General features: G+C 50.7%; 1 protein-coding gene and 1 long non-coding RNA gene across 6 annotated transcripts; one reads left to right on the plus strand and one right to left on the minus strand.

Moving 5' to 3' along the window:
- Nucleotides 1–1,605: 1,605 nt before the first annotated feature.
- LOC146054266 (uncharacterized) lies at nt 1,606–7,028 on the minus strand. Its single transcript, XR_014468190.1, has 3 exons — nt 6,898–7,028; nt 5,630–5,698; nt 1,606–2,071 (listed from the first exon to the last, which is right to left on the minus strand). It is a non-coding gene; the product is annotated as an uncharacterized LOC146054266 (long non-coding RNA).
- On the plus strand, nt 7,001–69,295 carry LOC146054263 (uncharacterized). Of its 5 annotated transcripts, none has more exons than XM_083168068.1 (5): nt 7,001–7,139; nt 13,357–13,456; nt 18,400–18,497; nt 18,591–18,702; nt 65,836–69,295. In XM_083168068.1, exons 2-5 carry the CDS (start codon nt 13,408–13,410, stop codon nt 68,085–68,087), a joined length of 2,511 nt encoding a protein of 836 aa, XP_083024194.1. In that variant the 5' UTR covers nt 7,001–7,139; nt 13,357–13,407; the 3' UTR covers nt 68,088–69,295. The 5 variants fall into 5 exon arrangements, with proteins under 5 accessions (XP_083024194.1, XP_083024195.1, XP_083024193.1 ...); XM_083168069.1 differs by lacking the exon at nt 7,001–7,139 and adding an exon at nt 10,485–10,779; XM_083168067.1 differs by lacking the exon at nt 7,001–7,139 and adding an exon at nt 10,928–11,086.
- The last annotated feature ends 74,884 nt before the right edge of the window (nt 69,296–144,179 follow it).

Below are 144,179 nucleotides of genomic sequence, written 5' to 3' on the forward strand. Positions count from 1 at the left end.
TATGGTAGGGAGACAGAGGTGATAATAGACAAAAGGTGGTAGGGCAAAGGGAGAACCATGAGTAATGTCACATGACCTTCCATACCATTGTACCCTGTACACTGCTATTATTCCTGTCCCTTCTACTGATGATGTAGATGAGTCACTGGGGAACATGGGGGATTGGTCAGATCTCTGGGCTGGTGGCAGACAATGATCTAATGTGTGGAGGAGAAGAGGACAATAATAGGGGCTGATGGCTCCTGACTCCCCCACTGGGCAGATACATTCCCCTCATCAGTCTGTATTAGGGAGGCCAATGATTTTGGCCTAAAATTGGCGGGATTTGAATCCCGGGATTGTCTGGAGTTGGGGGTGGGTAGGCATTTATGACATGTGCAGGGTGGGCAGTTTAGGGGGCGGGTTAATTTTTTTTTTTTATATAAGAGAGGCCGGGATTGAGCATTTTTCATTCCTGATTCCGGGATTCAAAAAATGCCCCGGGATTGGCATCCCTAGTCTGTACTGACAGAGGAGGGTGCAGGATAAGAGGCCGCTGTAGTGACAGAGTAGGGTGCGGGATAAGAGGCCGCTGTAGTGACAGAGGAGGGTGCGGGATAAGAGGCCGCTGTAGTGACAGATGAGGGTGCGGGATAAGAGGCCGCTGTAGTGACAGAGGAGGGTGCGGGATAAGAGGCCGCTGTAGTGACAGAGGAGGGTGCGGGATAAGAGGCCGCTGTAGTGACAGAGGAGGGTGCGGGATAAGAGGCCGCTGTAGTGACAGAGGAGGGTGCGGGATAAGAGGCCGCTGTACTGACAGAGGAGGGTGCGGGATAAGAGGCCGCTGTACTGACAGAGGAGGGTGCGGGATAAGAGGCCGCTGTAGTGACAGAGGAGGGTGCGGGATAAGAGGCCGCTGTAGTGACAGAGGAGGGTGCGGGATAAGTGGCCGCTGTAGTGACAGAGGAGGGTGCGGGATAAGAGGCCGCTGTAGTGACAGAGGAGGGTGCGGGATAAGAGGCCGCAAGTAATAGAGGAAGGTGCGGGATAAGAGGCCGCTGTAGTGACAGAGGAGGGTGCGGGATAAGAGGCCGCTGTAGGGACAGAGGAGGGTGCGGGATAAGAGGCTGCTGTAGTGACAGAGGAGGGTGTAGGATAAGAGGCTGCTGTAGTGACAGAGGAGGGTGCAGGATAAGAGGCCGCTGTAGTGACAGAGGAGGGTGCGGGATAAGAGGCCGCTGTAGTGACAGAGGAGGGTGCGGGATAAGAGGCCGCTGTACTGACAGAGGAGGGTGCGGGATAAGAGGCCGCTGTAGTGACAGAGGAGGGTGCAGGATAAGAGGCCGCTGTAGTGACAGAGGAGGGTGCAGGATAAGAGGCCGCTGTAGTGACAGAGGAGGGTGCAGGATAAGAGGCCGCTGTAGTGACAGAGGAGGGTGCAGGATAAGAGGCCGCTGTAGTGACAGAGGAGGGTGCGGGATAAGAGGCTGCTGTAGTGACAGAGGAGAGTGCAGGATAAGAGGCTGCTGTAGTGACAGAGGAGGGTGCGGGATAAGAGGCTGCTGTAGTGACAGAGGAGAATGCAGGATAAGAGGCCGCTGTAGTGACAGAGTAGGGTGCGGGATAAGAGGCCGCTGTAGTGACAGAGGAGGGTGCAGGATAAGAGGCCGCTGTAGTGACAGAGGAGGGTGTAGGATAAGAGGCCGCTGTAGTGACAGAGGAGGGTGCAGGATAAGAGGCCGCTGTAGTGACAGATGAGGGTGTGGGATAAGATGCTGCTGTAGTGACAGAGGAGGGTGCGGGATAAGAGGCCGCTGTAGTGACAGAACAAGGAGAATATGTGACTCTCTGTAATAAGTGATTATTCCTCACCTGTGCTGGTATCTGTAGGGATTTCCTCCTCCTTACACTGCTGCTGACCCCTAACATCAATCTCTTCTTCTACCTTAATATCCGTCACTTCTTTTCCCTCTGTATCTTCTGCCTTAATATCAGTCACTTCTTTTCCCTCTGTATCTTCTGCCTTAATATCAGTCACATCCGTCACTTCTCCCTCTGTATCTTCTACCTTAATATCAGTCATGCCTCCACCCTAAATAACAATAGTAAATATTAGTGTACAGATGGGGCAGGTCCCATCTTGGCAGGGGATGGCGATGGCGACGCCAGCCGCCATCCCCCGCCAGCGCCATGTCGACTGTGAGAAGGGGACACGTGCGCACGAGATGCGCGCGCGTCCCCTTCTGATGTCGCTTCCAGCTGCTCCCCTGGGTCCCCGCCGGCTTGTCGGCGGTAATCCGGGGTACCCGCTGACGGAGATTGAGGTGCGCGTGAGACGCACGCGCATCTCAGTCTGATGGCTGGCGAGGCTGATTCGCCAGCCAGGATGAGGCCTGCCCCATCTGTATGAGACACACACAGCTTCTCTACAGATCATAAAGGAGACACGCAGTAACTGAGGACATGGTATATATGTGATTATCCTGGGAATACAGAGGACGGGGACATCTCTCTGGGGTATCTCTGTTACTGGGCCCATCTGTAGGAGACACACAGTGACTGAGGACATGGTATATATGTGATTATCCTGGGAATACAGAGGACGGGGACATCTCTCTGGGGTATCTCTGTTACTGGGCCCATCTGTAGGAGACATGCAGTGACTGAGGACATGGTATATATGTGATTATCCTGGGAATACAGAGGACGGGGACATCTCTCTGGGGTATCTCTGTTACTGGGCACATCTGTAGGAGACACGCAGTGACTGAGGACATTGTATATATGTGATTATCCTGGGAATACAGAGGACATCTCTCTGGGGTATCTCTGTTACTGGACCCATCTGTAGGAGACACACAGTGACTGAGGACATGGTATATATGGGATTATCCTGGGAATACAGAGGACAGGGACATCTCTCTGGGGTATCTCTGTTACTGGCCCCATCTGTAGGAGACACGCAGTGACTGAGGACATGGTATATATGTGATTATCCTGGGAATACAGAGGACGGGGACATCTCTCTGGGGTATCTCTGTTACTGGGCCCATCTGTAGGAGACACGCAGTGACTGAGGACATCTCTTATATATTTGGCTACATCTGTCACTCAAAGTGTGTCTGGAGCTATAACCCTGGGTGGAGCCTCTGACTCACATGACTGACTCACATGACAGAGAACCAGCCCAGTGAGCCCACAGACAGTGCCAGACACCATCTGCCTCTACATGTTACACAGCTACTCACCAGACACACCAGGTGAGCGCCCCACACCTCCATACCTCCCAACAATGACCCTCTCCAGGAGGGACAGAATGCTCTGTTTGTGGACTTCCATCTTAATTTATGATTGTCATCACCTGTCATTTTAAACAGGGTAATTGATAAGAAAGGTGTTTAAGCACAGGTGATGGTAATCCATAATTTAAGAAGAAAGTCCAGAAACAGAGCAATGTGTCCCTTCTGGAGAGGGTCATGTTGGGTATGCACCTCCCCCCCCCCCCCATTCACGGCATCCCCACGATTAAATGGCACATGCAAAACACTGACATGGCTATGGTCGACAATGAAAAAGGTTGACAAGATTTATTTTTCACTTTTTCAATGTTTTCATATTCATTCTCATGTGACGACATGGACACCAATGAAGTGCCACACTTATGTCAACATTTACATGTGTTGACCTTTCTGTGTTGATTTTTTCTTGTGGCGATTCGCGGCACCCCTCCCGCGATTTGCAGCACACCCCCCGCAATTCGCGGCACCCCCGGTGACTCCCGCGATTCGCGGCCCCACCCCGTGACACCCCCCCTCCTGCAATTCGCGACACCCCGCGACCACCCCTCCCACAATTTGCGCCAACCCCCCGGCCCCCCCTCCCGCGGTTGACGGTGCCCCCACGACCTTCCCTACCGCGATTCCCCACCCCTGACCCCCCTCCTGTCATTGCGGCAACCCCCCGCGACCCACCCTCCCGCGATTCACTGCAACCCTCCGCACCCCCCCCATCCCACGATTCGCGGCACCCACACCCCCCCCCCCAATTCACGGCATCCACCCACGACCCCTCCTCCCGTGATTCGCGGACACCCCTCACCTCCCTCCCCCACCCCCGCGCGTGATTCACGGCAACCCCAGGATTAAATGGCACATGCAAAACACTGGCACGGCTATGGTCGACAATGAAAAAGGTTGACATGAGTTTTTGAAGATTTATTTTTCTTTTTTTTAATGTTTTCATATTCATTCTCATGTGTCGACATGGACACCGATGAAGTGCCACACTTATGTCAACATTTACATGTGTTGAACTTTCTGTGTTGATTTTTTCTTGTAGCAATTTTTTTTACAGTGACAACTATGAACTATGTGCACGTCAACCTACACATCATCAACCAATTCTTTGTATAATATATAACACCTGTTCTGTTATACTGTAGGTGTTTTAAGTCAGATCTTTTACTGCTACTATTACTGTTTATGTAAATGCATTCTGAATGACAGCAACATCCTACCATCCTTCTACAAGAATATATAACCAACTAGGTGATTCATCGCGCCCCGCGCACCCCCCTCCCACAATTCACGCCCCCTCCCAGGCTTTGCGGACCCCCGCCCTCTCCCATGATTCGCCGACACCTGCGCCCCCTCCCTCCCTTGATTCACGGCACCCCACGTGCCCCTCCCGCAATTCACGGCACCCCTAAGCCCCTCTTTAGTCCCCCGTATACTCACACACCCCTATCACTACCCAGCTTCCTGCTCTCCTGAACCGTAACTTCCACCACGGGGGAGTCGCTGACGCTATTTGGCCCACATGCCCCTATCATGCCTCATAGCCCAGCCTCCTGCTCTCATGCACCTGAACTCCCACCCAGTAGGAGGAGACACTGACTAAGGGCCACCATCCTGTACTCCTGTGCTGCCACGCTGGACCCTCACCCACTGGCAGAAGCAGCACAGTATCTCCCACCCTCCTCTTTAGTCCCCCTTATTCCCACACACCCCTATCACTACCCAGCCTCCTGTTTTCCTGTGTCGTGACCTCCGCCAATGGGGAGCCGCTGACTCAGAAACACCCTACTATACTATTGCACACACACACCTAAACAACATGCACACACAGCCCCCCCCCCCACCCACAAATGTCACTGTACCCTCCACACTATCAATGTACATCTTACTCTGTAACCGCTTTTTAATTAAACAAAACAATACACACCCCCTTCCACATCATATGCTCTCTATTTAACACATTTCACCTATAACTCAAGTTGCAATACAGGCCATCTTTCATACAATTCTAACCATCTTTCTCATATACAAATGTTCACAAATTAAGGGGCGAGGCCCCTTACGACGGTGTGAAGAGCGCCCTAGGGCGCGATGAATCACCTAGTTACCATATATTACCACACGTTACCATACATTACTCTACAAGAAAGTGTGAAGCGTAGGAGCCGGGAACTGTGTCCCTGTGCGAAGGGTCCTGTATGTGGGTCTGGTATTACAGTCACAGAGCACAACAGTCTGATCTACATCGGGACACCAGAGTCTGCTCCACCTGCATTATACCACAGAGCACCACAGTCTGCGCCACCTATATAACAGTATTAGAATATAATAATAATAATACTAGATGGGATTACCTGACGCTGCCGGACACAACACTGGATCCTCCCCGCTGCCTCCACCGCAACTTGTCAGTGCTGGCAACTCTGAAATGAGAAACAGGCAACCGTTGTGTGAACATACAAGCCAAAACCAATCATAAAACCCCCCCTCCCCCCAAAAGAAAGTATGCGGGGAAAGTGCAGCTGGGGATGTGGGGGGTTATGCACTAGTGGTGGGATTATTGGGTGATAGGTTGGTGCGGGTACAGGGCCGTCTTTCCCATTGGGCTTAATGGGCAGTTGACCAGGGGCCCAAGGTTAGTAGGGGCCCACCACAATGGGAAAGATGGCACTGTCCTAGGGAAAGGCGGCGAGCGGCGGGGATCCCGGCAGCGGCGGGTGGAGGGGACCTGGGCGGCTTGTGGGGTGCGCAGGGGACCCAGGCAGCGTGTGCAGGGGACCCGGGCAGCGGGCGGCATGTGCGGGGGACCCGGGCGGCGTGTGCAGGGGACCCGGGCGGCGTCGTGTGGCGGGGTCCGTCTGGGAAGTGGAGACCTTCATGTTGTGCTGTCTGCCGTCAGGCGGGAAGCGCTGCTGTGCTGATTTTGAAAAGACTGCAACGCTTCCCAACCGGCAGCAAACAGCACTACATCAAGGTCTGAGTCACCGATTCCTGGACGGACCACTCCACCCACCGCAGCTGCACATAGGGGAGGGGGGTTGTGAGGGGGGCCCTCAAAATATTTTGCCCAGGAGCCCATTATATTCTTAAAACGGCCCTGGGCAGGTACAGAGGTTAGGCCATAGGTTCCCAAACGCGGTCTTCAAGGCACCCCAGCGGTCCAGGTATTAAGTATATCCATGCTTGCCCACAGGTGCATAATTAGTAACTCAATCAGTCTGATTTAACCATCTGTGCTGAGCCATGGATATACCTAAAACCTGGACTGTTGGGGTGCCTTTAGGGAACCTCTGGGTTAGGCACTGGGGGGGGGGAATTAGAGTCAAGCTGCTGGGGGAGGGGGATGCCAACATCGTTAAACTGACCCCCAGTCATCTGTATATCCCAGATTTAACTCCATATACATATAGCTATATATCCATATCTTATCTAAATACATCTATATTTCTATACATTCCGTATACAGAGCTGAGCACTACAACCCAGCTACATCACATAAGAGGAATGCAGTGGCCACATGAGAAGTGTTACTGCGCAGCAATAGACAGTGCGATAGGGAATACATGGCATGCTGCACTGTGCACTGCTGCAGAGTGATCATAGGCACCGGGACACCACTCACCCGGGAACCCGCTGCCGCTCTCACCGCTTCCCCTGTCCCTGCTGCATGACGCCCCGGAAGAGAGGAGGGGGCGGGGCTGCACGGTGACGGGCGTGGAACGCAGAGCGACGGCAGAATACGGGGGACGTCTAACCAGGAAGTAGGCTGGAACGCAAATTCCGGAAGATGGGTGGAACGCATAACCCGGAAGCACGGAACGCGTATAACCTGGAAGTGTGTGGTAGCGGACTGCGCGGCGGCGGGTGAGTGTCTCCATAGACAGGGAGTGAAAGATGGCAAATAGCGTGTGACATAGATACACAATGAGACTCGGGAGCTGCTGCTGGGGAGACGCTGCCTCCCGGCCTTACACGGGGGCTGTGGGGCTGTGGCTGAGGGGGGACATAATAGCTGTATATCCCAATACAGTAACTGGGGCCCTGTCCCACCCTCTGCCATAGGCTTGTTACCAGCAGTGTGTGGCCTGCCCTATCCTGGCTGCAACCCTTCCCCCTAGGACAGACATGTCCAAACTGTGGCCCTCCAGTTGTTGTGGAACGACACATCCCAGCATGCCTTTACATAGTTTTAGAATTCATAATAGAAAAACTGGCAAGGCATGATGGGACTCGTAGTTTCACAATACCTGGAGGGCCATAGTTTGGACATGCTTGGCCTAGGGCAGTGGTTCCCAAACTTTTTCAAATCACGGCACCCTAAAGCATCAGAATTTCTGGTACTCTTTACCTAGATGGGCGCCCGCGATTGAAATCGCGGGCGTCGGGGGTAAAAATCGTGGTCATCGCGGCCATCGCGGGTAAATCGCGGGTACATAAAAATCTGCTACCCGCGATGACCGCGATTTGAGCGCGATTTTCATGTAAAATGCCTCAATGCCCGCGATTTGGCCATAGGAATCAATGTTAAATGGGCTACAGAGCCCAAATAGGCACAATTAACCCGGCGGTACGCGTCCTCCGACCTTTTCATGCCCTACTATCCACTAGGGCGTGGAGTGAGAATAGAATAGTGTGGCGAGCGCAGCGAGCCACCGAGCCAGAAGCGTGGCGAGCGCAGCGGATACCTTCACAGGTAGACGCGTCCCCTTGCGGGCTTCACAGGTGTCCGCGTCGCCACGGACACCTGTGAAGCCCGCGAGGGGACGCGTATAACTGTGAAGGTATCCGCGTCCCCTCGCGGGGCACGCTGCGCTCGCCACGCTTCGGGCTCGGTGGCTCGCTGCGCTCGCCACACTATTCTATTCTCACTGCACGCCCTAGTGGATAGTAGGGCATGAAAAGGTCGGAGGACGCGTACCGCCGCCCCTCGCGGGCTCGCTGCGCTCGCCACGCTTCGGGTTGGCGTGGATCGTGGGGTGGCGTTAAAATTTTGGGGGGACATTTAAGGGTTAATTGTGCTTATTTGGGCTCTGTGGCCCATTTAACATTGATTCCTGTGGCCAAATCGGGTCCATTGAGGCATTCAATAGTAAAATCGTGTCCATCGGGCCTTTTAACATTGATTCCTATGGCAAATCGGGAGCATCGCGTCGCGGGCATCGCGGGTACATTTATGGCCGGCCGCGACGCGACCGACACGATTTCCATGTTTAACATGGGTTTCAATGGGAAATCGCGGGCATCGCGTCGGTCGCGTCGCGGCCAGACATAAATGTACCCGCGATCACCACGACGGGCGCCCATCTAGGTAAAGAGTACCGAATTTCTTTCACTGCACCCCTAGGCCAAAAGTTTCTGATTCAGAAATAAAAAAAATATATATATAATTAAGTATTTAAAAATTATTTTATGTCATACAAAGGTTATGATTTATGAATGAGGGGGAAGGATTAGCTTCTCTTTGTCCACATATTTTATTATTGAAAGCCCACCAATGTTTTTGCTTTTATATTGACCATAAATAATTTGAATTGGTCCTTGACCACCAATCCAAGGCACCCCTGCAAGTGTCCCGAGGCACGCCAGGGAGCCACGGCACACAGTTTGGGAACCACTGCCCTAGGGTATAAGGGGACCCCCAGCGCATACTTGCTTACCCTCCTGCATTTTGCAGGAGACTCGCTGAAATACGGTAGCAGCAATCTCCCTCTCTCCCTCATTAGTCTAGCAATCTCCCTCATGCCACCCAGTCCACGTTACACTGTTACATTTTTTTGGGAAAAAGGAATGAGAGTCAGATTCATTTACATTGAATCATCAGCACTATTTCCCAGCACGTTACCAAGTTTAGTAGCTCTTACTAACTGCTTTGGGGCTCATCTACATTTTTATATAAGTCATTTTAAAAGATTCCACTCAGATATAGCAGTAAACATCCACGCTTCTAGGTGCCACATTCACAATCTCACTTCACAATCTCTCCACCCTAATGCCGCCCTGCTGGCTGCATTTTGTTTATGGATAACACTCTGGGGGATGTGATCGGAGAGGTGACTGCTGGTAATGGGGCATTATACAGTAACACCGGGGGATGTGACGGGAGAGGTGACTGCTGGGAATGGTATAGTGTTCCCGCTAGGCTGTTTTAGCGGGGCGCTGTTTTTTAAAGGGCAAAATGCGCCCTGCCCCTCTAGCAGCGCCCCGCCCCTCTAGCAGCGCCCCGCTAAAACAGCCTGGTGCCTGCCCGACTCCTTGCATGGGGAAGCCCAGCGCCGCCTTAGACGGCGATGCCCGGCGCTTCCCCGGCATCAAGGCACCTTCCCCCAGCATCTTCAGCGCGGCCCACTTTAGTGACGCCGCCGGACGGGCCCGCCCACTTTAGTGATGCTGCCGGGCGGGCCCGCCCACTTTAATGACGTCGGCGGCCCGGTCCGCCCACTTTAGTGACGTCGGCGGCCCGGTCCGCCCACTTTAGTGACGTCGGCGGCCCGGTCCGCCCACTTTAGTGACGTCGGCGGCCCGGTCCGCCCACTTTAGTGACGTCGGCGGCCCGGTCCGCCCACTTTAGTGACGTCGGCGGCCCGGTCCGCCCACTTTAGTGACGTCGGCGGCCCGGGACCGCCCACAAGTGTGCCGTCGGCTGCCCTGGCCGCCCACTTTAGTGACGTCGGCGGCCCGGTCCGCCCACTTTAGTGACGTTGGCAGCCCGGGACCGCCCACAAGTGTGCCGTCGGCTGCCCTGGCCGCCCACTTTAGTGACGTTGGCGGTCCGGGACCGCCCACAAGTGTGCCGTCGGCTGCCCTGGCCTGGCGCCCTGCCCGGCACAATTTCTAGAGGGAACACTATGGTATATTATACAGTAACACCGGGGGATGTGACTGCTGGGAATGGGGCATTATACAGTAACACGGGGGATGTGACCAGAGAGGTGACTGCTGGGAATGGGACATTATACAGTAACACCGGGGGATGTGACCGGAGAGGTGACTGCTGGGAATGGGGCATTATACAGTAACACCGGGGGATGTGACCGGAGAGGTGACTGCTGGGAATGGGGCATTATACAGTAACACTGGGGGATATAACGCGAGAGGTGACTGCTGGGAATGGGGCATTATACAGTAACACCGGGGGATGTGACCGGAGAGGTGACTGCTGGGAATGGTATATTATACAGTAACACCGGGGGATGTGTCTGGGTGATGACTGTATCACTTTGTGTGTCAGGTTCCTATAAAGTGTCAAGATGTCACTGTCTATCTGTCCATGGAGGAGTGGGACCATATAGAGCCAGGATGGGGAACCTTCAGCTGTTCAAATACATATCCCAGCATGCCCTGCTACTGTTTTGCTATTTGGCCAAGCTAAAACTGTTGCAGGGCATGCTGGGATGTGTAGTTTAACAACAGCTGCAGGACCGAAGGTTCCTCATCCCTGATATAGAGGAACACAAGTGTCTGTAGGACAAGCTGACTGAGAATCACCAGCCCCTCACATCGCTGGGTAAAAGGAAACATTCATGTATTTTAAAGTGACAGCGGTTGTATGGACCCGTTGCTACTGCTCTCCTGGCCCCCCTCGCCCATCGATTCTCCTCTCCTGGCCCCCCACCCATCGCTACTCCTCTCCTGACCCCCACCCCCCACCACGTTAATCGCTAGTCCTCTCTCCTGCACTTTAACAATCACTGTGCTATAATGAAAAGTACTGAGGATCTAGGAGTCACTATGGGAAGCAATGTAACAAAGCAATGAGGAAGACCAGGCAGATGCTTCCTTCCATAGGGAGAGGAATGAGCTGCAGACATTTGGTGAGTGTTGCTCAGAGATGTGCAGACAAGGCAGGCACTAGGGGAGGGATTAGGGGTAGGTGCCTCCGCTAGAACTGACGGTCACATAAGTGCCAGAACCCACCGCTGGTGATACCTCAGAGACCAAATAAGCGACCGCTGGGCCACTAGGGATGATGCTGTAGGTCCACATTCTCTTCTCGGTTTTGTTGATGGCCTAATGTGTTGGTGGAAGTGGGCTCAGTAACATACAGGGGGTCTGTATAGGACTGACAGAGCGGAGCAGCAGTAGAACCTTGTGCTGGGAATTCCATCTAGACAGTGCAAGCATAATAGGTGGTAGTGGTGACAGCCTGTATAGGGGGAGACCAGGCTGGTGGGAACATGTCTGACGATCTATGGATTGTGTTGGCAGCCAGGATGAGATGGCAGAACCTCAGTAAAGCGGCTAACACTGATGGTGACAGGTCCGGAGAGAACGTGTGTATTGTCCACATAGGGATAATGCTGATATCCACAGGAGCTGATCATGGCACACAGTATAGATGGAGAAGAGCAGAGGTCCTGGGATTGGGCCGTGTGAGACCCCAACTGAAGAAGGCAGCAGCGGGGAGGATGCAGAGAAGCACTTTATGCTAGATCAGCAGGATGGGGCCCAGGATCAGGCTGTGTCCTGAGGACCTCGGCGATGTAGTGTATGTATGAGAACAGAGAGGTCACCAGCATCCGACGCAGCAGAGAGATCCTGGGGAGTATAAGGGAGCAATTACCATCACAGTCATCCTCACCTGAGGAAGTGCAGTCTCTGCGGAGTGTTGGGCAGGAAAGCCAGGCTGATGAGGATCCGGTACCACGTGTGAGTAAGTGTTAGGGAAATGTAGGCAACTAGGAGGCAAATCAGGTGAGAGATGGGGCAGTAACTTGTGAGAGCTGGGATCAGATCTGTGTGTTCTCAGTATAGGAGTAATCACTGCGTGCTCCCATAGTGATGGGATTATAGCAGCATAGAGAGACCATAGGTGAGGCTGGGATGTGCACAGGAGACAGGGATGGGCTGACATGTGAGGGCACAGGATGGAGAGGACAGGTAGCACAGTAGGAAGTAGGCACTGATAGTAGGGGGATGTGGGAGGGCTGAGCGATGCCCGAGGTGAGAGATGGCAGTGTGTTACTTTGTGGTGTCGGGGGTGTATCGGTAGCAGTGGTAGATGGCAGTGTATGTAGGGAGGTCAGGAGTACAAGATGGCCGCCAATGATTGTCTATCTTGCGTACATCTAAGGAGGCGTTGTGCTGCTTTAGTGGCCAGCCATGACTTATACTCACATCAGTGGAGTGGGAAGAATAGAATAAGAATAAGGGGAACCACATGATGAGAGGCTGTTGCTGGGGTTTGGTGAAGCTGCGGCACTGATATATCACTAGAGCATATATGGGGTAGTGTATAGTATAGACAGCTAGGCTCCCCCTCTTGTTCAGGAGAAAGAGAAAAAAAATTTGAAAAAAGAATAACTTCCCTTCTCCTTTGGCTTATTTCTTTTGGGTGTATTCTCCCGTCTTGGAGGGTTGCAGCTAAAAAAATTAATCACCCGGGAAGCTTTGGCAGAGAGGTGGGAACGTTGTTGTGTAATGACACAGAATTCTGCTGATATGAGGGTTCTTCAGCAGAGAGGTTCTAGTAATGGAGGAGACCTTGCAGGGGATAAGGTGCTGATGTGGGGGTGAGAAAAGTTTGTTCTAGAGATCATAAATAAGTCCTAGTCTACAGAAACAGGCAGTGACCACCACAATGTCTATATGAGTCAGTCCATAGGGACTGTCCAAGAGCAAAGGTTACAGAGAGTAGTTTGCAGACGCAAGGAGAATATCGGGATCTTGAAATCGCCCATTGTGAAGATCTATTCCAACCTGTCTGCTTCCAAACCTGGAGGTGTGAGTGAGGTGGAGAGCACTGTGTGAAACTGCTTCAGGTGAGGCAGCTTCAGACGAGGCAGTGTCTGATGTGTGAGCCATGTTTCTGCTATTGCCAGAGGGGTGAGGTTGTTTAAGAGAGAGAAAACCTAGATGGTTAGTTTGTTACAGGCATTCCATCCTGCACAATTAAAGGGTTTGTAAAGTTATAGGAGAAGGGGGATGTGTTTTATGTTTGCTGAATTCCTGTAGTATTCTGAATTAGATTTTCATATCGCCTGGACTTAGAGATAAATCCCCTACTAAAAGAAGCAGAAGGTGAAAGAGATTACATTTATAAATAGTGACTGTAAGATGTGTGTGATTTTATATATTTAATTAGGGGGAAGATCTGTGTGATATTACGGTAGAGGATATAGAGGGAGAAAAAGAGATGGATCAGCAGTGTAAGGAGGAGGAAATCCCTACAGACACCAGCACAGGTGAGTAATAATCACATATATACCATGTCCTCAGTCACTGCGTGTCTCCTACAGATGGGCCCAGTAACAGAGATACCCCAGAGAGATGTCCCCGTCCTCTGTATTCCCAGGATAATCACATATATACAATGTCCTCAGTCACTGCGTGTCTCCTACAGATGGGCCCAGTAACAGAGTTACCCCAGAGAGATGCCCCCGTCCTCTGTTTTCCCAGGATAATCACATATATACTATGTCCTCAGTCACTGTGTGTCTCCTACAGATGGGCCCAGTAACAGAGATACCCCAGATAGATGCCCCTGTCCTCTGTATTCCCAGGATAATCACATATATACCATGTACTCTGTCACTGTGTGTCTCCTACAGATGGGCCCAGTAACAGAGATACCCCAGAGAGATGTCCCCGTCCTCTGTATTCCCAGGATAATCACATATATACCATGTCCTCAGTCACTGTGTGTCTCCTACAGATGGGCGCAGTAACAGAGATACCCCAGAGAGATGTCCCTGTCCTCTGTATTCCCAGGATAATCACATATATACCATGTCATCAGTCACTGCGTGTCTCCTACAGATGGGCCCAGTAACAGAGATACCCCAGAGAGATGTCCCCGTCCTCTGTATTCCCAGGATAATCACATATATACCATGTCCTCAGTCACTGTGTGTCTCCTACAGATGGGCGCAGTAACAGAGATACCCCAGAGAGATGTCCCTGTCCTCTGTATTCCCAGGATAATCACATATATACCATGTCCTCAGTCACTGCGTGTCTCCTACAGATGGGCCCAGTAACAGAGATACCCCAGAGAGATGTCCCCGTCCTCTGTATTCCCAGGATAATCACATATATACTATGTCCTCAGTCACTGTGTGTCTCCTACAGATGGGCCCAGTAACAGAGATACCCCAGAGAGATGCCCCTGTCCTCTGTATTCCCAGGATAATCACATATATACCATGTCCTCAGTCACTGTGTGTCTCCTACAGATGGGCGCAGTAACAGAGATACCCCAGAGAGATGTCCCCGTCCTCTGTATTCCCAGGATAATCACATATATACTATGTACTCAGTCACTGCGTGTCTCCTACAGATGGGCCCAGTAACAGAGTTACCCCAGAGAGATGCCCCCGTCCTCTGTATTCCCAGGATAATCACATATATACTATGTCCTCAGTCACTGTGTGTCTCCCACAGATGGGCCCAGTAACAGAGATACCCCAGAGAGATGCCCCTGTCCTCTGTATTCCTAGGATAATCACATATATACCATGTCCTCAGTCACTGTGTGTCTCCTACAGATGGGCGCAGTAACAGAGATACCCCAGAGAGATGTCCCCGTCCTCTGTATTCCCAGGATAATCACATATATACTATGTCCTCAGTCACTGCGTGTCTCCTACAGATGGGCCCAGTAACAGAGATACCCCAGAGAGATGTCCCCGTCCTCTGTATTCCCAGGATAATCACATATATACCATGTCCTCAGTCACTGCGTGTCTCCTACAGATGGGCGCAGTAACCGAGATCCCCCAGAGAGATGTCCCCGTCCTCTGTATTCCCAGGATAATCACATATATACTATGTCCTCAGTCACTGCGTGTCTCCTACAGATGGGCCCAGTAACAGAGATACCCCAGAGAGATGTCCCCGTCCTCTGTATTCCCAGGATAATCACATATATACCATGTCCTCAGTCACTGCGTGTCTCCTACAGATGGGCGCAGTAACAGAGATCCCCCAGAGAGATGTCCCCGTCCTCTGTATTCCCAGGATAATCACATATATACCATGTCCTCAGTCACTGTGTGTCTCCTACAGATGGGCCCAGTAACAGAGATCCCCCAGAGAGATGTCCCTGTCCTCTGTATTCCCAGGATAATCACATATATACCATGTCCTCAGTCACTGCGTGTCTCCTATAGATGGGCCCAGTAACAGAGATACCCCAGAGAGATGTCCCCGTCCTCTGTATTCCCAGGATAATCACATATATACCATGTCCTCAGTCACTGCGTGTCTCCTACAGATGGGCCCAGTAACAGAAATACCCCAGAGAGATGTCGCCGTCCTCTGTATTCCCAGGATAATCACATATATACCATGTCCTCAGTCACTGCGTGTCTCCTACAGATGGGCCCAGTAACAGAAATACCCCAGAGAGATGTCGCCGTCCTCTGTATTCCCAGGATAATCACATATATACCATGTCCTCAGTCACTGTGTGTCTCCTACAGATGGGCCCAGTAACAGAGATACCCCAGAGAGATGTCCTCGTCCTCTGTCTTCCCAGGATAATCACATATATACCATGTCCTCAGTCACTGCGTGTCTCCTACAGATGGGCCCAGTAACAGAGATACCCCAGAGAGATGTCCCCGTCCTCTGTATTCCCAGGATAATCACATATATACCATGTCCTCAGTCACTGTGTGTCTCCTACAGATGGGCCCAGTAACAGAAATACCCCAGAGAGATGTCGCCGTCCTCTGTATTCCCAGGATAATCACATATATACCATGTCCTCAGTCACTGCGTGTCTCCTACAGATGGGCCCAGTAACAGAAATACCCCAGAGAGATGTCCCCGTCCTCTGTATTCCCAGGATAATCACATATATACCATGTCCTCAGTCACTGTGTGTCTCCTACAGATGGGCCCAGTAACAGAGATACCCCAGAGAGATGTCCCTGTCCTCTGTATTCCCAGGATAATCACATATATACCATGTCCTCAGTCACTGTGTGTCTCCTACAGATGGGCCCAGTAACAGAGATACCCCAGAGAGATGTCCTCGTCCTCTGTCTTCCCAGGATAATCACATATATACCATGTCCTCAGTCACTGCGTGTCTCCTACAGATGGGCCCAGTAACAGAGATACCCCAGAGAGATGTCCCCGTCCTCTGTATTCCCAGGATAATCACATATATACCATGTCCTCAGTCACTGTGTGTCTCCTACAGATGGGCCCAGTAACAGAGATACCCCAGAGAGATGTCCTCGTCCTCTGTCTTCCCAGGATAATCACATATATACCATGTCCTCAGTCACTGCGTGTCTCCTACAGATGGGCCCAGTAACAGAGATACCCCAGAGAGATGTCCCCGTCCTCTGTATTCCCAGGATAATCACATATATACCATGTCCTCAGTCACTGTGTGTCTCCTACAGATGGGCCCAGTAACAGAAATACCCCAGAGAGATGTCGCCGTCCTCTGTATTCCCAGGATAATCACATATATACTATGTCCTCAGTCACTGCGTGTCTCCTACAGATGGGCCCAGTAACAGAGATACCCCAGAGAGATGTCCCCGTCCTCTGTATTCCCAGGATAATCACATATATACCATGTCCTCAGTCACTGTGTGTCTCCTACAGATGGGCCCAGTAACAGAGATACCCCAGAGAGATGTCCCCGTCCTCTGTATTCCCAGGATAATCACATATATACCATATCCTCAGTCACTGTGTGTCTCCTACAGATGGGCCCAGTAACAGGGATACCACAGAGAGATGTCCCCGTCCTCTGTATTCCCAGGATAATCACACATATACCATGTCCTCAGTCACTGTGTGTCTCCTACAGATGGGCCCAGTAACAGAGATACCCCAGAGAGATGTCCCCGTCCTCTGTATTCCCAGGATAATCACATATATACCATGTCCTCAGTCACTGTGTGTCTCCTACAGATGGGCCCAGTAACAGAGATACCCCAGAGAGATGTCGCTGTCCTCTGTATTCCCAGGATAATCACATATATACTATGTCCTCAGTCACTGCGTGTCTCCTACAGATGGGCCCAGTAACAGAGATACCCCAGAGAGATGTCCCCGTCCTCTGTATTCCCAGGATAATCACATATATACCATGTCCTCAGTCACTGTGTGTCTCCTACAGATGGGCCCAGTAACAGAAATACCCCAGAGAGATGTCGCCGTCCTCTGTATTCCCAGGATAATCACATATATACTATGTCCTCAGTCACTGCGTGTCTCCTACAGATGGGCCCAGTAACAGAGATACCCCAGAGAGATGTCCCCGTCCTCTGTATTCCCAGGATAATCACATATATACCATGTCCTCAGTCACTGTGTGTCTCCTACAGATGGGCCCAGTAACAGAGATACCCCAGAGAGATGTCCCCGTCCTCTGTATTCCCAGGATAATCACATATATACCATATCCTCAGTCACTGTGTGTCTCCTACAGATGGGCCCAGTAACAGGGATACCCCAGAGAGATGTCCCCGTCCTCTGTATTCCCAGGATAATCACATATATACCATGTCCTCAGTCACTGTGTGTCTCCTACAGATGGGCCCAGTAACAGAGATACCCCAGAGAGATGTCCCCGTCCTCTGTATTCCCAGGATAATCACATATATACCATGTCCTCAGTCACTGTGTGTCTCCTACAGATGGGCCCAGTAACAGAGATACCCCAGAGAGATGTCCCCGTCCTCTGTATTCCCAGGATAATCACATATATACCATGTCCGCAGTCACTGCGTGTCTCCTACAGATGGGCCCAGTAACAGAGATATCCCAGAGAGATGTCCCCGTCCTCTGTATTCCCAGGATAATCACATATATACAATGTCCTCAGTCACTGCGTATCTCCTACAGATGGGCCCAGTAACAGAGATACCCCAGAGAGATGTCCCCGTCCTCTGTATTCTCAGGATAATCACATATATACCATGTCCTCAGTCACTGCGTATCTCCTACAGATGGGCCCAGTAACAGAGATATCCCAGAGAGATGTCCCCGTCCTCTGTATTCCCTGGATAATCACATATATACAATGTCCTCAGTCACTGCGTATCTCCTACAGATGGGCCCAGTAACAGAGATATCCCAGAGAGATGTCCCGTCCTCTGTATTCCCAGGATAATCACATATATACCATGTCCTCAGTCACTGTGTGTGTCTCCTACAGATGGGCCCAGTAACAGAGATACCCCAGAGAGATGTCCCCGTCCTCTGTATTCCCAGGACCGTACAGAGGAGACTCACAGGACCCCACAGGAGGATCAGGTAGGTGGGATTTACCATTGTGAGTTCTCACTATATGATCTGTAGAGAAGCTGTGTGTGTCTCATACACATATATATTACTGTTGTTATTTAGGGTGGAGGCCTGACTGATATTAAGGTAGAAGATAAAGAAGGAGAAGAAGCGACGGAAGTAATGGGTGACCAGCAATGTAAGGAGGAGGAAATCCCTAAAGATACCAGCACAGGTGAGTAATAATCACCTATTACATAGAGTCACATGTTCTCCTTGTTCTGTCACTACAGCAGCCTCTTATCCCGCACCCTCCTCTGTCACTACAGCGGCCTCTTATCCCGCACCCTCCTCTGTCACTGCAGCGGCCTCTTATCCCGCACCCTCCTCTGTCACTGCAGCGGCCTCTTATCCCGCACCCTCCTCTGTCACTACAGCGGCCTCTTATCCCGCACCCTCCTCTGTCACTACAGCGGCCTCTTATCCCGCACCCTCCTCTGTCACTGCAGCGGCCTCTTATCCCGCACCCTCCTCTGTCACTGCAGCGGCCTCTTATCCCGCACCCTCCTCTGTCACTGCAGTGGCCTCTTATCCCGCACCCTCCTCTGTCACTGCAGCGGCCTCTTATCCCGCACCCTCCTCTGTCACTGCAGCAGCCTCTTATCCTGCACCCTCCTCTGTCACTGCAGCAGCCTCTTATCCTGCACCCTCCTCTGTCACTGCAGCGGCCTCTTATCCTGCACCCTCCTCTGTCACTACAGCGGCCTCTTATCCTTCACCCTCCTCTGTCACTACAGCGGCCTCTTATCCCGCACCCTCCTCTGTCACTACAGCGGCCTCTTATCCCGCACCCTCCTCTGTCACTACAGCGGCCTCTTATCCCGCACCCTCCTCTGTCACTACAGCGGCCTCTTATCCCGCACCCTCCTCTGTCACTACAGCGGCCTCTTATCCCGCACCCTCCTCTGTCACTACAGCGGCCTCTTATACCGCAGCCTCCTCTGTCACTACAGCGGCCTCTTATCCCGCAGCCTTCTCTGTCACTACAGCGGCCTCTTATCCCGCACCCTCCTCTGTCACTACAGCGGCCTCTTATCCCACACCCTCCTCTGTCACTACAGCGGATTCTGTGCTGCTGGGCGGGCATCATACAGATATAATATCCCTGGTTACAGTATGTATAGGGTGCCACAGATTCTGTGCTGCTGGCCGGTCACCATACAGATACAATATCCCTGGTTACAGTATGTATAGGGTGCCACAGATTCTGTGCTGCCGTGCGGTCATCATACAGATCTAATACCCCTGGTTACAGTATGTATAGGGTGCCACAGATTCTGTGCTGTTGGGTGGTCATCATACAGGTATAATATCCCTGGTTACAGTATGTATAGGGTGCCACAGATTCTGTGCTGCTGGGCGGTCATCATACAGATATAATATCCCTGGTTACAGTATGTATAGGGTGCCACAGATTCTGTGCTGCTGGGCGGTCATCATACAGATATAATATCCCCGGTTACAGTATGTTTAGGGTGCCACAGATTCTGTGCTGCTGGGCGGTCATCATACAGATATAATATCCCTGGTTACAGTATGTATAGGGTGCCACAGATCTTGTGCTGTTGGGTAGTCATCATACAGATATAGTATTCCTGGTTACAGTATGTATAGGGTGCCACAGATTCTGTGCTGCCGGGCGGTCATCATACAGATATAATATCCCTGGTTACAGTATGTATAGGGTGCCACAGATTCTGTGCGGTTGGGTGGTCATCATACAGATATAATATCCCCGGTTACAGTATGTATAGGGTGCCACAGATTCTGTGCCGCTGGGCGGTCATCATACAGATATAATATCCCTGGTTACAGTATGTATAGGATGCCACAGATTCTGTGCTGCTGGGCGGTCATCATACAGATATAATATCCCTGGTTACAGTATGTATAGGGTGCCACAGATTCTGTGCTGCTGGGCGGTCATCATACAGATATAATATCCCTGGTTACAGTATGTATAGGGTGCCACAGATTCTGTGCTGCTGGGCGGTCATCATACAGATATAATATCCCCGGTTACAGTATGTATAGGGAGCCACAGATTCTGTGCTGCTGGTCTGTCTTCATACAGATATAATATCCCTGGTTACAGTATGTAAAGGGTGCCACAGATTCTGTGCTGCTGGGCGGTCATCATACAGATATAATATCCATGGTTACAGTATGTATAGGGTGCCACAGATTCTGTGCTGCTGGGCGGTCATCATACAGATATAATATCCCCGGTTACAGTATGTAAAGGGTGCCACAGATTCTGTGCTGCTGGGCGGTCATCATACAGATATAATATCCCTGGTTACAGTATGTATAGGGGGCCACAGATCCTGTGCTGCTGGACGGTCATCATACAGATATAATATCCCCGGTTACAGTATGTGTAGGGTGTTACAGATTCTGTGCTGCTGGGCGGTCATCATACAGATATAATATCCCTGGTTACAGTATGTATAAGATGCCGCAGATTCTGTGCTGCTGGGCGGTCATCATACAGATATAATATCCCTGGTTACAGTATGTATAGGGTGCCGCAGATCCTGTGCTGCTGGGCGGTCATCATACAGATATAATATCCCTGGTTACAGTATGTATAGGGACCACAGATTCTGTGCTGCTGGGCGGTCATCATACAGATGTAATATCCCTGGTTACAGTATGTATAGGGTGCCACAGATTCTGTGCTGCTGTGCGGTCACCATACAGATATAATATCCCTGGTTACAGTATGTATAGGGTGCCACAGATTCTGTGCTGCTGGGCGGTCATCATACAGATATAATATTCCTGGTTACAGTATGTATAGGGTGCCACAGATTCTGTGCTGCTGGGCGGTTATCATACAGATATAATATCCCTGGTTACAGTATGTATAGGGTGCCACAGATTCTGTGCTGCTGGGCGGTCATCATACAGATATAATATCCCCGGTTACAGTATGTAAAGTGGGCCACAGATTCTGTGCTGCTGGGCGGTCATCATACAGATATGATATCCCTGGTTACAGTACGTATAGGGTGCCACAGATTCTGTGCTGCTGGGCGGTCATCATACAGATATAATATCCCCGGTTACAGTATGTATAGGGGGCCACAGATCCTGTGCTGCTGGACGGTCATCATGCAGATATAATATCCCTGGTTACAGTATGTATAGGGTGCCACAGATTCTGTGCTGCCGGGTGGTCATCATACAGATGTAATATCCCTGGTTACAGTATGTATAGGGAGCCACAGATTCTGTGCTGCTGGGCGGTCATCATACAGATATAATATCCCTGGTTACAGTATGTATAGGGTGCCACAGATTCTGTGCTGCTGGGCGGTCATCATACAGATATAATATCCCTGGTAACAGTATGTATAGGGTGCCACAGATTCTGTGCTGCTGGGCGGTCATCATACAGATATAATATCCCTGGTTACAGTATGTATAGGGTGCCGCAGATTCTGTGCTGCTGGGCGGTCATCATACAGATATAATATCCCTGGTTACAGTATGTATAGGGTGCCGCAGATTCCGTGCTGCTGGGCGGTCATCATACAGATGTAATATCCCCGGTTACAGTATGTATAGTGTGCCACAGATTCCGTGCTGCTGGGCGGTCATCATACAGATATAATATCCCTGGTTACAGTATGTATAGGGTACCGCAGATCCTGTGCTGCTGGGCAGTCATCATACAGATATAATATCCCTGGTTACAGTATGTATAGGGTGCCACGGATTCTGTGCTGCTGGGCGGTCATCATACAGATATAATATCCCTGGTTACAGTATGTATAGGGTGCCACAGATTCTGTGCTGTTGGGTGGTCATCATACAGATATAATATCCCTGGTTACAGTATGTATAGGGTGCCACAGATTCTGTGCTGCTGGGCGGTCATCATACAGATATAATATCCCTGGTTACAGTATGTATAGGGTGCCACAGATTCTGTGCTGCCGGGCGGTCATCATACAGATATAATATCCCTGGTTACAGTATGTATAGGGTGCCACAGATTCTGTGCGGTTGGGTGGTCATCATACAGATATAATATGCCTGGTTACAGTATGTATAGGGTATCACAGATTCTGTGCTGCCGGGCGGTCATCATACAGATATAATATCCCCGGTTACAGTATGTATAGTATGCCACAGATTCTGTGCTGCCGGGCGGTCATCATACAGATATAATACCCCTGGTTACAGTATGTATAGGGTGCCACAGATTCTGTGCTGCTGGGCAGTCATCATACAGATATAATATGCCTGGTTACAGTATGTGTAGGGTGCCACAGATTCTGTGCTGCCGGGCGGTCATTATACAGATATAATATGCCTGGTTACAGTATGTGTAGGGTGCCACAGATTCTGTGCTGCCGGGCGGTCATCATACAGATATAATATGCCTGGTTACAGTATGTGTAGGGTGCCACAGATTCTGTGCTGCCGGGCGGTCATCATACAGATATAATATCCCCGGTTACAGTATGTATAGGATGCCACAGATTCTGTGCTGCTGGGCGGTCATCATACAGATATAATATTCCTGGTTACAGTATGTATAGGGTGCCACAGATTCTGTGCTGCTGGGCGGTCATCATACAGATATATTATCCCCGGTTACAGTATGTAAAGGGGGCCACAGTTTCTGTGCTGCTGGGCGGTCATCATACAGATATGATATCCCTGGTTACAGTACGTATAGAGTGCCACAGATTCTGTGCTGCTGGGCGGTCATCATACAGATATAATATCCCCGGTTACAGTATGTATAGGGGGCCACAGATCCTGTGCTGCTGGACGGTCATCATGCAGATATAATATCCCTGGTTACAGTATGTATAGGGTGCCACAGATTCTGTGCTGCTGGGCGGTCATCATACAGATATAATATCCCTGGTTACAATATGTATAGGGGGCCACAGATTCTGTGCTGCCGGGCGGTCATCATACAGATATACTATCCCTGGTTACAGTATGTATAGGGTGCCACAGATTCTGTGCTGCTGGGCGGTCATCATACAGATATAATATCCCTGGTTACAGTATGTATAGGGTGCCACAGATTCTGTGCTGCTGGGCGGTCATCATACAGATATAATATCCCCGGTTACAGTATGTAAAGGGTGCCACAGATTCTGTGCTGCTGGGCGGTCATCATACAGATATAATATCCCTGGTTACAGTATGTATAGGGGGCCACAGATCCTGTGCTGCTGGATGGTCATCATACAGATATAATATCCCCGGTTACAGTATGTGTAGGGTGTTACAGATTCTGTGCTGCTGGGCGGTCATCATACAGATATAATATCCCTGGTTACAGTATGTATAAGATGCCGCAGATTCTGTGCTGCTGGGCGGTCATCATACAGATATAATATCCCTGGTTACAGTATGTATAGGGTGCCGCAGATCCTGTGCTGCTGGGCGGTCATCATACAGATATAATATCCCTGGTTACAGTATGTATAGGGACCACAGATTCTGTGCTGCTGGGCGGTCATCATACAGATGTAATATCCCTGGTTACAGTATGTATAGGGTGCCACAGATTCTGTGCTGCTGTGCGGTCACCATACAGATATAATATCCCTGGTTACAGTATGTATAGGGTGCCACAGATTCTGTGCTGCTGGGCGGTCATCATACAGATATAATATTCCTGGTTACAGTATGTATAGGGTGCCACAGATTCTGTGCTGCTGGGCGGTTATCATACAGATATAATATCCCTGGTTACAGTATGTATAGGGTGCCACAGATTCTGTGCTGCTGGGCGGTCATCATACAGATATAATATCCCCGGTTACAGTATGTAAAGTGGGCCACAGATTCTGTGCTGCTGGGCGGTCATCATACAGATATGATATCCCTGGTTACAGTACGTATAGGGTGCCACAGATTCTGTGCTGCTGGGCGGTCATCATACAGATATAATATCCCCGGTTACAGTATGTATAGGGGGCCACAGATCCTGTGCTGCTGGACGGTCATCATGCAGATATAATATCCCTGGTTACAGTATGTATAGGGTGCCACAGATTCTGTGCTGCCGGGTGGTCATCATACAGATGTAATATCCCTGGTTACAGTATGTATAGGGAGCCACAGATTCTGTGCTGCTGGGCGGTCATCATACAGATATAATATCCCTGGTTACAGTATGTATAGGGTGCCACAGATTCTGTGCTGCTGGGCGGTCATCATACAGATATAATATCCCTGGTTACAGTATGTATAGGGTGCCACAGATCCTGTGCTGCTGGGCGGTCATCATACAGATATAATATCCCTGGTTACAGTATGTATAGGGTGCCGCAGATTCTGTGCTGCTGGGCGGTCATCATACAGATATAATATCCCTGGTTACAGTATGTATAGGGTGCCACAGATTCCGTGCTGCTGGGCGGTCATCATACAGATGTAATATCCCCGGTTACTGTATGTATAGTGTGCCACAGATTCCGTGCTGCTGGGCGGTCATCATACAGATATAATATCCCTGGTTACAGTATGTATAGGGTACCGCAGATCCTGTGCTGCTGGGCAGTCATCATACAGATATAATATCCCTGGTTACAGTATGTATAGGGTGCCACAGATTCTGTGCTGCTGGGCGGTCATCATACAGATATAATATCCCTGGTTACAGTATGTATAGGGTGCCACAGATTCTGTGCTGTTGGGTGGTCATCATACAGATATAATATCCCTGGTTACAGTATGTATAGGGTGCCACAGATTCTGTGCTGCTGGGCGGTCATCATACAGATATAATATCCCTGGTTACAGTATGTATAGGGTGCCACAGATTCTGTGCTGCCGGGCGGTCATCATACAGATATAATATCCCTGGTTACAGTATGTATAGGGTGCCACAGATTCTGTGCGGTTGGGTGGTCATCATACAGATATAATATGCCTGGTTACAGTATGTATAGGGTGTCACAGATTCTGTGCTGCCGGGCGGTCATCATACAGATATAATATCCCCGGTTACAGTATGTATAGGATGCCACAGATTCTGTGCTGCCGGGCGGTCATCATACAGATATAATACCCCTGGTTACAGTATGTATAGGGTGCCACAGATTCTGTGCTGCTGGGCGGTCATCATACAGATATAATATGCCTGGTTACAGTATGTGTAGGGTGCCACAGATTCTGTGCTGCCGGGCGGTCATCATACAGATATAATATGCCTGGTTACAGTATGTGTAGGGTGCCACAGATTCTGTGCTGCCGGGCGGTCATCATACAGATATAATATGCCTGGTTACAGTATGTGTAGGGTGCCACAGATTCTGTGCTGCCGGGCGGTCATCATACAGATATAATATCCCCGGTTACAGTATGTATAGGATGCCACAGATTCTGTGCTGCTGGGCGGTCATCATACAGATATAATATTCCTGGTTACAGTATGTATAGGGTGCCACAGATTCTGTGCTGCTGGGCGGTCATCATACAGATATAATATCCCCGGTTACAGTATGTAAAGGGGGCCACAGTTTCTGTGCTGCTGGGCGGTCATCATACAGATATGATATCCCTGGTTACAGTACGTATAGAGTGCCACAGATTCTGTGCTGCTGGGCGGTCATCATACAGATATAATATCCCCGGTTACAGTATGTATAGGGGGCCACAGATCCTGTGCTGCTGGACGGTCATCATGCAGATATAATATCCCTGGTTACAGTATGTATAGGGTGCCACAGATTCTGTGCTGCTGGGCGGTCATCATACAGATATAATATCCCTGGTTACAATATGTATAGGGGGCCACAGATTCTGTGCTGCCGGGCGGTCATCATACAGATATACTATCCCTGGTTACAGTATGTATAGGGTGCCACAGATTCTGTGCTGCTGGGCGGTCATCATACAGATATAATATCCCTGGTTACAGTATGTATAGGGTGCCACAGATTCTGTGCTGCTGGGCGGTCATCATACAGATATAATATCCCTGGTTACAGTATGTATAGGGTGCCACAGATTCTGTGCTGTTGGGTGGTCATCATACAGATATAATATCCCTGGTTACAGTATGTATAGGGTGCCACAGATTCTGTGCTGCTGGGCGGTCATCATACAGATATAATATCCCTGGTTACAGTATGTATAGGGTGCCACAGATTCTGTGCTGTTGGGTGGTCATCATACAGATATAATATCCCTGGTTACAGTATGTATAGGGTGCCACAGATTCTGTGCTGCTGGGCGGTCATCATACAGATATAATATCCCTGGTTACAGTATGTATAGGGTGCCACAGATTCTGTGCTGCCGGGCGGTCATCATACAGATATAATATCCCTGGTTACAGTATGTATAGGGTGCCACAGATTCTGTGCGGTTGGGTGGTCATCATACAGATATAATATGCCTGGTTACAGTATGTATAGGGTGTCACAGATTCTGTGCTGCCGGGCGGTCATCATACAGATATAATATCCCCGGTTACAGTATGTATAGGATGCCACAGATTCTGTGCTGCCGGGCGGTCATCATACAGATATAATACCCCTGGTTACAGTATGTATAGGGTGCCACAGATTCTGTGCTGCCGGGCGGTCATCATACAGATATAATATCCCCGGTTACAGTATGTATAGGATGCCACAGATTCTGTGCTGCTGGGCGGTCATCATACAGATATAATATTCCTGGTTACAGTATGTATAGGGTGCCACAGATTCTGTGCTGCTGGGCGGTCATCATACAGATATAATATCCCCGGTTACAGTATGTAAAGGGGGCCACAGTTTCTGTGCTGCTGGGCGGTCATCATACAGATATGATATCCCTGGTTACAGTACGTATAGAGTACCACAGATTCTGTGCTGCTGGGCGGTCATCATACAGATATAATATCCCCGGTTACAGTATGTATAGGGGGCCACAGATCCTGTGCTGCTGGACGGTCATCATGCAGATATAATATCCCTGGTTACAGTATGTATAGGGTGCCACAGATTCTGTGCTGCTGGGCGGTCATCATACAGATATAATATCCCTGGTTACAATATGTATAGGGGGCCACAGATTCTGTGCTGCCGGGCGGTCATCATACAGATATACTATCCCTGGTTACAGTATGTATAAGGTGCCACAGATTCTGTGCTGCCGGGCGGTCATCATACAGATATAATATAGCTGGTTACAGTATGTATAGGGGGACACAGATTCTGTGCTGCTGGGCGGTCATCATACAGATATAATATCCCTGGTTACAGTATGTATAGGGTGCCAAAGATTCTGTGCTGCTGGGCGGTCATCATACAGATATAATATCCCTGGTTACAGTATGTATTGGGTGCCACAGATTCTGTGCTGCTGGGCGGTCATCATACAGATATAATATCCCTGGTTACAATATGTATTGGGTGCCACAGATTCTGTGCTGCTGGGCGGTCATCATACAGATATAATATCCCTGGTTACAGTATGTATAGGGTGCCACTGATTCTGTGCTGCTGGGCGGTCATCATACAGATATAATATCCCTGGTTACAATATGTATAGGGGGCCACAGATTCTGTGCTGCCGGGCGGTCATCATACAGATATAATATCCCTGGTTACAGTATGTATAGGGTGCCACAGATTCTGTGTTGCTGGGCGGTCATCATACAGATATAATATCCCTGGTTACAGTATGTATAGGGTACCACAGATTCTGTGCTGCCGGGCGGTCATCATACAGATATACTATCCCTGGTTACAGTATGTATAGGATGCCACAGATTCTGTGCTGCTGGGCGGTCATCATACCGATGTAATATCCCTGGTAACCATGGGATGTAGTCGGGTCCAAGACATCCCAGAAGACCTCAGTACATCTTCAAGAGCCCACTAGGATACATTACTCAGTACACAGCCTGAACATATTAATATGCACAATCCAAGGGAGAGATCTCTGTGTCACCAGGATGGACTCAGCGAAAAGGATCCGAAAGGTAAGTTCTTAGAAAAATCCTTTTACTTCTTCCTACTTCATGGCAGCCATACCATTGGGTTTTAACCCCTCCTCCTCCTTCTAGACAGGTACGTTTTTAGCCTAGGATCTGCCCTCACCCAGCGGCGGCTCGTACCTTATTGGGGAGGGGGGCCTCCTTTCCCGTTCTGGTCCCGGTGCCTGTGCTGTGATGAGTGACAGGCGCCGGGACTGGCGCATGCGCAGTACACACGTGTACCGTGCATGCAGCCAAATTGTTGCTTGGGCAACAGCCCATAGAAGCAATCTTGGTCCCAGCGCCTGTACAATGTAAGTTACAGGCACCGAGACCAGCACGTGCACAGTACCTATATAGGTAACACTTCCCAATGGGACTGCCTTTGTGACTGGCAGGTCGAACTTCCAATAGGAAGTCACTGCCAGTCACAGTGAAGCCAGTGCAGTCTCACAGGCTGCATCTGGCTTCACTACAGTGGCGGATTTTACCTGGGGGGGGCTGCAGCCCTGCAGCCCATAGGTAAAATCCGCCACTGTTCACCACTTATATAAGCATGCTCCACCCTGTTACCCTCAGTCTTTTTCCTGTCTCCTCTGGAGAGCTAGGTATAGGTTTGTTGTTTTTACTCACGGTAGGCAAGTTGCTGCTGTGGCTGGACGGTAGATGGGGTTGGCGGCGCCTTACCCAGTTTGTCAGCCCTGGCCAGAGGTTGGACTTGGATTGGAACCTGTGCTGCAGTGTCCCTCCTTCATTCTACCTGGATGGTAGTGGAGCGGAGGACGGCCGGGAGAGGTATGCAGGAGTTGGACACGCGTGTAGGGCATTTCCTTATGTACAGCAGGTAACGTCGGGTGGGAGGCCTTACATTGCACGCAGCAGCGTCCTGCACTCCACGTGACGCACTTCCGGCGCGACGGAGGACTGTGTGTCCTAATATGTGTGGGTCACTCAGCGGCTGTATGCGTTCCACATGACGCCCTTTCGGGTGCGCGGCTGCGTCCTGTGTGCTATTTAGGAACGTGAGACATGTCGGTGGAAAGGGAAGATGCCTTTGTTGCTACGAGTAATACTCTGCTGTCCAGGTAGGTCCTCTCTGAGGACTGGGTTTTTACTTATTGTGCCTTATTTCAGTTAGGTAGTTTTTCTTTTATTGTTTTTTTTTTAGTGTACCGCCCGGCCCTAAGAAAAAAACATTCATCTAACACTTGCCTCTCATGTGATACAGTGTTTACGGCTATAGAGGAAGAGAATGTCTGCAAGGACTGTTCTAAGGATATTAATCCTGGATTGGATGCACCCTTACAAACATCTGATTTAATGAATTGGATGAAAAAGACTTTCCTTTCTAAGGAGGAATTTCCTAACAGTGGAAAGAGGTCTAGATCTTAAACCAGTATTGATCATGACCTGGATACCTATTCCCCAGTATTTATGTCTGAAGATGAGGGGTCTCTTTCTGATACTGAGTCAGGAGAGATTCTGGGAGAAGACCGTTCATTTAAGCTTGATTTGGTTTAAATGGTTTTAAAGAAGTTGTATAAAACGATCAATTATAAAGAGGCGGTTAAAGATACCTTGTTTGAAGACAGGTCAAAAAAGGGTAGATGCTTTCCTGTACACAAAGTAGTAAAGGAATGGATTAATGCAGATAAATATGTTGGCAGCTTCAAAAGAGTGGATAGGATGTACCCCATTCAAGATGAGGAGTTTCGCAAGTGGTGCTCTATCCCTAAAGTTGATGCGGCGGTAGCCAAAATTACTACAAAAGCTACCATTCCTGTACAAGATGGGGCATCCCTTAAGGACGCTATGGAGAAGAAGATGGAGAGTGCATTCAAGAGGCTTCACATTTCTAGTTCTATAGCATTCAAATCTGGCGTAGCTATTGCCTCTGTATCCAGAGCACTCCGATTATGGTGTTCGTCCTTACAGGAGGATGTTCGTGAGAGAGTCTCTAGAGAGCAGATTAGTAAAAATCTGGATTCTATTCTAGTGGCCTTTGACCACATGTCTGAGGCCTCTCTAGATATGTTGGATTTGTCTGCAAAATCAATGACATCTGGTATTCTAGCTAGAAGAGCGTTATGGGTGAAAGCCTCAGCGGCAGATACTCATTCTAAAAACCGACTGGTAACCTTGCCATTTGAAGGTGCATGTTTGTTTGGAGGAAAACTAGATGCCGTTATACAAAAAGTTTCTAGTGGTATATCAGTCAGACTGCCACAAGACAAGAGGGGTGAACTCCCTGAATATTCTTCCAGACAAGCGAGAAGTTACAGACCAGGGCGTCTGTTTAGGGATAGATACTCTTCCGAACCAAGGGCACTTTTTTTACCAATCTGGGAGAAGAGGGTCCCAAAGATAGTGACGTGTTCAAACCGAGGTAACGGGTCCAGTGGCAGGAAGACTCAGGAAGTTTGCAACAACCTTGGCCCACACAATTCAGGACAAGTGGGCACTGGAAGTAGTGACCCTCGGTTACCAGTTAGTGTGGTCAAGCCAACTGTAAACAGATTTTTAATTTAAAAAATTCCAATGTTTCTGGAAGAAAGTTTAGCTCTGGATCAGAGTGTAAGGGAGCTGGTCAATTCCAAGGCAGTGGAAAGAGTTCCAAGATCTGAAGAAGGAACTGTTTTTTCCTCCCGTATTTTTGTTGTACCAAAAGCAACTGGTGGATTCCGTACTATTCTAGACCTAAGAGATTTAATCAGAAAGATATGGAAGAGGAAATTCCATATGGAGACAATGAAAACCATTCTCTTAGGAAAAAAGAAGGGAGATAATTTAGTCTCAGTCGATCTGAAAGATGCATATTTCCACATTTCGATAAGAATTACAGACAGAAAATACCTCAGTTTTGCATAAGGGGGGCTCATTTCCAAATCACCTGCCTCCCATTTGGTCTTACGTCTTCCCCAAGGGTGTTTACCAAAGTACTGGTGACATATCTCAGGAATAGAGGTATAGCAGTATGGGCCTTCCTAGACAATTTACTGATCACAGGAAGCTCGAAAGAAGAGGCTCCAGCGGCAGCAGAAAGTGTAATGCTATGTCTGCAAGACCATGGCTGGTTAATCAGCTGGAAGAAAAGTCATCTAGATCCAGTGCAGATGGTTCAGTTTCTAGTAGTCTTGGATTCAAGAAAATTCCAGATTTCATTGTCCAAGGAAAGATGCGAAAAAAATTAAAACGTTGATCTCCTTGGTGCAGTCTCAAGATCAGATACAGTTAAGAACGGCATCAAATCTGTTAGGGATGATGTCTTCAACTATAGACATAGTGCCGTGGGCGAGATAAAGGATGCGTCCATTTCAGATGGAAATGATAAAATATGCCCTGAAACCAATTTCCTATTGGGTGAAAGTTTTGCAAGGAGTAAAAGAGTCCCCAAATTGGTGGGCCAGCAAGGGCTTGCCTCTGAGGGCTACATCTTTATAAAATCTGCAATTTCTAATTCTCACGACAGATGCAAGTTCGTTCAGATGGGGGCTCGTATGCAGACAAAATCCTGTCACGTAATTTGGTCTCTAATAGAAAGTCAAATGTCGTCCAATCAAAGAGAATTAAGAACAGTATGGCTAGCAATACGTTGATTCCACACAAACTCCCATCTAAGAATATTTTCAGAAAATGTAGCCACGGTCACGTGCATAAACAAACAAGGGGGTACAAGAAGCCGAGTACTCCTAAAAGAGATGGAAAATATAATGACTTGCGCAGAAGGTCTTCTAAAGTCTCTATCAGCCTTCTACGTTCCGGGAAAGGACAACTTTATAGCAGATTTCTTAAGCAGAAACCAAGTTTTTCCGGGAGAATAGGAACTGGAGAAATCCTTGTTCCATCAAGTAATCAGGAGGTTCGGCACGCCAGAAATAGATCTGATGGCATCTTCCTGCAACACGAAGCTTCCACAATTCTTCTCAAAGGACAGAATTCAGGGGTCCGCAGGAGTATATGCTCTGTCCCAGAGATGGGATTTCAATCTAGCATACATATTTCCTCAATTTGCTCTAATTCCCAGAGTTCTCAAAAAGTTCAGAGAAGAGAAAGCCCAGGTGGTAATTCTACTTCCATATTGGCCACGAAGACCGTGGTTTCCTCTCATGCAGACAATGACAGTGGAGTATCCAATGCAATTGCCAGTTCATCCAAGGATGATACATCAGGGGCTGCTCCATTGCGCGGATCCTCAAAAACTAAATTTAACGGCTTGGAAGTTGAGCGGAGAATATTAAAGAACAAAGGGTTGTCACCAAAGGTAGTGAAGGTTCTATTACAAGCCAGGAAAAAGGTATCTTCAAAAGCTTACTATAGAATTTGGGAATTTTTTTCCAGATGGACAGAAGATAAATGTCATGCCCCTACGGCTGGTATTCCACATATTTTGCAGTTTTTATGTGATGGATTCTCAAAAGGATTGGTGGTAGCCACGCTTAAAGTGCATATCTTAACTCTTAGTGTATTCTTGGATAAAAGATTGTCAGACAATGAACTCATATAGATTCTGTCAGGCTATTAACAGGATGAGGCCTCAAGTCAGCTCAATTGTTCCCCAATGGGACCTCAACTTGGTATTAAATGTCCTTATGTCACCACCGTTTGAGCCGTTGGATAGGATCAAGTTGAAATTCCTAACATGGAAAATAGTTTTCCTGGTTGCAGTCACTTTGGCTAAAAGAGTTAGTGAGCTTCAGGCGCTATGGGCCCAGGAACCTTACCTGAAATTCTTTCCAGATAGATTGGTACATATAAACTAATCCTCTATTTCTTCCAAAAGTGGTGTCCTCTTTTCATATCAATCAAGAAATAATTATGCCATCTTTTTATCCAGAACCAAAGAATTCAGGGGAAGAAAGATTACATACTTTATATATTGTTAGAGTTGTTTCTATTTATTTGAAAAGAGTTGAGCGTTTCAGGAAAACCAAGTCTTTCTTTGTCATTCCGATGGGAGCCAAGAAAGGATTGTGTCCATCGAAGCAGACCATTTCCAGATGGGTAAAGGAAATGATATAATTTGCATACAAGAAAGTGGGAAGAGAAGTTCCGTATGATTAAAGCACATTTTACGAGAGCAATGGCTGTGTCCTGGGCAAAAGAGGCCGAGGGTATCAGTCAAGAAGATCTGTGTGGCAGCAACATGGTCTTTGATGCATACATTTACGAAACATTGCGCCCTGGATGTGAATCGGAAACATTTCGGAGAGCGTATTCTGAGCCATGTAATGGCATGAAGTATTGTAGCCCACCTGTTATTATGCTTTGGTATGTCCCAATGTTATGGCTTCCATGAAGTAGGAATAAGTAAATAGCGGATTCTACTTAAAATGATTCCTTTTCTTCAGAATACTTCATGGCAGCCTATGATTTCCCACCCTCTTCTGTGTTTCTTCCTAGGACCAAGGAAGGAGACAATCTAAGACTGAGGGTAACAGGGTGGAGCATGCTTATATAAGTGGTGAGGGCAGATCCTAGACAAAAAACGTACCTGTCTAGAAGGAGGAGGAGGGGTTAAAACCAATGCTATGGCTGCTATGAAGTATTCAGAAGAAAAGGACTTATCGTAAGTATATTCCGAAGAAAAGGACTTATAGTAAGTATAATTTTCTCTAGCGTCCATCCTGGTGACACAGCTAAACATTGGACGTTTAATAGCCGGTCCTTTGGGAGGGTACGCTCGGTTCCGCAGCACGCAAGACTTCGCCCAAAAGAAGCGCCCTCCAACGCGAACTCATGGAAACTGTAAAATCTGGTAAATGTGTGAACAGAGGACCAGGTGGCAGCCCCGCATAACTGCTCTGCTAAAGCCCCGTGACGCACAGCCTAAGAAGAAGCAACCAATCTCGTGGTATGGGCATGAACTCTAGCTGGAACCAGTCTACTGACCTTTTGTGTAGGCAAAGGCAATCATTGACCTAATCCACCTAGCAATGGTTTGTTTGTAGGCTGGCCACCCTTTCTTATGTACGTCAGAAAACACCAGCAGTGTATCTGTCTTAAGAAAAGGTTTAAGTCTGTCCAAATACACGCGCAAGGCGTGAACCACCTCTAACCTTGCCAACCTGTCTTTATTTCTAGCCTCCTCAGGAGGACTAAACACTGGGAGAACAATCTCCTGGTTCAAATGAAAATCCGAGACCACCTTTCATAAAAACTTAGCAACCGTCCGCAAGATGGCCCTATCTTCCTGAAATACCAGAAAAGTAGGCTAACAATTCTGATACTCTCCTAGCTGATGCAATTGCTAGTAATAAAGTTATAATGAAGTCAGAAACTTAATGTCATCAGACCTCATTGGTTCGAAGGGTGGCTTCTGTAATACTAAAAGTACCAGGGGAAAGGTCCCACGGAGCCACCGGCTGACGATAAGGTGGCTTGTAGAAAGGTTTGTACTTCTGGGAGAAGAGCCAATCTCTTCTGAAAGAAAATCGATAAGGCTGATAGCTGCACTTTTAAAGACTTGATGCTTAGTCCTCCTGAAAATTCATCCTGAAGGAAATCCAGGAGCCTAGCCAGCCTAAACCGTGACGTGTGAACTTTCTGTCGTTCATACCATCTGACATATATCTTCCAGACTCTATGATAATTAGCTGAAGAAACTGGTGTCCTAGCCTTCAGCATAGTCTGAATGACCGCACCTGAAAACCCCTTCTTTTTCAACAAGGCGGTTTCAAAATTCAGGCCATCAAATTCACCCGAACAAGATCCTAATGAAAGAATGGACATTGTCTTAGCAGATTCATACCCAACGGGAGCCGCCATGGTGGCACTATCGATAACCGAAGTATGTCCGAGTACCAAGCCCTCCTGGGCCAATCTGGTGCTATCATGATGAACTGGGTCTTCTGTTGTTTTATTTTATTTGAGGCAACATGGGAAATGGAGTAAAGATATAAGCCAGTTGGAAACTCCAAGGCACAGTCATGGCATTCACTGCCCAAGCCATCGGTTCCCTGCTTCTGGAGCAAAACCGTGGAACCTGACAATTGTGTCGAGATGCTATTAAATCCATTTGGGGAAGCCCCCAGCATTCTGTCAACTCCTGAAACACCTCTGGGTGTAAAGACCACTCCCCTTCCTGCAAGTCAGTTCTGCTGAGAAAATCCACTTCCACATTCCGGATCCCCGTAATGAATATAGCAGACCGAGCCGGATCATGAAGTTTCACCCACTTTAGTATCTGCGACACCTCCCGCATAGCCATCCGGCTGCAAGTGCCTCCCTGATGATTTACATATGCCTCAGCCGTGGTATTGTGTGACTGGATTCTTACCGGTGAATTCTTCAACATGTCCTCTGCTTATTGGAGTGCCCTCAGTATCGCCCTGAGCTCCCAATGCATTTATGGGAAGAGACGACTCTGACACCTCAGGAGTACTTTGAAAGAAACCTATATATGAGGAGTTGTATACAGTTGGTGTAAGCATCCGTGTGAGCACTTATTGAGGTCTCTCTGTACGTGTGACTTTTGTGAATAAGTCTAAAGAAAGCGTTATATGTTTTCACAATCCTGAATGAATGTAAGCTTGATGTAAGCAAGTTTTTAAGTCTGCACTGGGGTGACCCTATAAGATCAATAAAGACAACACCACCTGGAAGGGGAAAACCTATATCCCCCATCTCAGAATATTTTTGATCCGAGACCTACTACACTATATATGGTTTTCTCTTTTTTTCCTCTCTTTATGATCCACCTTGAGGAACAAAGAACTAAAAAGAAAGAATAACGCAAAGGGCGAACTTTACAAAGAGGGGACTGTTACATTGTTCGGATCCCAGGTGATAAGAGCGCCATTAAAGGGCCATCCATTTTGTGTTTTTGTGTTTCCGTGAGCATTGAGTTGGGCGGCACACTTACACCACCGCTACACCGTCCCCAACCACACAGCCGGGAAACAGGGACACAAGAGAGCCAGGCGCTGTGCATGGAGAGAACTCTCCCATGCCAAAGCACCAGAACTGCCATTTCACAGCTCGGCCGCGGACACAGCACGCCAAGATGGCGACTGCGCATTCCTCCCCTGGCGTGCTTGGGACCTCAGCAGTGGCATCAAGATCACCAAGGCAGCAGCAACAACAGACAGACCTCTTGCATACACCACTGGCAGCCCCATCTTCTCCTGCGCCCAGATAGCCTTATACGGGGAGTGATGGAGGGGACACAGACATGGACACTATGGCATACCAGGACACGGTGCAGGCTATTAAAGCCAATATAGGCCCCATGTTCAGGGAACAGGCTGAATCTTTCAAACACAGCTTTGCTGAACTAAAGGGGCATATGTCACAGCTTTCCAAGAGGGTCTCCCAGAATGAATCATAGTTGGGGACAGTTTTTCATGAGGTGCAGGATCTCAAGGCCCATAATGATGACCTTCAGAAATCTGTCTACACACTGACAAACACGGTCGAAGACCTTGAAAATCGGTCAAGAAGGAATAATTTGAGATTGGTGGGGCTCCCGGAGTCACTTAAGGGACCCACGCTAGAACAGTAAAGAGAATTGAGTAGTTAAATCAGGCATGATATATAGACACCTATTAATAATAAAATAATACAACCCTGATGAAAAGACAATTACATATAGTAAAAATAAATATCAGATAAATCCTCCAGAGGAGATAAAAAAAACATACAAAAAGAAGAATCCTGATAATTTATAATATTGTTAATTCCACAGCAACTCCCTTCAGATAAAATGGAATTACTGGCAGCTCAACAAGAAGTGATTAGGTTGCAGTTCATGTAGAAGCTTATAAGCAAACAAAAGGACTATCCTTAGTTTAAATTGTGAAAATTCATGCAACAAGAAGTAGTTTAGAATTAGGTTGCAGTTCATGCAGAACAATCCTTAGTTTATATGGAAAGAATAAAACAATTCATTCAGCAGGCTTGTAAATTTGCTAGTAAGCATAAAGCAGAGGCTGTTAGCCCAAGTGGGCGGAACTAACTACTATCGTGGCTTCAGTTTGATGCCAACAGATAAATATCAGGCTTATAGTTAACACTTTTTGTATGAAAAAGCTGTAATCCCAGCAGCCTTAGACACTTGCTAGTGTTCATTCTAGCACCCGCCATATTTGAAAACCCATGCAGTTCCTCTTCCCTGCCTGGGGTGTCGCTGTCTGCTGTGGTATTTTTAGCACAGGCCTGGTTTGCTTATCAGTGCTGATCTATAGACCACACTGTGCTAAAACCTCTATAGCAGACAGTGACACCCCAGGCAGGGAAGAGGAACTGCATGGGTTTTCAAATATAGCGGGTGCTAGAATGAAGACTAACTTTCTGTAGCATAGGTACAGGTGGCCACTTGTTATTTGGAAATATTCCTGGGCTCCAGATTCCTGGTTCACAGCTTTACTCTGGTTAACACTCCAGATAGCTCATCTCAGGGTCCGCCCACCGGAAGGGTAATCTCCTGTGTATATGAAACTGGTACCGAAAAACACTGATCCGACGCATTTATCCATCTATAAAAGTCTCAGCGGCTTCCTATCCCTGAGGAATAAGCTGAGTTCTTATAGGCGGAGAAACGCGTAAGCCCTATCCATGAGGAAGCCGCTGAGATTTTATATGCGGAGGTACGTGTAAGACCTAGCCTCGGGGAAGCCGCTGAGATTTTATAGGCGGAGAAACGCGTTGGTCAGTGTTTTTTTTGGTACCAGTTTCATAGATACAGGGTTTAACTCTTATAGTACCTCCGGCGCCCTCACCCGAACTCGTTGTCCCCCTTCTTTCACAATTTAAAATTAACGCCCATTCCATTAAGTAGTTGGGATTAATATTCCCGCTCTAAATGTCTCTCAGTTGTATAGATGCAACTTTGATCATATAATTGCTGGTGTTTTGAGACAGCTTGAAGCATGAAGATCCCTTCCTCTCTCGTTGCTGGGGAGGGCGGCGGTATTGCAATCTATTGTGTTTCCAAAGATATCATATTGTATGCAAATGATCCTTATTAGTTTATACAGCTTTTTTTACATTTCTATGGTTGGACAAAAAACTCTGTATTTTTAGAGTGTGTGTGCTTGTGTGTATATATATATATATATATATATAACAACTCCAAGTCTGCCGGCACTCAATGTAAATTTGCAGGTACAGCGGGCCCCGGTGCCCAATAGTAAGAAATAATACAATGTCCAAAATCAATGGCACTCCGGAGGCAGGTATAAGCAAAAGAAAAGCGTGTATTAGGAAACAAGCTTTCGGGGTTTGATCCCCTTCATCAGGATACACTACACTGTAGGGGATCAAACCCCGAAAGCTTGTTTCCTAATACACTCTTTTCTTTTGCTTATACCTGCCTCCGGAGTGCCATTGATTTTGGACATTATATATATATATATATATATAGATACAGAAGTACCAACACACTCGCCATTCCTAGGAATGGGGTGCAAACAGCACCCACATCCCAGGGTGGGGTGCGGTGGCCTGTGACCGGATCCGGTATGTAATCCCGGCGGTCGGGATCCCGGCGTTCAGAATCCCGACGCCGGAATCCCGACAGCCGAAATGCCGACAAGGGGGGGACGTGGATCGCCCCCCCTTGCGGGCTCGCTGCGCTCGCCACGCAGCGGGCCCGGTGCCTCGCTACGCTCGGCACGCTATTTTATTCTCCCTCCAGGGGTGTCGTGGACACCCCAGGAGGGAGAAAGTGTCGGCATTTCGGCGGTCGGGATCCCGGCGTCGGGATTCTGAACGCCGGGATCCCGACCGCCGGGATCTTAACTGCATCCCCTGTGACCACACACTCTAGTAAATACAAACACAGGGGACCCAGCACTCACTACAACAAACTAACTCACCTTAACATTCAAATAATCAATAAATAAATAATGGGGTTTTAGTTCATGAATTGATCAATGCATTTAAGCTTGCAGCCCATCGCCAACGGACCCCATTTCACTGCAAGATATATATATATAATATTGCAAAAGGGGGGAGGGGTTTCAGAGGGTGCTTTTGATAGTAAAACAATCACTTTATGTTGACATCAACATTTAATATAAAATGTACAAACATATAAAAAGCCCATAACAGGGTATCAAATGTACACAAGTGGTGAACAATTGTATGTAGGTACAACTCAGTTCAGTTCAGGTGATCTTTTTTGGTCGAAAACAAAGACCAACGCGTTTCGTCATGTCATGACTTCATCAGGGGCAGAAAATGCAACCGACAATAACTGTAAGTCATAACAGTACAAATTGAGTGATCTACTCACAATCATAATAAAGTACAAATTAAAAAATACAGAAGGCAAGAACAGAGATGGAGATGGGGGAGAAGAACAATAACCAAGATGGGTGTATCACCTATGTTATATAATGAGTATCCCAAAACACCACATGGCGGTATAAAATACATAGGTACTTGTTTCCTAGCACGGCCACACCGATTAAGATCGGGGTGGTCGTGCTGAAAAAAATCGGTCGATCGCATCGCATGCGATTTGGTCGCATGCGATGCGATCGACGCGATCGACCGATTTTTGACCCGATTTTTTCATTAAATCCAATGTAAATTGGGTCCCTGGGACCCAATTTTACATTGGATTGAATGAAAAAAATTCCAAACCCCCCCAAATTGAAGCGCGTACACAGCGCCCCACGATAGACGGCAACCCGAAGCGTGGCGAGCGCAGCGAGCCCGCGAGGGGCGGCGGTACGCGTCCTCCGACCTTTTCATGCCCTACTATCCACTAGGGCGTGGAGTGAGAATAGAATAGTGTGGCGAGCGCAGCGAGCCACCGAGCCCGAAGCGTGGCGAGCGCACGCGGATACCTTCACAGGTAATCGCGTCCCTTCGCGGCCTTCACAGGTGTCCGCGTCGCCACGGACACCTGTGAAGCCCGCGAAGGGACGCGTTTACCTGTGAAGGTATCCGCGTCCCCTCGCGGGGCTCGCTGCGCTCGCCACGCTTCGGGCGCGGTGGCTCGCTGCGCTCGCCACACTATTCTATTCTCACTCCACGCCCTAGTGGATAGTAGGGCATGAAAAGGTCGGAGGACGCGTACCGCCGCCCCTCGCGGGCTCGCTGCGCTCGCCACGCTTCGGGTTGCCGTCTATCGTGGGGCGACGACGGGGACATTTATAATGTGAAATGGGTCATATTGACCCATTTCACATTTTTTTACATTTTTACACCATTTCAATGTAAAAAAAATTTTTAACATTGAATCCTATGTAAAAATCGGGTGCATCGCGTCGCATCGCGTCGGGACCAATGTTAATGGTCCCGACCGACGCGATGCCCCCGATATTTTACCGTTCCCGACAAGATTTCAATGTTAAAAAAATTTTTAACATTGAAGTCAATGCAAATATCGGGGGCATCGCGTCGGTCGCGTCGGGACCAATGTTAATGGTCCCGACCGACGCGATGCCCCCGATTTTTGTTTCCTAGCCGGCAAAATGGACCTGATTTCAAAAGAAATCGGGTCCATCGGGGTAATCGTGTCCCTTAATTAAGGGACACGATTACTTACGATTGTGGCCGTGCTAGGAAACAAGTACCAATACATATATAATATATACATATAATATATATAATATACATATATAATATATATGTAGTGCCCGGTGGCGTCCCTCCACTTTATGCTGGGTGTTCAGTGAAGTAACTTAAGAAGCTGGTACCGTCCGCGTTCAGCTGTGTAGACAGGTACAGAACCGTTGGTATACATCTGCCTGCTGTGTCATTTTTTTGCCTGAGTGACACTGCATCCCCATAATGCTACATATATATATATATATATCTAGATAGGCAGAGGGGGGCCTGGGAATACTGCATTTAGACGCCTATACCCAATCAGTTTTTTTACACTACATTTTAGACTGCTGAATTGCTACACACCCCTAAATCCACCTTGCCTGCTTTGGCTATGCAGGATATCTTATTTACTCACACATACTTAGCGTGGTTAGCCATAAACAAAAAATTGGGGCATAGGCAGGTGTGACGCGCTACATTACTTTCTGGGGTGACCACTAATTTTTTCCCGCGATCACTTAATGCCACATATCTGACCTGGAAATCTAGGGGGATCTCAGCCATCAGGGATGTGTTCGACCCTGGGGGGGGGATTTGTTACCCTTTCAAGAATTGGGTTCTAAAGAAATTAGCAATAAAGACTTTTTTTATGTACTTACAAATATTTTATTATTTTATTTTGTTCCACTGGCCTATATAGACTCTGATATATATATATATATATATATATATATATATATATATATATATATTCTTATGCAGATTAGCTCCGGTGCCAGGACCATATAAATTTTAGACAGAAAGCACTTACCCCCCTCTTGCTGGAGAAGGACAGAGGCTGACACACGGATGATAGTTGAAGAAAGGAAAACGTTTATTGTACAATCATATTGCACAAAAATGACAGCTGTACACCTGACAGCTGTTTCAACTGCGTACTCGCAGTTTTCATCAGAGATGAAGCACACAGAAATGGAGCCTGTTTAAAAAACATGCATATTACGCCAAAAGTTATGTTAATGAGGACAACCAGACCTCCACTGACGTTAGCAATACATCAGCAGGAGTGAGTGACAGTGGGAGGGGAGCGCATAATAGGGTAACCCCGGAGTCTCAGCATAGCGACGGCTCCGGGATTCCCTTGTGCACTAAGCGGTACTATGCGGCGGCTGTCATTAGCGGTACAGACGCGCCGCTGGTGAACCCGGCGCTGTGTGGGGACTAAGAGTGACTCATATATATATATATATATATATAGATATCCAGAGAAAAAGGGGGATGTATGGTGCCACCTGTGTTTCTGGACTAATAAATAACCTAGTAGTATGGTTATGATAGGTAACCTTTCTAAGAGGGGGGGGGGTAGTCAGCTGGTCCTTTAAGGAGAAACACCTTGGTAAGGGGTGTAAATACAAATAGCAGCAAAATTGGATAAAGGAAAATAGCGTCTACCTATACCTATATAAGAAGCGTATCCAGTTGTAAAAAACAAAGGATTTTTATTCAAGTACACAGTACTAGTTAAAAGAGCAAACAATGGGTAAAAATAGAAAAAACACTTATACGTAAAATATGCGAAATATTATAAAAAGGCCTACAAAAGAATTCGCTATATAAAAAAAGGGGGTGAAGGGGGAGGGAGATAAAGCTGTAATAAGTAAATAAAACAGGATTAAGGAGAAAAAAACGTTTTCTTAAAAGCTGAAGTGGAGTGTCACTTATCTAATAGGGAGGAGTCAGCAGGCTGTACCCAACGCGTTTCGTCGTAGAGACTTCATCAAGGGGTGAGGGAGGTGAGTGCCTGGAGCTCTATTTATACTGTATAGGTATGATGGACATAATTGTGAGGTCACTTCCTGTGGGATGTGCCTATCGTTTCTAAAGTGGGCAGAATCGTGAATAACTGTCTATGATCTAACTAGATGTTTATGTGGCACGACCCTGATGCTTACTGTCTAAAGCATAGTTGTTAAAAGACACATTAAGTAGCAGAAATAAAGTTAATAACGATCGTGGGTACAATGCCCCACTTCCGGTGGGCGGACGTTACTTCCGCCCCGCTTCCTGTGTACAGTGTTGTTAAAAGTATGTTCACTTTCCGCCACTCGTCGGCGGAAGTGTATGCATGCCCCACTTCCTTCTTGTAGTGGGCTGCTTCTCATTCGTTGTTGCGAGTGACAATCATTGTTCAGCCGGGCACTTGGGTTTTTGCTCTGTGTATTCGGATATGTTGTCTCCCGGCGGCGGCCATTTTGTGGGGGGTTTTCATATCTTTTTCATGGTGGAACGGCCATCTTTCTGGAGACAGATGTGTGAATTCAGTGTTCATACTTGTTTTAGCTCATGGGATTGTAGTGGCGATTTCAATTGGACATGGGAATGGAGAATGAAATATATTCATATAAATTCATGGTTATATTCACACAGTATATTTACAATTCGGGTTCCTAATAAAACGAATAAGTATATATGATTATAAAGCCATAAAGATATAAGCATATAAATTGTATAAAAATAGCAGCGTTTTTTAGAGATATAGCAGCAGTGAGACCAATTAGTATAGCAGCAGTGTGGTATATCAAGGCTATAATAGCCTGTGGATAGGTATAAAATAAGTGCCATGGTACTCATAGGGCAATAGTGCCTTGAAGATGTGATAAGAGGAGTGCAAATAATACTTGATGAAGATATATACATTTTTTAATATTATTTATAGACATTTTGTGAATGAGTGAGACTAAGGCAGTGGTTCCCAAACTGTGTGCCGTGGCTCCCTGGGGTGCCTCGGGACACATGCAGGGGTGCCCTGGGTTGGTAGTCCAGGACCAACTCAAATTATTAACGGTTAATTATTTATAAGCAAAAGCAATGCTGGTGGCTGCCATTAATAAAATGTGTACAAACAGAAGCAAATCCTGTCCTTTACCACATACCTGACCCAAAGAATCACATATAAACCCAATCTAATAAATTTATTTTTGGCCTAGGGGTGCCGTGAAAAAATTTTGATACTCTAGGGTGCTGTGATTCAAAAAAGATTGGGAACCCCTGGACTAAGGTGATGCATAAATAATTTTTTAATTTTTATTTTATTTTGATGAGGGGTGGGAAATACATAATGAAGAAGGAAAGAGTGAGAGAGAGAATAAAAGGAGAAAGAAAAAGGGGGATGAGAAATGAGTCCTGGTGCCAGCCAATTGTCCATATCATGAGGTTTTCTTCCTTGTACTGTCTGTACATTACAGAACCTGTTATTCTCAGGTGGTCACCCGTCCTGGTACTGGACAGGCCCGGACACTGCTTGGCTGCCAAGATCGGACCGGTTTGGGCATTGCCAGCGTGGTATGACTGTTTTTCGTGTGCCCAAAACCTCTCGGAAGTAAGTGCCTTCTTGCTCGGACATGAAGAAGGACCGAGAGAAAAGGGGAGGGAGGGGGGGAACAAGGAGAGAAAAAGAAAGAAAAAAAAAAAAGGGGGATAGTATGGTGGACGTGAGGGAGTGAGTTATAAGAACTGAATGGGGATGTGGATATAATGAAGTGTATTCTTACGGAACCTTTACAGAAATGGAGCGATTTCATATCCCTCATTAAGACCATTTGGGTGTAATGTCTGGAGCTGGAATATCCAGTACATTTCCCTTTGTGATAGCTTCTGTGCCAGGTCGCCTCCTCTTTCTCTCAAGTACACATGTTCGATAGCTTTGAAGGTGAGATCTTCCGGATTCGATGCGTGTGCCGTATTAAAGTGTCTAGGGATTGCATGATTGTCCAATTTGTTCTTAATGCTTCTCACATGTTCTTGTATTCTTATCTTCAGGGGGCGCTTGGTCTTACCGACATATTTCTTCCCGCACGTACACTCTAGCAGGTAGATGACAGAGGTCGAGTTGCAGTTCATGAATTCCTTAATTTGGAACTCCTTGTTGTCTCCTGTGTCTGTAAAACTTCTCCTGTTCGGATGGAGATATTTGCAAATCACACATTTGCCACATTTGTAAGATCCTTTGCACTGAGGTAGCTTCGTGGAGGGTTTGATGGTCTTTAGCATGCTGGGTGCAAGTATGTCCTTTAGGTTCTTGGATTTCCTATAGACTATGTCAGGTCTAGGTGGTAAGATCTCTTTTAGTAAGGGGTCCATCAGAAGTATCCCCCAATGTTTCTGTAGAGACTTTCTGGTGGTATCTTCATGTCGATCATATGTAGTAATAAAGGATACGTTTTCTTTCTTTTCCTCTTCTTTGTTCTTATACGTAAGTAAAGTAGTGCGATTTGTGTTCCTTGTTCTCTCTGCTGCCTTTGGGATGAGGTTGGTCGGATATTGTTTCTCCTCAAATCTTTGTCCATACAGGGTAAGTTGGTCTTCAGGTCTGCTGCAATTTCTTTTAATTCTGTGAAATTGTGAATATGGAATATTGTTCTTCCATCTTTTCAAATGGTTACTCCTGTGGTGCAGATAGCTATTTTTATCCACGCTCTTAACAAAGTTTTTAGTTGCTACTTTGCTGTTTTCCTTCATCAGGATTAGGTCCAAGAATTCAATTTCTTCTTTTTGTACATTTGATGTGAATTTTAGGTTCATATCATTAATGTCCAGATTTTTTAAAAATTCATAAAACTGTGACTCTGTTCCATCCCATACGATTAAAATGTCATCTATATAACGTTTATATAGTATTATCGCGCTTTTGACATCTTGATTATTGTAGATGTGTACATTGTCCCAGTGTCCCAAAAAAAGATTAGCGAAACTTGGCGCAAAAAAAGTCCCCATTGCTGTTCCGCATTGCTGTAAGTAAAATTGATCCTGAAATTTAAAATAATTGTGGTGTAAGATAAAAAGCATCACAAGCATCACAAATAAAATCTCTATGATCGGCGGTGTAGTCGTCTTACTCCAGTCGTGACACGTGAGTCGTCCTGAGTAGAATAGTGCTGGCGGTAATAGCGCTGCTGCTTGTATACCCCTGCTCGTATACCCCTGCTCCTGCCGTATCTATAGATCAGCAACCTTACGTAACTACATGATACTCCTGCCCCAAAACTCACCACAGCTGACCCCTCTTGTGCACTTTGAGCCGGATTAAGACCTGCTCGATAAGCAACGTATATTCATTGCCGACCCTTTAATGCTTTCAATAGCACGTGAGCAGATGTGTAACACATCCGCTTGCATACAGCCGTAGGGAGGAAAAATCATTTGATGCTCGCTCACCTTCGAATTATTTTTGCAGCCTTCGCTTTGAAAAAGTAAGTCTGGCGACCCCCCTCCTACCCCACTCTCCCTCACAACAACCCCAGACCACCAGACGACCTATCCAGAAAAAACAGCGGTGCCAGGAGGCCCGTTTGCGGCTCTCAGAGCACTGCGGCCTAGCGTCCCATCAAGCCGGGACCTCGAGTAGGCAGCCCACCCGCCGCCGGAGCTCCGCATCGGAGATCGCGGGAGGACCGCTCCAGGGACGAAGCCCGGACACTGCACCCTCACCCAACGCCCCGCTGACGCTGCCGGACCCCTTCCCGGGCTCCTAACCCCCTCACCTGACACGGTAAGCTGCATATAAGCTTACACAGTCCCAGCGGCGGCCATCTTGGATAGCGGGGACAGCTGCAGACGCGCTCCCACGCTGCCTCCCAGCTACAACCACGCAGCCCAAACAGCGTCTGGAGCCTGCATAAGCCCCCCACAGCCCTGTATGTGGCCAAGCTCAGGCAGTTAAAGCACCTCTCTCCGAGGGAGGCACAAGAATAGGAGCGGCGGCCATATTGGTTGGGGCAGGCCCAAATCACAGCAGGGATATATGGACACGGCGGCCATATTGGTTGAGGCAGAGGCTCATTATATCTGCACAGCTCCCCGCTAAACAGTGAGCACCAAACGAGGGACCCCTACCCAACCAGCCTACACTACAGCACTGCTGGTACCACCAGCCATTATAACTGCTGCGTACCCAACGCAGTGTCCCCTCTCCATTTCCAGCCTGGGAGCCTCAGCCTGACAGCAATACAACAGTCAAGGCAGCCGCCCACCCTCCCATTCATATCAGCCTGCCCAGCCACTTTGAACCCACAGCTCTTGCCCGCTGCCAACATCATTTGCCCCCCGATTGTCCTCCCACATATAGCAGCTGCAGAAGACTTGCCAGCCCCCTCTTGGCCGTGTGGTGCAACCCCCTCACCAGCAGACTCACCCCCTTCTCCACTTATAGCACCCAAAAGAGATCAGCCCGTGTGAACACACAGGAGACTCACTGAGCTGCTCCGTATTGGAAAAGATATTAACATCAGGAGGCGTGGCCAAGTCATAGTGAAGAGAGCAGACGCATCCAGCCTGGGCTTCCGCTCAGCTCTCTCCCCACATATCCTCCTAAAATCATCTCCTCAGATAACCGTGACACACCGCCTATCCGCAATACCTGGCACAGCCGGCGACGGAAAATCAGCTCAAGGGCAGGTCCCTGAGCAGATAGAAGAGTGAGACTCCCCACATTCAATATAGCTCACCTCCCTCCGTGGAGGTCACGCTACCCAACATGCCTGTCTGAGTAAATTCTTAGACTCGCTAGGACCGAAGCTATCCCTCTCTACTGATCACCTCCGCCATTTCCACTCCACAAATACCACGTCTACACCCTGGTTGCTGATTTCGGCCCCCATCGGCCTTGTTCACTATGTCTCAGAGAAACAAGAAAACTCCCCAGCCAACCGGAAATTTCTTTGGCTCCAAATCCAAGAGCTCTTCAGGCAACATGCAGCTCTCAGATTCTCCCTCCCACCCTGGAACGGTAGAAACATCCATAGACCCCCAGATCCAAGCAGTGATGTCCGGGCTACTGGAAGGGGTACAAAGTGCCTTCAAACAAGAGCTCGCCAAGGCAGTCTCGGAGTTCAGGTCCGACTTGACAGCCTTGGGCACCAGAACTGACGATTTAGAATCTAAAACTGACGACTTATGCCGCTCTCAATCCCGTCTGGATAAGGAACTCTCCAGACTTCACGAAGAGATAGAGACGCTTAAAGAAAGACAAGAAGACCAAGAAAATCGCTCTCGACGTAACAACTTGCGCATCCGCAACGTAGCGGAAACCGTTCCCGGTTCCTCTCTACCAACGTTCCTGAAAGAATTCTTCCAACAAATAGCTCCATCGCTAACAGACGAGGATTGCCTTTTGGATAGGGCCCACAGAGCCCTTCGCCCGAAACCCCCGGCTTCACAACCCCCAAGAGACATTATAGTCCGTTTCCACTATTATCAAACAAAAGATAAAATCCTCGCAACCACCAGAGACTCTCCATCTATCAAATTCCGAGACATGCAACTACAAATATTTCAAGACCTAGCCCCCTCAACCATTCAAAAACGACGTGAATTGCAGCCGGTCACCAAAATCCTTCGCCAACACAAAATCCGCTACAGGTGGGGTTTTCCCTTCATGTTACAAGTGTCGGCAAATGACTCTCTGCACAACATCAAGACTCTGACTCAAGGTCAAGATCTCCTGGCAAAACTGGACCTGCTTCCGTCCCCCTCAGCAGAAGCCGACGAGAGTCCCTCCACCCCAAGACCACAGCGACACTCCCCCCCCCCCGCCCCCAGAATGGACAAGGGTTTCTCGTCACCGAGTGGAAAACGGCGAGCCTAACTGAACTCTCTCATCTTTACCAAAGTTGAATTACAAGTAGTAAGCTCCACATGTGTGCTTACAGTTCCGACCCTCTATGGGTGAGCCACACCTCTGTGGTAATGTTAATTTTGTTTAGTTTAAAGTGTAGAGTTAATAATTCAATACGTAGAGATTTATAGTATGCTAGCTTAGTTAGTCCCTACAGACCCCTATAGCTTGGGATGCTATCGGTCCTGGCGGTCTCCAATACGCCAGCACTATGCTTCTTTATCCCCCCCCAAATTCCCTTTCACAAATGTTTAGATTATATGTAATAATTTGTTTCCTTGTAGCGGTCCCCACATGGGACCCTTCTCTTCAGGGTACTAGCCCTTTTGGGCTCTTTCCTCTCATCTACCACTTATCTTTTCTTCTCCTCTGGTGTCCTCCCGGTGGCGCTCCCCCTCCTCCTGCCTTCCCCCCCTCCTCCCCCGTAGGGAGGTCCCCCTTTCCCCCTCAGTCTACCCACACTTGTAATTTGATTCTTAAAATAACTTGCTGTGACATACCATACGATGGCCCTTAAATTATTGTCCATAAATGTTAATGGCCTGAACTCGCCCAAAAAACGAACGATCCTCCTGGGAGCCTGCAAAAGAGAAAACTCATCCATCGTGTTCTTGCAAGAGACACATTTCTCTGGCAGTCACTCCCAACTCAAGGGCCGTTCGTTTTCTCACATTTTTTTTGCATCGGCGGACTGCAAAAAAAGAGGAGTGGCTATCCTGATTCGTAGGGGTGTGCCTTTTGTCCCAATTAAAACAATTGCTGACCCTGACGGGAGGTTTATTTTGGTAATCGGAACCATTCGTTCACTTACTGTGACCCTGGTTTCTTTATACGCCCCCAACCAAGACCAATCTCAATTCTTTGACACGTTCTTTAAACGCCTAGGTAGAATGGCACAAGGCCACATAATCATCGGAGGAGACTTCAACACTATTATCGACCCTTTGCTAGACAGATCCACCCCACCTCCACACACCTCAACGTCAACTATTCCCAGAGCTTCCCGCACCCTCACTGCAGCCTTAAAGCATAATGGACTGAGTGGCTCCTGGCGATTAAAGCACCCGCACTCTAAGGATTACACCCATTACTCGGCCCCCCATCAACACTACTCTAGGATAGACATGATCTACATCTCTTCCCCTTTGATCCCTAGAGTTAAGGAGGCAGGCATAACGCCGTTTTCCTGGACTGACCACGCAGGTATTTACATACTCATTGATCTTTATGAATGTCCCCCGAGGACCTATAGATGGCGGCTAGACGACTCCCTACTAGAACATCCCTCCTCGTTAGCAGAAGTTAAACTTGCTATTACTCACTACTTCAAAGAAAACTCCTCCCCTGACCTCTCCCCTACCACCATTTGGGAAGCCCATAAGGCCACCATCAGGGGCCTGATAATCTCCAAGGTCTCCTCTATCCGGAAAAAGCAGAAGGCACAGATACACACCTTAGAAACTCAATTAACATCGCTAATAGATCAACATAAAAGCACGCCCACACCTGCCTTACTGTCCCAGATAGACTCGATCAGAGGTCAGCTGAATACACTCTTATCCCATAGAGCTGCCAATATTCTTAAAAGACTTCAACAACGGTTCTATGACAAAGCGGATAAGATAGACTCGATCCTGGCCAACAAGCTTCGGCGCCAACAAGCATCGAGAACTATTGATAAAATATACTCCTCTATAAGGGGATCACACACCTATAACCCTAAAGAAATAGCGGAGGAGTTCCGAGCATTTTATGAAGCTCTGTACAACCTGAGTGAGTCTTCCCCCGCATCCACATCTGATACAGATAATCTATCTGCCTACTTAGCCGGCACTCCCTTACCCACACTTTCAGGTGCTCATCTTTCCTTCTTGAACGCAAAGATAACGGTGGAGGAGGTAGTATCGGCGATTCGCTCAATGCGCTCCTCTGCTGCCCCGGGTCCCGATGGCTTCACGGCCCAATACTATAAGCGCTTTGCACTGGAACTAGCCCCCCATCTGGTGGTGTTGTTTAACGACATCCTTGAGGGTGCCTCTTTTTCCCCAGAGGCCACCCAGGCGGACATAGTGGTGATCCCAAAACTTGACAGAGACCCGACCGGGTGTGCAAACTATAGACCAATTTCGCTTTTGAATGTAGATTTAAAAATTTACGCTAAGGTCTTGGCCGGCCGGCTTGCTTCTCTGCTCCCACTTCTGGTTCATCCAGACCAGGTCGGTTTTATTCCTGGTCGCCAGGCGTCGGATAACACGAGACGAGCAATAGACCTTATCCACGTCATTCAAAAGCAGAAAAACCCCGCCTTGGTCCTAGCCTTAGACGCGGAAAAGGCATTTGACCGCATTTCCTTGCCCTTTGCCTTTGCAGTTTTAGAAAAGATGGGCTTCTCGGGGGCCTTTCTGGAAGGCACCAAGGCGCTCTACCGCACACCGTCCGCTCGGGTCTCTGTCAACGGAGTCATGTCGGACTACTTCAAAATAGCGAATGGTACACGTCAGGGATGCCCCTTATCCACGCTTATTTTCGCCCTCATTATGGAACCCCTGGCGGCAAGGATTCGCAACAACCCCTCTATTCAGGGCATAAAAACTGGTCCATCGGAACACAAAATTGCGTTATATGCCGATGATGTACTTCTGACCCTCGCAAACCCGACCAGCTCAATCCCCCCCCCTACTCTTAGAAATACAGCAATACTCCCAACACTCTGGCTACAAAATTAACGTAGAAAAGACAGAGGTCCTTGATTTTCACATACCCGGATCCTCCAAATCCGAACTAATGAAACAGCTTCCATGTAACTGGAACAGAAAGAAAATCAAGTACCTCGGCATATACCTGACTCAACACTATCACCAACTTTTTCAGGCCAACTACCCGCGTCTTCTAGAGATAATTAAAACAGATCTGTCCACATGGTCCTCCCACTACATCTCTTGGATTGGTAGGATTAACTCAGTTAAAATGAGTGTCCTCCCGCGCCTCCTATACTTATTCCAAACCTTGCCAATATATATCCCCCTTTATGTATTCAAATCACTACAATACCAAACCACTCAGTTTGTTTGGGACAAGAAGCGCCCCCGAATAAGGCTAAAACTCTTACAACGACCCTCCCATCAAGGTGGTCTAGGTATCCCGGACTTCCGGAGATACTACTATGCCTCGCGGCTGTCCCAGAATGTCCAATGGTGCAACCCATGGGGCACACAGAAAGTTTGGGTAAAAATAGAAGCGGACGATTTGGGATTGTCCACTTTGTCTTCCCTGCAATGGCTACCTAAAAACAAACGCCCCCACACAGCTGCATCCCACCCGGTGGTTTCCCGCGCTTTATCGGTGTGGGACAAGGTTAACAAAACATACAATTTAGCCCCACTCCCCTCTCCTCTAATTCCGCTATTCCATAACCCAGCCTTTCCTCCAGGCATGAGCCGCTCTTCCCTCTCCAGTTGGCTAAAAGATAACATCTATTACCTTAACGATATCTCAGTCGATGCTAGTTTCCCGCAGTTTGCCGCAATAAGAGAGGGTACAGCAATCCCGAACATGGACTTTTTCCGCTTCCTACAAATCCGACATTTCCATTCTAAAACCACCCCAACTCTTATATCCAGACCTCTAACATCTTATGAATACATATGTTGGAAGCGAACCTCCTCCGCGGGCCTAATCTCAACACTTTACTCCCTTCTGGAAACTAGCACGGCCTCCTCTCGGGCTCCACATGAGAGGGCCTGGGAGAGAGATCTAGGTCTCCCCATAGATGACGAGGACTGGGAGGAAATTCGCGACAACGCGGCCTCCAGCTCAATATGCGTGAAAATTAAAGAAAACATATATAAGCTCCTTTATCGCTGGTATTATGTCCCATCCAGACTGCATAGGATGTTTCCTAACACGTCGGATAGGTGCTGGAGGGGCTGTACGGCAGAGGGTAGCTTCCTTCATATCTGGTGGAACTGTTCAAAGATAGTTACAATCTGGAAAGAGGTGGAAACCTTACTTTCTAACCTGATGGGAATTGCTGTCCCTCTAGACCCCAAATATGATCTCCTTCCACTTAAACCCCCCATGCTTTCCCTACACCAGCATAAACTTTTCCGACATATTATCTCTGCAACGACCTGTCAAATAGCAGCCGACTGGAAAAAACCAGATCCGGCCCCAATGCAGGCAATACTTGCCCGTATATGGTATACTTATAGAATGGAGTATATGACCGCAACTATACGCCACTCTCTCAAATCCTTTCATAAGGTGTGGACGCCTTGGATGACTTCTCAGAACGCCCCCCCGCCATATGATATAGACTAGCGGAAACCCACCCCCTCCCTCAACCTTCCCTCCCCCTTAACCCCCCCCCCACCCTCTCCCTCCACCCCCCTTCCATGCCCCACCGTGACACCACCTGGCTTCCTTGGAAGGGACAGGGTGTCCCGCTGCCGCCGGAGGGACGCCCTTTACCCTTCTCTTTTTTTTTTGCTTTTATCTTCTTTTTCTATTTCTTTTTTTTTCTTTCTTTTCTCCTATTTCCTCTTTTTCCTATAACTCTCTCTCCCCCTTCTTACCGCCTCTTATAAAAACCAGAAAATTTCCTTCTCTCATCCACTCTTCTCCCCTTTTACTCTGGAACACGACAACGCGGAAAACTAGACTCGTATATTGTTTACATTCCTTGTTTGTGTGTACCGTGTCGCTGAGACTTCATCTGTTTGTACTCTGACATGTTCCAACAATAAAATGTGTTTTAAAAAAAAAAAATCTCTATGATCAGGTGTAAGGGAGGCATCTTCTTCTAGATAACTTCTGCAGGCTTCCACTCCTTTGCTATGTTCAATGCAGGTGTACAATGACTGTACGTCTATGGTTACCCATAGATATGTCTCCTTCCACTCAAGATTCTCTGTTATATTTAGTACTGCTGTTGTGTCCTTCAAGTATGATGGTAAACATTTAACATATTTATTTAGAAATATGTCCACATACTGAGACAAGTTCGAAGTTAATGAGTCTATTCCCGCCACGATAGGTCTTCCGGGCGGGTTTTCAAGGCACTTATGGATTTTTGGTAGGAAATAAAATATGGGGGTATTGGGGTCTGATCTTAGTAAAAATTGGTACTCTTTCGTTAGAATGTTTGTTCTGAGACCTTTTAATAAGAGAATGCGTAATTCCTCAATGTACGCGTCTTTAGGATCAGTAGGGAGTAAGCTGTATGATTTCTCATCATTCAGGAGCCTATGTGCTTCTTTGACATAGGCTTCCCGGTCCATGATAACCAGTCCCCCCCCCCCTTTGTCAGCTGGTTTTAACACTATGTCTTTATCCTTCTGTAGTTTTTTGAGTGCCTTGCTTTCAGAATTTGTCAGATTTTTGTTTTTGATTGGTCCTTGTTCTGTGTCGCAGAGATCTTTCTTCACTAGATCATGGAAGATACTGAGATTGGATCCTTTTGATTCTAATGGATAGTATTTGGATGTTGGTTTTAAGCCGGATTAAGATTTGTTGTCAAAGTTTGATATTATTGCATCTTCTTTCTTTAGGAAATGCCTTTTGAGTGTCAGCTTGCGTACAAATTTGTTCAGGTCTATGTATGTTTCAAACCTGTTAAGGCCACTTGTAGGTGCGAAGGAGAGACCCTTGCTTAGAAGGGATACCTCTGGGGTTGTTAGTACATGTTTCAAAAGGTTGAAGATGCCGTTGTTGGTCGCCTTTTTTTGTTGTGATGTGTTCCTCCACTAAAAAGAAAACTTCCAGACGAAGAGGTAAACGGGGCAGTGGGAGGAACACATCACAACAACAAAAAAAGACCCTCATAACAGCACAACGGACATCACAAACAAGGCGACCAACAACGGCATCTTCAACCTTTCGAAACAAGTACTAACAACCCCAGAGGTATCCCTTCTAAGCAAGGGTCTCTCCTTCGCACCTACAAGTGGCCTTAACAGGTTTGAAACCTACATAGACCTGAACAAATTTGTACGCAAGCTGACACTCAAAAGGCATTTCCTAAAGAAAGAAGATGCAATAATATCAAACTTTGACAACAAATGTAAATCCGGCTTAAAACCAACATCCAAATACTATCCATTAGAATCAAAAGGATCCAATCTCAGTATCTTCCACGATCTAGTGAAGAAAGATCTCTGCAACACAGAACAAGGACCAATCAAAAACAAAAATCTGACAAATTCTGAAAGCGAGGCACTCAAAAAACTACAGAAGGATAAAGACATAGTGTTAAAACCAGCTGACAAAGGGGGGGGGACTGGTTATCATGGACCGGGAAGCCTATGTCAAAGAAGCACATAGGCTCCTGAATGATGATAAATCATACAGCTTACTCCCTACTGATCCTAAAGACGCGTACATTGAGGAATTACGCATTCTCTTATTAAAAGGTCTCAGAACAAACATTCTAACGAAAGAGGAGTACCAATTTTTACTAAGATCAGACCCCATTACCCCCATATTTTATTTCCTACCAAAATTCCATAAGTGCCTTGAAAACCCGCCCGGAAGACCTATCGTGGCGGAAGTAGACTCATTAACTTCGAACTTGTCTCAGTATGTGGACATATTTCTAAATAAATATGTTAAATGTTTACCATCATACTTGAAGGACACAACAGCAGTACTAAATATAACAGAGAATCTTGAGTGGAAGGAGACATATCTATGGGTAACCATAGACTTACAGTCATTGTACACCTGCATTGAACATAGCAAAGGAGTGGAAGACTGCAGAAGTTATCTAGAAGAAGATGCCTCCCTTACACCTGATCATAGAGATTTTATTTGTGATGTCATGCTTTTTATCTTACACCACAATTATTTTAAATTTCAGGATCAATTTTACTTACAGCAATGCGGAACAGCAATGGGGACTATTTTTGCGCCAAGTTTCGGTAATCTTTTTATGGGACACTGGGAGAATGTACACATCTACAATAATCAAGATGTCAAAAGCGCGATAATACTATATAAATGTTATATAGATGACATTTTAATTGTATGGGATGGAACAGAGTCACAGTTTTATGAATTTTTAAAAAATCTGGACATTAATGATATGAACCTAAAATTCACATCAAATGTACAAAAAGAAGAAATTGAAATCTTGGACCTAATCCTGATGAAGGAAAACAACAAAGTAGCAACTGAAAACTTTGTTAAGAGCGTGGATAAAAATAGCTATCTGCACCACAGGAGTAACCATTTGAAAAGATGGAAGAACAATATTCCATATTCACAATTTCACAGAATTAAAAGAAATTGCAGCAGACCTGAAGACCTTGAAGACCAACTTACCCTGTATGGACAAAGATTTGAGGAGAAACAATATCCGACCAACCTCATCCCAAAGGCAGCAGAGAGAACAAGGAACACAAATCACACTACTTTACTTATGTATAAGAACAAAGAAGAGGAAAAGAAAGAAAACGTATCCTTTATTACTACATATGATCGACATGAAGATACCATCAGAAAGTCTCTACAGAAACATTGGGGGATACTTCTGATGGACCCCTTACTAAAAGAGATCTTACCACCTAGACCTGACATAGTCTATAGGAAATCCAAGAACCTAAAGGACATACTTGCACCCAGCATGCTAAAGACCATCAAACCCTCCACGAAGCTACCTCAGTGCAAAGGATCTTACAAATGTGGCAAATGTGTGATTTGCAAATATCTCCATCCGAACAGGAGAAGTTTTACAGACACAGGAGACAACAAGGAGTTCCAAATTAAGGAATTCATGAACTGCAACTCGACCTCTGTCATCTACCTGCTAGAGTGTACGTGCGGGAAGAAATATGTCGGTAAGACCAAGCGCCCCCTGAAGATAAGAATACAAGAACATGTGAGAAGCATTAAGAACAAATTGGACAATCATGCAATCCCTAGACACTTTAATACGGCACACGCATCGAGTCCGGAAGATCTCACCTTCAAAGCTATCGAACATGTGTACTTGGGAGAAAGAGGAGGCGACCTGGCACAGAAGCTATCACAAAGGGAAATGTACTGGATATTCCAGCTCCAGACATTACACCCAAATGGTCTTAATGAGGGATATGAAATCGCTCCATTTCTGTAAAGGTTCCGTAAGAATACACTTCATTATATCCACATCCCCATTCAGTTCTTATAACTCACTCCCTCACGTCCACCATACTATCCCCCTTTTTTTTTTTCTCTCCTTGTTCCCCCCCCCCCCCCCCCCCTTTCATGTCCGAGCAAGAAGGCACTTACTTCCGAGAGGTTTTGGGCACACGAAAAACAGTCATACCACGCTGGCAATGCCCAAACCCGTCCGATCTTGGCAGCCAAGCAGTGTCCGGGCCTGTCCAGTACCAGGAGAAGAACAGGTTCTGTAATGTACAGACAGTACAAGGAAGAAAACCTCATGATATGGACAATTGGTTGGCACCAGGACTCACTTCTCATCCCCCTTTTTCTTTCTCCTTTTATTCTCTCTCTCTCTCACTCTTTCCTTCTTCATTATGTATTTCCCACCCCTCATCAAAATAAAATAAAAATTAAAAAATTATTTATGCATCACCTTTGTCTCACTCATTCACAAAATGTCTATAAATAATATAAATTTTTTTATATATCTTCATCAAGTATTATTTGCACTCCTCTTATCACATCTTCAAGGCACTATTGCCCTATGAGTACCATGGCACTTATTTTATACCTATCCACAGGCTATTATAGCCTTGATATACCACACTGCTGCTATACTAATTGGTCTCATCACTGCTGCTATATCTCTAAAAAACGCTGCTATTTTTATACAATTTATATGCTTATATCTTTATGGTTTTATAATCATATATACTTATGCGTTTTATTAGGAACCCGAATTGTAAATATACTGTGTGAATATAACCATGAATTTATATTAATATATTTCATTCTCCATTCCCATGTCCAATTGAAATCGCCACTACAATCCCATGAGCTAAAACGAGTATGAACACTGAATTCACACATCTGTCTCCAGAAAGATGGCCGTTCCACCAGGAAAAAGATATGAAAACCCCCCACAAAATGGCCGCCGCCGGGAGACAACATATCCGAATACACAGAGCAAAAACCCAAGTGCCCGGCTGAACAATGATTGTCACTCGCAACAACGAATGAGAAGCAGCCCACTACAAGAAGGAAGTGGGGCATGCATACACTTCCGCCGACGAGTGGCGGAAAGTGAACATACTTTCAACAACACTGTACACAGGAAGCGGGGCGGAAGTAACGTCCGCCCACCGGAAGTGGGGCATTGTACCCACAATCGTTATTAACTTTATTTCTGCTACTTAATGTGTCTTTTAACCCCTTCCCAACATTTGACGTATATATACGTCATGGCCGGGATGTACTTCCCGACACATGACGTATATATACGTCATGACTTTAAACTGTCACCGCGTCTATAGACGCGGTGACCGTTTAAACATGTCTTCTGTCCCTTACAGCAGACATGTCCCAGCATGCCCAGGGGGGGCGGAGATGCCTCCCCCCCGTCGGCGATCGCTGCGATTGGCTGTTCAATGTGAACAGCCAATCACAGCGTTTTCCTGTGTTATCGGCGAATCAGACGCTCGGTAACACGGATCAATCACCGCCGGGTGTGAGGGGGGCACCGGTGGTCACCGGTGATGACCACACCTCACCCCACCTGCCCCCAAGGCTGTGATTGGTCCGTCGGACCGACGGACCAATCACAGCCATGGCGCGTGATTTAAACTAACGGTGACTGCGCTGCAGACGCCATTCCGGTCTGGAATTGCATGCAGAGCGGTCACCGTGCCAATCTGTCGTGATATACTGACCTGATCCTTGCCTGATACTTACCTGATCACCGCTGGTAGCGTGCTGCCAGCAGCTGGATGCTTCCTCGATCTTGTGACTTCCTGTGTGCTGCTGCTGCAGTGTCATAGAGTGACAGATAGTGAGAGATAGTGACAGAGAGTGCTATATTTTGTGTCTGCTGCCCCCCCTTTTGTGCTGATCAGTATATCTGTGCTGATCAGCAACTTTTTGGGGGTGCAGGGTTTTTTTTTTTATATATATACCTGTCAGTTGCACCAAAGGTTGTGCTGCCTGTGCAACTGACTGCTGCCCCCCCTGCTGCCCCCCCTTTTGTGCTGATCAGTATAAATTAACTGATCAGCAACTTTTTGGGGGTGCAGGTTTTTTTTTTTTTAATATATATACCTGTCAGTTGCACTGTCAGTTGCACCAAAGGTTGTGCACCTGCTGCCCCTCACTGGTAATCAGTGTCGCATCACTGATCACCTTTTTTTTTTTTTTTTTTTTTGAGGGTGCTGTGGGGTCTTTTTTAAAAAAAAATTTACACACACTGTGATTTTGTGGGTGTCCTGTGGCCACTGTGCGCTGATCAGTGACGTACATCACTGATCAGCATTTTCGGCACAGGGTTGATCTACAGATGGGTCAGGTCCCATCCTTGCTGGCGGGTCGCCAGAACGTCTGCGCTGGCGACCCGCCAGCAGCCACGCCAGCGAATGCACTGAGACGCGCGTGCGTCTCACGCGCACGCGCGTCTCAGTCTCCGTCGCCAGTGCGACGGAAACCCTGTCCGTCTCCGCCTCAGGGAGACGGACAGGGTTAGGGGGGGATGCGGGCAGGCGGCGGGGACCCCGGGTTACCGCCGGCAAGCCGGCGGGGACCCGGGGGAACGGATGGAAGCGCCGTCGGAAGGGGACGCGCGCGCCTCTCGTGCGCGTGCGTCCCCTTCTCACCATCGCCATGGCGCTGGCGGGGGATGGCGGCTGGCGACGCCAGCGCCATCCCCTGCCAAGATGGGACAAGACCCATCTGTAGATCAAATTCCTGTTGCCTTTGAGCGCTGTTCAGTGACGGATGTTACTGACCAACATCTGTGCTCAATTTTTGGCGCAGGACCCTTTTTTTTTTTTTTTTTTTAACCCCTTCAAGGTTGTACCAAAAGCTGCCTTGAAGTTGCTGAGTGACGTACATCACAGATCAGCATTTTTGCCACAGGGTTGATCTAATTTTTTTTTTTTTTTTTGGGATCAAATTCCTGTATAAAGTATTTTTTTTTCTGCACTACATACACACTACACACTACATACCCCCCGTGTTGAAATAAAGTTTGTACCCCCCCTACACTATACACGTGTTGAAACATTACACTAACAGAAACACAAAAATAAAAATGGCATCCCAAATGTCATCCCAGTCATCCAAAAGAATGTATTCAGCGGAGGAGGCATATGCCATGCTTGCCTCTTACTCTGACACAGCCAGTGATGCAAGCGGGGAATTTGAAGGATTCGTCTTAACCTCATCTTCCTCCTCTAGTGATGAGGGACCCCCTCAAAGATGCCCCCGTAGAGCAGCTGAGACCCCCCCCCAAAATGATTGATCCCGTATGGACCCCACCACCAGACAATTTTGAGCCCCAGGTTCCTGAGTTTTTGGCCATCCCAGGAATCCAATTTGATTCAACAGGTCTCAGAGAAATTTACTTTTTCAAATTATTTTTCTCTGATGATTTTATAAATTTAATGGTGGACCAAAGTAATTTATATGCCCAGCAGTTTATTGCTCAAAACCCCACGTCATCATTTGCTAGGTGGACCCCTGTAGATGCAGTAGAGATTATGACGTTTTGGGGTCTGGTGTTACATATGGGCATAGTAAAAAAGCCAGAAATTAGGCAATATTGGAGTACAGATGTTCTGTACAGCACCCCACTTTACCGTATGGCCATGACTCGGACTCATTTTGAGACAATCCTTAAATTTTTACATTACACCGATAATGCACAGTGCCCACCCAGAGATGATCCCACCTTTGACCGGCTATTCAAAGTCAGGCCGGTCATTGATCATTTCAGTGCCAAATTTGCAGAGATGTACATCCCTGAAAAATTTATTTGTATCGACGAGTCCCTTATACATTTTAAAGGAAGGGTTAAATTCCGCCAGTACCTTCCCAGTAAGAGGGCAAGGTATGGCATAAAAATGTATAAACTGTGTGAAAGCACCTCAGGGTACACCCACAGGTTTAGGGTATATGAAGGGAAGGATTCAAGAATTGAACCGCCAGAATGCCCCCCCTCCCTCGTAGGTGTTAGTGGAAAAATTGTCTGGAAATTAGTGCACCCCTTCCTGGATAAAGGTTATCACCTCTATGTGGATAACTTTTACACTAGCATCCCCCTGTTTAAGGCCCTTGGTTCAAGAGGTACAGCAGCTTGCGGTACTGTGCGCAAGAACCAAAGAGGCCTCCCAAAAACGCACATTGCCCAAGTACTGAGAAGGGGTGAAAGCAGGGCACAATCCACCGAAAATATGTTGTTGGTCAAATATAAGGACAAGAGGGATGTCCTTATACTGACAACAATTCATGGAGACAGTACCACCTCCATCCCTGTACGAGGTACCAGTACCCACACCTCAAAACCTAATTGTATCCTAGATTACAATAAGTACATGGGCGGAGTGGATCTTTCAGATCAGGTACTGAAGCCGTACAGTGCCCTGCGGAAAACAAAAATCTGGTACAAGAAGCTGGCCGTGTATATCATCCAGATGGCACTGTATAACGCTTACGTGCTATTCCGTTCTACCAGCCAGAGGGGGACATTTATGCACTTTCAAGAGGAAGTCATAAAGGGCCTAATATTTGGGAACCAGCAGGCAGAGGGCCCCAGTACTTCTAGTACTGGCCCCCGTATTGTACCAGGGCAGCATTTTCTTAACGAAATCCCCTCCACTGCAAAAAAGGGCAGGACACAAAAAAGGTGCAAAGTTTGCTATAAAAAGGGAATAAGAAAGGATACTATTTTCCACTGTGAAACTTGCCCCGACAAACCCGGCCTATGTATAAAGGAGTGTTTTAAAATATACCACACATCTATGGATTATTAGGTTCATCATTTCACTGTGCTTCGGGGGTCTTGCTAATGCCACATAGCACCCACCATTCATTCCACCAGAATCTGAGCTGCAAAATCCAAAAATCACTCCTTCCCTTCTGAGTCCTGCCATGCACCCAACTGGTATTTTTTGGTCACATATGAGGCATTGCCATACTCGGGAGAAATTGGGGCACAGATTTTGTGGTGCTTTTTCTCCTTCATACCTTATGAAAATGAAAAATTTTGAGCCAGAACTGCATTTTTGTGTAAAAAAATGTAATTTTTCATTTGCACAGACCAGTTGTATCAAAATTGGTGAAACCCCTGGGGGTTTGAAATGTACACTATACCCCTAGATGAATTCCCTGAGGGGTGTAGTTTGCAAAATGGGGTCACTTGTGGGGGGGTTCCACTGTATTGGTGCTTCGGGGGTCTTGCTAATGCGACATAGCACCCACCAACCTTCCACCAGAATCTGTGCTGCAAAATCCAAATATCACTCCTTCCCTTCTGAGTCCTGCCATGCACCCAAATGGTATTTTTTGGTCACATGTGAGGCATTGCCGTACTCGGGAGAAATTGGGGCACAGATTTTGGGGTGCTTTGTCTCCTTCATTCCTTGTGAAAATGAAAAATTTTGAGCCAGAACTGCATTTTTGTGTAAAAAAATTTAATTTTTCATTTTCACTGCCCAGTTGTACCACAATTGGTGAAACCCCTGGGGGTTTGAAATGTACACTATACCCCTAGATGAATTCCCTGAGGGGTGTAGTTTGCAAAATGGGGTCACTTGTGGGGGGTTCCTAACTTTTAGCATCCTATGGTGCCTAGAAACCTACATGGTGCCTAAAAAATAATCTCCAAAAAAGGAGGCTCCAAAATCAAGTAGGTGCTCCTTCTATTATGCCTGTGGTTTGGTCAACCTGCACACTAGGGCCACATATAGGATATTTATGAAAACAAAAGAATTGGGGGAATCAATTTTTAGTCACATTTCTCTAGTAAAATCTACTGTGTTCCTTAGAAAAATGTATTAAAATTGAAAATCTGCAAAAAAATGAAATTTTGAAATTTCACCTACACTTTGTTTTAATTCCTGTGAAACACCTAAAGGGTTAACAAACTTCCAAAATGCTGTTTTGAATACTGTGAGGGGTGCAGTTTTTGAAATGGCATCATTTATGGGGGTGTCTCACATACAAGTCCCTCAAAGTCACATCAGAACTGAACTGGTCCCTAAAAAAATCAGTGTTTGAAATTTTCTTGAAAATTTGAGAATTTGCTATTCATATTTTAAGCCTCCTAGTGTCCAAAAAAATTAAAAGGAGGTTGAAATAATGATGGAAACACAAAGTATACATATGGTCTATGTTAGTTATTAACTATTTTGAGTGGTATGATTATTTGTCTCACAAGCAGAAAATTTAACATTTTGCAAATTGCAACATTTTCTTTTTTTTTACGACATTTTGGTGTTTTTCACAAAAAAACACAGACTGTATCGACCAAAATTTACCACTAACTTGAAGAACAATGTGTCACGAGAAAACAATCTCAAAATCACTGGGATAAGTAAAAGCAAAAAAAAGTTATCCCCACTTAAGTGATACATGTCAGATTTGAAAAAAAGGGCTCTGTCAGGAAGGCAAAACCAGACTGCGGCGGTAAGGGGTTAACAACTATGCTTTAGACAGTAAGCATCAGGGTCGTGCCACATAAACATCTAGTTAGATCATAGACAGTTATTCACGATTCTGCCCACTTTAGAAACGATAGGCACATCCCACAGGAAGTGACCTCACAATTATGTCCATCATACCTATACAGTATAAATAGAGCTCCAGGCACTCACCTCCCTCACCCCTTGATGAAGTCTCTACGACGAAACGCGTTGGGTACAGCCTGCTGACTCCTCCCTATTAGATAAGTGACAATCCACTTCAGCTTTTAAGAAAACGTTTTTTCTCCTTAATCCTGTTTTATTTACTTATTACAGCTTTATCTCCCTCCCCCTTCACCCCCTTTTTTTATATAGCGAATTCTTTTGTAGGCCTTTTTATAATATTTCGCATATTTTACGTATAAGTGTTTTTTCTATTTTTACCCATTGTTTGCTCTTTTAACTAGTACTGTGTACTTGAATAAAAATCCTTTGTTTTTTACAACTGGATACGCTTCTTATATAGGTATAGGTAGACGCTATTTTCCTTTATCCAATTTTGCTGCTATATATATAGATATATAGAATGGGGAGAGACCGCACTCGCACTAAAGATATAGCAATGGTGGGGTGCCCTACAAAGGGTAAAAATGCCCAAAATATAGTCCAGTTCTCCTGTCCGTAGATGGGAGATGTGGGGCACTCTCCACAAACACACTAATCCACTGTGTTGTTGTTCACATACATAAGACAGCTGTCCCCCCTCCAGGATGAGGTCTCTTTTCCCTTCTCTAGCCTGATGCTGTATATTGACCAAACACCAGCTCCTTGATAAAGGTCCTTGTATATGGACCGAAACGTCGGGGCAATGCTTTGGATTATTATTAAAAATTGATGATTTAGCTGACCCTTTGGACTGCTTCTTACGTATGTGAACAACAACAAGGTGCAAAGAGCACCTGACGGCCTTGAAACGTCGGTTTCTTACCAAAACTGCCTATGGTGTGTTGATTTCATTGAGTGCCGCCGTCAGGAAGACTATATATATATATATATATATATATATATATATAGGTCCAATGTCGCCCGGCACTCCACAAATCCCGTATTGCAGTAATCACCCGGTGCCTTCCTCTCTGAACCCGCGGGTCCCAGTGTATATGCAGTATCGATCAGGCGGCACTCCCGGAATTTAGTGAAAGCAAAAAAAGTGGCTTTATTGATCCTACATGTTTCGGGCGTCTGCCCGTCCTCAGGGAACAACCTTATACACACAGTGAGCAAAATATATAGTGCAGTACAAACAGAGAAAACAACACCCCCTTCCGGCCTGTTCCCGCCCTCAGACACTTACCCGCGGCCGCCCGGCCGGTACATCCCCATCCGCCCTGAAGCCGCCGTGCCGTACTGTGGGGAAACGATCCAGAGGACCCTGTCTCTTCCGGCTTCATCCTCTGACGTCGTTCCCCATTCTGCACTGCGCTCGAAGCTTCCGGGGTTCCAAGCCTCGTTTTGGTTGCCGCTGTCACTGTCCGGGAGCGTGAACCTGTGAATATAAACAAAACATGAGTAAAACATCATATATAAAATCTAACACAAGTGACATAGTTAAGAGGCTTAAATTAAGTCAAATAAGAGGCCAAAAAACTGGCCATATAAAATAGTGACCATAATTAAAGACATATACACATCTAAAAAATGAAAAAATAGAAAAACATTAAAAAAGTACAGAATTGCAGGACCTCTATTCATATTCCAATATATCAAATATATTTTAATCTTGATGCATAATCTTTTAAATTTATATATCTATATATTAGAGGGCCAGCTATCTACTGTGTGTTTCCCAAATATTTACTGATACTGAATTTTAAAGAAAACTTTGTAGGCCATGTTGTTCATTTAAGCCTCTAGGGGCAATTGTGTCCAACCTAAAAATCCACCTAGCCTCTGCTTGCAGTAGGAGTTTCCCCCTATTCCCTCCTCTAACTGTAGGTGGTATATGGTCCACTATTTTCGACCTGATACTGGCTATGCTATGTTTAAAGAGTGCACAGTGTCTAGCTACTGGTTGCTCGCTACTGCCTGTACTAAGTGCCTGTCTAATGGCATGGCGATGGTTTGTATATATATATATATATATATGTGTGTGTTTGCTCCGTGTTGACCCTAAGGATATATGGTCAGTAGTGGCGAATTCGTGGTGGACTGATATCCCATTGGTCATGTCACGGGACACCTTGAAAAAACTATGAAAATCTCCAAACAGCAATGTTACAAGAGAACGTTTGAAACCCCTACCTAGGGCATATATGTCACAGGCCCAACGCAAGCACTTTGTACCGGGGAAATTAGGTTCATGCTTGAAATGCAAGAGTACTAACTCTACATTTTTTTCATAGTCTACATATGTAGTCTATATATGTCTACATATGTGTAGTGTACAAATGTCTACCTATTTTTCATATGTGCTACATGATTTAGAGCTGTAATAAAGTATTTATAACTGAATCACCTGTACTAACTAATAGTATGAAATGGGTGAGGGGAAAGGGGAAGAGCGATATTTCTATATCTGTATGTTATTTCCAGCAGATGGACACAGAAGCAGAAATACCTCGGAGGGACGTCTTATTCTGTCTCCAAATTATAAAACAGAAGATAACATCACACAGGATTCTCCAGAAGACGCCTCCATTACCCTAAATATACAGCCAGTACTTCACAGTGCAGATACATCACCTGATACCTCTATTCCTGAGGACTCCTCTCCTGGTACCTCAGATACTGCTACACATAGAGCAGCTCATACAGGTGCTGACACATTTACCTGTTCTGAGTGTGATACATGTTTTATAAATCAGTCAGATTTTATTAGACATCAGAGAACTCACACAGGTGAGAAACCGTTTCCATGTTCTGTGTGTGGGAAAAGTTTTGCACGTAAATCAGCTTTTGTTAAACATCAGAGACGTCACACAGGTGAGAAGCCATTTCCATGTTCTGAGTGTGGGAAAAGTTTTACTCGCCAATCAACTCTTTCTCTACATAAGAGAATTCACACAGGTGAGAAGAGATTTCCATGTTCTGAGTGTGGTAAATCTTTTATCCAGAAATCACATCTTGTTCTACATGTGAGAACTCACACAGGTGAGAAACCATTTCCATGTAGAGAATGTGGACAATATTTTGCCCAGAAATCAAGTCTCGTTAAACATGTGAGAATTCACACAGGTGAGAAACCATTTCCATGTACAGAATGTGGACAATATTTTACCCAGAAATCAAGTCTCGTTAAACATGAGAGAATTCACACAGGTGAGAAGCCATTTCCATGTTCTGAGTGTGGGAAAACTTTTACCCAAAAATCGGGTCTCCTTAACCATGTGAGAACTCACACAGGTAAGAAGCAGTTACCATGTTCTGAGTGTGGGAAATGGTTTTCCTATAAATCAGATCTTGTAATACATCAGAGAAGTCACACAGGTGAGAAGCCGTTTCAATGTTCTGAGTGTGGGAAATATTTTATCCGGAAATCACAGCTTGTCATACATGAGAGAAGTCACACAGGTGAGAAGCCATTTGCATGTTCTGAGTGTGGTAAAGCCTTTACTAGAAAATCAGATCTTGTCCTACATGAAAGAACTCACACAGGTGAGAAACCATTTCCATGTTCTGAGTGTGGGAAATCTTTTGCCCAGAAATCAAATCTCGTTAAACATGTGAGAACTCACACAGGTGAGAAGCCGTTTCCATGTACAGAATGTGGGAAATATTTTGTCGACAAATCATATCTTGTTATACATGAGCGAACTCACACAGGTGAGAAGCCATTTCCTTGTTCTGTGTGTGGTAAAGCCTTTACTACAAAATCAGATCTTGTCCTACATAAGAGAACTCACACAGGTGAGAAGCCATTTCCATGTTCTGAGTGTGGGAAATGTTTTACCCAGAAATCATATCTCATTAGTCATGTGAGAATTCACACAGGTGTGAAGCAATTTTCATGTTCTGAGTGTGGTAAAGCCTTTCTTAAAAAATCACAGCTTGTCCTACATGAGAGAACTCACACAGGAGAGAGGCCATTTCCATGTTCTGAGTGTGGGAAATCTTTTACCCGCAAATCAAATCTCGTTAAACATGTGAGAACTCACATAGGGGATAAGCAATTTCCATGTTCTGAGTGTGGTAAAGCCTTTCCTACAAAATCACAGCTTGTCCTACATGAGAGAACTCACACAGGTGAGAAGCCATTTCCATGTTCTGAGTGTGGGAAATCTTTTACCAACAATTCAAATCTCGTTATACATGTGAGAACTCACACAGGGGAGAAGCCATTTCCATGTTCTCTGTGTGATAAAGCCTTTACTACAAAATCACAGCTTGTCCTACATGTGAGAACTCACACAGGTGAGAAGCCATTTCCATGTTCTGAGTGTGGTAAAGCCTTTACTACAAAATCAGATCTTGTCCTACATGTGAGAAGTCACACAGGTGAGAAGCCATTTCCATGTACAGAATGTGGACAATATTTTACCTCAAAATCAGATCTTGTCCTACATGAGAGAAGTCACACAGGTGAGAAGCCATTTCCATGTTCTGAGTGTGGTAAAGCCTTTCCTAGAAAATCACAGCTTGTCTCACATGAGAGAACTCACACAGGTGAGAAGCCATTTCCATGTTCTGAGTGTGGGAAATCTTTTGCCCGGAAATCACAGCTTGTTGTACATGAGAGAAGTCACACAGGTGAGAAGCCATTTCCATGTTCTGAGTTTGGGAAATGTTTTTTATCAGAACTCAGCCTTGTTAGACATCAGAGCACTCACAAAGGTGTGAAACCATAGTCATTTGCGTCTTCTGAGTGTGACTGTTTATGAGCTGCTTTTAAGAGAAAATAAATGTTAATGCGCTGAGAGGTGTGAATAATTGTTTCCACTATTTGAATATTCGTGTCTGCATAATGATAAATAGGCATAAATACAGAGCGCCTGATTCAGAGTTGAATATAAAGCAGTCACAATTGCAGACACTTTATGTTTGGGAATAAATGTCATTGTTCACCATTATACAGAATTTTCTTGGTGATGAAAGTGGTCATCGCTATCACCATGCGTTTGCACCAGCGCTATCCTTGTGCAAGAGATATATCAGCAGCTCTGCATGCGCACAACCCTGAATAGCCCCAATTCATCCTACTCTCCCACAGTACTCTACACCCACTCAGCCTCAAGAGGAGATCTGTCCGGCTGCTAACAGCATATAATAGCTCAGAGTTGTGTATACCGACACATGCCCAGCTGCTGAGCATCATGGGATCTGTGCAACTCTGAAGCAGGGGCCAGTGTGTACAACAAGGATTGTTAGCAACACTGATGGTATGGAGAGTAATTGGAAACACCAGTCACACAGTATAGTAACATGTTATACTGTCATTTCCCACCGCAGACATAGGTGTAATGTGCGTCATTGCCATAGGACTGGATCGTGTCTGTCACTTGTGGGACTCTCCTACAGGCCATGATACAGAGCAGAGATAGAGGTAGAACCATGTGTATGCAGTCTTCTAGGTATGAGCTGTTATATTGCCTATTCCTTATTATTACTCTGTACTCTACATGTTGTACTAGAACCGTCCTTTTAGCGTCTGCTTAATATGTTTTGCACAATAGATTGTACTTAATGAGAACATAAAATAAAACCATCTTTAGTCAGCAATGAGTGGTATCTTGTATTTGTATACATATTGTTTGACATATGTGCTCCTTTGAGTAGGGCCACATGTGTTTGCAATATTTTAAAATAAAAATGTATATATGTTATACTGTCTGATATTTGCCCTTGTCTGCCTCCTGGACTGCCTCTCTGGGTTATTGGAGAGCAGTTTCAGGTGTGTCAAGCAGGAGGTGGATCTCAGCAGACACAATTGATTGGTGGAGGTGTGTCAAGTGTTGTAATAAAGACCCTTGTTATTTCATTGTGTTTGTTGATCCCTGAGTACATGAAGGTTTCCATCCCGCAACATGTTGGAATAAAGAACACCACGTTCAAAGTCTGGAGAGTGCCGCTAGTTTTTTCATGTCAATCTTGGACGGAGTGGTTCGTGGAGGGCAGCAGAGTTATTTACTAACTATCTCTATCTATATATATATATATATATATATTTTGGGGAATCCGCACTCACGGCCAGCCCTTGTCAACGTTCGGGGTGCTCCACTTAAGTAAACATCCAACGATGTTCCCAATATATCACAGGTGTAGAGCCAGAAATAGATCCACAAGGAGCACTCACCAATAAGACCAATAGTAATTTAATGGTACTTGTTAAAGATACAAAACATCTTACTTTTGTGAGGAGGTCGACGTTTCGGCCACTAGAGGGCCTTTGTCAAGACAATTCACCTGGCACATCCGTACAGCACAAGCACATCAAGTACAATGATCCTGTTCTCAAGGGCTCCCTTATATAGCAGCCTAATGTGGTAATTATCAACAGCCTGGTGCAGTACCTACTGGTGCCTGCAAGGCTCATGCGTCCCTGATAACATGTGTCAAATGCCGCCAGCTGATTTGTCCGCCGGCCGGAAATACTATCAATCCAATATGGCCGTGCGTTCCACAGTGGTCCCGGTGCGTTCCAGCGCCGTCTGCCGCGATTTCTATAGTCTATATGGTCTCCAAGGGCAGTATACTAACTCTGTTATGGATCAAACATATGGCCACCTTGTGCCAGAGCGTTACAGCGCTAAGCTAAGACCAGCTAGAATAAAAACACACTCAGTAAAGGATACGCTGAGACAGTAGGAGTTATTGTGTCAGGGTGATACAGACCACCCTATTAAAAGACACTTCGTTCATTATCATTATTTACCATAATACTGAGAGGATACTCACTATACCTCCTTCCCCACACGTGTTCTTTTTTGGGTTTTTCTGTTTTTTTGTTGTTCATTGCAGAGTGTCACTTATTTTTTATTGTTCTTCTTTCACCTTACTCACTACCATCTTCTCCGTATTTCACCACCAGTATGAAATAGATAGGCACCATATCTAAAAAATCATTACTCATGAGCAATCTAGCTCATGATGCACATGTATCATAATTAACTGTATTTTTAAGACTTCACTGAATAGTATTACTTACTCTCTTACTATCACGAGCCATTAATACTCCATTAATTTCTAATATCACGATTTAACCACACCCTAAACCTAATCCTCACCCACACCCTAATATGGGGCCACACTTAGATGTGTCAACACCAATCACATAATTCTTGTATTAACACACAAGGATACCAACACACCATACCATGGTGACATCTCATCCCCAGTACTATAATCTAGTACAAATCCAGTACTAAACCCTAATCCTATCCTTAACCCTAACCCTAAATCCTAACCCTAAACCCCAACCCTAACCTCAACCCCAACCCTAACCTTAACCCCTATTTCCATTACCATGATCCAATCACACCCTAAAACCAAATCTTCACCCACACCTCAGTGTGGGGCAACACTTAGACACTTTTATACCGAGCACAGTATTCTTGTACTAATATACAAGGATGCAAACACACCACACAACGGTGACATTAGTCTCAGTACTATAATTTAGTACTAATTAACACACCTATATTTTCCTCATAATGAATAAATTAACTCTTCAGCAGGTATCCGAACCAATGTCTATAAGGAGGAGGTTCTCGATTGTAACAACACACAGAACCTAATCTTACCTCATTTCATTACATGAAATATATGAAACCTTTAATAAATAATAAATAATTAAGAAAATTATTCCATCAAATTGGCGGGCTGAGCACATCAAAATCGCTCAGTGTGTATGCAGCAATTAACCAAATGGAATTGACAAAATAGATGTTATAGACATTAGTTTTCTCGATATTCCTACAAACTGCTTATCTCTAATTTTAGCTGTGATCTTTCTCTTCACCAAGTATGCATATTTCATACTTATTTACCAGGAGTTATTCCCAAACGAAAAAACATAAAACAAACACAAAACAAAAACATCTCTACTTACCTGAGAATGGGACAATCTAAAAATCCCCCGGTGTGTACATAGTGGATACGATGAAGGAACACACCTATCAGTAACCAATGGGAGGAGACTCCCACACACCAGCAAAGGTCATTGGACGACTTTACATTTGAATCTAGAATTTAAACCCCATCAAGGCAGCAGAGCGGTTTGCCTTGAAAAAGCGGGGAGCGAAACGCGCGCGCCGGCAGCACGGCCGTGTGGGTGTACTTGTGTGTGCACTGTCTCTACTCTATCGCATATCTTTGTGTTTAGCGTCTAATACTGTAAGCCCTTTTCAGGGCTGTAATCCTATTGTAATCCGTATATGTGACACTACCTGGCACTCAGTGACAAGTGCAGTAAGGACACACGCTGTCCTGTCAATATCACTGTATAATCACGGGCAGGCACGCTGACGATCAGCGCTGCCTTACCCGCTTGACAGCCTTTGGTCTGCGAATTAGCGGTGTTTGAGGCTGTTTGTATGAATGACTGCTTTAAATGCGAGGGCATAGCAGCATTATACTATTTCTTAAGCCTAATAGCCACTAAAATCCTGTACCAACAATAAACTGTCAGCACTAATACAGCTTTGCCATTTCTACTGTTTAAACACGGGCAGGCACGCTAAATATTAGCGCTGCCTTACCCGCTGAAAAATTGGGTTCTTAAATTGATACTACCGAGGCTTTATGAATTGCAGTTTAAATGCATTTGATATAGCAGCATTTCATTAATTATAAGCCCGAAAAATTAACCCAGTATCTTTTTCATTATTCTATATTGACACACTGTCTTGTCACTTGTGAACTCTTAGGCAGATACGCTGAGCATCAGCGCTGCCCTATATACTGATAGCTGCTTTTACAAATTAAAAGACATTTGAGGCTGAAAATTAATACCTATCGGCATGTGATAATATAACAGCAATATATTGTCAACTAGCCCCGCAGTAACGCAGTACCTGTAATTATCGCTACAAATTATATCTCTATTACACGCTGCTTGGCTGAATAAACGCTGAGAGACTGAAATAAGTGATTAGAGGGAATTAAAGCCCCTAAAAACCAGTTTATTCTCTATATCAGCCTAATTGTTTAACACTGTCTACACCACAGTGTCAACACACTGTAAAGTTAACACTCAGCAACCAGCGTGATTATCAGATAAAGATTTACAAATCAGCGCTGTTTTACACGCTGACAGCTTGGTTCATAGAGATTAAGGATAATTGAGGCTGTAAATTAATACCTGTTTGTATGTTATAACGTAACAGCATTATATTATCAACCAGCCCTACAGTAACAAAGTACCTGCACAATCGCTACAATTGTCTCTATCACACGCTGTTTAGCTACTAAATGCTGACAAATTGAAATAGGAATAGGTAATTGGAGGGAATTAAAACCCCTAAAACCAGGTCATTTCAAGATCAGCTCAAGTGGTTAACATTGTCTACACCACAGTGTCGACACACTGTCAAATTAACATTCAGAAACCAGCGTGACTACCAGACAAATATTCACAAATCAGCGCTGTTTCACACGATGACAGCTTGGTTCATAGAGATTAAAGATAATTGAGGCTGTAATTAGTACCTGTCTGCATGTTGTAACTCAACAGCATTATATTATCAACCAGCCTTGCAGTAACAAAGTACCTGCACAATCACTACAATTGTCTTTATAGCACGCTGCTTAGCTCTTAAATGCTGATAGATTGAAATAGGAAGAGGCAATTAGAGGGAATTAAAGCCCCGAACCAGGTCATTTCAATATCAGCTCAAGTGTCTAAAGGCCCCCATACACTAGGGCGACTTGTCCTTAGGACAAGTCGCCCCCGACTTCCCCCTGAGCTTCCCCGGCTGCTCCCCGGGGGAGCTTGATTAGATTGGCACTTGATGTGCCATTTTTTACATGTGATAAATCGTCTCGATTTATCACATGTAAAAAACCTGGGGAGCAGGGGGGGGGGCTACAGAGGTGGGAGCTGGTGGGAGCAGGGGGGCTGGGGACGCTGCGGGGGACACGTCTGTGTCCCCCGCTACTGGGGACGCTGCGGGGGACAGCGTCTGTGCGGCGAGGCGGTAGAGGGAGCAGGGGGGGCTGGGGACGCTGCGGGGGACACAGGCGGCATAGAGCCGGGCAGGGGGAGAGAGCGCTCAGCCAATCACAGGCCGCCCATGCATTGTATGGGCTTTTTTTTTTTATTCAATACTGACAGCTCCCGCCGGCTCCCCCTGCCCGGCTCTATGCCGCCTGTGTCCCCCGCAGCGTCCCCAGCCCCCCCCTGCTCCCTCTACCGCCTCGCCGCCCCACTAGGTCCCAAGTCGGGTGGTCGGACGTGCAGCAGGTCCGACCACCTGACGCAGATCAGATGCGCACGGGACCGCGCATCGGATCTGAGGGGACATCAAAACTAGCCGATTTTGGTCCGATTTCGGCCAGATCCGACTGATCTGGCTGAAATCTGACCAAAATCGGCTAGTGTATGGGGGCCTTAACATTGTCTACACATCAAAGACAATTGAGGCTACTAATAATAACCTGCCTGCATGTTATAATTTAACGGCATTACATTACCAACTAGCCCCGCAGTAACACAGTACCTGCACTATCGCCACAATTTTCCCCATTACAAGCTGCGTGGTTACTAAAAAGCTGATAAATTGAAATAGGAAGAGGCAATTGGAGGCAATTAAAGCCACTAACCAGGTTATTTCAGATATCAGATTATATCGACATCAAGTGTCGACACACAGATAAATCAGCAACCAGCGGCAAGCGATACTAAAAGACAGGTGTCAACACAGTGAGAGATTTGGCAACACATATAAAGAATAAGTTTTCACTTTAAGTGCTAGGAGTGTATTTATAAAACAGCCACAAGTGTATATGAGGTTTTTTCCACACTTTGTGACAGAGACTGTTTTCAAAAGACGCTAACACCAAATCAACATATTATTAAAGAGACTCATTAAAACACACAAGCAAGTCCCCACATGTGCTGTTTTTAACACGCACTATTTTGCACTTTGTTTGTCAATTTTTGTGTTTTGGTTTTATATTTTGCAGTCTTTTAATTAATAAATCAATTAAAGGTTAATTTTTATTGACTCTAATTAATTCTTTCTGGTGCACCACAAACCAGACACACGTTCTCTTTCTCCATATTCCGATACATCTTTTTGTGTCAGTGGTAGCACACCCCTAGTAAATACTACGATATTAATCAATTATCTCAATAACAGGGGGCCTGTATTCATATCTGAATAATATAACAACCGATCCTGTGCTGAAGATTACCCAACTCTGTCTCATGCCCAGGCTTGCCCTGGCAACTGTTGCTGGGCCCCAAAGCGGAAGTGGGCGGGGCCTGGCACCCTCCAGCCCCCTGCCATGCCCAGGCTTGCCCTGGCAACTGTTGCTGGGCCCCAAAGCGGAAGGGGGCTGGGTCAGGCGCCCTCCAGCCCCCTGCCATGCCCAGGCTTGCCCTGGCAACTGTTGCTGTGCCCCAAAGCGGAGGTGGGCAGGGTCAGGCGCCCTCAAGCCCCCTTCCATGCCCAGGGTTGCCCTGGCAACTGTTGCTGGCCCCCAAAGCGGAAGTGGGCGGGGCCAGGCGCCCTCAAGCCCCCTGCCATGCCCAGAATTGCCCTGGCAACTGTTGCTGGGCTCCAAAGCGGATGTGGGCGGGGCCTGGCGCCCTACAGCCCCCTGCCATGCCCAGGCTTGCCCTGGCAACTGTTGCTGGGCCCCAAAGCGGAAGGGGGCTGGGTCAGACGCCCTCCAGCCCCCTGCCATGCCCAGGCTTGCCCTGGCAACTGTTGCTGGGCCCCAAAGCGGAGGTGGGCAGGGTCAGGCGCCCTCAAGCCCCCTTCCATGCCCAGGGTTGCCCTGGCAACTGTTGCTGGCCCCCAAAGCGGAAGTGGGCGGGGCCAGGCGCCCTCAAGCCCCCTGACATGCCCAGGGTTGCCCTGGCAACTGTTGCTGGGCTCCAAAGCGGATGTGGGCGGGGCCTGGCGCCCTACAGCTCCCTGCCATGCCCATGGTTGCCCAGGCTTGCCCTGGCAACTGTTGCTGGCCCCCAAAGCGGAAGTGGGCGAGGCCAGGCACCCTCAAGCCCCCTGCCATGCCCAGGCTTGCCCTGACAACTGTTGCTGGCCTCCAAATCGGAAGTGGGCGGGGCCAGGCGCCCTCAAGCCCCCTGCCATGCCCAGGCTTGCCCTGGCAACTGTTGCTGGGCCCCAAAGCGGAGGTGGGCAGGGCCAGGCGCCCTTAAGCCCCCTGCCATTCACAGGGTTGCCCTGGCAACTGTTGCTGGCCCCCAAAGCGGAAGTGGGCAGGGCCAGGCGCCCTCAAGCCCCCTGCCATGCCCAGGGTTGCCCTGGCAACTGTTGCTGGCTTCCAAAGCGGATGTGGGCGGGGTCTGGCGCCCTTCAGCCCCCTGCCATGCCCAGCCATGCCCAGGCTTGCCCTGGCAACTGTTGCGGGGCCCCAAAGCGGAAGTGGGCGGGGCCTGGCGCCCTCCAGCCCCCTGCCATGCCCAGGCTTACCCTGGCAACTGTTGCTGGGCCCCAAAGCGGAAGTGGGCGGGGCCTGGCGCCCTTCAGCCCCCTGCCATGCCCAGGCTTGCCCTGGCAACTGTTGCTGGGCCCCAAAGCGGAAGTGGGCGGGGCCTGGCGCCCTCCAGCTCCCTGCCATGCCCAGGCTTGCCCTGGCAACTCTTGCTGGGCCCCAAAGCGGAAGTGGGCGGGGCATGGCAACCTACAGCCCCCTGCCATGCCCAGGGTTGCCCTGGCAACTGTTGCTGGCCCCCAAAGCGGATGTGGGCGGTGCCTGGCGCCCTCCAGCCCCCTGCCATGCCCAGCCTTGCCCAGGCTTGCCCTGGCAACTGTTGCTGGGCCCCAAAGCGGAAGTGGGCGGGGCCTAGCGCCCTCCAGCCCTCTGCCATGCCCAGGCTTGCCCTGGTAACTGTTGATGGGCCCCAAAGCGGAAGTGGGCGGGGCCTGGAGCCCTTTAGCCCCATGCCATGCCCACGCTTGCCCTGGCAACTGTTGCTGGGCCCCAAAGCGGAAGTGGGCGGGGCCTGGTGCCCTCCAGCCCCCTGCCATGCCCAGGCTTGCCCTGGCAACTGTTGCTGGGCCCCAAAGCGGAAGTGGGCGGGGCCTGGCGCCCTCCAGCCCCCTTCCATGCCCAGGCTTGCCCTGGCAACTGTTGCAGGGCCCCAAAGCGGAAGTGGGCGGGGCCTGGCGCCCTCCAGCCCCCTGCCATGCCCAGGCTTGCCCTGGCAACTGTTGCTGGGCCCCAAAGCGGAAGTGGGCGGGGCCTGGCGCCATCCAGCCACCTTCCATGCCCAGTCTTGCCCTGGCAACTGTTGCGGGGCCCCAAAGCGGAAGTGGGCGGGGCCTGGCGACCTCCAGCCCCCTGCCATGCCCAGGCTTGCCCTGGCAACTCTTTCTGGGCCCCAAAGCGGAAGTGGGCGGGGCATGGCAACCTACAGCCCCCTGCCATGCCCAAGCTTGCCCTGGCAACTGTTGCGGGGCCCAAAAGCGGAAGTGGGCGGGGCCTGGCGCCCTCCAGCCCCCTGCCATGCCCAGGCTTGCCCTGGCAACTGTTGCTGGGCCCCAAAGCGGAAGTGGGCGGGGCATGGCAACCTACAGCCCCCTGCCATGCCCAGGGTTGCCCTGGCAACTAATGCTGGCCCCCAAAGCGGATGTGGGCGGGGCCTGGAGCCCTCCAGCATCCTGCCATGCCCTGGGTTGCCCTGGCAACTGTTGCTGGGCCCCAAAGCGGAAGTGGGCTGGGTCATGCGACCTCAAGCCCCCTGCCATGCCCAGGCTTGCCCTGGCAACTTTTGCTGGGCCCCAAAGCGGAGGTGGGCAGGGCCAGGTGCCCTCAAGCCCCCTGCCATGCCCAGGGTTGCCCTGGCAACTGTTGCTGGCCCCCAAAGCGGAAGTGGGCGGGGCCAGGCGCCATAAAGCCCCCTGCCATGCCCAGGGTTGCCCTGGCAACTGTTGCTGGGCTCCAAAGCGGATGTGGGCGGGGCCTGGCGCCCTACAGCCCCCTGCCATGCCCATGGTTGCCCAGGCTTGCCCTGGCAACTGTTGCTGGGCCCCAAAGCGGAAGTGGGCGAGGCCAGGCGCCCTCAAGCCCCCTGCCATGCCCAGGGTTGCCCTGACAACTGTTGCTGGCCCCCAAAGCGGAAGTTGGCGGGGCCAGGCGCCCTCAAGCCCCCTGCCATGCCCAGGCTTGCCCTGGCAACTGTTGCTGGGCCCCAAAGCGGAGGTGGGAAGGGCCAGGCGCCCTCAAGCCCCCTGCCATGCCCAGGGTTGCCCTGGCAAATGTTGCTGGCCCCCAAAGCGGAAGTGGGCGTGGCCAGGCGCCATCAAGCCCCCTGCCATGCCCAGGGTTGCCCTGGCAACTGTTGCTGGGCTCCAAAGTGGATGTGGCGGGGCCTGGCGCCCTACAGCCCCCTGCCATGCCCATGGTTGCCCAGGCTTGCCCTGGCAACTGTTGCTGGGCCTCAAAGCGGAAGTGGGCGGGGCCAGGCGCCCTCAAGCCCCCTGCCATGCCCAGGGTTGCCCTGGCAACTTTTGCTGGCCTCCAAAGCGGATGTGGGCGGGGCCTGGCACCCTCCAGCCCCCTGCCATGCCCATGCTTGCCCTGGCAACTGTTGCTGGGCCCCAAAGCGGAAGTGGGCGGGGCCTGGCGCCCTCCAGCCCCCTGCCATGCCCAGGCTTGCCCTGGCAACTGTTGCTGGGCCCCAAAGCGGAAGTGGGCGGGGCCTGGCACCCTCCAGCCCCCTGCCATGCCCAGGGTTGCCCTGGCAACTGTTGCTGGCCCCCAAAGCGGAAGTGGGCGAGGCCAGGCGCCCTCAAGCCCCCTGCCATGCCCAGGCTTGCCCTGGCAACTGTTGCTGAGCCCCAAAGCGGAAGTGGGCGGGGCCTGGCGCCCTCCAGCCCCCTGCCATGCCCAGGCTTGCCCTGGCAACTGTTGCTGGACCCCAAAGCGGAAGTGGGCGGGGCCTGGCGCCCTCCAGCCCCCTGCCATGCCCAGGCTTGCCCTGGCAACTGTTGCTAGACCCCAAAGCGGAAGTGGGCGGGGCCTGGCGCCCTCCAGCCCCCTTTCATGCCCAGGCTTGCCCTGGCAACTGTTGCGGGGCCCCAAAGCGGAAGTGGGCGGGGCCTGGCGCCCTCCAGCCCCCTGCCATGCCCAGGCTTGCCCTGGCAACTCTTGCTGGGCCCCAAAGCGGAAGTGGGCGGGGCATGGCAACCTACAGCCCCCTGCCATGCCCAGGCTTGCCCTGGCAACTGTTGCGGGGCCCCAAAGCGGAAGTGGGCGGGGCCTGGCGCCCTCCAGCCCCCTGCCATGCCCAGGCTTGCCCTGGCAACTGTTGCTGGCCCCCAAAGCGGAAATTGGCGGGTCCAGGCCCCCTTAAGCCCCCTGCCATGCCCAGGGTTGCCCTGGCAACTGTTTCTGGCCCCCAAAGCGGAAGTGGGCGGGTCCAGGCCCCCTTAAAGCCCCCTGCCATGCCCAGGGTTGCCCTGGCGAGTGTTGCTGGCCCCCAAAGCGGAAGTGGGAAGGTCTAGGCCCCCTTAAGCCCCCTGCCATGCCCAGGGTTGCCCTGGCGAGTGTTGCTGGCCCCCAAAGCGGAAGTGGGCGGGTCCAGGCCCCCTTCAAGCCCCCTGCCATGCCCAGGGTTGCCCTGGCAACTGTTGCTGGCCCCCAAAGCGGAAGTGGGCGGGTCCAGGCCCCCTTCAAGCCCCCTGCCATGCCCAGGGTTGCCCTGGCAACTGTTGCTGGCCCCCAAAGCGGAAGTGGGCGTGTCCAGGCCCCCTTCAGCCCCCTGCCATGCCCAGGGTTGCAAAAGACAGAGTTGGGTAATCTTCCGCACAGGATCAATTGATATTGTACTTATATGAATGAAGACCCCCTATTATCAAAATGGTAGGATAATATCTTGTTTCATTTAGGGGTGTGCTACCACTGACACGGAAAGATGTATCAGAATTTAGAGAAAGAGAACGTGTGTCCTGTTGTGGTGCACCCTGAAGAATTAATAAGAGCCAATAAAAAGTAACTTTTAATTGATTTATTAAAACTGCGAAATATAAAACCAAAAACACATAGATTGACAAACAAAGTGATAAATAGTGCGTGTTTAAAAACAGCACATGTGGGAACTTGTGTGTCTTCAATCAGTCTTATTACTTAATCCTATTGTGTTGCGTCTTGTATGAAACAATATCTGCTTCAAGTGTGGGACAAATCCTCTTGTAACACTTGTTGCTGTTTCAAGAAACACTGTTATTTGTTTAATAAGGTCACAATTGTCTCAATGATTTGTATACTCCTACTACCTGTTTGTACAATAATATTAATGGTTGACAGTGTGTCGACACTTCTATGTGGTGGTCAAACCAGAGGGTCTATATATACCCTTACAGCAGTGCAATCCCTGGGTAATATGATGCTATATGCCAGGAGACTAACTGTCTCTGTTGGTACCGTTTTGCTGTGTCGACACTATTATGTCGATGTTGCTTGTTGACCTGTCACTAAGTTGGTGCAGACACTCAAATATGCAGGGATATTCAATTAGTATATATTATGCTGCCTTATTGATATAAATGAACAGACAATTTACTATATCCCAATAAGAGGATTTATTCTCTGCGTGTCGATCTATTTACAAATTTATCACATAGATGAAATTAGTGATTGTGTCAACGGTAGAAATAATGCTTTTATTTTTACAGGGTAGTGGAGTTTTCAATCATGTAATAGTTCTGCAGCTTAATTGAAAAAATGAGTGATGATCACGGCAAATAGGGTTAGGGTTAGGGTTAGGATTAGGGTTAGGATTAGGGTTAGGGTTGGGGTCTGTAAACTTATGTCTTTACAGTGAATAACTCAGCGCTAATGTCTGCTGCGCTGTAATACATGTATAGGCATTCATCAAAGCCGCAGTGTAACAGATCTACAAGTTACAGAGTTGCAATAGGTGTTAATCACCAAAGCCGCACTTTCACTGATTTGCAAGCCCCAGAAATACAGCGGGTAAGACTGTGCTACAATCTAGCGTGTCTGCCCCTAGTATCAATGACTCTAGTAATACAGCGTATATACGCTGTTATCAAAGCGCACTGACAGCCGCTGTGTAGACTGTCAGATTTGTGAACATTTACAGCCTTACTGTCATGTAATAGTTCTGTGGCTTAAATAGAAAAAATGAGTAATGATAACGGCAAATAGGGTTAGGGTTGGGGTTGGGGTTAGGGTTTGGATTAGGATCTGTAAACTTGTAGCTTTATTGGGAATAAATCAGCGCTAATGTCTGCTGCGCTGTGATGCATGTGTAAGCATTCATCAAAGCCACAGTGTCACAGATCTACACGTTACAGAATTTATCAATAGGTGATAATCACCAAAGCCGCACTTTCACTGTTTTGCAAGCCCCAGAAACACAACGGGTAAGAACGCGCTAAGATCTAGCGTGTCTGCCCCTAGTGTCAATTACTCAGGTAATACAGTGTATATACGCTGTTATCAAAGCGTACTGACAGCCGCTGTATAAACTGTCAGATCTGTAAGCATTTACAGCCCTTAAAAGGGCTAATAAGGATAGACGCAAATACTATTCTAAATTCTCAGACTGTGCACACAAGTGAACCCACACGGCCGTGCTGCCGGCGCGCGCGTTTCGCTCCCCGCTTTGTCAAGGCAAGCCGCTCTGCTGCCTTGATGGGGTTTAAATGCTGTATTCAAAAAATGTGGCCGTCCAATGGCCTTGGCTGGTGTGCGGGAGTCTCCTCCCATTGGTTACTGGTGGGCATGTTCCTCCATTGTGTCTGCTGCGCACACACCAGGAGATTTATCAGATTGTCCCACTCGTAGGTAAGTCACATTAATTGCTTTGCTGCTAATCCCCTGTTGACTGGGGATGTGTTGTATTGGTAGATGTAGTCATTCTGCCCTTTGTAAATATTGTAAATATTTTCGTCTTGATTTGACATGAGCAGGTGTTTGAATTGTCGGGAATTCCTAATTGCAATCTACTCCCGTCAATTCTGATAGTTGTCAATCTGGTGGCCTCATACACATTAGGCAATTTCCAAGTGCCAATGTGACCTCATGAAATAGATTTATGTTTTTTGTATCGTTTTGTTTTATTTAGATCTTCAAGTTTGTGCTTATTTGGACATGCCTCCTGGGGACAGTGTTCCAGGTTCTAGGAAAAATTCGCATCCTAATTTTAGATATCGGAGGACTGATTGGTAGTTTGTACAATTATAGAACATATTATAATTATTTAGTATTAGTGCTCCATGTGACCAAAATACTTATTTACATGTTATCCAGTATAATTGATAAAAGTATATGAAAAGAGTTTCCTTTAATAAATTGTATAACAAGGAATGGGAGATGAAAATATAAAAAAAAAGAAAATTTTTTTGACATAAGAAATTATAGTAATTAGATATAAAATATCTGTATGTACTAAAATTGAGATAAAGTGTAAGTGTGATAAGTAGATATGAAAAAAAGAAAAATTAAAAATTAGTATATACACCCGGGACATTATAAGTGCAAATTATTGCAGATGTGAGAATCCCTGTGTTTATTGAGAAGATTCGTGACATATTTATGTGTGTTTCTTCACATGGAAGTGTAGGTCAAGATTAGAGTGTTCATAACTCCTAAAAAGTGACAGAAGAAAATTAATTAAGATATATCAATATCTTATTAGTGATTACTGTACCCTAGGGTCCAAGTGCTTATGACAAATACATTGTTCCTAGTTTTTAGAAACTTCAAGAAATATGGTGCCTGCTAAATAATGTGAAGGAATAGATGCGAATTGAAAACAAAAGTGTGTGAGGAAAAATGTGAGTGACACACTCAAAAAGGAAAACACTAAAAGGTGCAAAAACGTGCAGGAAAAGGGATGTGGTGAGCATCTCTAATTTTGTTATATTTTATTACTGTAGTGATATATTACAGTAATTGGTGGCGGAGACGTTGATTACAGTCAGGTGGTCTATGCCACCGTGATGTGGATACTTAGTATCTATTCTCTACGGGTGTATAGCATAGTATACACTGTTCCTTAGTGGTTTGTTTCACCCATACTATTCATAGTCATGTGGTGACATCTATCTTTCTACAAGAAGGAAGCGAAGCTGTTTTCTTCATTTAAACCAGTGGGGACCATGGTGTTCATGAGGAAGATAAATTTGGTTTCTTGTCGGAGCAATTCCTTGTCTTTATTACCCCGTCTTATGCCCAAATCAACTTTGTGCATCCCAAAGGCTTTGAGTCCTCCACATTTGCTTTCATGGAATCGCAGAAAATGCTTTGCAATGGGTGTTAAAATTCTCATGTTTTGTTTGTCTCTTGGGGCATTCCGAATACTGGCAAGATGCTCAAGTATTCGGTGTTTAAGTGGTCTTAGAGTTTTCCCTATATATGTCAGATTACATGGACATGTTAGGTTATATACAACTCCCGGAGTATCACATGTGATGTAGTCTTTTATTTGCCAATTTTTTGCAAATTTGTCTTTAAAAGACATAGTGGTGATCATGGTAGAGCATGCCTTACAGTGGCCACATTTGTATGATCCTTTTTTCTGGATTCTTGGAGGTCCAATTTTCCCTAGATGACTATGGACCAACATATCTCTTAAATTGCTGCTTCGTCTCCAGCTTATATCTATGTGGTCAGTCATGATGTTCTTCAGATCCTTGTCAGTTTTGAGTACATCAGTATGTTTGTTAAGGATATGGCGTATATCCTTCCATTCCTTACAGTATGTACCAATGTATCTGACTGTGTTGTTATTTTCTTCAGGATCTTTAGGGTGAGGGATGAGTAGATTATCCCGATTGTAATTCCTGGCCTCTTTTGCCGCTCTTTTGATGTGACGTTTACTGTACCCTCTATTTACCAGCCTGTTTCCCAGTTGTTCTGCTCTTAGGTCATATGTCTCTAATTGGGAGCAGTTCCTCTTGGTTCTTAGGAACTCACCTTTGGGTAGACCTTTCAGAACCGGAGGGAAGTGAGAGCTGTCATGGTGTAGGATGGAGTTAGTAGCTGTCTTCTTTCGAAAGACATCCGAGGATATGTGGCCATCCTGTTCTATAGTTAGTTTGAGATCTAGGAAGGTCACCGAATCCTGGCTCATGTCTGTCGTCAGTCTGAGGTTCAGCTGGTTGTTATTGAGTCTATTGATGAATTGGGTGAACAGATCTATTTCTCCTTCCCAAATGATCAGGAGATCATCAATGTATCTCAACCACATTAGTATGTGTCCTGTATACTCCTCATTTGACTCAATAAACACGTGCTCTCTCTCCCACCACCCCAGGTACAGGTTCGCATACGTGGGTGCACAAACGCTACCCATCGCGGTCCCCTGTACCTGGAGGTAGAATGTATCATTGCACACAAAAAAATTTTTTGTGAGAACAAAGTGCAGTAATTTCACAATAAAGTCGTGGAAGGGGTCATTCCTTTCCATGCTCAGAAAATATCTGGTAGCCTCTATACCGTACTGATGGATTATACTGGTATAGAGGCTCTCTACATCACATGTGATTAACCAGCTTTGGCTATTAAGTACGACATCCTGAATTTTATTTAATACGTCCATCGTATCTCGGATGTAAGATGGTAATGTACATACATAGTCTTTTAGAAAATGGTCTACAAATTTGCTGGCATTTTCCGTTAGGCTTCCTACCCCCGAGACTATTGGTCTCCCTGGTGGATTTGTTTCATTCTTATGTATCTTGGGTAGGAGATACAGGGTTGCTACCCTTGGTTCATCCGTTTTTAGAAATTCATATTGTTTCTTGGTGATAGTATTGTCACCCAGGGCCCTTTGTAGGATGTTGTTGTATATCTCCAAAAAGTTATCCATCGGATTAAAATATAGTCTCTGATAGCATGTTTTATCATTCAGTTGGCGCTCCAGTTCCTTAATATATCCGGAACGGGGCCACAGAACTACATTACCCCCTTTATCAGATGGCTTTATCACTGTGTCTTCCCATTTTTTTATTTCATCCAAAGCTTGTCTCTCTTGTGAAGTTAGGTTATCATGTGGGAATCTAGTGTGCTTACATTTTTCCAGCTCATCTAGATCCCTGCTCACCAAATCCAGGTATACTTTGATTTGGGGACACATGTTGAAATCTGGGTAGAATTGTGATTTTTTCTTTGGGGTTAATGATTTGGAGCTCCTATTCCCTGTATCTTCCATATTGTTAGGATTTGTGACATTCTCATTGGATAATTCTTCCATCATGGAAATGACTCTTAATTCTTCCACAGAAAAGTAGTTGGTGATCGTGGTTTGTCCACCAGTATTTATGTCCTGACTTCCATTGGTGACAAGTATGTCATCTCTTTTGTGGAAGATTTTCTTAAGGAGGAGTTTTCTTGCAAACAAATGTAAGTCTCTCTCACAGTCAAATCGATTAAATGACTGCGATGGACTAAACGATAATCCTTTGCCAAGGACCTGTAATTGTGTAGGGGTGAGTAGATGTTCGGTCAGATTGATGACTTTCAGTGTATCAGAGTCATCTAATACCTGTGCCTTCTCTGATCTCTGTTGTCTTCCCTCCAATCTTTTGCTTGCTTTTTTCGTCTTGTTCCCCCTCCTGATCTTTCGGGGGAACCTTCCTATGCCATCCCTGATCTCTCTGGGAGTAACCCCTAAAAAATCCTGGGGTGTCCTTCTAACAGAAGACTGTTCATAGGAAGAGTCACTCCCTGTTGAGTCATTTTCTGATGTATTGTATGGCATGTGGGGATTTTGAGGTATCCTCCGACTTACAGTGTTCCATCTATATATGTTACCGGATGAAAAATCCTGTATGTCCCTCTGGAGTTTAGACTTTTTGCGGTTTATTAACTCCCTCTCCATTACATCAATTTCAGTTTTGTATTTCTGATAGATTTTCTGGAATTTTTCTAGACCCTCATAGTTCTTAAGTTTGATGCTGAGTCTAGAAATTTCTGCAGTATATTGTTCTAATTTTAGTTCCTCATGTTTAGTCAGAATATTTATAAGTTTAAGTGAGCAATTGGTTAGGGTCTGCTCCCATTCTCCTTTCAAATTCTCTGATGCAAGATCAAATGAGGGGAACACTCTAGGACGTAGGCCTCTAGGGGTCACACGTTGTTTCGTGTAACTGTCAAATATAGCTTTGTTCCAGAAGGATTTGGTTTGCTTAATGAGATTAAATTTCAATGCATGTAGGTCGTTGACCCAATCATCTGCTGCTTGAACCTGTGTTATGTCCCCTGTAAGGAGGTTATCCATACAGTTTTTTAATTTTAGTTGTCTTTCATTAATATCTTGGCTAAGACTAAAAGCAGAATTAGGCACACCAGTTGTAAGGGTATCTGTGTTGGACATGTTTGCAGATTAATTGTCCCACTATACAGCAGAGCGGCACTCGTTTGAGTTTAAATGTCACTTGAAATATTGTGATTAGTACAATCCGTGCTGGATGATTTGGAATTTGAGTCAAGCTCAAAAAAGCATATGCAAAAGACAGAGTTGGGTAATCTTCCGCACAGGATCAATTGATATTGTACTTATATGAATGAAGACCCCCTATTATCAAAATGGTAGGATAATATCTTGTTTCATTTAGGGGTGTGCTACCACTGACACGGAAAGATGTATCAGAATTTAGAGAAAGAGAACGTGTGTCCTGTTGTGGTGCACCCTGAAGAATTAGTAAGAGCCAATAAAAAGTAACTTTTAATTGATTTATTAAAACTGCGAAATATAAAACCAAAAACACATAGATTGACAAACAAAGTGATAAATAGTGCGTGTTTAAAAACAGCACATGTGGGAACTTGTGTGTCTTCAATCAGTCTTATTACTTAATCCTATTGTGTTGCGTCTTGTATGAAACAATATCTGCTTCAAGTGTGGGACAAATCCTCTTGTAACACTTGTTGCTGTTTCAAGAAACACTGTTATTTGTTTAATAAGGTCACAATTGTCTCAATGATTTGTATACTCCTACTACCTGTTTGTACAATAATATTAATGGTTGACAGTGTGTCGACACTTCTATGTGGTGGTCAAACCAGAGGGTCTATATATACCCTTACAGCAGTGCAATCCCTGGGTAATATGATGCTATATGCCAGGAGACTAACTGTCTCTGTTGGTACCGTTTTGCTGTGTCGACACTATTATGTCGATGTTGCTTGTTGACCTGTCACTAAGTTGGTGCAGACACTCAAATATGCAGGGATATTCAATTAGTATATATTATGCTGCCTTATTGATATAAATGAACAGACAATTTACTATATCCCAATAAGAGGATTTATTCTCTGCGTGTCGATCTATTTACAAATTTATCACATAGATGAAATTAGTGATTGTGTCAACGGTAGAAATAATGCTTTTATTTTTACAGGGTAGTGGAGTTTTCAATCATGTAATAGTTCTGCAGCTTAATTGAAAAAATGAGTGATGATCACTGCAAATAGGGTTAGGGTTAGGATTAGGGTTAGGATTAGGGTTAGGGTTGGGGTCTGTAAACTTATGTCTTTACAGTGAATAACTCAGCGCTAATGTCTGCTGCGCTGTAATACATGTATAGGCATTCATCAAAGCCGCAGTGTAACAGATCTACAAGTTACAGAGTTGCAATAGGTGTTAATCACCAAAGCCGCACTTTCACTGATTTGCAAGCCCCAGAAATACAGCGGGTAAGACTGTGCTACAATCTAGCGTGTCTGCCCCTAGTATCAATGACTCTAGTAATACAGCGTATATACGCTGTTATCAAAGCGCACTGACAGCCGCTGTGTAGACTGTCAGATTTGTGAACATTTACAGCCTTACTGTCATGTAATAGTTCTGTGGCTTAAATAGAAAAAATGAGTAATGATAACGGCAAATAGGGTTAGGGTTGGGGTTGGGGTTAGGGTTTGGATTAGGATCTGTAAACTTGTAGCTTTATTGGGAATAAATCAGCGCTAATGTCTGCTGCGCTGTGATGCATGTGTAAGCATTCATCAAAGCCACAGTGTCACAGATCTACACGTTACAGAATTTATCAATAGGTGATAATCACCAAAGCCGCACTTTCACTGTTTTGCAAGCCCCAGAAACACAACGGGTAAGAACGCGCTAAGATCTAGCGTGTCTGCCCCTAGTGTCAATTACTCAGGTAATACAGTGTATATACGCTGTTATCAAAGCGTACTGACAGCCGCTGTATAAACTATCAGATCTGTAAGCATTTACAGCCCTTAAAAGGGCTAATAAGGATAGACGCAAATACTATTCTAAATTCTCAGACTGTGCACACAAGTGAACCCACACGGCCGTGCTGCCGGCGCGCGCGTTTCGCTCCCCGCTTTGTCAAGGCAAGCCGCTCTGCTGCCTTGATGGGGTTTAAATGCTGTATTCAAAAAATGTGGCCGTCCAATGGCCTTGGCTGGTGTGCGGGAGTCTCCTCCCATTGGTTACTGGTGGGCATGTTCCTCCATTGTGTCTGCTGCGCACACACCAGGAGATTTATCAGATTGTCCCACACAGATTGAAACACACATAAATATGTCACAAATCTTCTCAATAAACACAGGGATTCTCACATCTGCAATAATTTGCACTTATAATGTCCCGGGTGTATATACTAATTTTTAATTTTTCTTTTTTTCATATCTACTTATCACACTTACACTTTATCTCAATTTTAGTACATACAGATATTTTATATCTAATTACTATAATTTCTTATGTCAAAAAAATTTTTCTTTTTTTTTATATTTTCATCTCCCATTCCTTGTTATACAATTTATTAAAGGAAACTCTTTTCATATACTTTTATCAATTATACTGGATAACATGTAAATAAGTATTTTGGTCACATGGAGCACTAATACTAAATAATTATAATATGTTCTATAATTGTACAAACTACCAATCAGTCCTCCGATATCTAAAATTAGGATGCGAATTTTTCCTAGAACCTGGAACACTGTCCCCAGGAGGCATGTCCAAATAAGCACAAACTTGAAGATCTAAATAAAACAAAACGATACAAAAAACATAAATCTATTTCATGAGGTCACATTGGCACTTGGAAATTGCCTAATGTGTATGAGGCCACCAGATTGACAACTATCAGAATTGACGGGAGTAGATTGCAATTAGGAATTCCCGACAATTCAAACACCTGCTCATGTCAAATCAAGACGAAAATATTTACAATATTTACAAAGGGCAGAATGACTACATCTACCAATACAACACATCCCCAGTCAACAGGGGATTAGCAGCAAAGCAATTAATGTGACTTACCTACGAGTGGGACAATCTGATAAATCTCCTGGTGTGTGCGCAGCAGACACAATGGAGGAACATGCCCACCAGTAACCAATGGGAGGAGACTCCCGCACACCAGCCAAGGCCATTGGACGGCCACATTTTTTGAATACAGCATTTAAACCCCATCAAGGCAGCAGAGCGGCTTGCCTTGACAAAGCGGGGAGCGAAACGCGCGCGCCGGCAGCACGGCCGTGTGGGTTCACTTGTGTGCACAGTCTGAGAATTTAGAATAGTATTTGTGTCTATCCTTATTAGCCCTTTTAAGGGCTGTAAATGCTTACAGATCTGACAGTTTATACAGCGGCTGTCAGTACGCTTTGATAACAGCGTATATACACTGTATTACCTGAGTAATTGACACTAGGGGCAGACACGCTAGATCTTAGCGCGTTCTTACCCGTTGTGTTTCTGGGGCTTGCAAAACAGTGAAAGTGCGGCTTTGGTGATTATCACCTATTGATAAATTCTGTAACGTGTAGATCTGTGACACTGTGGCTTTGATGAATGCTTACACATGCATCACAGCGCAGCAGACATTAGCGCTGATTTATTCCCAATAAAGCTACAAGTTTACAGATCCTAATCCAAACCCTAACCCCAACCCCAACCCTAACCCTATTTGCTGTTATCATTACTCATTTTTTCTATTTAAGCCACAGAACTATTACATGACAGTAAGGCTGTAAATGTTCACAAATCTGACAGTCTACACAGCGGCTGTCAGTGCGCTTTGATAACAGCGTATATACGCTGTATTACTAGAGTCATTGATACTAGGGGCAGACACGCTAGATTGTAGCACAGTCTTACCCGCTGTATTTCTGGGGCTTGCAAATCAGTGAAAGTGCGGCTTTGGTGATTAACACCTATTGCAACTCTGTAACTTGTAGATCTGTTACACTGCGGCTTTGATGAATGCCTATACATGTATTACAGCGCAGCAGACATTAGCGCTGAGTTATTCACTGTAAAGACATAAGTTTACAGACCCCAACCCTAACCCTAATCCTAACCCTAATCCTAACCCTAACCCTAACCCTATTTGCCGTGATCATCACTCATTTTTTCAATTAAGCTGCAGAACTATTACATGATTTAAAACTCCACTACCCTGTAAAAATAAAAGCATTATTTCTACCGTTGACACAATCACTAATTTCATCTATGTGATAAATTTGTAAATAGATCGACACGCAGAGAATAAATCCTCTTATTGGGATATAGTAAATTGTCTGTTCATTTATATCAATAAGGCAGCATAATATATACTAATTGAATATCCCTGCATATTTGAGTGTCTGCACCAACTTAGTGACAGGTCAACAAGCAACATCGACATAATAGTGTCGACACAGCAAAACGGTACCAACAGAGACAGTTAGTCTCCTGGCATATAGCATCATATTACCCAGGGATTGCACTGCTGTAAGGGTATATATAGACCCTCTGGTTTGACCACCACATAGAAGTGTCGACACACTGTCAACCATTAATATTATTGTACAAACAGGTAGTAGGAGTATACAAATCATTGAGACAATTGTGACCTTATTAAACAAATAACAGTGTTTCTTGAAACAGCAACAAGTGTTACAAGAGGATTTGTCCCACACTTGAAGCAGATATTGTTTCATACAAGACGCAACACAATAGGATTAAGTAATAAGACTGATTGAAGACACACAAGTTCCCACATGTGCTGTTTTTAAACACGCACTATTTATCACTTTGTTTGTCAATCTATGTGTTTTTGGTTTTATATTTCGCAGTTTTAATAAATCAATTAAAAGTTACTTTTTATTGGCTCTTATTAATTCTTCAGGGTGCACCACAACAGGACACACGTTCTCTTTCTCTAAATTCTGATACATCTTTCCGTGTCAGTGGTAGCACACCCCTAAATGAAACAAGATATTATCCTACCATTTTGATAATAGGGGGTCTTCATTCATATAAGTACAATATCAATTGATCCTGTGCGGAAGATTACCCAACTCTGTCTTTTGCATATGCTTTTTTGAGCTTGACTCAAATTCCAAATCATCCAGCACGGATTGTACTAATCACAATATTTCAAGTGACATTTAAACTCAAACGAGTGCCGCTCTGCTGTATAGTGGGACAATTAATCTGCAAACATGTCCAACACAGATACCCTTACAACTGGTGTGCCTAATTCTGCTTTTAGTCTTAGCCAAGATATTAATGAAAGACAACTAAAATTAAAAAACTGTATGGATAACCTCCTTACAGGGGACATAACACAGGTTCAAGCAGCAGATGATTGGGTCAACGACCTACATGCATTGAAATTTAATCTCATTAAGCAAACCAAATCCTTCTGGAACAAAGCTATATTTGACAGTTACACGAAACAACGTGTGACCCCTAGAGGCCTACGTCCTAGAGTGTTCCCCTCATTTGATCTTGCATCAGAGAATTTGAAAGGAGAATGGGAGCAGACCCTAACCAATTGCTCACTTAAACTTATAAATATTCTGACTAAACATGAGGAACTAAAATTAGAACAATATACTGCAGAAATTTCTAGACTCAGCATCAAACTTAAGAACTATGAGGGTCTAGAAAAATTCCAGAAAATCTATCAGAAATACAAAACTGAAATTGATGTAATGGAGAGGGAGTTAATAAACCGCAAAAAGTCTAAACTCCAGAGGGACATACAGGATTTTTCATCCGGTAACATATATAGATGGAACACTGTAAGGCGGAGGATACCTCAAAATCCCCACATGCCATACAATACATCAGAAAATGACTCAACAGGGAGTGACTCTTCCTATGAACAGTCTTCTGTTAGAAGGACACCCCAGGATTTTTTAGGGGTTACTCCCAGAGAGATCAGGGATGGCATAGGAAGGTTCCCCGAAAGATCAGGAGGGGGAACAAGACGAAAAAAGCAAGCAAAAGATTGGAGGGAAGACAACAGAGATCAGAGAAGGCACAGGTATTAGATGACTCTGATACACTGAAAGTCATCAATCTGACCGAACATCTACTCACCCCTACACAATTACAGGTCCTTGGCAAAGGATTATCGTTTAGTCCATCGCAGTCATTTAATCGATTTGACTGTGAGAGAGACTTACATTTGTTTGCAAGAAAACTCCTCCTTAAGAAAATCTTCCACAAAAGAGATGACATACTTGTCACCAATGGAAGTCAGGACATAAATACTGGTGGACAAACCACGATCACCAACTACTTTTCTGTGGAAGAATTAAGAGTCATTTCCATGATGGAAGAATTATCCAATGAGAATGTCACAAATCCTAACAATATGGAAGATACAGGGAATAGGAGCTCCAAATCATTAACCCCAAAGAAAAAATCACAATTCTACCCAGATTTCAACATGTGTCCCCAAATCAAAGTATACCTGGATTTGGTGAGCAGGGATCTAGATGAGCTGGAAAAATGTAAGCACACTAGATTCCCACATGATAACCTAACTTCACAAGAGAGACAAGCTTTGGATGAAATAAAAAAATGGGAAGACACAGTGATAAAGCCATCTGATAAAGGGGGTAATGTAGTTCTGTGGCCCCGTTCCGGATATATTAAGGAACTGGAGCGCCAACTGAATGATAAAACATGCTATCAGAGACTATATTTTAATCCGATGGATAACTTTTTGGAGATATACAACAACATCCTACAAAGGGCCCTGGGTGACAATACTATCACCAAGAAACAATATGAATTTCTAAAAACGGATGAACCAAGGGTAGCAACCCTGTATCTCCTACCCAAGATACATAAGAATGAAACAAATCCACCAGGGAGACCAATAGTCTCGGGGGTAGGAAGCCTAACGGAAAATGCCAGCAAATTTGTAGACCATTTTCTAAAAGACTATGTATGTACATTACCATCTTACATCCGAGATACGATGGACGTATTAAATAAAATTCAGGATGTCGTACTTAATAGCCAAAGCTGGTTAATCACATGTGATGTAGAGAGCCTCTATACCAGTATAATCCATCAGTACGGTATAGAGGCTACCAGATATTTTCTGAGCATGGAAAGGAATGACCCCTTCCACGACTTTATTGTGAAATTACTGCACTTTGTTCTCACAAAAAATTTTTTTGTGTGCAATGATACATTCTACCTCCAGGTACAGGGGACCGCGATGGGTAGCGTTTGTGCACCCACGTATGCGAACCTGTACCTGGGGTGGTGGGAGAGAGAGCACGTGTTTATTGAGTCAAATGAGGAGTATACAGGACACATACTAATGTGGTTGAGATACATTGATGATCTCCTGATCATTTGGGAAGGAGAAATAGATCTGTTCACCCAATTCATCAATAGACTCAATAACAACCAGCTGAACCTCAGACTGACGACAGACATGAGCCAGGATTCGGTGACCTTCCTAGATTTCAAACTAACTATAGAACAGGATGGCCACATATCCTCGGATGTCTTTCGAAAGAAGACAGCTACTAACTCCATCCTACACCATGACAGCTCTCACTTCCCTCCGGTTCTGAAAGGTCTACCCAAAGGTGAGTTCCTAAGAACCAAGAGGAACTGCTCCCAATTAGAGACATATGACCTAAGAGCAGAACAACTGGGAAACAGGCTGGTAAATAGAGGGTACAGTAAACGTCACATCAAAAGAGCGGCAAAAGAGGCCAGGAATTACAATCGGGATAATCTACTCATCCCTCACCCTAAAGATCCTGAAGAAAATAACAACACAGTCAGATACATTGGTACATACTGTAAGGAATGGAAGGATATACGCCATATCCTTAACAAACATACTGATGTACTCAAAACTGACAAGGATCTGAAGAACATCATGACTGACCACATAGATATAAGCTGGAGACGAAGCAGCAATTTAAGAGATATGTTGGTCCATAGTCATCTAGGGAAAATTGGACCTCCAAGAATCCAGAAAAAAGGATCATACAAATGTGGCCACTGTAAGGCATGCTCTACCATGATCACCACTATGTCTTTTAAAGACAAATTTGCAAAAAATTGGCAAATAAAAGACTACATCACATGTGATACTCCGGGAGTTGTATATAACCTAACATGTCCATGCAATCTGACATATATAGGGAAAACTCTAAGACCCCTTAAACACCGAATACTTGAGCATCTTGCCAGTATTCGGAATGCCCCAAGAGACAAACAAAACATGAGAATTTTAACACCCATTGCAAAGCATTTTCTGCGATTCCATGAAAGCAAATGTGGAGGACTCAAAGCCTTTGGGATGCACAAAGTTGATTTGGGCATAAGACGGGGTAATAAAGACAAGGAATTGCTCCGACAAGAAACCAAATTTATCTTCCTCATGAACACCATGGTCCCCACTGGTTTAAATGAAGAAAACAGCTTCGCTTCCTTCTTGTAGAAAGATAGATGTCACCACATGACTATGAATAGTATGGGTGAAACAAACCACTAAGGAACAGTGTATACTATGCTATACACCCGTAGAGAATAGATACTAAGTATCCACATCACGGTGGCATAGACCACCTGACTGTAATCAACGTCTCCGCCACCAATTACTGTAATATATCACTACAGTAATAAAATATAACAAAATTAGAGATGCTCACCACATCCCTTTTCCTGCACGTTTTTGCACCTTTTAGTGTTTTCCTTTTTGAGTGTGTCACTCACATTTTTCCTCACACACTTTTGTTTTCAATTCGCATCTATTCCTTCACATTATTTAGCAGGCACCATATTTCTTGAAGTTTCTAAAAACTAGGAACAATGTATTTGTCATAAGCACTTGGACCCTAGGGTACAGTAATCACTAATAAGATATTGATATATCTTAATTAATTTTCTTCTGTCACTTTTTAGGAGTTATGAACACTCTAATCTTGACCTACACTTCCATGTGAAGAAACACACATAAATATGTCACGAATCTTCTCAATAAACACAGGGATTCTCACATCTGCAATAATTTGCACTTATAATGTCCCGGGTGTATATACTAATTTTTAATTTTTCTTTTTTTCATATCTACTTATCACACTTACACTTTATCTCAATTTTAGTACATACAGATATTTTATATCTAATTACTATAATTTCTTATGTCAAAAAATTTTTCTTTTTTTTTATATTTTCATCTCCCATTCCTTGTTATACAATTTATTAAAGGAAACTCTTTTCATATACTTTTATCAATTATACTGGATAACATGTAAATAAGTATTTTGGTCACATGGAGCACTAATACTAAATAATTATAATATGTTCTATAATTGTACAAACTACCAATCAGTCCTCCGATATCTAAAATTAGGATGCAAATTTTTCCTAGAACCTGGAACACTGTCCCCAGGAGGCATGTCCAAATAAGCACAAACTTGAAGATCTAAATAAAACAAAACGATACAAAAAACATAAATCTATTTCATGAGGTCACATTGGCACTTGGAAATTGCCTAATGTGTATGAGGCCACCAGATTGACAACTATCAGAATTGACGGGAGTAGATTGCAATTAGGAATTCCCGACAATTCAAACACCTGCTCATGTCAAATCAAGACGAAAATATTTACAATATTTACAAAGGGCAGAATGACTACATCTACCAATACAACACATCCCCAGTCAACAGGGGATTAGCAGCAAAGCAATTAATGTGACTTACCTACGAGTGGGACAATCTGATAAATCTCCTGGTGTGTGCGCAGCAGACACAATGGAGGAACATGCCCACCAGTAACCAATGGGAGGAGACTCCCGCACACCAGCCAAGGCCATTGGACGGCCACATTTTTTGAATACAGCATTTAAACCCCATCAAGGCAGCAGAGCGGCTTGCCTTGACAAAGCGGGGAGCGAAACGCGCGCGCCGGCAGCACGGCCGTGTGGGTTCACTTGTGTGCACAGTCTGAGAATTTAGAATAGTATTTGCGTCTATCCTTATTAGCCCTTTTAAGGGCTGTAAATGCTTACAGATCTGACAGTTTATACAGCGGCTGTCAGTACGCTTTGATAACAGCGTATATACACTGTATTACCTGAGTAATTGACACTAGGGGCAGACACGCTAGATCTTAGCGCGTTCTTACCCGTTGTGTTTCTGGGGCTTGCAAAACAGTGAAAGTGCGGCTTTGGTGATTATCACCTATTGATAAATTCTGTAACGTGTAGATCTGTGACACTGTGGCTTTGATGAATGCTTACACATGCATCACAGCGCAGCAGACATTAGCGCTGATTTATTCCCAATAAAGCTACAAGTTTACAGATCCTAATCCAAACCCTAACCCCAACCCCAACCCTAACCCTATTTGCCGTTATCATTACTCATTTTTTCTATTTAAGCCACAGAACTATTACATGACAGTAAGGCTGTAAATGTTCACAAATCTGACAGTCTACACAGCGGCTGTCAGTGCGCTTTGATAACAGCGTATATACGCTGTATTACTAGAGTCATTGATACTAGGGGCAGACACGCTAGATTGTAGCACAGTCTTACCCGCTGTATTTCTGGGGCTTGCAAATCAGTGAAAGTGCGGCTTTGGTGATTAACACCTATTGCAACTCTGTAACTTGTAGATCTGTTACACTGCGGCTTTGATGAATGCCTATACATGTATTACAGCGCAGCAGACATTAGCGCTGAGTTATTCACTGTAAAGACATAAGTTTACAGACCCCAACCCTAACCCTAATCCTAACCCTAATCCTAACCCTAACCCTAACCCTATTTGCCGTGATCATCACTCATTTTTTCAATTAAGCTGCAGAACTATTACATGATTGAAAACTCCACTACCCTGTAAAAATAAAAGCATTATTTCTACCGTTGACACAATCACTAATTTCATCTATGTGATAAATTTGTAAATAGATCGACACGCAGAGAATAAATCCTCTTATTGGGATATAGTAAATTGTCTGTTCATTTATATCAATAAGGCAGCATAATATATACTAATTGAATATCCCTGCATATTTGAGTGTCTGCACCAACTTAGTGACAGGTCAACAAGCAACATCGACATAATAGTGTCGACACAGCAAAACGGTACCAACAGAGACAGTTAGTCTCCTGGCATATAGCATCATATTACCCAGGGATTGCACTGCTGTAAGGGTATATATAGACCCTCTGGTTTGACCACCACATAGAAGTGTCGACACACTGTCAACCATTAATATTATTGTACAAACAGGTAGTAGGAGTATACAAATCATTGAGACAATTGTGACCTTATTAAACAAATAACAGTGTTTCTTGAAACAGCAACAAGTGTTACAAGAGGATTTGTCCCACACTTGAAGCAGATATTGTTTCATACAAGACGCAACACAATAGGATTAAGTAATAAGACTGATTGAAGACACACAAGTTCCCACATGTGCTGTTTTTAAACACGCACTATTTATCACTTTGTTTGTCAATCTATGTGTTTTTGGTTTTATATTTCGCAGTTTTAATAAATCAATTAAAAGTTACTTTTTATTGGCTCTTATTAATTCTTCAGGGTGCACCACAACAGGACACACGTTCTCTTTCTCTAAATTCTGATACATCTTTCCGTGTCAGTGGTAGCACACCCCTAAATGAAACAAGATATTATCCTACCATTTTGATAATAGGGGGTCTTCATTCATATAAGTACAATATCAATTGATCCTGTGCGGAAGATTACCCAACTCTGTCTTTTGCATATGCTTTTTTGAGCTTGACTCAAATTCCAAATCATCCAGCACGGATTGTACTAATCACAATATTTCAAGTGACATTTAAACTCAAACGAGTGCCGCTCTGCTGTATAGTGGGACAATTAATCTGCAAACATGTCCAACACAGATACCCTTACAACTGGTGTGCCTAATTCTGCTTTTAGTCTTAGCCAAGATATTAATGAAAGACAACTAAAATTAAAAAACTGTATGGATAACCTCCTTACAGGGGACATAACACAGGTTCAAGCAGCAGATGATTGGGTCAACGACCTACATGCATTGAAATTTAATCTCATTAAGCAAACCAAATCCTTCTGGAACAAAGCTATATTTGACAGTTACACGAAACAACGTGTGACCCCTAGAGGCCTACGTCCTAGAGTGTTCCCCTCATTTGATCTTGCATCAGAGAATTTGAAAGGAGAATGGGAGCAGACCCTAACCAATTGCTCACTTAAACTTATAAATATTCTGACTAAACATGAGGAACTAAAATTAGAACAATATACTGCAGAAATTTCTAGACTCAGCATCAAACTTAAGAACTATGAGGGTCTAGAAAAATTCCAGAAAATCTATCAGAAATACAAAACTGAAATTGATGTAATGGAGAGGGAGTTAATAAACCGCAAAAAGTCTAAACTCCAGAGGGACATACAGGATTTTTCATCCGGTAACATATATAGATGGAACACTGTAAGGCGGAGGATACCTCAAAATCCCCACATGCCATACAATACATCAGAAAATGACTCAACAGGGAGTGACTCTTCCTATGAACAGTCTTCTGTTAGAAGGACACCCCAGGATTTTTTAGGGGTTACTCCCAGAGAGATCAGGGATGGCATAGGAAGGTTCCCCGAAAGATCAGGAGGGGGAACAAGACGAAAAAAGCAAGCAAAAGATTGGAGGGAAGACAACAGAGATCAGAGAAGGCACAGGTATTAGATGACTCTGATACACTGAAAGTCATCAATCTGACCGAACATCTACTCACCCCTACACAATTACAGGTCCTTGGCAAAGGATTATCGTTTAGTCCATCGCAGTCATTTAATCGATTTGACTGTGAGAGAGACTTACATTTGTTTGCAAGAAAACTCCTCCTTAAGAAAATCTTCCACAAAAGAGATGACATACTTGTCACCAATGGAAGTCAGGACATAAATACTGGTGGACAAACCACGATCACCAACTACTTTTCTGTGGAAGAATTAAGAGTCATTTCCATGATGGAAGAATTATCCAATGAGAATGTCACAAATCCTAACAATATGGAAGATACAGGGAATAGGAGCTCCAAATCATTAACCCCAAAGAAAAAATCACAATTCTACCCAGATTTCAACATGTGTCCCCAAATCAAAGTATACCTGGATTTGGTGAGCAGGGATCTAGATGAGCTGGAAAAATGTAAGCACACTAGATTCCCACATGATAACCTAACTTCACAAGAGAGACAAGCTTTGGATGAAATAAAAAAATGGGAAGACACAGTGATAAAGCCATCTGATAAAGGGGGTAATGTAGTTCTGTGGCCCCGTTCCGGATATATTAAGGAACTGGAGCGCCAACTGAATGATAAAACATGCTATCAGAGACTATATTTTAATCCGATGGATAACTTTTTGGAGATATACAACAACATCCTACAAAGGGCCCTGGGTGACAATACTATCACCAAGAAACAATATGAATTTCTAAAAACGGATGAACCAAGGGTAGCAACCCTGTATCTCCTACCCAAGATACATAAGAATGAAACAAATCCACCAGGGAGACCAATAGTCTCGGGGGTAGGAAGCCTAACGGAAAATGCCAGCAAATTTGTAGACCATTTTCTAAAAGACTATGTATGTACATTACCATCTTACATCCGAGATACGATGGACGTATTAAATAAAATTCAGGATGTCGTACTTAATAGCCAAAGCTGGTTAATCACATGTGATGTAGAGAGCCTCTATACCAGTATAATCCATCAGTACGGTATAGAGGCTACCAGATATTTTCTGAGCATGGAAAGGAATGACCCCTTCCACGACTTTATTGTGAAATTACTGCACTTTGTTCTCACAAAAAAATTTTTTGTGTGCAATGATACATTCTACCTCCAGGTACAGGGGACCGCGATGGGTAGCGTTTGTGCACCCACGTATGCGAACCTGTACCTGGGGTGGTGGGAGAGAGAGCACGTGTTTATTGAGTCAAATGAGGAGTATACAGGACACATACTAATGTGGTTGAGATACATTGATGATCTCCTGATCATTTGGGAAGGAGAAATAGATCTGTTCACCCAATTCATCAATAGACTCAATAACAACCAGCTGAACCTCAGACTGACGACAGACATGAGCCAGGATTCGGTGACCTTCCTAGATCTCAAACTAACTATAGAACAGGATGGCCACATATCCTCGGATGTCTTTCGAAAGAAGACAGCTACTAACTCCATCCTACACCATGACAGCTCTCACTTCCCTCCGGTTCTGAAAGGTCTACCCAAAGGTGAGTTCCTAAGAACCAAGAGGAACTGCTCCCAATTAGAGACATATGACCTAAGAGCAGAACAACTGGGAAACAGGCTGGTAAATAGAGGGTACAGTAAACGTCACATCAAAAGAGCGGCAAAAGAGGCCAGGAATTACAATCGGGATAATCTACTCATCCCTCACCCTAAAGATCCTGAAGAAAATAACAACACAGTCAGATACATTGGTACATACTGTAAGGAATGGAAGGATATACGCCATATCCTTAACAAACATACTGATGTACTCAAAACTGACAAGGATCTGAAGAACATCATGACTGACCACATAGATATAAGCTGGAGACGAAGCAGCAATTTAAGAGATATGTTGGTCCATAGTCATCTAGGGAAAATTGGACCTCCAAGAATCCAGAAAAAAGGATCATACAAATGTGGCCACTGTAAGGCATGCTCTACCATGATCACCACTATGTCTTTTAAAGACAAATTTGCAAAAAATTGGCAAATAAAAGACTACATCACATGTGATACTCCGGGAGTTGTATATAACCTAACATGTCCATGCAATCTGACATATATAGGGAAAACTCTAAGACCCCTTAAACACCGAATACTTGAGCATCTTGCCAGTATTCGGAATGCCCCAAGAGACAAACAAAACATGAGAATTTTAACACCCATTGCAAAGCATTTTCTGCGATTCCATGAAAGCAAATGTGGAGGACTCAAAGCCTTTGGGATGCACAAAGTTGATTTGGGCATAAGACGGGGTAATAAAGACAAGGAATTGCTCCGACAAGAAACCAAATTTATCTTCCTCATGAACACCATGGTCCCCACTGGTTTAAATGAAGAAAACAGCTTCGCTTCCTTCTTGTAGAAAGATAGATGTCACCACATGACTATGAATAGTATGGGTGAAACAAACCACTAAGGAACAGTGTATACTATGCTATACACCCGTAGAGAATAGATACTAAGTATCCACATCACGGTGGCATAGACCACCTGACTGTAATCAACGTCTCCGCCACCAATTACTGTAATATATCACTACAGTAATAAAATATAACAAAATTAGAGATGCTCACCACATCCCTTTTCCTGCACGTTTTTGCACCTTTTAGTGTTTTCCTTTTTGAGTGTGTCACTCACATTTTTCCTCACACACTTTTGTTTTCAATTCGCATCTATTCCTTCACATTATTTAGCAGGCACCATATTTCTTGAAGTTTCTAAAAACTAGGAACAATGTATTTGTCATAAGCACTTGGACCCTAGGGTACAGTAATCACTAATAAGATATTGATATATCTTAATTAATTTTCTTCTGTCACTTTTTAGGAGTTATGAACACTCTAATCTTGACCTACACTTCCATGTGAAGAAACACACATAAATATGTCACGATTCTTCTCAATAAACACAGGGATTCTCACATCTGCAATAATTTGCACTTATAATGTCCCGGGTGTATATACTAATTTTTAATTTTTCTTTTTTTCATATCTACTTATCACACTTACACTTTATCTCAATTTTAGTACATACAGATATTTTATATCTAATTACTATAATTTCTTATGTCAAAAAATTTTTCTTTTTTTTTATATTTTCATCTCCCATTCCTTGTTATACAATTTATTAAAGGAAACTCTTTTCATATACTTTTATCAATTATACTGGATAACATGTAAATAAGTATTTTGGTCACATGGAGCACTAATACTAAATAATTATAATATGTTCTATAATTGTACAAACTACCAATCAGTCCTCCGATATCTAAAATTAGGATGCGAATTTTTCCTAGAACCTGGAACACTGTCCCCAGGAGGCATGTCCAAATAAGCACAAACTTGAAGATCTAAATAAAACAAAACGATACAAAAAACATAAATCTATTTCATGAGGTCACATTGGCACTTGGAAATTGCCTAATGTGTATGAGGCCACCAGATTGACAACTATCAGAATTGACGGGAGTAGATTGCAATTAGGAATTCCCGACAATTCAAACACCTGCTCATGTCAAATCAAGACGAAAATATTTACAATATTTACAAAGGGCAGAATGACTACATCTACCAATACAACACATCCCCAGTCAACAGGGGATTAGCAGCAAAGCAATTAATGTGACTTACCTACGAGTGGGACAATCTGATAAATCTCCTGGTGTGTGCGCAGCAGACACAATGGAGGAACATGCCCACCAGTAACCAATGGGAGGAGACTCCCGCACACCAGCCAAGGCCATTGGACGGCCACATTTTTTGAATACAGCATTTAAACCCCATCAAGGCAGCAGAGCGGCTTGCCTTGACAAAGCGGGGAGCGAAACGCGCGCGCCGGCAGCACGGCCGTGTGGGTTCACTTGTGTGCACAGTCTGAGAATTTAGAATAGTATTTGCGTCTATCCTTATTAGCCCTTTTAAGGGCTGTAAATGCTTACAGATCTGACAGTTTATACAGCGGCTGTCAGTACGCTTTGATAACAGCGTATATACACTGTATTACCTGAGTAATTGACACTAGGGGCAGACACGCTAGATCTTAGCGCGTTCTTACCCGTTGTGTTTCTGGGGCTTGCAAAACAGTGAAAGTGCGGCTTTGGTGATTATCACCTATTGATAAATTCTGTAACGTGTAGATCTGTGACACTGTGGCTTTGATGAATGCTTACACATGCATCACAGCGCAGCAGACATTAGCGCTGATTTATTCCCAATAAAGCTACAAGTTTACAGATCCTAATCCAAACCCTAACCCCAACCCCAACCCTAACCCTATTTGCCGTTATCATTACTCATTTTTTCTATTTAAGCCACAGAACTATTACATGACAGTAAGGCTGTAAATGTTCACAAATCTGACAGTCTACACAGCGGCTGTCAGTGCGCTTTGATAACAGCGTATATACGCTGTATTACTAGAGTCATTGATACTAGGGGCAGACACGCTAGATTGTAGCACAGTCTTACCCGCTGTATTTCTGGGGCTTGCAAATCAGTGAAAGTGCGGCTTTGGTGATTAACACCTATTGCAACTCTGTAACTTGTAGATCTGTTACACTGCGGCTTTGATGAATGCCTATACATGTATTACAGCGCAGCAGACATTAGCGCTGAGTTATTCACTGTAAAGACATAAGTTTACAGACCCCAACCCTAACCCTAATCCTAACCCTAATCCTAACCCTAACCCTAACCCTATTTGCCGTGATCATCACTCATTTTTTCAATTAAGCTGCAGAACTATTACATGATTGAAAACTCCACTACCCTGTAAAAATAAAAGCATTATTTCTACCGTTGACACAATCACTAATTTCATCTATGTGATAAATTTGTAAATAGATCGACACGCAGAGAATAAATCCTCTTATTGGGATATAGTAAATTGTCTGTTCATTTATATCAATAAGGCAGCATAATATATACTAATTGAATATCCCTGCATATTTGAGTGTCTGCACCAACTTAGTGACAGGTCAACAAGCAACATCGACATAATAGTGTCGACACAGCAAAACGGTACCAACAGAGACAGTTAGTCTCCTGGCATATAGCATCATATTACCCAGGGATTGCACTGCTGTAAGGGTATATATAGACCCTCTGGTTTGACCACCACATAGAAGTGTCGACACACTGTCAACCATTAATATTATTGTACAAACAGGTAGTAGGAGTATACAAATCATTGAGACAATTGTGACCTTATTAAACAAATAACAGTGTTTCTTGAAACAGCAACAAGTGTTACAAGAGGATTTGTCCCACACTTGAAGCAGATATTGTTTCATACAAGACGCAACACAATAGGATTAAGTAATAAGACTGATTGAAGACACACAAGTTCCCACATGTGCTGTTTTTAAACACGCACTATTTATCACTTTGTTTGTCAATCTATGTGTTTTTGGTTTTATATTTCGCAGTTTTAATAAATCAATTAAAAGTTACTTTTTATTGGCTCTTATTAATTCTTCAGGGTGCACCACAACAGGACACACGTTCTCTTTCTCTAAATTCTGATACATCTTTCCGTGTCAGTGGTAGCACACCCCTAAATGAAACAAGATATTATCCTACCATTTTGATAATAGGGGGTCTTCATTCATATAAGTACAATATCAATTGATCCTGTGCGGAAGATTACCCAACTCTGTCTTTTGCATATGCTTTTTTGAGCTTGACTCAAATTCCAAATCATCCAGCACGGATTGTACTAATCACAATATTTCAAGTGACATTTAAACTCAAACGAGTGCCGCTCTGCTGTATAGTGGGACAATTAATCTGCAAACATGTCCAACACAGATACCCTTACAACTGGTGTGCCTAATTCTGCTTTTAGTCTTAGCCAAGATATTAATGAAAGACAACTAAAATTAAAAAACTGTATGGATAACCTCCTTACAGGGGACATAACACAGGTTCAAGCAGCAGATGATTGGGTCAACGACCTACATGCATTGAAATTTAATCTCATTAAGCAAACCAAATCCTTCTGGAACAAAGCTATATTTGACAGTTACACGAAACAACGTGTGACCCCTAGAGGCCTACGTCCTAGAGTGTTCCCCTCATTTGATCTTGCATCAGAGAATTTGAAAGGAGAATGGGAGCAGACCCTAACCAATTGCTCACTTAAACTTATAAATATTCTGACTAAACATGAGGAACTAAAATTAGAACAATATACTGCAGAAATTTCTAGACTCAGCATCAAACTTAAGAACTATGAGGGTCTAGAAAAATTCCAGAAAATCTATCAGAAATACAAAACTGAAATTGATGTAATGGAGAGGGAGTTAATAAACCGCAAAAAGTCTAAACTCCAGAGGGACATACAGGATTTTTCATCCGGTAACATATATAGATGGAACACTGTAAGGCGGAGGATACCTCAAAATCCCCACATGCCATACAATACATCAGAAAATGACTCAACAGGGAGTGACTCTTCCTATGAACAGTCTTCTGTTAGAAGGACACCCCAGGATTTTTTAGGGGTTACTCCCAGAGAGATCAGGGATGGCATAGGAAGGTTCCCCGAAAGATCAGGAGGGGGAACAAGACGAAAAAAGCAAGCAAAAGATTGGAGGGAAGACAACAGAGATCAGAGAAGGCACAGGTATTAGATGACTCTGATACACTGAAAGTCATCAATCTGACCGAACATCTACTCACCCCTACACAATTACAGGTCCTTGGCAAAGGATTATCGTTTAGTCCATCGCAGTCATTTAATCGATTTGACTGTGAGAGAGACTTACATTTGTTTGCAAGAAAACTCCTCCTTAAGAAAATCTTCCACAAAAGAGATGACATACTTGTCACCAATGGAAGTCAGGACATAAATACTGGTGGACAAACCACGATCACCAACTACTTTTCTGTGGAAGAATTAAGAGTCATTTCCATGATGGAAGAATTATCCAATGAGAATGTCACAAATCCTAACAATATGGAAGATACAGGGAATAGGAGCTCCAAATCATTAACCCCAAAGAAAAAATCACAATTCTACCCAGATTTCAACATGTGTCCCCAAATCAAAGTATACCTGGATTTGGTGAGCAGGGATCTAGATGAGCTGGAAAAATTTAAGCACACTAGATTCCCACATGATAACCTAACTTCACAAGAGAGACAAGCTTTGGATGAAATAAAAAAATGGGAAGACACAGTGATAAAGCCATCTGATAAAGGGGGTAATGTAGTTCTGTGGCCCCGTTCCGGATATATTAAGGAACTGGAGCGCCAACTGAATGATAAAACATGCTATCAGAGACTATATTTTAATCCGATGGATAACTTTTTGGAGATATACAACAACATCCTACAAAGGGCCCTGGGTGACAATACTATCACCAAGAAACAATATGAATTTCTAAAAACGGATGAACCAAGGGTAGCAACCCTGTATCTCCTACCCAAGATACATAAGAATGAAACAAATCCACCAGGGAGACCAATAGTCTCGGGGGTAGGAAGCCTAACGGAAAATGCCAGCAAATTTGTAGACCATTTTCTAAAAGACTATGTATGTACATTACCATCTTACATCCGAGATACGATGGACGTATTAAATAAAATTCAGGATGTCGTACTTAATAGCCAAAGCTGGTTAATCACATGTGATGTAGAGAGCCTCTATACCAGTATAATCCATCAGTACGGTATAGAGGCTACCAGATATTTTCTGAGCATGGAAAGGAATGACCCCTTCCACGACTTTATTGTGAAATTACTGCACTTTGTTCTCACAAAAAATTTTTTTGTGTGCAATGATACATTCTACCTCCAGGTACAGGGGACCGCGATGGGTAGCGTTTGTGCACCCACGTATGCGAACCTGTACCTGGGGTGGTGGGAGAGAGAGCACGTGTTTATTGAGTCAAATGAGGAGTATACAGGACACATACTAATGTGGTTGAGATACATTGATGATCTCCTGATCATTTGGGAAGGAGAAATAGATCTGTTCACCCAATTCATCAATAGACTCAATAACAACCAGCTGAACCTCAGACTGACGACAGACATGAGCCAGGATTCGGTGACCTTCCTAGATCTCAAACTAACTATAGAACAGGATGGCCACATATCCTCGGATGTCTTTCGAAAGAAGACAGCTACTAACTCCATCCTACACCATGACAGCTCTCACTTCCCTCCGGTTCTGAAAGGTCTACCCAAAGGTGAGTTCCTAAGAACCAAGAGGAACTGCTCCCAATTAGAGACATATGACCTAAGAGCAGAACAACTGGGAAACAGGCTGGTAAATAGAGGGTACAGTAAACGTCACATCAAAAGAGCGGCAAAAGAGGCCAGGAATTACAATCGGGATAATCTACTCATCCCTCACCCTAAAGATCCTGAAGAAAATAACAACACAGTCAGATACATTGGTACATACTGTAAGGAATGGAAGGATATACGCCATATCCTTAACAAACATACTGATGTACTCAAAACTGACAAGGATCTGAAGAACATCATGACTGACCACATAGATATAAGCTGGAGACGAAGCAGCAATTTAAGAGATATGTTGGTCCATAGTCATCTAGGGAAAATTGGACCTCCAAGAATCCAGAAAAAAGGATCATACAAATGTGGCCACTGTAAGGCATGCTCTACCATGATCACCACTATGTCTTTTAAAGACAAATTTGCAAAAAATTGGCAAATAAAAGACTACATCACATGTGATACTCCGGGAGTTGTATATAACCTAACATGTCCATGCAATCTGACATATATAGGGAAAACTCTAAGACCCCTTAAACACCGAATACTTGAGCATCTTGCCAGTATTCGGAATGCCCCAAGAGACAAACAAAACATGAGAATTTTAACACCCATTGCAAAGCATTTTCTGCGATTCCATGAAAGCAAATGTGGAGGACTCAAAGCCTTTGGGATGCACAAAGTTGATTTGGGCATAAGACGGGGTAATAAAGACAAGGAATTGCTCCGACAAGAAACCAAATTTATCTTCCTCATGAACACCATGGTCCCCACTGGTTTAAATGAAGAAAACAGCTTCGCTTCCTTCTTGTAGAAAGATAGATGTCACCACATGACTATGAATAGTATGGGTGAAACAAACCACTAAGGAACAGTGTATACTATGCTATACACCCGTAGAGAATAGATACTAAGTATCCACATCACGGTGGCATAGACCACCTGACTGTAATCAACGTCTCCGCCACCAATTACTGTAATATATCACTACAGTAATAAAATATAACAAAATTAGAGATGCTCACCACATCCCTTTTCCTGCACGTTTTTGCACCTTTTAGTGTTTTCCTTTTTGAGTGTGTCACTCACATTTTTCCTCACACACTTTTGTTTTCAATTCGCATCTATTCCTTCACATTATTTAGCAGGCACCATATTTCTTGAAGTTTCTAAAAACTAGGAACAATGTATTTGTCATAAGCACTTGGACCCTAGGGTACAGTAATCACTAATAAGATATTGATATATCTTAATTAATTTTCTTCTGTCACTTTTTAGGAGTTATGAACACTCTAATCTTGACCTACACTTCCATGTGAAGAAACACACATAAATATGTCACGAATCTTCTCAATAAACACAGGGATTCTCACATCTGCAATAATTTGCACTTATAATGTCCCGGGTGTATATACTAATTTTTAATTTTTCTTTTTTTCATATCTACTTATCACACTTACACTTTATCTCAATTTTAGTACATACAGATATTTTATATCTAATTACCATAATTTCTTATGTCAAAAATTTTTTCTTTTTTTTTATATTTTCATCTCCCATTCCTTGTTATACAATTTATTAAAGGAAACTCTTTTCATATACTTTTATCAATTATACTGGATAACATGTAAATAAGTATTTTGGTCACATGGAGCACTAATACTAAATAATTATAATATGTTCTATAATTGTACAAACTACCAATCAGTCCTCCGATATCTAAAATTAGGATGCGAATTTTTCTAGAACCTGGAACACTGTCCCCAGGAGGCATGTCCAAATAAGCACAAACTTGAAGATCTAAATAAAACAAAACGATACAAAAAACATAAATCTATTTCATGAGGTCACATTGGCACTTGGAAATTGCCTAATGTGTATGAGGCCACCAGATTGACAACTATCAGAATTGACGGGAGTAGATTGCAATTAGGAATTCCCGACAATTCAAACACCTGCTCATGTCAAATCAAGACGAAAATATTTACAATATTTACAAAGGGCAGAATGACTACATCTACCAATACAACACATCCCCAGTCAACAGGGGATTAGCAGCAAAGCAATTAATGTGACTTACCTACGAGTGGGACAATCTGATAAATCTCCTGGTGTGTGCGCAGCAGACACAATGGAGGAACATGCCCACCAGTAACCAATGGGAGGAGACTCCCGCACACCAGCCAAGGCCATTGGACGGCCACATTTTTTGAATACAGCATTTAAACCCCATCAAGGCAGCAGAGCGGCTTGCCTTGACAAAGCGGGGAGCGAAACGCGCGCGCCGGCAGCACGGCCGTGTGGGTTCACTTGTGTGCACAGTCTGAGAATTTAGAATAGTATTTGCGTCTATCCTTATTAGCCCTTTTAAGGGCTGTAAATGCTTACAGATCTGACAGTTTATACAGCGGCTGTCAGTACGCTTTGATAACAGCGTATATACACTGTATTACCTGAGTAATTGACACTAGGGGCAGACACGCTAGATCTTAGCGCGTTCTTACCCGTTGTGTTTCTGGGGCTTGCAAAACAGTGAAAGTGCGGCTTTGGTGATTATCACCTATTGATAAATTCTGTAACGTGTAGATCTGTGACACTGTGGCTTTGATGAATGCTTACACATGCATCACAGCGCAGCAGACATTAGCGCTGATTTATTCCCAATAAAGCTACAAGTTTACAGATCCTAATCCAAACCCTAACCCCAACCCCAACCCTAACCCTATTTGCCGTTATCATTACTCATTTTTTCTATTTAAGCCACAGAACTATTACATGACAGTAAGGCTGTAAATGTTCACAAATCTGACAGTCTACACAGCGGCTGTCAGTGCGCTTTGATAACAGCGTATATACGCTGTATTACTAGAGTCATTGATACTAGGGGCAGACACGCTAGATTGTAGCACAGTCTTACCCGCTGTATTTCTGGGGCTTGCAAATCAGTGAAAGTGCGGCTTTGGTGATTAACACCTATTGCAACTCTGTAACTTGTAGATCTGTTACACTGCGGCTTTGATGAATGCCTATACATGTATTACAGCGCAGCAGACATTAGCGCTGAGTTATTCACTGTAAAGACATAAGTTTACAGACCCCAACCCTAACCCTAATCCTAACCCTAATCCTAACCCTAACCCTAACCCTATTTGCCGTGATCATCACTCATTTTTTCAATTAAGCTGCAGAACTATTACATGATTGAAAACTCCACTACCCTGTAAAAATAAAAGCATTATTTCTACCGTTGACACAATCACTAATTTCATCTATGTGATAAATTTGTAAATAGATCGACACGCAGAGAATAAATCCTCTTATTGGGATATAGTAAATTGTCTGTTCATTTATATAAATAAGGCAGCATAATATATACTAATTGAATATCCCTGCATATTTGAGTGTCTGCACCAACTTAGTGACAGGTCAACAAGCAACATCGACATAATAGTGTCGACACAGCAAAACGGTACCAACAGAGACAGTTAGTCTCCTGGCATATAGCATCATATTACCCAGGGATTGCACTGCTGTAAGGGTATATATAGACCCTCTGGTTTGACCACCACATAGAAGTGTCGACACACTGTCAACCATTAATATTATTGTACAAACAGGTAGTAGGAGTATACAAATCATTGAGACAATTGTGACCTTATTAAACAAATAACAGTGTTTCTTGAAACAGCAACAAGTGTTACAAGAGGATTTGTCCCACACTTGAAGCAGATATTGTTTCATACAAGACGCAACACAATAGGATTAAGTAATAAGACTGATTGAAGACACACAAGTTCCCACATGTGCTGTTTTTAAACACGCACTATTTATCACTTTGTTTGTCAATCTATGTGTTTTTGGTTTTATATTTCGCAGTTTTAATAAATCAATTAAAAGTTACTTTTTATTGGCTCTTATTAATTCTTCAGGGTGCACCACAACAGGACACACGTTCTCTTTCTCTAAATTCTCATGCCCAGGGTTGCCCTGGCAACTGTTGCTGGCCCCAAAGCGGAAGTGGGCGGGTCCAGGCCCCCTTCAGCCCCCTGCCCTGCCCACGGTTGCCCTGGCAACTGTTGCTGGCCCCCAAAGTGGAAGTGGGCGGGTCCAGGCCCCCTTGAGCCCCCTGCCCTGCCCAGGGTTGCCCTGGCAAGTGTTGCTGGCCCCCAAAGCGGAAGTGGGCGGGTCCAGGCCCCCTTGAGCCCCCTGCCATGCCCAGGGTTGCCCTGACAAGTGTTGCTGGCCCCCAAAGCGGAAGTGGGCGGGTCCAGGCCCCCTTGAGCCCCCTGCCATGCCCAGGGTTGCCCTGGCAACTGTTGCTGGCCCCCAAAGCGGAAGTGGGTGGGTCCAGGCCCCCTTTAAGCCCCCTGCCATGCCCAGGGTTGCCCTGGCAACTGTTGCTGGCCCCCAAAGCGGAAGTGGGTGGGTCCAGGCCCCCTTTAAGCCCCCTGCCATGCCCAGGGTTGCCCTGGCAACTGTTGTTGGCCCCCAAAGCGGAAGTGGGCGGGTCCAGGCCTCCTTGAGCCCCCCTGCCATGCCCAGGGTTGCCCTGGCAACTGTTGCTGGCCCCCAAAGCGGAAGTGGGCGGGTCCAGGCCCCCTTCAAGCCCCCTGCCATGCCCAGGGTTGCCCTGGCAACTGTTGCTGGCCCCCAAAGCGGAAGTGGGCTGGTCCAGGCCCCCTTTAAGCCCCCTGCTATGCCCAGGGTTGCCCTGGCAACTGTTGCTGGCCCCCAAAGCGGAAGTGGGCGTGTCCAGGCCCCCTTTAAGCCCCTGCCATGCCCAGGGTTGCCCTGGCAACTGTTGCTGGCCCCCAAAGCGGAAGTGGGCGGGTCCAGGCCCCCTTGAGCCCCCTGCCATGCCCAGGGTTGCCCTGGCAACTGTTGCTGGCCCCCAAAGCGGAAGTGGGCGGGTCCAGGCCCCCTTGAGCCCCCTGCCATGCCAAGGGTTGCCCTGGCAACTGTTGCTGGCCCCCAAAGCGGAAGTGGGCGGGTCCAGGCCCCCTTCAAGCCCCCTGCCATGCCCAGGGTTGCCCTGGCAACTGTTGCTGGCCCCCAAAGCGGAAGTGGGCGGGTCCAAGCCCCCTTAAAGCCCCCTGCCATGCCCAGGGTTGCCCTAGCAACTGTTGCTGGCCCCCAAAGTTGAAGTGGGCGGGTCCAGGCCCCCTTGAGCCCCCTGCCATGCCCAGGGTTGCCCTGGCAACTGTTGCTGGCCCCCAAAGCGGAAGTGGGCGGGTCCAGGCAACTGTTGCTGGCCCCCAAAGCGGAAGTGGGCGGGTCCAGGCCCCCTTGAGCCCCCTGCCATGCCCAGGGTTGCCCTTGCAACTGTTGCTGGCCCCCAAAGCGGAAGTGGGCGGGTCCAGGCCCCATTGAGCCCCCTGCCATGCCCAGGGTTTCCCTGGCAACTGTTGCTGGCCCCCAAAGCGGAAGTGGGCGGGTCCAGGCCCCCTTAAAGCCCCCTGCCCTGCCCAGGGTTGCCCTGGCAACTGTTGCTGGCCCCCAAAGCGGAAGTGGGCGGGTCCAGGCCCCCTTTAAGCCCCCTGCCATGCCCAGGGTTGCCCTGGCAACTGTTGCTGGCCCCCAAAGCGGAAGTGGGCGGGTCCAGGCCCCCTTTAAGCCCCCTGCCATGCCCAGGGTTGCCCTGGCAACTGTTGCTGGCCCCCAAAGCGGAAGTGGGCGGGTCCAGGCCCCCATAAAGCCCCCTGCCCTGCCCAGGGTTGCCCTGGCAACTGTTGCTGGCCCCCAAAGCGGAAGTGGGCGGGTCCAGGCCCCCTTAAGCCCCCTGCCCTGCCCAGGGTTGCCCTGGCAACTGTTGCTGGCCCCCAAAGCGGAAGTGGGCGGGTCCAGGCCCCCATTAAGCCCCCTGCCATGCCCAGGGTTGCCCTGGCAACTGTTGCTGGCCCCCAAAGCGGAAGTGGGCGGGTCCAGGCCCCCTTGAGCCCCCTGCCATGCCCAGGGTTGCCCTGGCAACTGTTGCTGGCCCCCAAAGCGGAAGTGGGCTGGTCCAGGCCCCCTTTAAGCCCCCTGCCATGCCCAGGGTTGCCCTGGCAACTGTTGCTGGCCCCCAAAGCGGAAGTGGGCGGGTCCAGGCCCCCTTAAGCCCCCTGCCATGCCCAGGGTTGCCCTGGCAACTGTTGCTGGCCCCCAAAGCGGAAGTGGGCGGGTCCAGGCCCCCTTAAGCCCCCTGCCATGCCCAGGGTTTCCCTGGCAACTGTTGCTGGCCCCCAAAGCGGAAGTGGGCGGGTCCAGGCCCCCTTGAGCCCCCTGCCATGCCCAGGGTTGCCCTGGCAACTGTTGCTGGCCCCCAAAGCGGAAGTGGGCGGGTCCAGGCCCCCTTGAGCCCCCTGCCATGCCCAGGGTTGCCCTTGCAACTGTTTCTGGCCCCCAAAGCGGAAGTGGGCGGGTCCAGGCCCCCTTGAGCCCCCTGCCATGCCCAGGGTTGCCCTTGCAACTGTTTCTGGCCCCCAAAGCGGAAGTGGGCGGGTCCAGGCCCCCTTAAGCCCCCTGCCATGCCCAGGGTTGCCCTGGCAACTGTTGCTGGCCCCCAAAGCGGAAGTGGGCGGGTCCAGGCCCCCTTCAAGCCCCCTGCCATGCCCAGGGTTGCCCTGGCAACTGTTGCTGGCCCCCAAAGCGGAAGTGGGTGGGTCCAGGCCCCCTTGAGCCCCCTGCCATGCCCAGGGTTGCCCTGGCAACTGTTGCTGGCCCCCAAAGCGGAAGTGGGCGGGTCCAGGCCCCCTTTAAGCCCCCTGCCATGCCCAGGGTTGCCCTGGCAACTGTTGCTGGCCCCCAAAGCGGAAGTGGGCGGGTCCAGGCCCCCTTAAAGCCCCCTGCCCTGCCCAGGGTTGCCCTGGCAACTGTTGCTGGCCCCCAAAGCGGAAGTGGGCGGGTCCAGGCCCTCTTAAGCCCCCGACCATGCCCAGGGTTGCCCTGGCAAGTGTTGCTGGCCCCCAAAGCGGAAGTGGGCGGGTCCAGGCCCCCTTTAAGCCCCCTGCCATGCCCAGGGTTGCCCTGGCAACTGTTGCTGGCCCCCAAAGCGGAAGTGGGCGGGTCCAGGCCCCCTTTAAGCCCCCTGCCATGCCCAGGGTTGCCCTGGCAACTGTTGCTGGCCCCCAAAGCGGAAGTGGGCGGGTCCAGGCCCCCTTGAGCCCCCTGCCATGCCCAGGGTTGCCCTGGCAACTGTTGCTGGCCCCCAAAGCGGAAGTGGGCTGGTCCAGGCCCCCTTTAAGCCCCCTGCCATGCCCAGGGTTGCCCTGGCAACTGTTGCTGGCCCCCAAAGCGGAAGTGGGCGGGTCCAGGCCCCCTTAAGCCCCCTGCCATGCCCAGGGTTGCCCTGGCAACTGTTGCTGGCCCCCAAAGCGGAAGTGGGCGGGTCCAGGCCCCCTTAAGCCCCCTGCCATGCCCAGGGTTTCCCTGGCAACTGTTGCTGGCCCCCAAAGCGGAAGTGGGCGGGTCCAGGCCCCCTTGAGCCCCATGCCATGCCCAGGGTTGCCCTGGCAACTGTTGCTGGCCCCCAAAGCGGAAGTGGGCGGGTCCAGGCCCCCTTGAGCCCCCTGCCATGCCCAGGGTTGCCCTGGCAACTGTTGCTGGCCCCCAAAGCGGAAGTGGGCGGGTCCACGCCCCCTTGAGCCCCCTGCCATGCCAAGGGTTGCCCTGGCAACTGTTGCTGGCCCCCAAAGCGGAAGTGGGCGGGTCCAGGCCCCCTTGAGCCCCCTGCCATGCCCAGGGTTGCCCTGGCAACTGTTGCTGGCCCCCAAAAAGGAAGTGGGCGGGTCCAGGCCCCCTTGAGCCCCCTGCCATGCCCAGGGTTTCCCTGGCAACTGTTGCTGGCCCCCAAAGCGGAAGTGGGCGGGTCCAGGCCCCCTTAAAGCCCCCTGCCCTGCCCAGGGTTGCCCTGGCAACTGTTGCTGGCCCCCAAAGCGGAAGTGGGCGGGTCCAGGCCCCCTTTAAGCCCCCTGCCATGCCCAGGGTTGCCCTGGCAACTGTTGCTGGCCCCCAAAGCGGAAGTGGGCGGGTCCAGGCCCCCTTAAAGCCCCCTGCCCTGCCCAGGGTTGCCCTGGCAACTGTTGCTGGCCCCCAAAGCGGAAGTGGGCGGGTCCAGGCCCCCTTAAGCCCCCTGCCCTGCCCAGGGTTGCCCTGGCAACTGTTGCTGGCCCCCAAAGCGGAAGTGGGCGGGTCCAGGCCCCCTTTAAGCCCCCTGCCATGCCCAGGGTTGCCCTGGCAACTGTTGCTGGCCCCCAAAGCGGAAGTGGGCGGGTCCAGGCCCCCTTGAGCCCCCTGCCATGCCCAGGGTTGCCCTGGCAACTGTTGCTGGCCCCCAAAGCGGAAGTGGGCTGGTCCAGGCCCCCTTTAAGCCCCCTGCCATGCCCAGGGTTGCCCTGGCAACTGTTGCTGGCCCCCAAAGCGGAAGTGGGTGGGTCCAGGCCCCCTTAAGCCCCCTGCCATGCCCAGGGTTGCCCTGGCAACTGTTGCTGGCCCCCAAAGCGGAAGTGGGCGGGTCCAGGCCCCCTTAAGCCCCCTGCCATGCCCAGGGTTTCCCTGGCAACTGTTGCTGGCCCCCAAAGCGGAAGTGGGCGGGTCCAGGCCCCCTTGAGCCCCCTGCCATGCCCAGGGTTGCCCTGGCAACTGTTGCTGGCCCCCAAAGCGGAAGTGGGCGGGTCCAGGCCCCCTTGAGCCCCCTGCCATGCCCAGGGTTGCCCTTGCAACTGTTTCTGGCCCCCAAAGCGGAAGTGGGCGGGTCCAGGCCCCCTTGAGCCCCCTGCCATGCCCAGGGTTGCCATTGCAACTGTTTCTGGCCCCCAAAGCGGAAGTGGGCGGGTCCAGGCCCCCTTAAGCCCCCTGCCATGCCCAGGGTTGCCCTGGCAACTGTTGCTGGCCCCCAAAGCGGAAGTGGGCGGGTCCAGGCCCCCTTCAAGCCCCCTGCCATGCCCAGGGTTGCCCTGGCAACTGTTGCTGGCCCCCAAAGCGGAAGTGGGCGGGTCCAGGCCCCCTTGAGCCCCCTGCCATGCCCAGGGTTGCCCTGGCAACTGTTGCTGGCCCCCAAAGCGGAAGTGGGCGGGTCCAGGCCCCCTTTAAGCCCCCTGCCATGCCCAGGGTTGCCCTGGCAACTGTTGCTGGCCCCCAAAGCGGAAGTGGGCGGGTCCAGGCCCCCTTAAAGCCCCCTGCCCTGCCCAGGGTTGCCCTGGCAACTGTTGCTGGCCCCCAAAGCGGAAGTGGGCGGGTCCAGGCCCTCTTAAGCCCCCGACCATGCCCAGGGTTGCCCTGGCAAGTGTTGCTGGCCCCCAAAGCGGAAGTGGGCGGGTCCAGGCCCCCTTTAAGCCCCCTGCCATGCCCAGGGTTGCCCTGGCAACTGTTGCTGGCCCCCAAAGCGGAAGTGGGCGGGTCCAGGCCCCCTTAAGCCCCCTGCCATGCCCAGGGTTTCCCTGGCAACTGTTGCTGGCCCCCAAAGCGGAAGTGGGCGGGTCCAGGCCCCCTTGAGCCCCCTGCCATGCCCAGGGTTGCCCTGGCAACTGTTGCTGGCCCCCAAAGCGGAAGTGGGCGGGTCCAGGCCCCCTTGAGCCCCCTGCCATGCCCAGGGTTGCCCTTGCAACTGTTTCTGGCCCCCAAAGCGGAAGTGGGCGGGTCCAGGCCCCCTTGAGCCCCCTGCCATGCCCAGGGTTGCCCTTGCAACTGTTTCTGGCCCCCAAAGCGGAAGTGGGCGGGTCCAGGCCCCCTTAAGCCCCCTGCCATGCCCAGGGTTGCCCTGGCAACTGTTGCTGGCCCCCAAAGCGGAAGTGGGCGGGTCCAGGCCCCCTTCAAGCCCCCTGCCATGCCCAGGGTTGCCCTGGCAACTGTTGCTGGCCCCCAAAGCGGAAGTGGGTGGGTCCAGGCCCCCTTGAGCCCCCTGCCATGCCCAGGGTTGCCCTGGCAACTGTTGCTGGCCCCCAAAGCGGAAGTGGGCGGGTCCAGGCCCCCTTTGAGCCCCCTGCCATGCCCAGGGTTGCCCTGGCAACTGTTGCTGGCCCCCAAAGCGGAAGTGGGCGGGTCCAGGCCCCCTTAAAGCCCCCTGCCCTGCCCAGGGTTGCCCTGGCAACTGTTGCTGGCCCCCAAAGCGGAAGTGGGCGGGTCCAGGCCCTCTTAAGCCCCCGACCATGCCCAGGGTTGCCCTGGCAAGTGTTGCTGGCCCCCAAAGCGGAAGTGGGCGGGTCCAGGCCCCCTTTAAGCCCCCTGCCATGCCCAGGGTTGCCCTGGCAACTGTTGCTGGCCCCCAAAGCGGAAGTGGGCGGGTCCAGGCCCCCTTTAAGCCCCCTGCCATGCCCAGGGTTGCCCTGGCAACTGTTGCTGGCCCCCAAAGCGGAAGTGGGCGGGTCCAGGCCCCCTTGAGCCCCCTGCCATGCCCAGGGTTGCCCTGGCAACTGTTGCTGGCCCCCAAAGCGGAAGTGGGCTGGTCCAGGCCCCCTTTAAGCCCCCTGCCATGCCCAGGGTTGCCCTGGCAACTGTTGCTGGCCCCCAAAGCGGAAGTGGGCGGGTCCAGGCCCCCTTAAGCCCCCTGCCATGCCCACGGTTGCCCTGGCAACTGTTGCTGGCCCCCAAAGCGGAAGTGGGCGGGTCCAGGCCCCCTTAAGCCCCCTGCCATGCCCAGGGTTTCCCTGGCAACTGTTGCTGGCCCCCAAAGCGGAAGTGGGCGGGTCCAGGCCCCCTTGAGCCCCATGCCATGCCCAGGGTTGCCCTGGCAACTGTTGCTGGCCCCCAAAGCGGAAGTGGGCGGGTCCAGGCCCCCTTGAGCCCCCTGCCATGCCCAGGGTTGCCCTGGCAACTGTTGCTGGCCCCCAAAGCGGAAGTGGGCGGGTCCACGCCCCCTTGAGCCCCCTGCCATGCCAAGGGTTGCCCTGGCAACTGTTGCTGGCCCCCAAAGCGGAAGTGGGCGGGTCCAGGCCCCCTTGAGCCCCCTGCCATGCCCAGGGTTGCCCTGGCAACTGTTGCTGGCCCCCAAAAAGGAAGTGGGCGGGTCCAGGCCCCCTTGAGCCCCCTGCCATGCCCAGGGTTTCCCTGGCAACTGTTGCTGGCCCCCAAAGCGGAAGTGGGCGGGTCCAGGCCCCCTTAAAGCCCCCTGCCCTGCCCAGGGTTGCCCTGGCAACTGTTGCTGGCCCCCAAAGCGGAAGTGGGCGGGTCCAGGCCCCCTTTAAGCCCCCTGCCATGCCCAGGGTTGCCCTGGCAACTGTTGCTGGCCCCCAAAGCGGAAGTGGGCGGGTCCAGGCCCCCTTAAAGCCCCCTGCCCTGCCCAGGGTTGCCCTGGCAACTGTTGCTGGCCCCCAAAGCGGAAGTGGGCGGGTCCAGGCCCCCTTAAGCCCCCTGCCCTGCCCAGGGTTGCCCTGGCAACTGTTTCTGGCCCCCAAAGCGGAAGTGGGCGGGTCCAGGCCCCCTTTAAGCCCCCTGCCATGCCCAGGGTTGCCCTGGCAACTGTTGCTGGCCCCCAAAGCGGAAGTGGGCGGGTCCAGGCCCCCTTGAGCCCCCTGCCATGCCCAGGGTTGCCCTGGCAACTGTTGCTGGCCCCCAAAGCGGAAGTGGGCTGGTCCAGGCCCCCTTTAAGCCCCCTGCCATGCCCAGGGTTGCCCTGGCAACTGTTGCTGGCCCCCAAAGCGGAAGTGGGCGGGTCCAGGCCCCCTTAAGCCCCCTGCCATGCCCAGGGTTGCCCTGGCAACTGTTGCTGGCCCCCAAAGCGGAAGTGGGCGGGTCCAGGCCCCCTTAAGCCCCCTGCCATGCCCAGGGTTTCCCTGGCAACTGTTGCTGGCCCCCAAAGCGGAAGTGGGCGGGTCCAGGCCCCCTTGAGCCCCCTGCCATGCCCAGGGTTGCCCTGGCAACTGTTGCTGGCCCCCAAAGCGGAAGTGGGCGGGTCCAGGCCCCCTTGAGCCCCCTGCCATGCCCAGGGTTGCCCTTGCAACTGTTTCTGGCCCCCAAAGCGGAAGTGGGCGGGTCCAGGCCCCCTTGAGCCCCCTGCCATGCCCAGGGTTGCCCTTGCAACTGTTTCTGGCCCCCAAAGCGGAAGTGGGCGGGTCCAGGCCCCCTTAAGCCCCCTGCCATGCCCAGGGTTGCCCTGGCAACTGTTGCTGGCCCCCAAAGCGGAAGTGGGCGGGTCCAGGCCCCCTTCAAGCCCCCTGCCATGCCCAGGGTTGCCCTGGCAACTGTTGCTGGCCCCCAAAGCGGAAGTGGGCGGGTCCAGGCCCCCTTGAGCCCCCTGCCATGCCCAGGGTTGCCCTGGCAACTGTTGCTGGCCCCCAAAGCGGAAGTGGGCGGGTCCAGGCCCCCTTTAAGCCCCCTGCCATGCCCAGGGTTGCCCTGGCAACTGTTGCTGGCCCCCAAAGCGGAAGTGGGCGGGTCCAGGCCCCCTTAAAGCCCCCTGCCCTGCCCAGGGTTGCCCTGGCAACTGTTGCTGGCCCCCAAAGCGGAAGTGGGCGGGTCCAGGCCCTCTTAAGCCCCCGACCATGCCCAGGGTTGCCCTGGCAAGTGTTGCTGGCCCCCAAAGCGGAAGTGGGCGGGTCCAGGCCCCCTTTAAGCCCCCTGCCATGCCCAGGGTTGCCCTGGCAACTGTTGCTGGCCCCCAAAGCGGAAGTGGGCGGGTCCAGGCCCCCTTTAAGCCCCCTGCCATGCCCAGGGTTGCCCTGGCAACTGTTGCTGGCCCCCAAAGCGGAAGTGGGCGGGTCCAGGCCCCCTTGAGCCCCCTGCCATGCCCAGGGTTGCCCTGGCAACTGTTGCTGGCCCCCAAAGCGGAAGTGGGCTGGTCCAGGCCCCCTTTAAGCCCCCTGCCATGCCCAGGGTTGCCCTGGCAACTGTTGCTGGCCCCCAAAGCGGAAGTGGGCGGGTCCAGGCCCCCTTAAGCCCCCTGCCATGCCCAGGGTTGCCCTGGCAACTGTTGCTGGCCCCCAAAGCGGAAGTGGGCGGGTCCAGGCCCCCTTAAGCCCCCTGCCATGCCCAGGGTTTCCCTGGCAACTGTTGCTGGCCCCCAAAGCGGAAGTGGGCGGGTCCAGGCCCCCTTGAGCCCCATGCCATGCCCAGGGTTGCCCTGGCAACTGTTGCTGGCCCCCAAAGCGGAAGTGGGCGGGTCCAGGCCCCCTTGAGCCCCCTGCCATGCCCAGGGTTGCCCTGGCAACTGTTGCTGGCCCCCAAAGCGGAAGTGGGCGGGTCCACGCCCCCTTGAGCCCCCTGCCATGCCAAGGGTTGCCCTGGCAACTGTTGCTGGCCCCCAAAGCGGAAGTGGGCGGGTCCAGGCCCCCTTGAGCCCCCTGCCATGCCCAGGGTTGCCCTGGCAACTGTTGCTGGCCCCCAAAAAGGAAGTGGGCGGGTCCAGGCCCCCTTCAAGATCCCTGCCATGCCCAGGGTTGCCGTGGCAACTGTTGCTGGCCCCCAAAGCGGAAGTGGGCGGGTCCAGGCCCCCTTGAGCCCCCTGCCATGCCCAGGGTTGCCCTGGCAACTGTTGCTGGCCCCCAAAGCGGAAGTGGGCGGGTCCAGGCCCCCTTGAGCCCCCTGCCATGCCCAGGGTTGCCCTGGCAACTGTTGCTGGCCCCCAAAGCGGAAGTGGGCGGGTTCAGGCCACCTTCAAGCCCCCTGCCATGCCCAGGGTTGCCTTGGCAACTGTTGCTGGCCCCCAAAGTGGAAGTGGGCGGGTCCAGGCCCCCTTGAGCCCCCTGCCATGCCCAGGGTTACCCTGGCAACTGTTGCTGGCCCCCAAAGCGGAAGTGGGCGGGTCCAGGCCCCCTTGAGCCCCCTGCCATGCCCAGGGTTGCCCTGGCAACTGTTGCTGGCCCCCAAAGCGGAAGTGGGCGGGTCCAGGCCCCCTTCAAGCCCCCTGCCATGCCAGGGTTGCCCTGGCAACTGTTGCTGGCCCCCAAAGCGGAAGTGGGCGGGTCCAGGCCCCCTTCAAGCCCCCTGCCATGCCCAGGGTTGCCCTGGCAACTGTTGCTGGCCCCCAAAGCGGAAGTGGGCGGGTCCAGGCCCCCTTAAGCCCCCTGCCATGCCCAGGGTTGCCCTGGCAACTGTTTCTGGCCCCCAAAGCGGAAGTGGGCGGGTCCAGGCCCCCTTAAAGCCCCCTACCATGCCCAGGGTTGCCCTGGCGAGTGTTGCTGGACCCCAAAGCGGAAGTGGGCGCGTCCAGGCCCCCTTGAGCCCCCTGCCATGCCCAGGGTTGCCCTTGCAACTGTTGCTGGCCCCCAAAGCGGAAGTGGGCGGGTCCAGGCCCCCTTAAAGCCCCCTGCCCTGCCCAGGGTTGCCCTGGCAACTGTTGCTGGCCCCCAAAGCGGAAGTGGGCGGGTCCAGGCCCCCTTTAAGCCCCCTGCCATGCCCAGGGTTGCCCTGGCAACTGTTGCTGGCCCCCAAAGCGGAAGTGGGCGGGTCCAGGCCCCCTTAAAGCCACCTGCCCTGCCCAGGGTTGCCCTGGCAACTGTTGCTGGCCCCCAAAGCGTAGTGGGCGGGTCCAGGCCCCCTTAAGCCCCCTGCCCTGCCCAGGGTTGCCCTGGCAACTGTTGCTGGCCCCCAAAGCGGAAGTGGGCGGGTCCAGGCCCCCTTAAGCCCCTGCCATGCCCAGGGTTGCCCTGGCAACTGTTGCTGGCCCCCAAAGCGGAAGTGGGCGGGTCCAGGCCCCCTTCAAGCCCCCTGCCATGGCCAGGGTTGCCCTGGCAACTGTTGCTGGCCCCCAAAGCGGAAGTGGGCGGGTCCAGGCCCCCTTGAGCCCCCTGCCATGCCCAGGGTTGCCCTGGCAACTGTTGCTGGCCCCCAAAGCGGAAGTGGGCGGGTCCAGGCCCCCTTAAGCCCCCTGCCATGCCCAGGGTTGCCCTGGCAACTGTTGCTGGCCCCCAAAGCGGAAGTGGGCGGGTCCAGGCCCCCTTAAAGCCCCCTGCCCTGCCCAGGGTTGCCCTGGCAACTGTTGCTGGCCCCCAAAGCGGAAGTGGGCGGGTCCAGGCCCTCTTAAGCCCCCGACCATGCCCAGGGTTGCCCTGGCAAGTGCTGCTGGCCCCCAAAGCGGAAGTGGGCGGGTCCAGGCCCCCTTTAAGCCCCCTGCCATGCCCAGGGTTGCCCTGGAAACTGTTGCTGGCCCCCAAAGCGGAAGTGGGCGGGTCCAGGCCCCCTTTAAGCCCCCTGCCATGCACAGGGTTGCCCTGGCAACTGTTGCTGGCCCCCAAAGCGGAAGTGGGCGGGTCCAGGCCCCCTTGAGCCCCCTGCCATGCCCAGGGTTGCCCTGGCAACTGTTGCTGGCCCCCAAAGCGGAAGTGGGCGGGTCCAGGCCCCCTTCAAGCCCCCTGCCATGCCCAGGGTTGCCGTTGCAACTGTTGCTGGCCCCCAAAGCGGAAGTGGGAGGGTCCAGGCCCCCTTGAGCCCCCTGCCATGCCCAGGATTGCCCTGGCAACTGTTGCTGGCCTCCAAAGCGGAAGTGGGCGGGTCCAGGCCCCCTTCAAGCCCCCTGCCATGCCCAGGGTTGCCCTGGCAACTGTTGCTGGCCTCCAAAGCGGAAGTGGGCGGGTCCAGGCCCCCTTGAGCCCCCTGCCATGCTCAGGGTTGCCCTGGCAACTGTTGCTGGCCCCCAAAGCGGAAGTGGGCGGGTCCAGGCCCCCTTGAGCCCCCTGCCATGCCCAGGGTTTCCCTGGCAACTGTTGCTGGCCCCCAAAGCGGAAGTGGGCGGGTCCAGGCCCCCTTGAGCCCCCTGCCATGCCCAGGGTTGCCCTGGCAACTGTTGCTGGCCCCCAAAGCGGAAGTGGGCGGGTCCAGGCCCCCTTTAAGCCCCCTGCCATGCCCAGGGTTGCCCTGGCAACTGTTGCTGGCCCCCAAAGCGGAAGTGGGCGGGTCCAGGCCCCCTTCAAGCCCCTGCCATGCCCAGGGTTGCCCTGGCAACTGTTGCTGGCCTCCAAAGCGGAAGTGGGCGGGTCCAGGCCCCCTTTAGCCCCTGCCATGCCCAGGGTTGCCCTGGCAACTGTTGCTGGCCCCCAAAGCGGAAGTGGGCGGGTCCAGGCCCCCTTGAGCCCCTGCCATGCCCAGGGTTGCCCTGGCAACTGTTGCTGGCCCCCAAAGCGGAAGTGGGCGGGTCCAGGCCCACTTCAAGCCCCCTGCCATGCCCAGGGTTGCCCTGGCAACTGTTGCTGGCCCCCAAAGCGGAAGTGGGCGGGTCCAGGCCCCCTTCAAGCCCCCTGCCATGCCCAGGGTTGCCCTGGCAACTGTTGCTGGCCCTCAAAGCGGAAGTGGGCGGGTTCAGGCCCCCTTAAAGCCCCCTGCCCTGCCCAGGGTTGCCCTGGCAACTGTTGCTGGCCCCCAAAGCGGAAGTGGGCGGGTCCAGGCCCCCTTAAGCCCCCTGCCATGCCCAGGGTTGCCCTGGCAACTGTTGCTGGCCCCCAAAGCGGAAGTGGGCGGGTCCAGGCCCCCTTGAGCCCCCTGCCATGCCCAGGGTTGCCCTGGCAACTGTTGCTGGCCCCCAAAGCGGAAGTGGGCGGGTCCAGGCCCCCTTGAGCCCCCTGCCATGCCCAGGGTTGCCCTGGCAACTGTTGCTGGCCCCCAAAGCGGAAGTGGGCGGGTCCAGGCCCCCTTCAAGCCCCCTGCCCTGCCCAGGGTTGCCCTGGCAACTGTTGCTGGCACCCAAAGCGGAAGTGGGCGGGTCCAGGCCCTCTTAAGCCCCCGGCCATGCCCAGGGTTGCCCTGGCAAGTGTTGCTGGCCCCCAAAGCGGAAGTGGGTGGGTCCAGGCCCCCTTAAGCCCCCTGCCATGCCCAGGGTTGCCCTGGCAACTGTTGCTGGCCCCCAAAGCGGAAGTGGGCGGGTCCAGGCCCCCTTGAGCCCCCTGCCATGCCCAGGGTTGCCCTGGCAACTGTTGCTGGCCCCCAAAAAGGAAGTGGGCGGGTCCAGGCCCCCTTCAAGATCCCTGCCATGCCCAGGGTTGCCGTGGCAACTGTTGCTGGCCCCCAAAGCGGAAGTGGGCGGGTCCAGGCCCCCTTGAGCCCCCTGCCATGCCCAGGGTTGCCCTGGCAACTGTTGCTGGCCCCCAAAGCGGAAGTGGGCGGGTCCAGGCCCCCTTCAAGCCCCCTGCCATGCCCAGGGTTGCCCTGGCAACTTTTGCTGGCCCCCAAAGCGGAAGTGGGCGGGTCCAGGCCCCCTTGAGCCCCCTGCCATGCCCAGGGTTGCCCTGGCAACTGTTGCTGGCCCCCAAAGCGGAAGTGGGCGGGTTCAGGCCACCTTCAAGCCCCCTGCCATGCCCAGGGTTGCCTTGGCAACTGTTGCTGGCCCCCAAAGTGGAAGTGGGCGGGTCCAGGCCCCCTTGAGCCCCCTGCCATGCCCAGGGTTACCCTGGCAACTGTTGCTGGCCCCCAAAGCGGAAGTGGGCGGGTCCAGGACCCCTTGAGCCCCCTGCCATGCCCAGGGTTGCCCTGGCAACTGTTGCTGGCCCCCAAAGCGGAAGTGGGCGGGTCCAGGCCCCCTTCAAGCCCCCTGCCATGCCAGGGTTGCCCTGGCAACTGTTGCTGGCCCCCAAAGCGGAAGTGGGCGTGTCCAGGCCCCCTTCAAGCCCCCTGCCATGCCCAGGGTTGCCCTGGCAACTGTTGCTGGCCCCCAAAGCGGAAGTGGGCGGGTCCAGGCCCCCTTAAGCCCCCTGCCATGCCCAGGGTTGCCCTGGCAACTGTTTCTGGCCCCCAAAGCGGAAGTGGGCGGGTCCAGGCCCCCTTAAAGCCCCCTACCATGCCCAGGGTTGCCCTGGCGAGTGTTGCTGGACCCCAAAGCGGAAGTGGGCGGGTCCAGGCCCCCTTAAGCCCCCTGCCATGCCCAGGGTTGCCCTGGCAACTGTTGCTGGCCCTCAAAGCGGAAGTGGGCGGGTCCAGGCCCCCTTAAAGCCCCCTACCCGGCCCAGGGTTGCCCTGGCAACTGCTGCTGGCCCCCCAAAGCGGAAGTGGGCGGGTCCAGGCCCCCTTTAAGCCCCCTGCCATGCACAGGGTTGCCCTGGCAACTGTTGCTGGCCCCCAAAGCGGAAGTGGGCGGGTCCAGGCCCCCTTCAAGCCCCCTGCCCTGCCCAGGGTTGCCCTGGCAACTGTTGCTGGCACCCAAAGCGGAAGTGGGCGGGTCCAGGCCCCCTTGAGCCCCCTGCCATGCCCAGGGTTGCCCTGGCAACTGTTGCTGGCCCCCAAAGCGGAAGTGGGCGGGTCCAGGCCCCCTTGAGCCCCCTGCCATGCCCAGGGTTACCCTGGCGAGTGTTGCTGGCCCCCAAAGCGGAAGTGGGAGGGTCTAGGCCCCCTTAAGCCCCCGGCCATGCCCAGGGTTGCCCTGGCGAGTGTTGCTGGCCCCCAAAGCGGAAGTGGGCGGGTCCAGGCCCCCTTCAAGCCCCCTGCCATGCCCAGGGTTGCCCTGGCAACTGTTGCTGGCCCCCAAAGCGGAAGTGGGCGGGTCCAGGCCCCCTTCAAGCCCCCTGCCATGCCCAGGGTTGCCCTGGCAACTGTTGCTGGCCCCCAAAGCAGAAGTGGGCGGGTCCAGGCCCCCTTCAGCCCCCTGCCATGCCCAGGGTTGCCCTGGCAACTGTTGCTGGCCCCCAAAGCGGAAGTGGGCGGGTCCAGGCCCCCTTGAGCCCCCTGCCATGCCCAGGGTTGCCCTGGCAACTGTTGCTGGCCCCCAAAGCGGAAGTGGGCGGGTCCAGGCCCCCTTGAGCCCCCTGCCATGCCCAGGGTTGCCCTGGCAACTGTTGCTGGCCCCCAAAGCGGAAGTGGGCGGGTCCAGGCCCCCTTGAGCCCCCTGCCATGCCCAGGGTTGCCCTGGCAACTGTTGCTGGCCCCCAAAGCGGAAGTGGGCGGGTCCAGGCCCCCTTCAAGCCCCCTGCCATGCCCAGGGTTGCCCTGGCAACTGTTGCTGGCCCCCAAAGCGGAAGTGGGCGGGTCCAGGCCCCCTTCAAGCCCCCTTCCATGCCCAGGGTTGCCCTGGCAACTGTTGCTGGCCCCCAAAGCGGAAGTGGGCGGCTCCAGGCCCCCTTGAGCCCCCTGCCATGCCCAGGGTTGCCCTGGCAACTGTTGCTGGCCCCCAAAGCGGAAGTGGGCGTGTCCAGGCCCCCTTGAGCCCCCTCTAATGCCCAGGGTTGCCCTGGCAACTGTTGCTGGCCCCCAAAGCGGAAGTGGGCGGGTCCAGGCCCCCTTGAGCCCCCTGCCATGCCCAGGGTTGCCCTTGCAACTGTTTCTGGCCCCAAAAGCGGAAGTGGGCGGGTCCAGGCCCCCTTGAGCCCCCTGCCATGCCCAGGGTTGCCCTTGCAACTGTTTCTGGCCCCCAAAGCGGAAGTGGGCGGGTCCAGGCCCCCTTAAAGCCCCCTGCCATGCCCAGGGTTGCCCTGGCAACTGTTGCTGGCCCCCAAAGCGGAAGTGGGCGGGTCCAGGCCCCCTTAAGCACCCTGCCATGCCCAGGGTTGCCCTGGCAACTGTTGCTGGCCCCCAAAACGGAAGTGGGCGGGTCCAGGCCCCCTTCAAGCCCCCTGCCATGCCTAGGGTTGCCCTGGCAACTGTTGCTGGCCCCCAAAGCAGAAGTGGGCGGGTCCAGGCCCCCTTGAGCCCCCTGCCATGCCCAGGGTTGCCCTGGCAACTGTTGCTGGCCCCCAAAGCGGAAGTGTTCGGGTCCAGGCCCCCTTAAAGCCCCCTGCCATGCCCAGGGTTGCCTTGGCAACTGTTGCTGGCCCCCAAAGCGGAAGTGGGCGGGTCCAGGCCCCCTTCAAGCCCCCTGCCATGCCCAGGGTTGCCCTGGCAACTGTTGCTGGCCCCCAAAAAGGAAGTGGGCGGGTCCAGGCCCCCTTCAAGCCCCCTGCCATGCCCAGGGTTGCCGTGGCAACTGTTGCTGGCCCCCAAAGCGGAAGTGGGCGGGTCCAGGCCCCCTTGAGCCCCCTGCCATGCCCAGGGTTGCCCTGGCAACTGTTGCTGGCCCCCAAAGCGGAAGTGGGCGGGTCCAGGCCCCCTTCAAGCCCCCTGCCATGCCCAGGGTTGCCCTGGCAACTGTTGCTGGCCCCCAAAGCGGAAGTGGGCGGGTCCAGGCCCCCTTGAGCCCCCTGCCATGCCCAGGGTTGCCCTGGCAACTGTTGCTGGCCCCCAAAGCGGAAGTGGGCGGGTCCAGGCCACCTTCAAGCCCCCTGCCATGCCCAGGGTTGCCCTGGCAAGTGTTGCTGGCCCCCAAAGCGGAAGTGGGCGGGTCTAGGCCCCCTTAAGCCCCATGCCATGCCCAGGGTTGCCCTGGCAAGTGTTGCTGGCCCCCAAAGCCGAAGTGGGTGGGTCCAGGCCCCCTTCAATCCCCCTGCCATGCCGAGGGTTGCCCTGGCAAGTGTTGCTGGCCCCCAAAGCGGAAGTGGGCGGGTCCAGGCCCCCTTCAAGCCCCCTGCCATGCCCAGGGTTGCCCTTGCAACTGTTGCTGGCCCCCAAAGCGGAAGTGGGCGGGTCCAGGCCCCCTTCAGCCCCCTGCCATGCCCAGGGTTGCCCTGGCAACTGTTGCTGGCCCCCAAAGCGGAAGTGGGCGGGTCCAGGCCCCCTTAAGCCCCCTGCCATGCCCAGGGTTGCCCTGGCAACTGTTGCTGGCCCCCAAAGCGGAAGTGGGCGGGTCCAGGCCCCCTTGAGCCCCCTGCCCTGCCCAGGGTTGCCCTGGCAAGTGTTGCTGGCCCCCAAAGCGGAAGTGGGCGGGTCCAGGCCCCCTTGAGCCCCCTGCCATGCCCAGGGTTGCCCTGGCAACTGTTGCTGGCCCCCAAAGCGGAAGTGGGCGGGTCCAGGCCCCCTTGAGCCCCCTGCCATGCCCAGGGTTGCCCTGGCAACTGTTGCTGGCCCCCAAAGCGGAAGTGGGCGGGTCCAGGCCCCCTTAAAGCCCCCTGCCATGCCCAGGGTTGCCCTGGCAACTGTTGCTGGCCCCCAAAGTGGAAGTGGGCGGGTCCAGGCCCCCTTTAAGCCCCCTGCCATGCCCAGGGTTGCCCTGGCAACTGTTGCTGGCCCCCAAAGCGGAAGTGGGCGGGTCCAGGCCCCCTTGAGCCCCCTGCCATGCCCAGGGTTGCCCTGGCAACTGTTGCTGGCCCCCAAAGCGGAAGTGGGCGGGTCCAGGCCCCCTTGAGCCCCCTGCCATGCCCAGGGTTGCCCTGGCAACTGTTGCTGGCCCCCAAAGCGGAAGTGGGCGGGTCCAGGCCCCCTTCAAGCCCCCTGCCATGCCCAGGGTTGCCCTGGCAACTGTTGCTGGCCCCCAAAGCGGAAGTGGGCGGGTCCAGGCCCCCTTGAGCCCCCTGCCGTGCCCAGGGTTGCCCTGGCAACTGTTGCTGGCCCCCAAAGCGGAAGTGGGCGGGACCAGGCCCCCTTGAGCCCCCTGCCATGCCCAGGGTTGCCCTGGCAACTGTTGCTGGCCCCCAAAGCGGAAGTGGGCGGGTCCAGGCCCCCTTTAAGCCCCCTGCCATGCCCAGGGTTGCCCTGGCAACTGTTGCTGGCCCCCAAAGCGGAAGTGGGCGGGTCCAGGCCCCCTTCAAGCCCCCTGCCATGCCCAGGGTTGCCCTGGCAACTGTTGCTGGCCCCCAAAGCGGAAGTGGGCGGGTCTAGGCCCCCATAAGCCCCCTGCCATGCCCAGGGTTGCCCTGGCAACTGTTGCTGGCCCCCAAAGCGGAAGTGGGCGGGTCCAGGCCCCCTTCAAGCCCCCTGCCATGCCCAGGGTTGCCCTGGCAACTGTTGCTGGCCCCCAAAGCGGAAGTGGGCGGGTCCAGGCCCCCTTCAGCCCCCTGCCATGCCCAGGGTTGCCCTGGCAACTGTTGCTGGCCCCCAAAGCGGAAGTGGGCGGGTCCAGGCCCCCTTCAAGCCCCCTGCCATGCCCAGGGTTGCCCTGGCAAGTGTTGCTGGCCCCCAAAGCGGAAGTGGGCGGGTCTAGGCCCCCTTAAGCCCCCTGCCATGCCCAGGGTTGCCCTGGCAACTGTTGCTGGCCCCCAAAGCGGAAGTGGGCGGGTCCAGGCCCCCTTCAGCCCCCTGCCATGCCCAGGGTTGCCCTGGCAACTGTTGCTGGCCCCCAAAGCGGAAGTGGGCGGGTCCAGGCCCCCTTGAGCCCCCTGCCATGCCCAGGGTTGCCCTGGCAACTGTTGCTGGCCCCCAAAGCGGAAGTGGGCGGGTCCAGGCCCCCTTAAAGCCCCCTGCCATGCCCAGGGTTGCCCTGGCAACTGTTGCTGGCCCCCAAAGTGGAAGTGGGCGGGTCCAGGCCCCCTTTAAGCCCCCTGCCATGCCCAGGGTTGCCCTGGCAACTGTTGCTGGCCCCCAAAGCGGAAGTGGGCGGGTCCAGGCCCCCTTGAGCCCCCTGCCATGCCCAGGGTTGCCCTGGCAACTGTTGCTGGCCCCCAAAGCGGAAGTGGGCGGGTCCAGGCCCCCTTGAGCCCCCTGCCATGCCCAGGGTTGCCCTGGCAACTGTTGCTGGCCCCCAAAGCGGAAGTGGGCGGGTCCAGGCCCCCTTCAAGCCCCCTGCCATGCCCAGGGTTGCCCTGGCAACTGTTGCTGGCCCCCAAAGCGGAAGTGGGCGGGTCCAGGCCCCCTTGAGCCCCCTGCCGTGCCCAGGGTTGCCCTGGCAACTGTTGCTGGCCCCCAAAGCGGAAGTGGGCGGGACCAGGCCCCCTTGAGCCCCCTGCCATGCCCAGGGTTGCCCTGGCAACTGTTGCTGGCCCCCAAAGCGGAAGTGGGCGGGTCCAGGCCCCCTTTAAGCCCCCTGCCATGCCCAGGGTTGCCCTGGCAACTGTTGCTGGCCCCCAAAGCGGAAGTGGGCGGGTCCAGGCCCCCTTCAAGCCCCCTGCCATGCCCAGGGTTGCCCTGGCAACTGTTGCTGGCCCCCAAAGCGGAAGTGGGCGGGTCTAGGCCCCCATAAGCCCCCTGCCATGCCCAGGGTTGCCCTGGCAACTGTTGCTGGCCCCCAAAGCGGAAGTGGGCGGGTCCAGGCCCCCTTCAAGCCCCCTGCCATGCCCAGGGTTGCCCTGGCAACTGTTGCTGGCCCCCAAAGCGGAAGTGGGCGGGTCCAGGCCCCCTTCAGCCCCCTGCCATGCCCAGGGTTGCCCTGGCAACTGTTGCTGGCCCCCAAAGCGGAAGTGGGCGGGTCCAGGCCCCATTAAAGCCCCCTGCCCTGCCCAGGGTTGTCCTGGCAACTTTTGCTGGCCCCCAAAGCGGAAGTGGGCGGGTCCAGGCCCCCTTGAGCCCCCTGCCCTGCCCAGGGTTGCCCTGGCAAGTGTTGCTGGCCCCCAAAGCGGAAGTGGGCGGGTCTAGGCCCCCTTAAGCCCCCTGCCATGCCCAGGGTTGCCCTGGCAACTGTTGCTGGCCCCCAAAGCGGAAGTGGGCGGGTCCAGGCCTCCTTGAGCCCCCTGCCATGCCCAGGGTTGCCCTGGCAACTGTTGCTGGCCCCCAAAGCGGCAGTGGGCGGGTCCAGGCCCCCTTCAAGCCCCCTGCCATGCCCAGGGTTGCCTGGCAACTGTTGCTGGCCCCCAAAGCGGAAGTGGGCGGGTCCAGGCCCCCTTGAGCCCCCTGCCATGCCCAGGGTTGCCCTGGCAACTGTTGCTGGCCCCCAAAGCGGAAGTGGGCGGGTCCAGGCCCCCTTGAGCCCCCTGCCATGCCCAGGGTTGCCCTGGCAACTGTTGCTGGCCCCCAAAGCGGAAGTGGGCGGGTCCAGGCCCCCTTCAAGCCCCCTGCCATGCCCAGGGTTGCCCTGGCAAGTGTTGCTGGCCCCCAAAGCGGAAGTGGGCGGGTCTAGGCCCCCTTAAGCCCCCTGCCATGCCCAGGGTTGCCCTGGCAACTGTTGCTGGCCCCCAAAGCGGAAGTGGGCGGGTCCAGGCCCCCTTCAGCCCCCTGCCATGCCCAGGGTTGCCCTGGCAACTGTTGCTGGCCCCCAAAGCGGAAGTGGGCGGGTCCAGGCCCCATTAAAGCCCCCTGCCCTGCCCAGGGTTGCCCTGGCAACTTTTGCTGGCCCCCAAAGCGGAAGTGGGCGGGTCCAGGCCCCCTTGAGCCCCCTGCCCTGCCTAGGGTTGCCCTGGCAAGTGTTGCTGGCCCCCAAAGCGGAAGTGGGCGGGTCTAGGCCCCCTTAAGCCCCCTGCCATGCCCAGGCTTGCCCTGGCAACTGTTGCTGGCCCCCAAAGCGGAAGTGGGCGGGTCCAGGCCCCCTTGAGCCCCCTGCCATGCCCAGGGTTACCCTGGCAACTGTTGCTGGCCCCAAAGCGGAAGTGGGCGGGTCCAGGCCCCCTTAAAGCCCCCTGCCATGCCCAGGGTTGCCCTGGCAACTGTTGCTGGCCCCCAAAGCGGAAGTGGGCGGGTCCAGGCCTCCTTGAGCCCCCTGCCATGCCCAGGGTTGCCCTGGCAACTGTTGCTGGCCCCCAAAGCGGAAGTGGGCAGGTCCAGGCCCCCTTCAAGCCCCCTGCCATGCCCAGGGTTGCCTGGCAACTGTTGCTGGCCCCCAAAGCGGAAGTGGGCGGGTCCAGGCCCCCTTGAGCCCCCTGCCATGCCCAGGGTTGCCCTGGCAACTGTTGCTGGCCCCCAAAGCGGAAGTGGGCGGGTCCAGGCCCCCTTCAAGCCCCCTGCCATGCCCAGGGTTGCCCTGGCAACTGTTGCTGGCCCCCAAAGCGGAAGTGGGCGGGTCCAGGCCCCCTTAAAGCCCCCTGCCATGCCCAGGGTTGCCCTGGCAACTGTTGCTGGCTCCCAAAGCGGAAGTGGGCGGCTCCAGGCCCCCTTGAGCCCCCTGCCATGCCCAGGGTTGCCCTGGCAACTGTTGCTGGCCCCCAAAGCGGAAGTGGGCGTGTCCAGGCCCCCTTGAGCCCCCTCTAATGCCCAGGGTTGCCCTGGCAACTGTTGCTGGCCCCCAAAGCGGAAGTGGGCGGGTCCAGGCCCCCTTGAGCCCCCTGCCATGCCCAGGGTTGCCCTTGCAACTGTTTCTGGCCCCAAAAGCGGAAGTGGGCGGGTCCAGGCCCCCTTGAGCCCCCTGCCATGCCCAGGGTTGCCCTTGCAACTGTTTCTGGCCCCCAAAGCGGAAGTGGGCGGGTCCAGGCCCCCTTAAAGCCCCCTGCCATGCCCAGGGTTGCCCTGGCAACTGTTGCTGGCCCCCAAAGCGGAAGTGGGCGGGTCCAGGCCCCCTTAAGCACCCTGCCATGCCCAGGGTTGCCCTGGCAACTGTTGCTGGCCCCCAAAACGGAAGTGGGCGGGTCCAGGCCCCCTTCAAGCCCCCTGCCATGCCTAGGGTTGCCCTGGCAACTGTTGCTGGCCCCCAAAGCAGAGGAAGTGGGCGGGTCCAGGCCCCCTTGAGCCCCCTGCCATGCCCAGGGTTGCCCTGGCAAGTGTTGCTGGCCCCCAAAGCGGAAGTGGGCGGGTCTAGGCCCCCTTAAGCCCCCTGCCATGCCCAGGGTTGCCCTGGCAACTGTTGCTGGCCCCCAAAGCGGAAGTGGGCGGGTCCAGGCCCCCTTCAGCCCCCTGCCATGCCCAGGGTTGCCCTGGCAACTGTTGCTGGCCCCCAAAGCGGAAGTGGGCGGGTCCAGGCCCCCTTGAAGCCCCCTGCCATGCCCAGGGTTGCCCTGGCAACTGTTGCTGGCCCCCAAAGCGGAAGTGGGCGGGTCCAGGCCCCCTTGAGCCCCCTGCCATGCCCAGGGTTGCCCTGGCAACTGTTGCTGGCCCCCAAAGCGGAAGTGGGCGGGTCCAGGCCCCCTTGAGCCCCCTGCCATGCCCAGGGTTGCCCTGGCAACTGTTGCTGGCCCCCAAAGCGGAAGTGGGCGGGTCCAGGCCCCCTTGAGCCCCCTGCCATGCCCAGGGTTGCCCTGGCAACTGTTGCTGGCCCCCAAAGCGGAAGTGGGCGGGTCCAGGCCACCTTCAAGCCCCCTGCCATGCCCAGGGTTGCCCTGGCAAGTGTTGCTGGCCCCCAAAGCGGAAGTGGGCGGGTCTAGGCCCCCTTAAGCCCCATGCCATGCCCAGGGTTGCCCTGGCAAGTGTTGCTGGCCCCCAAAGCCGAAGTGGGTGGGTCCAGGCCCCCTTCAATCCCCCTGCCATGCCGAGGGTTGCCCTGGCAAGTGTTGCTGGCCCCCAAAGCGGAAGTGGGCGGGTCCAGGCCCCCTTCAAGCCCCCTGCCATGCCCAGGGTTGCCCTTGCAACTGTTGCTGGCCCCCAAAGCGGAAGTGGGCGGGTCCAGGCCCCCTTCAGCCCCCTGCCATGCCCAGGGTTGCCCTGGCAACTGTTGCTGGCCCCCAAAGCGGAAGTGGGCGGGTCCAGGCCCCCTTAAGCCCCCTGCCATGCCCAGGGTTGCCCTGGCAACTGTTGCTGGCCCCCAAAGCGGAAGTGGGCGGGTCCAGGCCCCCTTGAGCCCCCTGCCCTGCCCAGGGTTGCCCTGGCAAGTGTTGCTGGCCCCCAAAGCGGAAGTGGGCGGGTCCAGGCCCCCTTGAGCCCCCTGCCATGCCCAGGGTTGCCCTGGCAACTGTTGCTGGCCCCCAAAGCGGAAGTGGGCGGGTCCAGGCCCCCTTGAGCCCCCTGCCATGCCCAGGGTTGCCCTGGCAACTGTTGCTGGCCCCCAAAGCGGAAGTGGGCGGGTCCAGGCCCCCTTAAAGCCCCCTGCCATGCCCAGGGTTGCCCTGGCAACTGTTGCTGGCCCCCAAAGTGGAAGTGGGCGGGTCCAGGCCCCCTTTAAGCCCCCTGCCATGCCCAGGGTTGCCCTGGCAACTGTTGCTGGCCCCCAAAGCGGAAGTGGGCGGGTCCAGGCCCCCTTGAGCCCCCTGCCATGCCCAGGGTTGCCCTGGCAACTGTTGCTGGCCCCCAAAGCGGAAGTGGGCGGGTCCAGGCCCCCTTGAGCCCCCTGCCATGCCCAGGGTTGCCCTGGCAACTGTTGCTGGCCCCCAAAGCGGAAGTGGGCGGGTCCAGGCCCCCTTCAAGCCCCCTGCCATGCCCAGGGTTGCCCTGGCAACTGTTGCTGGCCCCCAAAGCGGAAGTGGGCGGGTCCAGGCCCCCTTGAGCCCCCTGCCGTGCCCAGGGTTGCCCTGGCAACTGTTGCTGGCCCCCAAAGCGGAAGTGGGCGGGACCAGGCCCCCTTGAGCCCCCTGCCATGCCCAGGGTTGCCCTGGCAACTGTTGCTGGCCCCCAAAGCGGAAGTGGGCGGGTCCAGGCCCCCTTTAAGCCCCCTGCCATGCCCAGGGTTGCCCTGGCAACTGTTGCTGGCCCCCAAAGCGGAAGTGGGCGGGTCCAGGCCCCCTTCAAGCCCCCTGCCATGCCCAGGGTTGCCCTGGCAACTGTTGCTGGCCCCCAAAGCGGAAGTGGGCGGGTCCAGGCCCCCTTAAGCCCCCTGCCATGCCCAGGGTTGCCCTGGCAACTGTTTCTGGCCCCCAAAGCGGAAGTGGGCGGGTCCAGGCCCCCTTAAAGCCCCCTGCCATGCCCAGGGTTGCCCTGGCAAGTGTTGCTGGCCCCCAAAGCGGAAGTGGGCGGGTCTAGGCCCCCATAAGCCCCCTGCCATGCCCAGGGTTGCCCTGGCAACTGTTGCTGGCCCCCAAAGCGGAAGTGGGCGGGTCCAGGCCCCCTTCAAGCCCCCTGCCATGCCCAGGGTTGCCCTGGCAACTGTTGCTGGCCCCCAAAGCGGAAGTGGGCGGGTCCAGGCCCCCTTCAGCCCCCTGCCATGCCCAGGGTTGCCCTGGCAACTGTTGCTGGCCCCCAAAGCGGAAGTGGGCGGGTCCAGGCCCCATTAAAGCCCCCTGCCCTGCCCAGGGTTGTCCTGGCAACTTTTGCTGGCCCCCAAAGCGGAAGTGGGCGGGTCCAGGCCCCCTTGAGCCCCCTGCCCTGCCCAGGGTTGCCCTGGCAAGTGTTGCTGGCCCCCAAAGCGGAAGTGGGCGGGTCTAGGCCCCCTTAAGCCCCCTGCCATGCCCAGGGTTGCCCTGGCAACTGTTGCTGGCCCCCAAAGCGGAAGTGGGCGGGTCCAGGCCTCCTTGAGCCCCCTGCCATGCCCAGGGTTGCCCTGGCAACTGTTGCTGGCCCCCAAAGCGGCAGTGGGCGGGTCCAGGCCCCCTTCAAGCCCCCTGCCATGCCCAGGGTTGCCTGGCAACTGTTGCTGGCCCCCAAAGCGGAAGTGGGCGGGTCCAGGCCCCCTTGAGCCCCCTGCCATGCCCAGGGTTGCCCTGGCAACTGTTGCTGGCCCCCAAAGCGGAAGTGGGCGGGTCCAGGCCCCCTTGAGCCCCCTGCCATGCCCAGGGTTGCCCTGGCAACTGTTGCTGGCCCCCAAAGCGGAAGTGGGCGGGTCCAGGCCCCCTTCAAGCCCCCTGCCATGCCCAGGGTTGCCCTGGCAAGTGTTGCTGGCCCCCAAAGCGGAAGTGGGCGGGTCTAGGCCCCCTTAAGCCCCCTGCCATGCCCAGGGTTGCCCTGGCAACTGTTGCTGGCCCCCAAAGCGGAAGTGGGCGGGTCCAGGCCCCCTTCAGCCCCCTGCCATGCCCAGGGTTGCCCTGGCAACTGTTGCTGGCCCCCAAAGCGGAAGTGGGCGGGTCCAGGCCCCATTAAAGCCCCCTGCCCTGCCCAGGGTTGCCCTGGCAACTTTTGCTGGCCCCCAAAGCGGAAGTGGGCGGGTCCAGGCCCCCTTGAGCCCCCTGCCCTGCCTAGGGTTGCCCTGGCAAGTGTTGCTGGCCCCCAAAGCGGAAGTGGGCGGGTCTAGGCCCCCTTAAGCCCCCTGCCATGCCCAGGCTTGCCCTGGCAACTGTTGCTGGCCCCCAAAGCGGAAGTGGGCGGGTCCAGGCCCCCTTGAGCCCCCTGCCATGCCCAGGGTTACCCTGGCAACTGTTGCTGGCCCCAAAGCGGAAGTGGGCGGGTCCAGGCCCCCTTAAAGCCCCCTGCCATGCCCAGGGTTGCCCTGGCAACTGTTGCTGGCCCCCAAAGCGGAAGTGGGCGGGTCCAGGCCTCCTTGAGCCCCCTGCCATGCCCAGGGTTGCCCTGGCAACTGTTGCTGGCCCCCAAAGCGGAAGTGGGCAGGTCCAGGCCCCCTTCAAGCCCCCTGCCATGCCCAGGGTTGCCTGGCAACTGTTGCTGGCCCCCAAAGCGGAAGTGGGCGGGTCCAGGCCCCCTTGAGCCCCCTGCCATGCCCAGGTTGCCCTGGCAACTGTTGCTGGCCCCCAAAGCGGAAGTGGGCGGGTCCAGGCCCCCTTCAAGCCCCCTGCCATGCCCAGGGTTGCCCTGGCAACTGTTGCTGGCCCCCAAAGCGGAAGTGGGCGGGTCCAGGCCCCCTTAAAGCCCCCTGCCATGCCCAGGGTTGCCCTGGCAACTGTTGCTGGCTCCCAAAGCGGAAGTGGGCGGGTCCAGGCCCCCTTCGAGCCCCCTGCCATGCCCAGGGTTGCCCTGGCAACTGTTGCTGGCCCCCAAAGCGGAAGTGGGCGGGTCCAGGCCCCCTTAAAGCCCCCTGCCATGCCCAGGGTTGCCCTGGCAACTGTTGCTGGCCCCCAAAGCGGAAGTGGGCGGGTCCAGGCCCCCTTGAGCCCCCTGCCATGCCCAGGGTTGCCCTTTCAACTGTTGCTGGCCCCCAAAGCGGAAGTGGGCGGGTCCAGGCCCCCTTGAGCCCCCTGCCATGCCCAGGGTTGCCCTGGCAACTGTTGCTGGCCCCCAAAGCGGAAGTGGGCGGGTCCAGGCCCCCTTGAGCCCCCTGCCATGCCCAGGGTTGCCCTGGCAACTGTTGCTGGCCCCCAAAGCGGAAGTGGGCGGGTCCAGGCCCCCTTGAGCCCCCTGCCATGCCCAGGGTTGCCCTGGCAACTGTTGCTGGCCCCCAAAGCGGAAGTGGGCGGGTCCAGGCCCCCTTGAGCCCCCTGCCATGCCCAGGGTTGCCCTGGCAACTGTTGCTGGCCCCCAAAGCGGAAGTGGGCGGGTCCAGGCCCCCTTGAGCCCCCTGCCATGCCCAGGGTTGCCCTGGCAACTGTTGCTGGCCCCCAAAGCGGAAGTGGGCGGGTCCAGGCCCCCTTGAGCCCCCTGCCATGCCCAGGGTTGCCCTGGCAACTGTTTCTGGCCCCCAAAGCGGAAGTGGGCGGGTCCAGGCCCTCTTAAAGCCCCCTGCCATGCCCAGGGTTGCCCTGGCAACTGTTGCTGGCCCCCAAAGCGGAAGTGGGCGGGTCCAGGGTCCCTTAAAGCCCCCTGCCATGCCCAGGGTTGCCCTGGCAACTGTTGCTGGCCCCCAAAGCGGAAGTGGGCGGGTCCAGGCCCCCTTAAGCACCCTGCCATGCCCAGGGTTGCCCTGGCAACTGTTGCTGGCCCCCAAAACGGAAGTGGGCGGGTCCAGGCCCCCTTCAAGCCCCCTGCCATGCCTAGGGTTGCCCTGGCAACTGTTGCTGGCCCCCAAAGCAGAAGTGGGCGGGTCCATTCCCCCTTGAGCCCCCTGCCATGCCCAGGGTTGCCCTGGCAACTGTTGCTGGCCCCCAAAGCGGAAGTGTTCGGGTCCAGGCCCCCTTAAAGCCCCCTGCCATGCCCAGGGTTGCCCTGGCAACTGTTGCTGGCCCCCAAAGCGGAAGTGGGCGGGTCCAGGCCCCCTTCAAGCCCCCTGCCATGCCCAGGGTTGCCCTGGCAACTGTTGCTGGCCCCCAAAGCGGAAGTGGGCGGGTTCAGGCCCCCTTGAGCCCCCTGCCATGCCCAGGGTTGCCCTGGCAACTGTTGCTGGCCCCCAAAGCGGAAGTGGGCGGGTCCAGGCCCCCTTTAAGCCCCCTGCCATGCCCAGGGTTGCCCTGGCAACTGTTGCTGGCCCCCAAAGCGGAAGTGGGCGGGTCCAGGCCCCCTTTAAGCCCCCTGCCATGCCCAGGGTTGCCCTGGCAACTGTTGCTGGCCCCCAAAGCGGAAGTGGGCGGGTCCAGGCCCCCTTTATCCCTTAAGCCCCCTGCCATGCCCAGGGTTGCCCTGGCAACTGTTGCTGGCCCCCAAAGAGGAAGTGGGCGGGTCCAGGCCCCCTTGAGCCCTATGCCATGCCCAGGGTTGCCCTGGCAACTGTTGCTGGCCCCCAAAGCGGAAGTGGGCGGGTCCAGGCCCCCTTCAAGCCCCCTGCCATGCCCAGGGTTGCCGTGGCAACTGTTGCTGGCCCCCAAAGCGGAAGTGGGCGGGTCCAGGCCCCCTTGAGCCCCCTGCCATGCCCAGGGTTGCCCTACAACTGTTGCTGGCCCCCAAAGCGGAAGTGGGCGGGTCCAGGCCACCTTCAAGCCCCCTGCCATGCCCAGGGTTGCCGTGGCAACTGTTGCTGGCCCCCAAAGCGGAAGTGGGCGGGTCAGGCCCCCTTGAGCCCCCTGCCATGCCCAGGGTTGCCCTGGCAACTGTTGCTGGCCCCCAAAGCGGAAGTGGGCGGGGTCCAGGCCCCCTTGAGCCCCCTGCCATGCCCAGGGTTGCCCTGGCAACTGTTGCTGGCCCCAAAAAAGGAAGTGGGCGGGTCCAGGCCACCTTCAAGCCCCCTGCCATGCCCAGGGTTGCCGTGGCAACTGTTGTTGGCCCCCAAAGCGGAAGTGGGCGGGTCCAGGCCCCTTGAGCCCCCTGCCATGCCCAGGGTTGCCCTGGCAACTGTTGCTGGCCCCCAAAGCGGAAAGTGGGCGGGTCCAGGCCACCTTCAAGCCCCCTGCCATGCCCAGGGTTGCCTTGGCAACTGTTGCTGGCCCCAAAGTGGAAGTGGGCGGGTCCAGGCCCCCTTGAGCCCCCTGCCATGCCCAGGGTTACCCTGGCAACTGTTGCTGGCCCCCAAAGCGGAAGTGGGCCGGGTCCAGGCCCCCTTGAGCCCCCTGCCATGCCCAGGGTTGCCCTGGCAACTGTTGCTGGCCCCCAAAGCGGAAGTGGGCGGGTCCAGGCCCCCTTCAAGCCCCCTGCCATGCCAGGGTTGACCTGGCAACTGTTGCTGGCCCCCAAAGCGGAAGTGGGCGGGTCCAGGCCCCTTCAAGCCCCCTGCCATGCCCAGGGTTGCCCTGGCAACTGTTGCTGGCCCCCAAAGCGAAAGTGGGCGGGTCCAGGCCCCCTTAAGCCCCCTGCCATGCCCAGGGTTGCCATGGCAACTGTTTCTGGCCCCAAAGCGGAAGTGGGCGGGTCCAGGCCCCCTTAAAGCCCCTGCCATGCCCAGGGTTGCCCTGGCGAGTGTTGCTGGCCCCCAAAGCGGAAGTGGGAGGGTCTAGGCCCCCTTAAGCCCCCTGCCATGCCCAGGGTTGCCCTGGCGAGTGTTGCTGGCCCCCAAAGCGGAAGTGGGCGGGTCCAGGCCCCCTTCAAGCCCCCCTGCCATGCCAGGGTTGCCCTGGCAACTGTTGCTGGCCCCCAAAGCGGAAGTGGGCGGGTCCAGGCCCCCTTCAAGCCCCCTGCCATGCCCAGGGTTGCCCTGGCAACTGTTGCTGGCCCCCAAAGCAGAAGTGGGCGGGTCCAGGGCCCCCTTCAGCCCCCTGCCATGCCCAGGGTTGCCCTGGCAACTGTTGCTGGCCCCCAAAGCGGAAGTGGGCGGGTCCAGGCCCCCTTGAGCCCCCTGCCATGCCCAGGGTTGCCCTGGCAACTGTTGCTGGCCCCCAAAGCGGAAGTGGGCGGGTCCAGGCCCCCTTGAGCCCCCTGCCATGCCCAGGGTTGCCCTGGCAACTGTTGCTGGCCCCCAAAGCGGAAGTGGGCGGGTCCAGGCCCCCTTGAGCCCCCTGCCATGCCCAGGGTTGCCCTGGCAACTGTTGCTGGCCCCCAAAGCGGAAGTGGGCGGGTCCAGGCCCCCTTCAAGCCCCCTGCCATGCCCAGGGTTGCCCTGGCAACTGTTGCTGGCCCCCAAAGTGGAAGTGGGCGGGTCCAGGCCCCCTTCAAGCCCCCTTCCATGCCCAGGGTTGCCCTGGCAACTGTTGCTGGCCCCCAAAGCGGAAGTGGGCGGGTCCAGGCCCCCTTGAGCCCCCTGCCATGCCCAGGGTTGCCCTGGCAACTGTTGCTGGCCCCCAAAGCGGAAGTGGGCGGGTCCAGGCCCCCTTGAGCCCCCTGCCATGCCCAGGGTTGCCCTGGCAACTGTTGCTGGCCCCCAAAGCGGAAGTGGGCGGGTCCAGGCCCCCCTTGAGCCCCCTGCCATGCCCAGGGTTGCCCTTGCAACTGTTCTGGCCCCCAAAGCGGAAGTGGGCGGGTCCAGGCCCCCTTGAGCCCCCTGCCATGCCCAGGGTTGCCCTTGCAACTGTTTCTGGCCCCCAAAGCGGAAGTGGGCGGGTCCAGGCCCCCTTAAAGCCCCCTGCCATGCCCAGGGTTGCCCTGGCAACTGTTGCTGGCCCCCAAAGCGGAAGTGGGCGGGTCCAGGCCCCCTTAAGCACCCTGCCATGCCCAGGGTTGCCCTGGCAACTGTTGCTGGCCCCCAAAACGGAAGTGGGCGGGTCCAGGCCCCCTTCAAGCCCCCTGCCATGCCTAGGGTTGCCCTGGCAACTGTTGCTGGCCCCCAAAGCAGAAGTGGGCGGGTCCAGGCCCCCTTGAGCCCCCTGCCATGCCCAGGGTTGCCTGGCAACTGTTGCTGGCCCCCAAAGCGGAAGTGTTCGGGTCCAGGCCCCCTTAAAGCCCCCTGCCATGCCCAGGGTTGCCCTGGCAACTGTTGCTGGCCCCCAAAGCGGAAGTGGGCGGGTCCAGGCCCCCTTCAAGCCCCCTGCCATGCCCAGGGTTGCCCTGGCAACTGTTGCTGGCCCCCAAAAAGGAAGTGGGCGGGTCCAGGCCCCCTTCAAGCCCCCTGCCATGCCCAGGGTTGCCGTGGCAACTGTTGCTGGCCCCAAAGCGGAAGTGGGCGGGTCCAGGCCCCCTTGAGCCCCCTGCCATGCCCAGGGTTGCCCTGGCAACTGTTGCTGGCCCCCAAAGCGGAAGTGGGCGGGTCCAGGCCCCCTTCAAGCCCCTGCCATGCCCAGGGTTGCCCTGGCAACTGTTGCTGGCCCAAAAGCGGAAGTGGGCGGGTCCAGGCCCCCTTGAGCCCCCTGCCATGCCCAGGGTTGCCCTGGCAACTGTTGCTGGCCCCCAAAGCGGAAGTGGGCGGGTCCAGGCCACCTTCAAGCCCCCTGCCATGCCCAGGGTTGCCTTGGCAACGGTTGCTGGCCCCCAAAGTGGAAGTGGGCGGGTCCAGGCCCCCTTGAGCCCCCTGCCATGCCCAGGGTTGCCCTGGCAACTGTTGCTGGCCCCAAAGGCGGAAGTGGGCGGGTCCAGGCCCCCTTGAGCCCCCTGCCATGCCCAAGGTTGCCATGGCAACTGTTGCTGGCCCCCAAAGCGGAAGTGGGCGGGTCCAGGCCCCCTTCAGCCCCCTGCCCTGCCCAGGGTTGCCCTGGCAACTGTTGCTGGCCCCCAAAGCGGAAGTGGGCGGGTCCAGGCCCCTTGAGGCCCCCTGCCATGCCCAGGGTTGCCCTGGCAACTGTTGCTGGCCCCCAAGCGGAAGTGGGCGGGTCCAGGCCCCTTCAGCCCCCTGCCCTGCCCAGGGTTGCCCTGGCAACTGTTGCTGGCCCCCAAAGTGGAAGTGGGCGGGTCCAGGCCCCCTTGAGCCCCCTGCCCTGCCCAGGGGTTGCCCTGGCAAGTGTTGCTGGCCCCCAAAGCGGAAGTGGGCGGGTCTAGGCCCCCTTAGCCCCCTGCCATGCCCAGGGTTGCCCTGGCAACTGTTGCTGGCCCCCAAAGCGGAAGTTAGCGGGTCCAGGCCCCCTTGAGCCCCCTGCCATGCCCAGGGTTGCCCTGGCAACTGTTGCTGGCCCCCAAAGCGGAAGTGGGCGGGTCCAGGCCCCCTTGAGCCCCTTGCCATGCCCAGGGTTGCCCTGGCAAGTGTTGCTGGCCCCCAAAGCGGAAGTGGGCGGGTCTAGGCCCCCTTAAGCCCCCTGCCATGCCCAGGGTTGCCCTGGCAACTGTTGCTGGCCCCCAAAGCGGAAGTGGGCGGGTCCAGGCCCCCTTGAGCCCCCTGCCATGCCCAGGGTTGCCCTGGCAACTGTTGCTGGCCCCCAAAGCGGAAGTGGGCGGGTCCAGGCCCCCTTAAGCCCCCTGCCATGCCCAGGGTTTTCCTGGCAACTGTTGCTGGCCCCCAAAGAGGAAGTGGGCGGGTCCAGGCCCCTTTGAGCCCCCTGCCATGCCCAGGGTTGCCCTGGCAACTGTTGCTGGCCCCCAAAGCGGAAGTGGGCGGGTCCAGGCCCCCTTGAGCCCCCTGCCATGCCCAGGGTTGCCCTGGCAACTGTTGCTGGCCCCCAAAGCGGAAGTGGGCGGGTCCAGGCCCCCTTAAGCCCCCTGCCATGCCCAGGGTTTTCCTGGCAACTGTTGCTGGCCCCCAAAGCGGAAGTGGGCGGGTCCAGGCCCCCTTGAGCCCCCTGCCATGCCCAGGGTTGCCCTGGCAACTGTTGCTGGCCCCCAAGCGGAAGTGGGCGGGTCCAGGCCCCCTTGAGCCCCCTGCCATGCCCAGGGTTGCCCTGGCAACTGTTGCTGGCCCCCAAAGCGGAAGTGGGCGGGTCCAGGCCCCCTTGAGCCCCCTGCCATGCCAAGGGTTGCCCTGGCAACTGTTGCTGGCCCCCAAAGCGGAAGTGGGCGGGTCCAGGCCCCCTTCAAGCCCCCTGCCATGCCCAGGGTTGCCCTGGCAACTGTTGCTGGCCCCCAAAGCGGAAGTGGGCGGGTCCAGGCCCCCTTAAAGTCCCCTGCCCTGCCCAGGGTTGCACTGGCAACTGTTGCTGGCCCCCAAAGCGGAAGTGGGCGGGTCCTGGCCCCCTTAAGCCCCCTGCCCTGCCCAGGGTTGCCCTGGCAACTGTTGCTGGCCCCCAAAGCGGAAGTGGGCGGGTCCAGGCCCCCTTAAGCCCCCTGCCATGCCCAGGGTTGCCCTGGCAACTGTTGCTGGCCCCCAAAGCGGAAGTGGGCGGGTCCAGGCCCCCTTGAGCCCCCTGCCATGCCCAGGGTTGCCCTGGCAACTGTTGCTGGCCCCCAAAGCGGAAGTGGGCGGGTCCAGGCCCCTTCAGGCCCCCTGCCATGCCCAGGGTTGCCCTGGCAACTGTTGCTGGCCCCCAAAGCGGAACTGGGCGGGTCCAGGCCCCCTTAAAGTCCCCTGCCATGCCCCAGGGTTGCCCTGGCAACTGTTGCTGGCCCCCAAAGCGGAAGTGGGCGGGTCCAAGCCCCCTTAAAGCCCCCTGCCATGCCCAGGGTTGCCCTAGCAACTGTTGCTGGCCCCCAAAGTTGAAGTGGGCGGGTCCAGGCCCCCTTGAGCCCCCTGCCATGCCCAGGGTTGCCCTGGCAACTGTTGCTGGCCCCCAAAGCGGAAGTGGGCGGGTCCAGGCCCCCTTCAAGCCCCCTGCCATGCCCAGGGTTGCCCTGGCAACTGTTGCTGGCCCCCAAAGCGAAAGTGGGCGGGTCCAGGCCCCCTTAAGCCCCCTGCCATGCCCAGGGTTGCCCTGGCAACTGTTTCTGGCCCCCAAAGCGGAAGTGGGCGGGTCCAGGCCCCCTTAAAGCCCCCTGCCCTGCCCAGGGTTGCCCTGGCAACTGTTGCTGGCCCCCAAAGCGGAAGTGGGCGGGTCCAGGCCCTCTTAAGCCCCCGACCATGCCCAGGGTTGCCCTGGCAAGTGTTGCTGGCCCCCAAAGCGGAAGTGGGCGGGTCCAGGCCCCCATTAAGCCCCCTGCCATGCCCAGGGTTGCCCTGGCAACTGTTGCTGGCTCCCAAAGCGGAAGTGGGCGGGTCCAGGCCCCCTTTAAGCCCCCTGCCATGCCCAGGGTTGCCCTGGCAACTGTTGCTGGCCCTCAAAGCGGAAGTGGGCGGGTCCAGGCCCCCTTGGAGCCCCCTGCCATGCCCAGGGTTGCCCTGGCAACTGTTGCTGGCCCCCAAAGCGGAAGTGGGCGGGTCCAGGCCCCCTTCAAGCCCCCTGCCATGCCCAGGGTTGCCGTTGCAACTGTTGCTGGCCCCCAAAGCGGAAGTGGGCGGGTCAGGCCCCCTTGAGCCCCCTGCCATGCCCAGGATTGCCCTGGCAACTGTTGCTGGCATCCAATGCGGAAGTGGGCGGGTCCAGGCCCCCTTCAAGCCCCCTGCCATGCCCAGGGTTGCCCTGGCAACTGTTGCTGGCCCCCAAAGCGGAAGTGGGCGGGTCCAGGCCCCCTTGAGCCCCCTGCCATGCTCAGGGTTGCCCTGGCAACTGTTGCTGGCCCCCAAAGCGGAAGTGGGCGGGTCCAGGCCCCCTTGAGCCCCTGCCATGCCCAGGGTTGCCCTGGCAACTGTTGCTGGCCCCCAAAGCGGAAGTGGGCGGTTCCAGGCCCCCTTGAGCCCCTGCCATGCCCAGGGTTGCCCTGGCAACTGTTGCTGGCCCCCAAAGCCGAAGTGGGCGGGTCCAGGCCCACTTCAAGCCCCCTGGCCATGCCCAGGGTTGCCCTGGCAACTGTTGCTGGCCCCCAAAGCGGAAGTGGGCGGGTCCAGGCCCCCTTAAAGCCCCCTGCCATGCCCAGGGTTGCCCTGGCAACTGTTGCTGGCCTCAAAGCGGAAGTGGGCGGGTCCAGGCCCCCTTAAAGCCACCTGCCCTGCCCAGGGTTGCCCTGGCAACTGTTGCTGGCCCCCAAAGCGGAAGTGGGCGGGTCCAGGCCCCTTAAGCCCCCTGCCATGCCCAGGGTTGCCCTGGCAACTGTTGCTGGCCCCCAAAGCGGAAGTGGGCGGGTCCAGGCCCCCTTGAGCCCCCTGCC

This window comes from Crinia signifera, unplaced genomic scaffold (assembly GCF_055691185.1).
Source record: "Crinia signifera unplaced genomic scaffold, ASM5569118v1 HAP2_SCAFFOLD_232, whole genome shotgun sequence".
In the NCBI taxonomy this organism is placed as follows: domain Eukaryota; kingdom Metazoa; phylum Chordata; class Amphibia; order Anura; family Myobatrachidae; genus Crinia; species Crinia signifera.

Bases quoted from the DNA above. Each gene is read 5' to 3' on its own strand.
- LOC146054263 (XM_083168065.1), top strand. From the start codon at position 11,763: ATGTATGAGAACAGAGAGGTCACCAGCATCCGACGCAGCAGAGAGATC. The intron at 11,922-13,356 runs GTGAGTAAGTGT...ATATTTAATTAG, and splicing joins ATGAGGATCCGGTACCACGT to GGGGAAGATCTGTGTGATAT. The intron at 18,703-65,835 runs GTGAGTAATAAT...TGTTATTTCCAG, and splicing joins CCCTAAAGATACCAGCACAG to CAGATGGACACAGAAGCAGA.